Source organism: Pipra filicauda, unplaced genomic scaffold, assembly GCF_003945595.2.
Source record: "Pipra filicauda isolate LSUMZ 115617 unplaced genomic scaffold, ASM394559v2 scaffold84_size4826128_pilon, whole genome shotgun sequence".
Taxonomy (NCBI): Eukaryota; Metazoa; Chordata; class Aves; order Passeriformes; family Pipridae; genus Pipra; species Pipra filicauda.
Genome location: NW_024105031.1, coordinates 1,377,046 through 1,521,224, shown reverse-complemented (window position 1 = coordinate 1,521,224; position 144,179 = coordinate 1,377,046). Strand labels below are relative to the sequence as shown.

At 38.4% G+C, this 144,179-nt stretch overlaps 5 protein-coding genes and 3 long non-coding RNA genes across 10 annotated transcripts; 3 read left to right on the top strand and 5 right to left on the bottom strand.

The window, feature by feature from the left end:
* Positions 1–11,992: 11,992 nt before the first annotated feature.
* Positions 11,993–26,461, bottom strand: EFHB (EF-hand domain family member B). 2 transcript variants are annotated; one of them, XM_027717435.2, is made up of 13 exons: positions 26,374–26,461; positions 26,082–26,144; positions 25,057–25,200; positions 23,567–23,747; positions 22,856–22,966; positions 20,938–21,064; positions 20,487–20,570; positions 18,877–18,944; positions 17,340–17,494; positions 16,319–16,526; positions 15,733–15,939; positions 15,037–15,218; positions 11,993–12,242 (listed from the first exon to the last, which is right to left on the bottom strand). In XM_027717435.2, exons 1-13 carry the CDS (start codon positions 26,452–26,454, stop codon positions 12,096–12,098), a joined length of 1,758 nt encoding a protein of 585 aa, XP_027573236.2. In that variant the 5' UTR covers positions 26,455–26,461; the 3' UTR covers positions 11,993–12,095. The 2 variants fall into 2 exon arrangements, with proteins under 2 accessions (XP_027573236.2, XP_039246580.1); XM_039390646.1 differs by lacking the exon at positions 16,319–16,526 and having other exon boundaries at positions 17,447–17,494.
* Positions 26,462–26,514: 53 nt separating this feature from the next.
* Positions 26,515–28,517, top strand: LOC113986065. Its single transcript, XR_003540047.2, has 4 exons — positions 26,515–26,935; positions 27,029–27,102; positions 27,196–27,230; positions 28,315–28,517. It is a non-coding gene; the product is annotated as an uncharacterized LOC113986065 (long non-coding RNA).
* Positions 28,518–33,405: 4,888 nt separating this feature from the next.
* Positions 33,406–50,135, top strand: RAB5A (RAB5A, member RAS oncogene family). Its single transcript, XM_027717427.2, has 6 exons — positions 33,406–33,597; positions 39,398–39,650; positions 42,985–43,136; positions 44,113–44,235; positions 46,110–46,203; positions 48,652–50,135. Exons 2-6 carry the CDS (start codon positions 39,488–39,490, stop codon positions 48,765–48,767), a joined length of 648 nt encoding a protein of 215 aa, XP_027573228.1. The 5' UTR covers positions 33,406–33,597; positions 39,398–39,487; the 3' UTR covers positions 48,768–50,135.
* On the bottom strand, positions 34,634–37,207 carry LOC120325142. The gene is made up of 2 exons (XR_005567012.1): positions 36,943–37,207; positions 34,634–34,819 (listed from the first exon to the last, which is right to left on the bottom strand). It is a non-coding gene; the product is annotated as an uncharacterized LOC120325142 (long non-coding RNA).
* Positions 50,136–50,298: 163 nt separating the features above from the next.
* Positions 50,299–56,437, bottom strand: PP2D1 (protein phosphatase 2C like domain containing 1). The gene is given in 13 exon segments (XM_039390632.1): positions 50,299–50,514; positions 50,516–50,596; positions 50,598–50,651; positions 50,767–50,815; positions 51,157–51,471; positions 51,474–51,617; positions 51,620–51,682; positions 53,223–53,266; positions 55,018–55,081; positions 55,084–55,366; positions 55,369–55,559; positions 55,562–55,628; positions 56,399–56,437. Coding segments are annotated over 13 exon segments (1,530 nt in total). The 3' UTR covers positions 50,299–50,378.
* A 7,520-nt stretch (positions 56,438–63,957) lies between these two features.
* LOC120325143 lies at positions 63,958–65,224 on the bottom strand. Of its 2 annotated transcripts, XR_005567021.1 has the most exons (3): positions 65,155–65,224; positions 64,862–65,013; positions 63,958–64,244 (listed from the first exon to the last, which is right to left on the bottom strand). It is a non-coding gene; the product is annotated as an uncharacterized LOC120325143 (long non-coding RNA). The 2 variants fall into 2 exon arrangements; XR_005567020.1 differs by having other exon boundaries at positions 64,862–65,221.
* Positions 65,225–65,394: 170 nt separating this feature from the next.
* On the top strand, positions 65,395–105,424 carry KAT2B (lysine acetyltransferase 2B). Its single transcript, XM_027717303.2, has 18 exons — positions 65,395–65,777; positions 74,240–74,366; positions 79,164–79,309; positions 79,808–79,897; positions 81,658–81,839; positions 84,108–84,299; positions 86,617–86,723; positions 87,406–87,531; positions 88,907–89,043; positions 90,447–90,655; positions 92,939–93,065; positions 95,414–95,524; positions 97,145–97,288; positions 99,320–99,434; positions 100,186–100,222; positions 100,567–100,630; positions 100,728–100,812; positions 103,868–105,424. The coding sequence occupies exons 1-18, from the start codon at positions 65,562–65,564 to the stop codon at positions 104,059–104,061; spliced, it is 2,409 nt and encodes an 802-aa protein (XP_027573104.1). The 5' UTR covers positions 65,395–65,561; the 3' UTR covers positions 104,062–105,424.
* A 2,040-nt stretch (positions 105,425–107,464) lies between these two features.
* Positions 107,465–112,734, bottom strand: SGO1 (shugoshin 1). The gene is made up of 9 exons (XM_027717425.2): positions 112,520–112,734; positions 112,037–112,179; positions 111,757–111,953; positions 111,267–111,371; positions 110,733–110,800; positions 110,432–110,571; positions 108,963–109,853; positions 108,288–108,459; positions 107,465–108,031 (listed from the first exon to the last, which is right to left on the bottom strand). Exons 2-9 carry the CDS (start codon positions 112,170–112,172, stop codon positions 107,953–107,955), a joined length of 1,788 nt encoding a protein of 595 aa, XP_027573226.1. The 5' UTR covers positions 112,173–112,179; positions 112,520–112,734; the 3' UTR covers positions 107,465–107,952.
* Between the last annotated feature and the right edge of the window lie 31,445 nt (positions 112,735–144,179).

Sequence of the window (144,179 nt, the reverse complement as noted above, 5' to 3'; positions counted from 1 at the left end):
TCAACAGCCCAAATTAGTGAAAAGCATCATTTTGCTAGTTCCAAGAAAATAATTTCCACTTTACCTAATCAGTTATACTTAGGAAAACATCTGAAATAATTTTCAACAACCCTAAGAAAAGAGTGGGTGGATAAATAGCCCCTAACTAAACAACTTCACTTCCACATACAAGCCCGCACATTGAACAAAGGACAAAACACGGCTCAGGTGACTTGCACAATGGTCTGACCATGAACCATTTGTTCACAGACTAATAGGCAGTGTCAGCCTGTCAGCAACTTCTGTGTCACTATCATCACTTTCTGCAGCACTGCCAGTGGCAAGAGCTCCTGCTAACATGGACACTTCTTTGCAAGGGCTGCAATGTTTTGCTATTGGATGGCACTGGAGAGGATATGCTTTTGCAAGCAAACCATGATTCTTATTCGACCCTAAGGGTAGATTCAAACTGAGTCAAAACGCTCTTACAGTTGTATTTGCTCTTTCAGCTGAAATTTTAGAATTTTTACCAACCTTTAAAAAAATGTTAAGAAAATTAAAATATCAGGCAACCTGACATCAGGACTAGGACTTGATTTTCCCCTATATTAATCAGAAAAAATAACATGCAAGTGGAGAATTGAGATGCTGACTCAATTTCTCTGTTATTAGACAAAAGTGTCATAACCAATTCACTTCCTTAAAAGCAGAAGTTAAATTCAGGATCCCTGTAACAAAGTTAGAGTATGAATCACTGGAAGGCTATGGATAAAGTAATATAAAGACATACTGCTTACTTATAATGTGTCCTGCCTGTGAGTGGCCATATTTCCAGTTACTCTGTGAGGAACTTTAATGGTCTTTACTTTTTGAAAATGCTGATAGCCTATCCTTTGAAATACCAGACCACTTACAAGTAATTCAAGTGGTCCTGGAAAACAAAGAATTGAAAGCAGGTTAAATCTCCAGTACTTAAAAATAATTCTTTTTAAAGTCCTGTTAAACTCAAGTTGTTTTCCTCCCCCCATCTCTATGACCTTAAAGAAAGATGTCTTTTGTTTTAGAGTCTTGGTCTTTATTTGAAAAAGAAGTGTGTGAAATGAGGATTTAAGAGAAAAAAAATTGTATACTCTCAGGTGTTTCTTAATAGAGGGACAATTTCATTGATTTTTGGCTCAATTTTTTTTGGTTTCATTTTGCTTTCCTCGGAGAAAGACTGATAGGTTTTAATATAGTTCAATCTCAAAAGCTGGAAATGTGACATTCCTCAGCTCTGTTCTCCTGCTCTGCAACAGTTCCTGGGGTCAGGTATTTAGAGTGAATCTATTACTGGGTGAATTGGAGTATATTTTAAAATGAAGTAAGTTTAACATTGAGAGGATATGAGAATTAAGTAGAAAACACATTGCCAATATTTGAGCAACAGAGTGAATAATTCACTACAGAAAACACCATACTTAAGCATTACACAGCCAAATGCTTAATTCGAAACATGTTTGCTAGCAGTGACATTAGTAATAAAATATGAATAGCTATTTAAAACTTTTTAAAGTAATTTTTCCGTCCTTTTAGAGCAAAAGTATTTTACATTATCATTGTTTAACAAATAAGAACAACAACAAAAGGAAAAAAAAACCCACAATTTTTTTATCTTTTGTTTAATCAAAACCTGTATATTAACACTGAAGACAAAAATATTTCTCTAATGCATGCACTCACTGAAGAATTTTTTTGCATACTTATTAGGTTATTGTTAATTGTTATTGCAATACTACCATAAAATATGCAGTGGCTTTTGGGGAATATTGTTAGGATTTAAAATTTTCCAATTTTAATTATTATTCACTATGGTTTCTACATATGTCAAATCAAAACCTTACAATTAAAGGGATAATAACTCTTTATATAACATATATTTTATAGATATTAAAGTATATATCTAATATATTTTATATAAGTTACATTGTTGTTTGCATCAATGATAAAATGTGATGTTTCTTGAAGATCTTTGAGCTATGAAAATGTCTGCTGTAGACAGCAGCTATGCTAACCCTAACAGACAAAAATATTCTGAGCATTTGTGTTGGTTTAATACTTATTGAACTTGACTGAAAATCTTCTACCTGCTTAAATCTGCATGTTGAAATGCAGTCATACAAATATTACAAAAAACATGATTAATGACACACCTGTATAGCAGGGGAGAAAGTATGATAAGGTATTTATTTACACATCACAATAGCCCAGGATGATTGAATTATATTTCTCTCGGAGAAGGTTAGATGGACCAGAGTGAACACGCAATATTAGACATCCCCAAATTAATGTCCCCCGCCTGAGAAAGAGGCATCGACAGAAGTGGAAACCATCAGCTGACGTTTTGGCTTTGGAAAACACAGCGTTAAGCAATCCCATCCCTCGGATAGCAGGTACTGCTCCCTGCAGGAGCGGCGCCCCTCGGCCGCGGCTCTGGAAATCCTAGAGCGGCCCCTGCCGTCGGCTTCTTGTCGCCCGCGCTGCCAGTGTACAATTGAATCTAAACTTCTAAATGTTATCTCACTGACAAGGGTTTCTTCTCTGTCTTTTGACTGCCACCTAGTAAATAAATAAATAGCTTTGAATCTCATGAGTCATTAAGAGCAAATGTTGAGCCAAAACCGTGGTAAAAAAGAAGGTCTTTGGTTTAAAAAAAAAAAAATGTAGTAAATCAAACTCACAAATACATTAATTTTAAGCAAAAGTACTCTCTTCCACATGGTAATATAATGTACATAGACGTGAAAGGTGCAAATGAAGCCTAGGGACTGAGAAAGGTAAATGAAGTGCTGAGTCTGGAAACATCATAGAAATATGGAATGGTTTGGGTTGGAAGGGATCTTGAAGATCATCTAGTTCCAACCCACCTGCAATGAGCATGGATATGGTCATGAACACCCTCCACTAGACCAGGTTGCTCAAAACCCCATCCAGTCTGGCCTTGAACACTTCTGGGGATGGGGCATCCACCCCTTCTCTGGGTAACCTCTCCCAGTGCCTCACCACTCTCATAGTAAAGAATTTCTTTGTAATATCTAATCTAAACCTGCTCTCTTTCAGTTTAAAGCTATTACCCTTTGTCCTTTGATTCCATGCACTTGTAAAAAGTCCCTCTCCAGCTCTCTTGTAGGACCCCTTTAGGTACTGGAAGGCTGCTCTGAGGTGTCCCTGGAGCCTTCTCTTCTCCAGGCTGAACAGACTCAAAAATTCACCTCGTGCCTAACTTAAAGACGTTCTAAATCTTTCCTTAATCTTTGAATAGTGAGAAAAATATTTGAGAAACTAAACTGCCACATAAGTGTACATCTTTCCTTCTGTTTAAGGTGAAGAAACTTAAGGAAAACTGGTGTTTCGATAAGTTAAGTAGAAAGACTTTTGTGCTTAGTAACACCAACAATCCTATTTCAGAAATATATATCTCAATCATCATATTTATATTTAAAATGAAACATATTCTTAAATGCCAGATAAAACCATTTTACATGACAAAACCATTTTGCATGGTTTTATCATGACTCACAATTCCAGACTATCATTACTAACTTGGAATCCTGGAATTAAGGTTGTGAATGACATCTAGAAGTTCAAACAAATGGGTTGCTTGTCAGAAATGCAAAGCGGATTGCAGCTTTCAATTCTGACAGGAAAATGGATTTGAAGCAATACAAAACATCCTCCCACTTGCATGAAATACTAAAAAATATTTAGACAAGCATATTTTCTACATCACCCTACCAACAGTCATTCAATAAAGTGTTAATTATTGATATTTCTACAGTTTCCAAGGAAATTAAAGAGAATAATAAAATAGTGTATTTCTATTACATGATTAACAACTTAGGGAAGAACAGTGATTTATTATTATATTTCTGTAGTCATCCAAAATAAAGAATCAGCAGTATGAATTGTTTTAGATTAGAGTGAGTGATATATATTATATTGTGAGTCCTGTCAGAGTTTCTTCAACATAACAAGAAAAAGAGTAATGATGGAATAAGGAGAAAGTCATCACTTTATTGTTTTTACTTGCTTTTTTTTTAACTAATTAGGAAACTAACAGAAAGAATCTCCCTCTATGGAAAATTCTTATGTGGTTTAATAAGGGGGGTAAAGAAAAACACATTCTGAAGGAATTTCTTTGCCTCTACTCATTTTGCTCCTTCACTCATTTCCTTCATCTTTCTCTATAAAATAATAATTTACTCAACAGGGAATGTTTCCTCCCACGCTTCTTGGGATAATAAAACACTGTCTGAATGTCTCCTGTACCTTCTGTGTTAGAAATGAACACTTTCTATTTAAAAAAGACTATGTAGAAATTCTGGACTTTTTCAGTTTAAGAGATGCTGAGTAGCTAAAGTTACCAGTTAAACTTATTTCACTGTTATACATGCAATAACCCATCCATAGCCTCTAGACACTTCTAAACTCTGCTGTTTCACTGCAGGAAGTTATAATTGAACTTACAGTCCTAAGAAGGTTAGTTAAATATGAAACAATTATGATATATGGAATAATCACCCTGTATAAGAGTCTTTCCATAAAAGGTGCTGCATATTTCACAGTCTGGGGATCCAGGGACACACTGTACTGGCACACTGCTGTCGTACAATCAAATACACAACTTTCCTCTCAATGTTTCAAAACATCTTTTAATAGTGCAGAATAACTTCTGCTCTAAAGACAAGTACAATACATTTTTCTCACAAACACTTTGCTATATATGAAGAAAGGGTCAATGCCCTCTTAGTCATTTCTCTTTAGGGAATCCCAGCTTTCTTTCAGGTAGCCTCTTTGTCAGAAATGGATGGAGTTGACTGAAAAGTCTCTTTGGACTTTTATCCTTCTTATCAAAGAAAAACAAAGTCCTTTTGATGCAAGTTTTTCTTCTCTTCAAAAAGAAAAATTGTGTCTTTTCCTATATTACTCACTTCTAACTTCCCCACTTTCTCCTATTTTTCTTCTTATTGTGTTTGTTCTACTTTCTTCAGTAGAATAAAGAAAAAACAAGCCACTGTTTCCCTAGTTCCTTTTTTTTTTTGTTTGTTTTGGTTTTGCACTTAAAAAGGAAATAAGCCACAGAAACTGTGTAACAGCATACAAAACATTAGTTTCTTTTTCTTTTATTCCAAAAAGAGTCCTTTTCCCCACCAACTCTGTTACTTGTTAACCAGAGGGAGAATTTGACATGACATTTGACATCTTTCAAGCCCCAGTATCAAAAGATCTTCAATTCATGCAAAGCTCTTTCCAGGATAGCACTCTGTTTCCCTAATTCTTCAGTGAAGATGCACTGGAAAGGGAAACAATCATCACTCATCTGAACCATGGCTACTTTTATGAACAAATGTTTGTTATGCAGAATTTTGTTCAATAGTCTCTCAGTTCTTTTTGTTCTCAAATAGTAAGACAAATAATCATGACACTGGAACATTGTTAGCACATCTCTGACCACCTGCAAACACTATTAGGCTGTGTGTTCCTACTAAGCCAATCTTACTGGCCCTAAGTAAATTATCTGAACAGAAAAGCTGACAAACACAATAAATGGTGGGAAATGATGCAAAAAATGAGTCAGTAACAAAGTACTAGCATTTTCTGTGACAGGTTACTGCTCAGGCTACCGCTATTGTTTCCAGCAATAAAAAATAGCAAAACAACAACAACAAAACCAACCCAACCAAACAATTTTTAAGAAACGACAGCAATTATTCAAGTGATAAATACTTGTCAGGATATCTAAGCTTTTGGTCTAAATCTTATCCCTCTGGTACTACATTAGGTTTCATGTCAAAGCAACGTGAGAGGTGAACTGTGTACTCTCTTAAGCAAGGATGTATTAAATATTGATGATGATTTAATAAGGGTTTACTGGTGGTTTAACAAGGGTTACCTGGCTTACGTAACCACCCGTGTGATCAGATTAGAAGAGAAAACCAGGTCCAAGACAGACAATTATGTGCCTGCATGTACACAGAGAGCAATTGCCTACTGTTTTCAGTAGACGGCTGCACAGCTACAAATGCATTTAACACTTGTCCAAAATAAAATGGTAATATGAGTCTTTGTTTCCCTGTCTGTAGAATAAGGACAAAAGCGGACTTGGAAGAAAAAAAAAAAAGAAAACCAAAACCAGCTCTACAACCCCATGCATCATGTTACTATTTTAACTGTAATTTAACCCAGTTCAAATGAGGTAATTGATCACTAGCTTGGTTTATTTTCGACAGATTTTTTGGTACTGCTTTCCATTGTAAAGATGGTACAAATAAGGATTTAAATAGATTCTTATTGAGAGATCAGAAGTCTGGAATCCACTGACATCTGGCTTTCAGCAGGACTATACTTTGAGAGAATCATTGTACGAGAGATGTTTTGTTACCTACATAAATCCACTAAAATAAGAAGACCAATAAATACAGAGGTAGCATTAATCTACATTCCCGCTGTGACCAAACAACAGAAACAACACTGGCAGATAGCATTAGTTTTGGCCCTAGGTCAAGTGATGTGGCATTTAAGAAAGCTAACAGACTGAATCTGATCTTTATTTTCACAGGGTTAGCACGAGCTTGTGCAATAATCTTGGCCTATTATAGATGTAAGGGGTAGCTAGAGCCCTTTACTGAATTTATGCAAAGAAAGGATTACATGTCAGTATAATAAATATCTCTCACTATCACCTTAACAATTTACCTTGCTACATCTACCATGGTGGCATCAAAACAGAGTGTTTATTAAAGCAAAACCAGTTCAATCTTAGGCTTCATCATCCATCCAACACCTCCAAAGCATTTTATGAAAGAAAATATGTAGACTGTCCAGTTGTATAAACTGAACCAAACAACAAAATTCTGTTCTCACAGGAACATGCAAACTGGAATCAAATCCACTTGACTCAGTGTATTTATAAAAGCAAAGCAGGTCATGGGGGACTAGGTTTGCATTAAGCATAGAACTATGTATTCCATGGTTGCTGCACTCAGCAGTGCCTTTCTGACTCCGTATAATATAATTGTATAGCTTTGAACACTTTTGAAACTACCCCGACTCTACATTTGAAATACAGCAGTCCTTTCTAATAATTTTCCTATTGAGGGAAATAAACTGATAGTGCAGAGAAAGCTCCTGTCTGCCACTTTTAAATCCATGTTCACTGTATCTCAGTCCTTCCTTCTTTTCAACCACTTGAAGTTCAAGTGGTTGAAACACTGGAAGATTGCCCAGAAGAAACATCAAAACTTTTGCCCTGATAGGGTACTTCTCCATAAACATGTTTTTGACCACTGTCAGATGGCACACTGGACTAGATAGAACCTTTGGGCTGCCCTGTAGAGATACTCTTTACATTCTTATGTTATATTCATTGCTCACAAGAAAAAGCTCTACATTTTTTTATGCATTCAGCCTTGTCACTTCCTTGGGGAACACACTTTTAGTAAAGCAGTCATAGAGGATCTTGTATTCTGTCTTTATAATCTGTTGAAAACTACTGGGGGAAAAAAAATCACCCCATGATTAACTGGTACCATTTGAAAACGCTTCTGCTTTTATTTCAGGCCTTTGTTCCACCCCAGATTCAAATAAATACTTGACAGTTTCTAGAATCTGCAAAAAATTTCAAGGTTTACAGAAAAGCTATTTCTAGAAGCATGTGTTCTTAAGATACTCTGTCTGCTTTTGAGCTGATTGTGAGGTAGAACCTTATCTAGTGAATATACACCACACACAGGATTATTATTTTTTTTAAGATGCAGACCATATGATCCCTATTACTAGAGGAAGAGAGACTTCACAAAAGCCACATGAATAAAACCTCTCTGCAGTACTTTAGCCCTCTTTTTTTTTCAGATTAGGTCTTGATTTTGCCATTTTCATTTACATGTAGGCACTGGAATGAGTGAGCTTTGAAACACACAGAATACATCAAATATTTACTCCTTGGGTATTATAGAATTTAACACGTCATCTCTAGGGTATAACCTCAGAACACAGCTGCACATACCTGTGTCCCCAGAAATATAAATTTCCACACTTGGAAGAAGGAACATGGACCCAGGATACACACGTTCTCTACCTACTCCAGGCCTCAGAGAGGCTGCACACACCTGGCAGAAATCAACAAGCGCCTGTCTTGGCAAATCAGAGCAGAGTGACAACTGTTTTAACTACCTTTCTCCTTGCAGATTAATCCTGGTCAAAGATGTCAAAATCTTTCCTACAGGTTTGCATCAGCTTTGTTTCCTACAGGTTTGTCATCTTCAAAATTAATATAGTATTAAAGAGTAGTAAAGAAATATAGATCCAATTGGAACACTTAACCATTCAGCACTTAAGTGTTTCTCTGGCATGCCTAAACCTGTACCCATCTGCTAGAGAAGCACTCTGGACACAGAGTGAAGGCACAGAGGCTGAAGCCGTGCAGGCGGATGGTGCCCCGTGATAGACCGTCAAATGTAAATAACCAATGTCCAATCAAATACATCCTAATGGCAAACATCAACTACTTAGGCTGTATAAGTCATTCCAAAACCAGCATACCAGCTCATACCTGTTGGCAAAACAAAGACTTAGGTCATCTTCCTGGAAACTTTTTCCACAGTACCTCCTTTTTTGCTTAAACATCTATTTGACATACTCTTCTCAGCATAAAAGGTTATTAGCATTCTATTTAGCATCCAAATGATTATATACAGTTTAAAAACTAAACCAAGCAACCAAGCAAAACTGGCCATTCACTTCTAGGAATGAGTTCCAGGAACAGGAAATTTACTTGATAAGGTAGATCACTGAAAACCAGTAATTCTTGATATTCAGGAGAAAAAAAAAAAGGCTGAATCTTTTTAAGACAAATATATTAAAGTAATCTAGCAATAATATCAAGGCAATGGAAGACAGTAGGCTGAATCTTCCAGCATCTCGAACACAAATCATTGCACAGATGAATTTTTCCATCAGACAATAGTAATAATAACAGAATAATTGAGACCAACATCAGCTTTACTTAGCCCAAGTTACTGACAAATAAGTCATATTAGCTGTAGGCTCATATTCACATTCTAATATATGACAATATGTGCTAATATTCAAATTCTAAAGATTAAGAGCCAGAAATACAGAATGAATAAAAGGTAATTTTGCACATTCAAATCCTCAACCTTATCTTTTACAGCTGTTTTCAGGTATTGAAAGTCAGTTTCCTCACCATGACTTTTGGGGAGGCGCAAACACTGGCCTCTACCTCTGGAGATAGGAAGATCTCCCTGCTCTGTCCCTGGAAACCAATATCTCTGCTCTAAAATGAACTTTGTTCATTTGATAGAACCAAATAAAAATGCATCATTATTAAATACATTATTCTTTGGAGTAATCATTGCAGTGAAACAGAGATTAGGGAGAAATAGTGCACAAGTATCTGAATGTGCTGTGTCTTTTATCCAGTGTCTATTTTTATAAAAATTCCATAAAGAAAATTTGACCCAAAATGTCTAGAACTCACTGATTTTTAACATTTACCTTTGTTATAATTTGCTGTGTACTAGTTTTGTCCACAATGTCTCAGTCAACACATTTACAATCACTGTGATTTTTTAATATAACCATTAACAGAAAAAATTCTCTCAAGCACTAAATGTGTACATTTGCTCTTAGAACACATGGCTTTTGAGTCATAGTGAAGGTTGTTTTCCCAGTTCTTCCTGGAAAACTTTGCCTTGGATACAGCCCACAGGTTAATGCAAGGTAGTGTGCTGTTCTGTCATAATCAACTCCATACCTAGAATCACGCTGCAATATAGAAGAAAGCAAACCTTTTATTTTCTGTCAATTGAAATATCTTGAAGGAACCATAAAAATCAGAGGACACAAGCTGAAGCTCTAAATCCTATAAACATGTCATTGAATTCACATGTTGGGATGTCAAACATAAATGGAATACAAAAGTCTGCACGAAGGCTCTGTGTACACAAAGTATTTAACTAAAGAAAACAAAAGGATTGGGAAACTCCAGAGAAGTAACTGTCTCTGTCACAGTGATTAAGTCTTTCAGGGGCCTCCTATGAATATTGTGATGAAAAAAAAGCGCCTAACAAGCAGAATTTATGGCTCTGCTCTGTAATTAGTCCTTTAAAGCTTCAGAGAGGTAATGACTGAAAGTTAGTTAATTTCAAACCTCAACTTGAAAGGAAATCTTTAGTCTGTGGTTAGAAATACACTGGCAAAAAACTGAACCTTGATTTATCAGTCTTCTTTATTTACTTATTATTTAGAAGACTGCCCAAGAACAATGTTAATAGCATTTAATTGACACAGGAAAAGATTCCACTGAAAGTAGAGGAATGCAAGTGGGTATCTACACTAGATTCAAAAGACAGGTTACACAGAATTTCAAGCTGCTGAACAAACACAACAAGTCTCATATATATACATATATGTACATACACACAAACACGCACGAATCTGGTAATTTTTTTTTTAATTTATTTTTTCCCTGGAGTGAGCTTAATTCTTTCATATAAAATTTTCTATTGAAGGAGAAAAATACATATGTTTTTTTAAAAGTAATTCTGTCTAATGCTTTTGGAAGTCTGCTGCAACAAAGGCAAAGAATTCTTCCCTCCCATATTATATGAGCAGAAGAGAAGTTTTAAAGAATTTCACTGGAGGTAGTAAAATCCTGACATAATAAATTCAATTGAAATTAGCCATACATTTATCTTTCTGTCATTTGTCCACTTGGGATAGTTACAGTCTGCTTCCTGCATGCTTCCAACTGCACGCAGAGAGTTCCAGAAGGATGAGAAGGCAAAACTACAGCAGCACAGAAAAACATTCACAGAAGGAAAGAGACTGTCTTCATCAAGCAACATTTCCACCACCTGCTCCCTGGTGATACCAGAAAGCAAATTCTATCTATTTGATGTAAGACAGCTACTATTAATGCCACAATAATAAAGTAGAAAAGGGTCTAGCTTGCAGATTGGAGATTTCATGTAACAAGCTAGTAAATGACAAGCTCCTAGAACATGGTCAAAAAAAGAAGCTTAACAATCATGTGAGGAAAAGGTCACAATGAAATTTTAAGTACACTGGCAGTACATGTGCATTTCTAGTATTTAAGGTATCAGAACCTTTACTTTCATTGTAGAACTCAGTAACTTGGCTGGCAATGTTCTCCAAATCTTACTAAGGTATTTAAAGCACCAATAGGTGACAAAGTTATATCCTTCCTGAAATCCTATGTGATAAGATTACACTGGGCAAGGATCTTTCCTTTATATTACTTTGAAAGTCTAGAAATAACATTTCTCTGTTAATAATGAACAATTTCCATTTGTTTTATACCAAGTTCAGTACTGTAGGTGAAGAGTGAACATTCCAATTCACAGTTGCAGATTTTAGCACAAACACCTCTAAATATTCATTCTTTTTTTTTTGTTTGTGAAAGTCGATTACTACTAATAGCCATAAGCTTGCATAGAGGATATGAGCCCTCTGCCACACAACTGAGCATTTATTTTTGCACTTCTTAACCCATTGGGTTTTATGGAGTCTCTTTGATGACAACACTTTAGATCCTGCACCGTGGCTATGTATTTTCCTCACTATTTTACTGTAAAGCACTTTCTCACATGAATTTTTAAACATGTCAAATATTATGCCACAACCAGATCACTGTTGACAATAATTATGGAATATTAGAAGTAAGGCAAAATGTCATTCTATTACAGTAATCTTTAAGAGGTCTTGAATATCTGAAATATTTATCTTTAGTACTTTCAAAACTGTCTTCTTCATAAGAGAAAAAATAAATTAAAAAATGCAAGTTGGAATATAACGTAAATATTCAATTTACAAACATGCTGTATCCTCTTTTATTACTATGTATATCAGTTCCTATGAACATGATGCTCCATATATACGTAATGAACCCACTATTCAGAAAGACAATACACAGAGAATTCCAGTCCAATAAACATACATTATTGAAAATATTTATTGTATTCAGCATCAGAATTATGTCAATTTAAATAAATGCAATGCCCAGAGACTGGAATTAGCAATGGGTTTTTGCATGTGATTCATGTTATTATGTGCAGTATATTCCACATACTTTCTTCACAATCACAAAGTTCTCTTATCTCATGCTTTGTACACACTTGCTTCCATATTTCTTCTAACCTTTCTCCTGAAACGTCCATGCCAATGTTGTGGACAATTTGTGCAATCTACAAAAATAATACAAAATACACAATTAACGTGATTCCGGTCAGCATTTTGTTAAACTATATTGAGTCTGGCTTTTACATATATTAGTAATCCCTATTTGCCAAAGAATATTTTCCCACTCTTAAATAAAAACTACAGATCACACTCTGCATCCTTAACCAAAGAAGTTCCTATTTAAGTAAATCCAAATCTTATTGTGATGAAAACTACACAAAATTGTCTGTAATTAATCAAATAATGTTGGTACACTATTTCAACATTGGAAAAAATCAAACACAGAAGACTCGGGTAAAAATAAATGTTTTTTAAAAGCCCTAAGTCAAGTTCTGTTTATCCACTGTTTTTGCTGTTTGCAGTTATCAACACAGATGAGATTATATATCATCTGCATTTCACAGCAAGAATACTATACACAAGATCATCAGCTGGAATAGATAAGCAGGTGAAGTGATTAAAATAAAATGGTTCACATCAACTTTGGGCCTTGCTATAATTTTACACCAAAGTGTAAATTCATCAAAACAGGAGGTTTTCTATATTTTCTCACTTGAATGCTTCCTGCTACATGCCTAATTACACTGACCTGTTGACTCATTAAAGGAAGGTTACTTTAGAAGAATATTGATATGACTTGTGTTTCTGTTAGTATTAGCAAACGTTTGGCTTCAACTGTATCATAAATGTGTGTATGCATGTGTTATTTTTATGGATGCTTTGATGAAGTTGATCATCTTTCTCTAAAACTGTCTTTTGTATAAATACAGGCCTGATCCCCAGTACAGCAAATCTTCAGCTTCATCTTAGCCAGTAAATCTATGAGTTTATGCCAGCTGAAATTGCAGGAGGAAAACAGGGACTGAATTTTGTTTCTTTAAGCAGAGGTGCCGTTTCAGTTAAATCAATAATACTACCCATGAGTAAAACAAATCAGATTTGATCGAATGTCTTCAATGAGTTAGCGACATTAGAAGTTAAACTAAAAGCAATATTCCATCACAGGAACATTGCAACGACAATAAAGGACTACATGCTCCCATAATTTGGCTTCACCATATTAACAAACAGCTCTGTCCTGACTCACCAACTGCCATAAAATCATCACTGACCAAACCATGGACTGTCATGTGTGCAGAGAGGGTTAAACTGACCCTCACCTATTGTCAACATGATCATGCTGAATATAAATTACACACTATTACTCAATTACATAACTTCTATTGTCTTCAACAGACTGGATTCCAGTGAAAAAACCAGCAAGCCCAAGAAGTATTTTGTTCTTTTGTAACATGATGAGTCACCTCAGGAAACTGTTTTATAGTCAGAATTCACATTCATTTCTACAGGTCTATACAAAAACTGGTAGTATTACATTACTCTGGGCTTTCATCTAATAATAATATCATATGTTCATAAAATAACTACATTAACTATGATATTTTGAAAACGTTAATTAAAAAATAGTAATGATAAAATGCCGAAACAGTCCATTTCATGAACATAGGGTGATTTAACAGACTCAGAGGTGGTTCTGCACTGAATTCTGTATAGTCAGTATAGTCTACAATGGAGTATGATATCTCAGGATGTGTTATAGCTTCCAAGAAGAGCTCTATCTAGTCCTTGAAAGATGTAGTTGGCTTCTCAATCAAGCATGAATTCTATTTACTATTAGCTGTATGCTGCATGCATGCATTTCCTCTCACAGAGTTAGACTATAAAATGGTTCATGTACAAGATTCTGACAAGGTATTTTATGGATATGTATAGAATGTGATATCACACCTTTCACATCCAGCCAGTAACTAGCAACATTCTGTTCTGTAAAATATATATTCAAATCCCAGATCCGCTTTCAAGCGTGACTGAATATTTAATATAATGAGTAGTAGAGAGGGTCAGGTTGCCAAGGCTTCTTTTCTCATTTAGATTGGAATTTCACATTTCATTGCAATTGTCTCATAAATTGTACTTCAGCTAATGAAGTTCTCTCTTTATATTTTTTCACTATAAATTGCATACAAATGTAAAAGCAAAAGAGTAAACAATATTGTAGAAGAAGAAGCAAATTTGTTTCAGTATTTATGTGAGAGAAATTCTGGTCTGAGAAAAACAGAGATGTAGCAGCCTGCAGAGATATTAGAAAGAAAATTCCCTACAGTCTCATGTCCTATCTTCCTCTTCAGAAATATGAGACAGCACAGCATTGCTGCATGACTCCCAGTATCTTCTATCACTGTACAAGTCCTTTGCAGAACTGAGCCTCTGAATGTGACTCAGCAGAGCACCTAAAAGATATATACAAGTAGTTTCCCAAATTTGCCATTAGCAAAACCTGCCAAGTTTGTTCGAGGGGAGGCACTTTGGGTAAAATTTTACACTGAACACCTCTCTGTGATAGAAATTAGTTTTATGCACCTGTAAAAATTTTCTTCTGGGACTTTTAAGACATCTCATGGAATATAGATTAACTTTGGTTGGAAGAGATCTCTGGAGACCATCCATCCAACAACATAATTAAAGCAGGGCAAACTTTGCCATTAAACCAGGTTGCTTGAGACCTTGCTCAGAAATTGAATATTTTGGATCTCAATAAAATTAATATCTACCATCTTTATGAATAATTTATAATGTGAAGAGTACATATATTTCAGATCGTTAAATGGATGTAAAGAAAGATGGTAATCTCGCAACAATGAATTTTACAACCTGTGTATTTGATAACATGACTTTCCACTCCCACATGGCTAGAGGAACAACTATCTTGGAAGAATATGCTGAAAAAATGCACTATACCTCTGCCTTTGGTCTCTTTTTTAAAAGTTCTCTTTCATGCACTCCATTTTGACCGAAGACAGAAGGGAACAATAATGCAAAACTAGTGCCCTGGTCACCATAATTAGTTGTGTCACTGAGGCGACGAATTCGAGGAGCAGGAATATCTGAACGAATAGTTGGAATACCACACATTGGATAACCTGTGGAAATCAAACAACAGGCATCATGGAAAAGCCTGTATGTAAAGGTAGTGCCAAGGAGGATAAAACATTTTGCGTGAAATAAGAAGAAATGTGATGCTTCATCTCACACAGGTTCAATAACAAGTCATGTAATTTTCTTCCTTATATCTTTTTTTGCATTTTTAGAAATCTTGGCTTCAGCTACATCATGGAGCATGAAAACAGGGAATCTTGAAGTAATATTCTGTTACTTATCCAGTATTTCCTGCTGAAAAGTATTTGAGGTGTTTCCAAGAAGATATGGTTCTCCTAGAATTACTAGCATAATTTCTCAAAGACATCTAGATTAACTTTCATGTTTTGAATGGAATAACCATTCCAACTTCCAAGTCACAACCTTAAACAAACTTAGTTTAGATAAATTAATTCACTATTGTACTTTAGTAGAACCTATAGCAACACTTTTAAACTTTGCTCCTGATTTTGTCTTAAGGAATGCCCAGAAGTGAGCAGCACAGCCCAGTGTACTTACAGGACAGTGGGAGACCACCTACTACAGCATTATACTGAGAAGACGTTGTTTGATAACTTGCAAATACACGGTCTGTTGGGTTTGTAGGTGTTTTTGGTGTCTTTTCTGAGCTTTCTGGTTCTTTTAACATGAGAGCTTCCTGCTTTGGCTGTGGCTCATCTTTTCTCTGTGTGTCTTCAGGAACAAGACAGGCACCTAATTTTTTCCCTATAAACAGAAGTTATGGTACGGCCAGGATATACTATCAACACATTGTAGACTAAGAGGTAAAAAACATTGCTTGAAGAACTATAAAGTAGGTAACATAATTCATCTGCATTTCTGCTAATGATTCAAAGAGATGTTTTACTTTCTCCTAATCTATAGTATTAAGGAAGCTTCCCAGTGACAATCTCAACATGCAACAAAGAACTTCAGGGTTCTGAAATGCATCTGTACCTGAGGCTCTGCTGATAGTGAGCAAGGTAAATGCACTCTCTAAATCCTACCCTTATAAAGGAGCACTTAGCTTACAACACAATGTCCCCTCAACAGCTGTTCCAAGAACAAGATCATCCCCACAAGTTCCAAGTATTAAGGCATCTACCTTTAGCAATTATTTTTTCTTCAAACTCTTTAATAGCTGTTTTGTCTTTCCAGTTCAAAAAGTTTGCAAACTCCAGATAATTAACCAGACCATCTTTATCCAAATCACAGCAGTCAAATAAGGAATCCAGGAGCTCATCATCTAGATTCAGATTAAGCTGAAAACAGGACTTTCTTAGGTTGTCCTTGTCTATCATTCCATCACCATTCTATTATAAATAAAATAAAACAGTTGTTAAATTCTATGATTCTATAACTGCCATTATAAAATGACTCTGCCAAAAGAAACACATACATGTGTTCACAGAGATATCTACACACAAATAGCACCAGACACACCATTTGAAGAACAGTAACGTTGATGAGTAGAGAAATAAACCCTTAGTAATTTAGAAATTAGAAATCTGAATATAAAAGTGTCAAAAAGTAATTTTCAACTTAAATAATATAGTGATTTGAGAGTAAAAGTGTGACAGGGTATTGTGACAAGGTAACAATCTAATCATAAATGTTGGGGAAAAGCCAAGACGCCTTTGAAAGTAAGACATCAATCATTCCAATCACTTTGTATACATTACAATTAATGTTACATACGAAATGTCAATCATATTTTTTTTCTAGAGAGAAAAAAAAAAGATCTGAAATTCTGATGCCTGGCAACTCAGTCAAAAAGTACAGTTTGGAAGAAAATATGAACATAATCCCTTCAAACTCCTTTCCCTTCAAGGAGAAATGCCAAATTTTGATGTGCAAAAATTGCTAAGATTACTCCTGCTCACACGTTCCTTGCTCGCTCTAACGTGGATTTTTCAAGTGCTATTGTGAAATGCTCCAAATACTATTGTGTTTAATTCAACAGCATATCACAGTAGATTAAACACACAATAACTATGAAGTTACCTTGTCTTTATATTCTTCACCTATATTTACCTTGCTATGCTTATGCTTCTTCATGGCTCTATCTCCATAGCACAGGAGCACTAATGTCACACATTACATTTATACTTTTTCAGAGCACTAACCTTATCATAATGTCTGAATGCTTTTAGCAACACATCAAAATTCTCATAGTTAGCTTTCTTCAAACTTTGCCGAACTGCAATCAAGATAGCTTTTTCTCTGTTCTTACCACGGAGGAACTCACATGGGACACGGTCATGAAGAAGATCATAAAGTCCTATAAAAATGAACAGTTCCTCAATTAGTTGTGCATATACAGAAAACAGACATAAAAAAGAAAAAAAAGCTTGCATTTTTAAGGAAAAGGAGAATTTAAGTTTCAAGAGGCTGATTTTCAGCACTGCTGAACATGTGATACAGCCATTTCATTACAAGATCAATGGTCCGTGTAATGATTTCTCTACTCACATAGTTAATATCAAAAATTTTGAAACATCATAATGTAGCTTCATGAATCTGTCCACTGCTTCCAAAAGCTTCTGACAGCAGTAGGAGTTACTCAATGTCCAGATAATTGAGAAATAAAAGAACATATATTATTAATCTACCACTTCCAGTCTGTCATGTTCCAGATACTTATGAGACCCAATGTAAGAGTTCAGATAATTATATATCACTGGTTTCTAGAAAGAAAATGTACTATTTTTATGTTACTTTTCCCATTTTCTACATATCCTAACTTTATTAATATTTTTAAACACTTTGGCACACTGAGCTACAATCTTAACCCAAATCTCCAAGACACCGAAGTCACTCTCTAGAATGCAAGAAGTTCATTCAGAGTCCAGTAACAAACATGAGTAGCTCATATAATCCTATTCTAACAGTAATGTATGTACATCATTTTCCACTTGTTAATAGTAAATTCTTTTGTTCAGTTCCTTCTGCTCTTATAGGACAATTATACCTACACATTTAAAATATTTAACTTTATTACACTACATAATAATAAATGTATAAAAGCTTATGCACTCTTTGAACAAGCTTTCTCTGGTCATGACTAATTTAATAACTTTGAGCCACTTACATTTTTTGCTTCCTAATTATTGACTGTATTCCCTAGTTATTAAACACAATGTTAAAACAACATCAATCCCAACACTGACTATTGGAGTTGACAAGCTTTCAAAATTTTGTCATAATGAAAATTCATAGTTTTTTATTTTTACTCTGCTTTCCATCTCCCTGCAACCTTCAAAAACTTATTATTATTTATTGCTTGTTATTTTTACTCTTTTTCAAGAAGTGCTGAAAAAATCACTGAGAAGAAAGATGCATCATTGATTTAAGTAGTCATCTTAATTTGTCACAGTTTTCTGCAGTTTCCCATTTTGTTACCTTCAGATACAAAGGCTTTAAAAGAGTAAAAAAAACCCTCAACACGATAATTCAAAAACTAAAGTTTCTTTATTTGTGACATTTATTTTTTCCCCACTAGCAGCTTCAATTCTCAAATTTTCCATCCAAAGATTTACTATCCATAAATTTTTGTACCTTGCCTCTAAGATAGATAGGAAAACTATATACTACACAACCAACAGCACTTACTTCAGCATATCTCATCAGCAAGATAAGATTTTATTCTGCCTTTAAACTTACCATATTCATCTGGAGGGACTACCAATCCAAATGTATGACCTGGGGGAACATTCATAGTTTCTGCCATGCTGTCAGTAAAGACATTTCTTTGTTAATTGTCACACAGTTAATAGCCAAAATAAAACCTCTGCTACTATTAAAAAAGTTATAATATGTTATATAATTAAGGATAACCCACAAAGATACATGTGATACATCTGAAATTTTTTATCAGTACTTTGTTTCGAAGTTACCATTCCAGAAAAGCATCCCTTTATAAAGCTAATTAGAACATTTGCTGTTTGTAATATAACACAGCCAAGTGTAAACATCAACCTTTTGGACATTTATGTTCATTAAAGGGAAAAATATTCTATGCTATTTTTTTTTCCTAAGACACTGATAGAAACGTGCAAGAAAAGTCCTTATAACATAGACAAATAATAGGAATGTTTAGGATAAGATCGCAAACTGAAATGTCTCTGAATAAACTACTTTTGGCTAAAGTGGAAAAACTGAATCACATCTCTGCTTTTCCACATGCAATTTTATGTCTACCAAAACCAGCAACCAACTCAATATACACCTGGAAAACTTGGTCCACTATTATTTACCAGAAATTGAAGATGTTGTTGGTGACATTAAAGAACTGTTTGTTTATTTTTTAATTTGAAAAAGATGCAATGTTAATTTTATGTTTAATAATTAAATAATAAAAACTGATACATTAATCAAAAATCTCCATCAAAATTGAAATGATAATCAGTGCACTGTTCTAAAGCACAAAACAAACAAACAAAAACCCCACACAGAGATGGAAGCACTGTAATCTAAAAACTATTATGTGTATTTTTCTTTTATCATTTTCATACCACACATAGGATGCGGGTGGTGTAAAGTGCACTAAATAAGATTAGGTTAGCTTGTATCTGTCTTGTAATACTAGTGCTGGGTTTGAGCTTGCACTGCAACCCATCCCTGACTGATCATACTGCCTCATGTTGCTCAAGCTTCAGGTCTGTCTCACAGTACGCTGGGACACAGTGAAGGGGAGACGAGAAACTGACTCATATTTGTGTTCATTCCTTACACGTACTTAGGAGCACAGCTCTCCAGACTAACTTAAGCCTGGGATCTTGAGTTTAAAATTCAAATTTGCTACCGAAGTCAACAATTGTGTTCAGACACAATTTCGTAGAAATCTAGAGCATACAGACTTTGTATACACTCAGGAGCCCTAGGTTTGTAGCATGCCTGCATCCTGACCACACTGTGCCTTAGGACTTCTATGGCACTCCATAAACATTCCCCTGTAAAATTACAAAGCTGTTCCAGATCGCCTGTGGTTTATGAAGCATTCTAATGATTCAACTGAGATTGATATGCGCTGCCGAATAATAACAAAATTTAGTTCCACGTCCTTTTCCAAGGCAGTAATAAAGTGAGATTATAGGTGATGTATCAAAGATTACCAGAAATAGTGTCAGAGTAAGCAAAATGGTCAAATCCCAGATATTTCAGTTCTTTCAGACCTTTCTAACTGCAAAAGATGGGACAGAGGGGAATGTCTTACAGTGCTTGTAATTTGTTTAGTATAAATTTGTTCTTGGAAGGTATCTTTGCTTACTTACGGATCAAGGGCTTTTCCAAGCTGAGGCTGAAATTTTTCCTTGAAATCATCACTTCGTTTCAATACAAGGTTAGCTGCTCTCTTCCTACAAATTATGAAAATAACTCCTACACATATTTGTTTAAAAATATTCAAGAATTTTTCAATAATATTTTAAAATGTTATTATATGTTTAAAGGGAACAGCAACTCCTCTGTAAGACAAACACAAACTCAGTAATTGAAAAATTTTCCTATTTAAAATCAAAGGACTTCACATAATGCTTGAGACATGCCAAGTGGTGTTATACTATGGTAGAAGTGATTTGGGTCAACAGTTCTGAAATCACACCTTGCACTTTCTGTAGAGTTCAATACAGCTAAGTATGGGATTGTGAGATGTACAATTTCTTCAAAAATGAAGACTTGCTCTTCTGAAAAATTCACACTAGTAGTTAACTCATTGCAACTTACGATTCCAGATCAAAGGCCCACTTTAAGGTCTTGGCTGTATTTCGCCCGTCTTCAAAGCGAGGGGTTTCCATTCCATATACAAAAGACTTGTTGAAGTGTGAGTTATACTTCCTATTGACTGCTTCCCCTGCAGAAGTAGTAAGCATATCAACCTATATAAAACACCTCAGGAAGAAAAATACACCAAGTACCTTCACTCTTCAGACAAAACAATGAAGAAACAAAATCAAATAAATAACAAACATGTTCAATTAAAGATAATTTATGTTTATTGTGTAGTTAGGAATAATCTCATTGTCAAAAGTGAAGATAAAAGGCAAAATAAAAAGCAGAAACTACTTCAGTGGTAGAATAGTTGGATATTCTTTTATGTCTGACTAAAGACAACCCCAACAGAATAAATGAAACCAGGTAGCCTAAGTGGGGAAGGTCATGCAAACAAATCACTTTATAATGTCTGTACCTAAGCAGAGATGTGTTCTATTTGATTTACTGTTTGTTTTTTTAAAAATGAGAAAGGCAAAAAGTGTTTTTGAGGTGCTGCACTTTCAGATATACTCTTGCTACATCTTTTTGTCACAGAAAAAACTATCATTCTGTTTCTTCAAGGTCTTTTCAATCACTTTTTGAAAAGAATGATGGTTAGAACTTTCAAAAATATAATTCACTGAATGCTTTCTAATAAGGGCTTAATCTGGCTGTATGGTAGCATAGAATTTTTATGTTATTGCTGGGGCACATAGTTGACTTTTTTTTCTGTCTTTCTGTTTCTGTCTTGGTCTCTCCATGCTCTTGTGGATGGAAGTTACAAAGGAGACAGAGACAGGTAATGAATAATTCAACCAAAACACCTGAGAAAGGCAGGGGAGAAGGGAAATAAAATTACAAGTTTGGCCAATTTATATCAATACTACTTGTAGTAGAATTTCTCAGTAAGACAACGGTACTATAATTTCACCTCTACATAACTGTCTCCACATAAAATTTACATTATTACAATTGAAAGATCTGTATTGCAGTTTCTTACATGTTTGGCCTGCACCTACAAAACTCTGGCTACTAGCAGAAGCAGCAACTTTATTATAATAGTAATCTTACAGACCAGCAATTTAAGTCTTTTGGCCTAAGTGGAAATGATGGAACTGGGAAAAATAGAAGTGGCTGCAAAAGTAATACATGTGCTGTGTTTTAGAGTCCTGTCTGTCTCTCTCTTCCTGTGCAGACCTGTGAAATAAAGGGTAACCGCCCCTGAACAGATCACATCACACAAGTACAGCCCCCAGAGGCTGAAGCAGTGGAGCCACAGCCCACTGGAAGGGCAGAGACAGAGGCTGTGAGATGGACTCACAGGCAGGATCCTGCAGGCTGCATTCCAGAGAGCCACCCAGCAGCCTGAAATTTTTGGAATTAGCTTGATGGTGAGCTCCTCATTAGAAAGTCTGGCTGCTCTGAAATTCTATTTGGATCCTGACAAAAGAGACCAACTAAAGCTGAAAGTACTGGAATGTGTTGGGCTCACAGTCTGTGGCTTTACGGACAAGACTGCCTTCAGTGGCATAGACAGTGTCAAACTCAGTAGGCAACCAGGCCATCTATGAGTTTCTAGTTAATTGGAAATATTCTTCTTTTCAAAGAGCACCCAAAAGAAATCAGGCTTCCAAATCCTTCATTAAGCTCTTACACCCTTTAAAACGCCCACCATGAAGTGAAACACTGTTCTAGAAACAGATCATGCTCTCTTGGATGCATATTTTTTCACATAATTACTTTTAAAAACAACTTATATTGTATTAATACAATATAAGTATTGTATTAATAGTTTAATTAATAGTTTACATCTCAAAAAATAGCATACAGTATGTGTTGAACACATGTAGAGGAATTTTTTATGGGGTTTCTTATTAGCCTCTGAACTTACCCACGTCATAAGCCTCATGTGACACAACATACAAATCATGTCCTTCTCTGGCTTCTTTATCCACTTCCTCAAAGGTTTTTGGTGGATTTACAAGCAGTCCAGCTGGTATATCTGGAAATGAATGTATGGTTGGGGGAGATAAGGGGGTGGGTGTTTTGTTTGGTTGGTTCCCAATTTTAAACAGTATCTTGTTAAAGAAATTGCTAATACCGTGGAAGAATGATAGTTCTTACCACATTTCTAGGCAATCTATAGTCAGTCTATAGTTAATCTAACATGACATGGGACTAGGGAAAAAAAAAAAATCACAGAAATCAAAATGAACCTTTTCAAGAGAGCTTCATGGGCAACACATATGCGATTTCCTCCAGTCTATGGAGGAAAGATGGACAGGTCAAGGAAGTTTCTTTCATTAGACTATTAAAATTGTTGGGAAAAGGAAAGTAAGTTGACAGCTACCTAAATAGTTCTCCAGGGAAATCTATACACACGAATCAGGAACACAGCTAAAGGCCCCACCAGTTACCATATGTTCTTGGGTGCTTGTTTCTTCACTATAACTGAAAAATACAGTTTTAGGCCTCTCAGTAACTGTTATAACAATTTTTCTGTTAAAATGGAATTGTTGGAAGCATAGAGCATGTGCTAGATACTAAACTGCAGATTATCTTGTATTTACAAGAAATATATTTTAATGGTAAATTTTCCCACCTTTGATGGTTTTTTTTCCAAATGTAGTATTAATTATATCCAAGCCCTCAGGTAACATAGAAGATTGATCATGTGTTCTACCCAAACGTTCTTCACGACTACTATAGTAGATTGTTTCTTTCATGTCTTGTACCTTTTCTTGAAAAACAGTTTTAGGAATTGGACTTATCAACGAAGCTACCTAAAGACATCACAAACAACACAAGAGGCAGGAAAACCAGCAAAATAACATCATTCACACATCAGTATGACTACCTACACACATATACAAGAACAAAAGCTTGCTCAGAAGTGTTTTAATGAGATCTTATATGGTTACACTGATATGATTTTAACCACCAAGTTGCAAACCGAAACTGTAGCTTGAGAGAAGGCCACTAATAACCAGTGCTACGCTAAACCTCCAGCTAAATAAAATACTTATTATGACACAGAACTTTTTTTTTTAATGCTAGTTTTCCACTTGTTAATTTATACATTTTCTGACTGCAACCTTTCTTTTCTTAGCACATATTAGGAACTAGAGTCAAATTACAGTATGACCAAAACTTAAGTGATTTGCTTTTTCAGGCTGCCCATCAAAGAAACGAGGACTCTAGAGAAGGTTTACGATTAGACTCTCATTGAATGTTACATAAAGAAATACTGAAAAAAGTAGTAGCAAATACAATTGATCCAAACCCACGCTTCACAAACTCATTAGGGTTACAACTCTTCCTCCAGTTAATATTTGATTAATAATGCGAAGTCTTCAAAGACAGTACAGGCTAAACAAATCAATCCATTCATCATAAAACTTGTGGGGAGGGACAGCAAAACCTGGTTGTCTTTCATTTTGGATATGTCTAATAAATGTCCTACTCAACATCCTCTAATGTCAGGCCCTACTTCCTTCATAAAAGTGCATTTTTACTAACACAACTGTTATTTTTAGACATGTGATAAAATCACTAAGATCTCTTCAGTTGTTTGATTGCAGATTACAAAAATAATTTCTGAAGAATACACACAGAATAGTCTGACATGCCCAAACCACCACTTTTTAGCTAACAAAATCAGCTTCAACCCAAAGGTAAGAAAAAATACATAATAATTACACCAAACCATAAGCATGTTCTCAGCAGTTTTCCTGATAAGAACTCAACTGCTTTTATCTCTGTAATCCATAAGAAGAAAGCAGCAAAATTTGTGGATAGAAGACTGTTCATTAACTTAAATCTTAAAATGAAATTAATAATTCAGTAGTCACTACAAAAATTAAGTCACTGATAAAAGTCACTGAACTTCAAGTGTTTTCCAATTTCAATCATGCTAAATAAATCCTGATTTGACCTCAGAATTCAGGTAATTCACAACAGCTGTGACATACTGCACTATAAATCACTCAGCTATGTACCTTTATCCCTGACTATGAAGAAATAAGCTGCTGTTATTAAGAACACTCTTAAGGGGTTCATTCTTAAACAAAAGTAAAAGAGTCACATTCTTACACTGAATGAGGAACGTGACTTTATGCCATGTGTCAAGTGAGTTGCAATGTCGGGATCATCTGCTGTGCCGTAGAATATTACTTTAGCACCAGGAGCTGGATCTGTTGTATTTCGAAACTTTCGCACAGTAGTTGGAGTAACGGGCTATATATAAGGCAAAGCAAAAACAATTTTACACCAGGTATTCACAAAACATTAATGAAAAGAAAATTTTCATTAAATATTTCAGTCTGATTTCACAGAGGTAAGAACAAAATACGAGGATGCTTTAGGGCCATAACACATGCATATGCTCCTGCAGATGCTGATATTGTGAGTCTAAGGTCAACATAACCCAGCTTAAATTTTATCAAACCAGCATTGCTAAGTTTCAACTCTTCTCATCTTTGATTTGGGTAACTGCTACTTCACATGTTCTTTATGAAAAATGGATGTTACACTCATCAATTTCAGAAACCTTGAACCAAATTCACAACTCCACCATGAATGAAACAATTTTGAAAATCATTTAAACCAGAGTCCGGTTTTTTTAAAATTATCATTTAAAGGGAGAACTGTATTTATGGGATCCGTTTGTGTCTCAGTACCCTCTGACTCTTCAGGGGCATGGGGAAGGGCCAGTAGGAATCACAATTCTGAGGGGCATCCTTGTCAAGAAGAAGGACCTCCATCAGAAGACATATTAATTCCAATAATAATTACTACAATTGTGTTACCATAGGAAAAAACTGTCTAAATAATTCTATTCAGTCCTAACTAAGCATACATGGTGACTTTTATAAAACAGGTGAAGTGAAAAAGATCTGCCAGAAGCGTTTTGAATCCTGTCAGCTACTCTTTATGATCCCACGTGACAAAAACTAACACTGAAAACAAAAAATAGTACTTTCTAAAGAGAAGAGATGTAGAAAAAAATCAACAAAGCTTCACTGATTTTTTTTTTTCCAGGGCTTGTCTCAAAGCACATTCGCTAACGGGAAATCATTACAAAAGTTTCACAAGGAGCGTCTGCAAAACCAACTCACCCTGGGTAACACCTCGGTGAGGCAGCTCGCAACCGTGCCATAAGCAGGACGCAACTTCCCAGCCTAAACAATGCAATCAAAAAAAAAAAAAAAGGCATAACCAAGCTCACTGTAATAATGCACACAACTAGTGTGGGCTGCGCGCACTTTTGGGGGGAGAGAGAGAGCTCGCACGGAGATGCGCCTGCCAGTTTCACACGCTGCCCCTCTTCCAGCCCCTTCTGGGCGAGACCCGGCAGAGGGGCGGGCGGCTCCGCGGCAGCAGTGGGACCCCTTCGGCGAAGGCACTCACGTCCGGCTGCTCGGGAGTCCCGTCGGGGTCCGTCCCCTCGGGCTCCGTCCCCGCGGGGCAGGGCGGCGGCTGCCCCTCCATGGCGGCCGCTCCCCCCGCCCGCTCGGCAACGGCGACGGCGGCGGCAGCGACGGGAGCGCTCGTGCGAGGCGGGCGGCGCGGCCGCCCCTCACAGCGCCCCGCCATCGCCCTCGCACCCAGCGCCCACCGTCCTTCCCCTCGCAGCGCCCCGCCATCGCCCTCGCACCCAGCGCCCACCGTCCTTCCCCTCACAGCGCCCCGCCATCGCCCTCGCACCCAGCGCCCACCGTCCTTCCCCTCACAGCGCCCCGCCATCGCCCTCGCACCCAGCGCCCACCGTCCGCCTCCCTCACAGCGCTCCGCCATTGCCCTCAGAACCCACACCATCCCCCCGCATCTGCCACTCCTGGGAGAAAGTCAGGAAATCAATTGCATTCGGGCTATCTTGTAACTGTCATGAAGAAAAAAAAAAATAAGGCGTAACCACAGAGGTAGCACATTTCTTAGACCAGTCCTTGAAAATCTACCGGGTTTCAGACAGGTACGTTGAGTCTTCTTAGGGTTGAAATGAGGTCTTACGTGGTCAAAAGTCTGATCAAACTTTAAATCTTTATTACTGTAATAAAAACTACAGCCCCTTTCACAAATGTTGTATGCTGAGACTGTTCCTCTAGAGGAAACTGCAACTCCCATCCACACAGCACAGAGGTGGGTGACAACATTACCCCTATGAGTGCTCTTAATGTTTGTCTTAAATGAGTTAACACCCCGTATATCTAAACCACTGTATTTGCCTTTCAGAAGCAGATGCCGGTTATTTCAGAAAAGCAGCATGGGTAAGACTGAACAAGTCTCACTGCTGTTTAACAGACCTTCAGCTCTCACAAAGACTTTTATTCTCAGATGACATTCAGCAAACTCTCCGCTTCCTCCCAGCAAAACATAAAAATTTAATCACATCCTGCTGCATTCTCTATAGTCCTACGATGACAAAACCAATTTTAGATAAACATACAGACCACAATCGTAATTAATCAACAAACATTACCAGCTGTTACCATTTTAGTCTCTGCTCTAACATTTGTTTGATAAGGATTTTAAATGAAGGTCGCTAAATTAAAACTGAATTCTCAGGACCCTTACCTATAAATGGAAGATGAGAGACTCAGGAAGCAATTGCTCCCTGATGACCGGCTCCCCAGGCACTAGGGGTGCCTGACAACCTGCTCCGGCTGTCGAAGTCATTGACAGTACACATCAGTGCTATGATCAGCTAAATTCCAGCACGTGTGAACCTAGCTTAGTCTTCTCCGGCAAGAAGCATCATGTTAGCATCAGCTGTGATCTAGCTGTGGCCATGTTAGTGCCCTTTTTCAAAAGCAGATGTGTTTTTCTGCTGTAGATATGGCTGTACCACGCTCCTAATACAGAACATCTGTGACCACTTGGGAACTAAAGAAGCTCTTTTAAATTCTTAATGTGTTCAGTTCATTTCCTATTGCAATCACATTTGTTGTTACTTAAAGTTTAGAGTGCTCCTGCAAAATAGTTGTTAGTTTAATAAATAAAATGATTGGTTATGCCTTGCCTTGTGATCTGTAAGGTGCAATTTTTTATCTAGTAAAGGCTAAATAGTGATTTGAACAAAACTGGATGTATTAGAAATCTGGGAGGAATTTGATCTTATTGAGAGAAGTACCTGGGTAAGGATAAAGCTGTCAGAAGAAGAGGGAATATTTATACAGAGGAAGAGCAAAATACAGGAATGCACTAAGTAGACAGTAATAATAGGGCACTTCAATTTTTATCCTTGTGTTTGTTGTATTTCTAGATGGCTCTCTATCTGTGCTCAAAGTATTACCATTTTTTGTACATTCTGTACCTTGCTGATTTATTTTTACATTGTTTTTTCCCCGATAGGTGGCCACACTTGCTAATTGAAAGAGTCCACTCAGACCTGATGGAGCAGGCTGTGTCAAAGGAAGAAAAATAGGACCTGGCCATGTAAAAAGAATGCCTCTTGCCAAAACAAGTAGAGCAGAAGTCCTCATCCTTCTCTTTTTGCCTCTCTGTGGTTGTTTTCTCTTCAGCAGAAATAAAGATCCCTTTAAATCAATTTGAAACCTACTAACAACATACATTCTTTCCTATAATTCTTCTCATTTTAGGAATCAATGTCATATTCATTCCTTCTTATACTGAAAGTTATTTCATCCACAGGAAGAATATGCATAGTGTGGAAAGGATCTGTAAATTTTAAAGATAAGCTCATGAATTAACAAAAACCAGTTGAACTCAATTTTAGGAAAAAAAAAAAGATCAAAACTCTTTTTAATTCAGCATGAATTTGTCATCTCCTATGTTAAAAAAGTAGGATCTCTAGAGAAATCTGTTTGGAAAAAGTTGAATAAAATTTTCCATTCTACAGGAGCATTTTTTTCCTCAACAGTACTTGACATATCATTATTTGCTGACATCCAATTCCCACAGTCTAGCACCTTCTTCTGTCTTGTTTAGGCTAAAACTGAGGAATGGAAACGGCCTAAAACCCTGCATTTTGCTTTCTTTATGAAGCACAAACACTCCATGTTCTGCAACACAGTTCTCACTCTGACTATGGTGCTGGCACAGATGGCAGTCAAAGCACTAACTTTGTAAATTCCTTAAGGTCTCTGAAGGTCAGGGAAGTCCATGTAAAACAGTGCAAATTTTGTGAAACACCTAAAGGACATCAGATATGCCGATGCATTTTGCTGTTGTTATTGCCTGGTTACTTTCATGGTTTTTATTGAACTCATTTACAGATAGTAAACTACTCCTTTCTATGTGCTGCACACATTTCATAAGCTATGATATGATGAAACCAATGTAGGTACAGAAAAAACGTACACAAGCAGAGATAGAAGACAAAAAAAGATATTATAGCAGATGGACACATGAAAAAAATTAGGAAGTTCAAACAGACTAAAGAGATTCTGCACATCATCTCTAAAGTCAACTTCCATTATAATTACACATCTAGCACTGGATTGAAACACAAAAAGGCTGAGCAAAGAACTCTGCAGAGTAATGCTAAAATGGGTGGAAATCCATCTGGTGAAATCATGACCCACTTACACAAATGTGTTAATATCATTGAGCACAGTTTCACTTTTGGTATTTGCCATATGACCCACGATGAAATAAAATATGAACACATGATCACTGGTAGGGCTATCTGTGTGATTTCAGCATTTTCCTTAAACATCTGGTTTTCCAGGCTACTGCAGAAGGTCATCTTCACCACTAGCATTCACAGAGACCTGTCAAGCCCAAAATACACTAGTGGGAACTCGGTCATTTGATTACTGCCACACGTTCTCTTGCCTCTATTTCACACATTCACAATGCATCTTTGCTGTTTGCTGACCCTCTCTGTCAGCGTCAACCAGCTGTGAACAATTTGGGAGCTTCACAAAGCAAGAGAGACACACTGTGTCATGACTGTTGTGGTCAGGGAGTTAGTCAGCCAGTAGGAACCTCCTGCAGGTAACACAGGCTTCCTAACAGCACACCAGTATTGTAGCTCTGCTGTTGTGTGATCCCAGTTTCAGAGTGCATCCATCCCACAATCCAAAACACGGACTTCCTACGTAGTTAACAGACAAAAAGCATATGAGATTTCCATTCATGCTAGCAGTTTCAGCAAAATGGCCTACTGCAGCACTTCTGAAGTCTGCTCAAAGCATTTTGAAAAATTCTCTAATCTCTCCTGCAAAAGTAATATGTTACCCCTTTTGCTGCCTTTTTGTTAGTGCAATTATATTACATGAACAGAATTCCTGCATCAAAAATTTGAGTCAGCTTTGAACTTCAGGTACATCTGACAATCTGAAAGATTATTCCAATTCTAGAAAGCATTTATCTATTTATATTAGAAGCATAGAATATGATCCCTATATATGGCATATTTTGGTTCTTGTTTCCTGAACATTATGGGCATTATGTTCTGTATTTTCTCTCATTCTTGTTGTGTAAACTGAATGTGTGGTTTCATGTTGCACCTAACTAAGGCTTACTGCCAAACAGGAGGGTCTTGGCCCATTGTCTTCTCTGAACTCGTGCTCCTTTACTCTCACGTGCACCAGATCTAGAGAGCCTGCAGCCACAGCAGAGATAGTTCAATCTGCTGTGTTCAGACTACAAAGTTATGTCCTTTGGTGAATAATTTTTGCATAACATCATTGGTTGATCCAACTCACTCTGCAGCTATACAATATCACAACTTACTCTAGAGGTTTAAGTTTGCAGCTGGAAACAGAAATGGACTTGGATCATACCTTCCATCAGCAGTTCTTCATTTGAGAAGATTACGTGAAACATTAGATGTCATGTATGACATAAGCATTTAATCTCTGAATTGAATTTAGTTCAAGTTATTCTATTAATGACTTGATATTTTCATTTTTGATATTTTAATTTTTTTCATCTGAAACTGTTCATGTATGTACTGTGTCTGGCTGGGATGGAGTTAATTTTCTTCACAGCAGCCTGAATGGTGCTTTGCATTTGTGACTAAACTCGTGTGGATAGCACAGCAATACTTCAGCTACTGCTGAGCAGTGCTTGCACAGCGTCAGGACTTTCTCTTTTTCCCCCAGAAGGTATGCTGGAGAGGGGCAAGAAACTTGGGAGTGGAATACAGCCAGGACAGCCGAACCAAATTAATGAAAGGGATATTCCATATCACACAGGATCATGCTCAGCAATAGAAATTAGAGGTAGAAGAAGATGTCTTCCAAGTTGGAAGCTGCTGCTTCGAGACAGGTTGGACCTTGGTCTGTTTATGGGAGGTAGTCAGTGATTTCCTTTGAATTGCCTTTTCCCTCCCTCTTTCCTTCATCTATTAAACTATCATTATCTTGACTCACAAGTTGTCTTGCTTTTGTTCCTCCTCTTCTGTCCTCTGTCCTACTGCAGGGAAGTGAGTGAGTGAGCAAGCAGCTGCCAGGTTGGCTGGATGCTGGCTGGTGCCTGAATGTATGCTCCTAATGTATACAGTAAAAAACATCTGTTTATCAGGATCCTGATGTTTTGCTCACCAAATTCTGCAGTCCAGTTGAACAGAACGAACCCAGTCAGAGGGTTATGACAAGTAGGCAGTACATCAGGGCAGGATTACCTGATTTAATGGACAGCTCTTACATTCAGCAAACTCACAGCTCAGAAGACTTGCACTTTCAAACATGTTTCTGTGGAAGTAGGCTGGCATTCTACATCACTGGTGAACACAAGGACACTTTTACTTTTTTGAAGTCACATATTTGCTTTACAAAAACATTTATGTAACTGATGAACTTCAACTAAGTAAAGCAAAATGGAGAAATTATTGATCTGAGACCAAACTGGTACCGAGGGAAAAGTATATGGAAAAGAAGAACTGTTGAAGATGAAAAGAAAAAATCTGTTGTTACTCCAGTAAAACCTACTTCAGTATGTTAAAGTATCGATATGTCCATATTAGGGAAGATTAAAAAAAACACAAAAAAATGGAAAACACAAAAGCAGACAGATATGAGATTTGTTGTTTTCTCTCTCATTCTAAAAGGCCATTTGCTATAATATTTTACAAGCAGAAAAATATTTCTAAAGCAGCACTAAAGAATGGGGATTATTAAAAAAAAAAAAAGCTGTTATATGTTTGATTTAACCTTTCTCCTCTGTAATCAGCATATTTCTAAAGTACCAACAACAATAGGAGGAGATAAAGCTGCATTGGCAAGAGAACTGACTGGACAACTAACAATAAAGTCATATTTTATGAATGAACAGCATTATGGAGCCTCACTTCTAGCACAACACTGACCACAGGCCTTCCATAACATAATTTTTGTTTCATTTAAACACATGTGGTTGAGCCAAAACTTATTTTGAGAATACAGCAATATCAAATCTCGATTCAGTATCTCCTGTGATGGAGTATCTAAACAAACTTCATTAAATTGTACCAGTTACTAAATAACATTATTGATAAGCTTATTAAACATCTTAGCAGGTATTTTTTTTTTATTTCCTTCAAACTATTAGACCTTGTAAAATCTGCTATACTGCGGAAACACTTTGTCTTGACTGTTCTGTTTCCTATACAATCCACTCATAGTTTGTGACCAGCTGATCCTTCTCTCTCACAAGGTCATTCTTCACACTATGAAGCAATCAAGACATTATTTATATCCATCTATGAAGCAAGACTCTTCTGTGTTAGCAACTTGTCCTCTCAAGTTTTTAGCACTCTGTCAAAAATGAGTCAGCTTCTAAGGCTTTATCAGTGGCTGTTCAAAGTCAGGTAAATTCCTGACTGCAATTCAGATTTGCCTGTGTAGTTCCTCATTTGAACTGATTTGGAATAGTTTTGGAAATAATAGCTTTGGAAAATGGTTCTTTTAGAGAATTAAACCAGGACTTTTCTGTCTTGTCATACCCAGCGCCCATCCCTGGAAGTTCAGCAGCACTGCCCCCGCAGTCTCTATAGGATTGGCATGGAATCATAGAATGGCCTGGGTTGGAAGGGACCTTGAAGATCATCCTGTTCCAATCCCCCTGCCATGGACAGGGACACTTTCCACTAAACCAGGTTGCTCAGAGCCCCATCCAACCTGGCCTTGAACAGTTCCAGGGATGGGGGTATCCACTTCTCTGGGCAACCTGTTCCAGTGCCTCACCACCCTCACAGGAAATGGAAGACGATGGGAAGATGCTCGGGTCGCTCGCAGAGACTCTTCCTCTGGGTGCGGGGGTAAGTAGGAGACACGGTACACCCTGACAAGGAGCGTAAGCTCCGATGCCTTGGGCGCGGCCGGGCAGGGGCGGTGCGGGAAAGGCGGGGGATCGGGAACAAAAGGAGGCGGGGAAAGGTGGGGAAGAAAGAGGAGCCACGTGACGGCGCGGGCGGACCGGAAGGGCAGGGCGCCTGCGGGCCGTGACGTGGCGGCGGCGGCGGAAGTGCGTGTGCGCGGGTGCGAGCGTGTTTGGGTCGGGGCGGCGGCGGCGGAAGTGGCGGCGGGGCCGGGACAGCTCGGCTGGGACAGCTCGGCCGCGCCCCCGCCCCTCGCCCCCAGACGGGAGCCGCCTCCCCTCTCCCCCTCCTTCGCACACCCTGCCCGCAGCGCCCGCCAGCCCCCACGGACATCGCTGCGCCGCCGCCCCGGCCCTCGCCCCGACCAGGTGAGGAGGCGGCGGCGCGGGGGGGCCCCGGCGGCGGGAGAGGGGCGGGGGGCGCCTGTTGTGCGGGACTCCTCCCTGGTCCCTGCGGGGACGCCGTGCCGCGGTGCGGGCGGCCGAGGGGGCGGCCCGGCGTGCGGGGAGGAGAGGCGGGTCGCTCCCTTCCCGGCTCAAAATGGCGCCCCTGGTTTTCCCACTTCCCCTTATTCCTGTGCCTGGAAGGCAGCCGCGGGGGAGGGGAGGTGGCGGCGGGGGCTATAGAGGCTGGGCCCGCGGGAGCGGGTATCCTGCCTGGCCTGCGAGCGCTCCTGCGGGGAGGTATCGCTGTCCGGGGCTGGCGGTGAGGGTTGTTGCCCTCGAGTTGCTTGTGAGATACGAAAGGGGAGGTTGGGTGATATGCCCCGCGCTTTCCCTTTCGCTTGCGGCTGGAGGAGGGACGGTGAATTAGGTGGGAAGTAGAAATACTCCCGACAACGCATCGGTATCGGGGGAATCACGACAGGCCTGGTATACTAGTATGTTCTACAGCACGCTCAATTGGAACTAGATGTAAAGCCAGAGTATGGTGGAGAAACAAACCCATGCCTTTTTATCTTTTAGAGGAGAGCTAAATGGCTTAAGAGCTATCAAAATGTTCCAAACAACAGGGCCATAAAAGGCTGTTCTCTCAGCATTTTTGGTGACTTGTTTTTTCTACCTTACGCCTCTTTCAGAGCTTGGGGGTGAAAAAGAGAGGCTGAACAGCTAATTAAGCAGCTGAAATTAATCAGCTTCTTCCATGTAATGTTCAGGCCAAGTAAAAAGCATGGCATTTACGTCTTCTTTTCTGGTTTCATAGTGACTTGTCAGAGTTACAGTCAGGCTAGATTGCATGTATGTATTGTTCTTCCATAAGAAATATCAGGAAAAGGTAGATGTTGGCTGGAATGAGGTGGCTAGAGACAATGGTATTGTAGTCATCATTGTTACTTACATTTCCTGTATGATAAACCAGTTTACCTGAAAGCAGGTGGTACCATTCATCATTCAGATGAGCTTATGAGCTTCCTGTTACCTTTAATGGGAAGGCTATGACTTTTTGCAGCGATTGTGTTGATTCACTCGTTTAACTTACTGTCTCATTATGTTTCAGTATAAACTGGCTTGTGTGTGACACTTGTTTTGCTAGTTGTCCATATTACTGTCTTGAACCCTGTAGTAAGGTACCACCCTAGTTCTGCTGGACCTGGAAAGGAAAAACAGCAGACTTGGTTAGTAGGAGTGACTAATAATCAGGCTTTTTAGTTACTGCTTTTTAAAAATATTCAAGGTAGTCTAGTATAAAGAAATAAAAGTAGACAGATAATGGTTGCAACCTCAGCATTGTATGATCTCTGTTAAAGAAGTGTGAAAAAGTTTATTAGAAATTGATACAACAGCGTGTTCATGGTAAGAAACACTGTTGTTTGCTATGAAATATAAATGTGGTGAAATGTTTCAGTTTTAAATTTAACGTGAATTTTTCTGTTGTGGCCTTTGTATTTGATAATGCAATTAATCATATTAGTTGTAGGAACAGTGCTTGGTCTCTTAATCTCTTCAGTAGACTGGGTTTTGCCAGCAGTGTCACTTTGATACTTTTGTGCTAGTTGTGTTGTAGTTGAAAATAGGCACTGATCTGAAAGCTTATGTGACTGAATTATGCCATCAAATTGTGAATTTGTAGGTATTGGCTAGGGCTGTTGGTATTTTGCACACAGATTCAAATATAATAAGATTTGTATGTGATCTTTGTTTGTAGGACTCTTCTCTTTCACAAATAAAACTCAGACTCTCTTGCAGCATACAAATTTCTCTTCTAGAGCGATGAGAATACCCAACATCTGGTAAATTAGTTGGTAGGATTAGCAGGAGTACTTTGCTAATAATATCGTCCAAGCTTTGTGTTCTGGCATTTCAGCATGGAGCTGCTCTGTCTTGGGGATATTCGGGAGGAGTGAAAGTTCCTATTTGCCAGAGGGACCATGTATTTGTAGTGCCCAAGACTGCAAAATGAGCCTTTTAATATATGATGGAGTTCTTATGTTAAACGCTGTAAAAGTAAGAAAATCTCCCTCATTTCTATTCATGTGAAGCCATCCATCTCAGAAATTTTTATAGTATTTTCTTCAGCAGATTTTGATAATTGTTGTTGCATAACTCCCATATATATTAGTTTTGGTTCCAGTCAAACAGTTATGAACTTCCTTTTGTGTAGGTAAATGAAAATCTCTTACCAAGGTTTTCTTTCATCACCTTTCAAATGTATTGATTACAAAGTGTGCGTAACGTGCAAAATTTTGGGCAGGCAGGGACGGAAGGCATGATAGTGGGTCTTTGCCAGGAAGTTTTCATCAGAATTAAGGGTAAAAAATAGGTATGGCAGACAAGCCCTTGAGTAAGTGTTTAGAATTGTCTTGAAAGTGATCTGTCAAAAAATACTTGAATTTTCAATGTATCTGTAGGGTACTGACTGTAGTATTCACCTCTGGTTCTCAAGCCTTGTATTTTACTGATAAATTAAGGAACAGGAGAATGAATATGACTTGAGGCTTGGAGTTTGCATGGGGTTGGTAGCATTGAAATCTACTTCTAAATCCTTGTGAGGCACTATGCTGAGCTCACAGATGTGAAAAGAACAGGCAAAAAACATTCTATGATGGCAGTGTCAAACTATAGTACTGCTTCCCTTCAGAATAAGGAAATACTTCCCTTGCTTTTTGTGTATATATGCTGCCATGTTGTGATCTCTAAGTAAAGAGTTTCAACATCACCTGAAACTTCAAAAGATGATGGTTTCAATATACACTTACAGAAGGTATTTGTGACTTTTTTAATATATCAAAATCATCTGGATGTGCTCCATCAGGTTTTCAGTCTGGCGTTTATTTTATCCTTAGCTGTTAAAAAGCGGGTGGCACGACTGTAGTAGGTTTTGTTATTAATTTATTATAAATATTGATGTGACTATCAAAGGAATGAAGTTTGCAGTGTGTTTCTTAGATTTTGCTACCAGACTTGCAGCTGGTTATTTTTGTACATGGTATCTGAATGTCTAGAATGATTTTGGGGGGAGGGATGCTGTAAGGGCGTAAACTTTGAAGTTCTCTGGTAGCTGTAGCTTCTGTAGCTTAGGCATCTATAAAAATTGAAGTAGATATTTGTCTTGACAACTTGTTTCAGCTTTGTGTTCTGAAGGAGTTTTGCAAGGGGTAGTAACTACTGTTTCGTAAGTGATATAAATATGAACAACTAGAAGCTCTAAATGGCCAGTTGAAACAGGTAAATATTATGTGAGTTAAATCAGTCTTGCCCGTTCTTCTGTTGTACCTCGTTTTGCTCTCAGTGTGGGGAACAACAAGCAAAAAAGCGGTCACAGCAAGTAACCAGTGTGGTGGGTTGATTTCTTCACTGTGTGTCATCCAGAAGTCACTTGCTCCCAAGAGTACTAAGTTGCACAGTACTTGGATGCCATCCTTATGTCTTTATGAATGCTGTGGAGTCTAGAAAAACATGGGATGTATTAAAATTAAAGAGTTTTAAATTATTTCATAGTTGTCCAAACACACTGGAATGCTACAGCAAACAGATTTTTTTTTTTCATTTTAAACCAGAAATAACTTGTCTTCATTCATTTTCCAAAGGAAAAGATAAACAAATGGCTAACAGTATTCTGAACTATCTATATTGTGGCTATGCCTTACTTTCTCTAATGTAGTATAATTAGAGAGAGATTATCTGTTGTCACTGATCAATTATTTTATCCAAATTACTCCACAACTTCTAATCCATATTTAAGCAATATGGAGGTGGCAGAGTTTTGCTGGAGAACCAACACACCAGCAGTGCATGAATTGTTGTTTTATGGTGTAAGGATGAAAGGCCTGGTATTTTTAAAATAATTGGATCCATTCCTGTATTCTGAAATATTTCACCAAAATTAATTTAATGAGTAAGAATCTGAGTATGGAATTAATACTGTACTTAATGGTGGTGAGATATGCAAAGGCTTTTTTGCTTCATAGAAACATTCTTTTGCTATGGTACACTTTCACATGTTTGTAAGAACATCTAAAATATGATACTTACTAGACTATGTTGTACAACTAAAATTTAAAAAATATGTATCTTTTGATTTAAGGATGATGTAATAGTCAAATAGGACACAAACTCAGGACAGAATACAGAACTGTAATATCCTACCTGGAACAAGCTAAATTATTTTGAGAGATATGGGAAAAGAAGCAACATCATCAAATAGGAGTGTCTTTAGGATGTTGAAAATGGTTTTTTAATACCTGTGTTCAAGTTGTGTTTACACTGAGAAATAGAATACCTGTTTTTCAACTGGAATGTAATTCAGTAAGTAATGCTTAGATTTCTGTTTTGATTTATTCCATGAAAATTAGTTTTGTGAGGAAGTATCTTAGTGGAGGATGGAGTTCTGCTAGAGTGCTGAAGCACTTTACAGGAAATAAGGTTCTTCAGCACTCAGGTTGAGTTTACAGAAGGAGAGGGAGTTAGGAAGGAGAACGCAGGCTTAGTGTCTGAGCTCAGCGTATGGTAAACTAGAATGCTCAAGTGCCTGATCTGTGTGCTAAGGGGTTTGAAATAGGAAGATAGCTAAAGACTACTGCTTGGTTTAAAATGTAGTTGCTTTACCACTAGGAATAAAGAATAAGAAGTCATTTGAAAGTGTTATGTTTGCTTACCTTTTTCAACTAAGTATTGAAGCCATTTCCTGCATTAGGAGAATGCACTCAAACTTGCTTGCATCCTGGATACTAGAGAAGCTGTATCCCCACAAAGTGTGCACAATTCAAGTAAATAATCAACTGGAGTAGGATGAAGTTATAGGCTAGTTTTGGCGTGGCTTTTGTTTCGTGTCTGCTGTTAAGTGTGTAAAAGCATAAATATTAGGCATAGAAGTGATACCAGCAGAGTCTAAAGGCTTCTTTGTCCTTATGAATAAATACTGGGGGTGAGGTCCTTTTAAGGAGTTGAAAAGGAGACAGAGTAAGGAATACACTGTTTATAGTTGTTCTTAACAAAGATCTTTGTTGTGAATATTGATCTATTAGGACGCGTTAGTACTGGAAATAGAAATCTAACATCATAATTCTCTGGGGGCTTGTACAAAGTGATCTGGAATTCTTACTGGTCAAGAAAAATCTGGTTTTCTTCATAGGGAAGGCTTTACTGTTGCTTCTCAGTACAGTTGTTAATTAGAGTATGTATCAGTGTGAAGATCTTCTGTGCTTTTATTTAAGGAAATTGCATTTGATAAAAGTGAGTCGAAGACTCACACTTGGAAAGAACTTACTGTGTTGTTCTAGTTTTCCCAATTTGCTCAGTTTTTTAGCATCGTTTATTGGTGCCGGCTTTGAAATATTGGTTAGCAATGGCATAATTATGGAAAAATTGTTACTTCTTGCCATTTGATATTTTACCGATAATTTGAAAGTCTGAATATGTTGTATTATACTTCAGTCTTGATATCTTAAGAAATAAGAGACCGAAATCTTGCAAGAAGAAGCATAATTGAATTTCAATGTCCTAATTTAAAGTTTTAATGGGAAGACTAGGTATTGAAGAAGATAACTGGTTCATTTGTCATAAATTCTGGCTATAGTTGATAACTTAGCAGCAATGGTAGCTATACTCTGGACTTTTCACTTTGGTAAATATTAGATCAAGTTATATGTAGTACATGTTTCATTAGTGAATGAGATCTTTCTTACTTGGTTTGTAAATCTAATACCACCCACTGTCTTTTCACAAATAGGTTATTACTGGCAGAAGAACCACTGAGGTCTGAATCCTGGAACTTACTTTCAAAAGCTGTTGAAATAAAGGACTTCTTTCTAATTTGGACATGGCTAATCGAGGAGCAACAAGACCCAATGGGCCAAATGCTGGAAATAAAATTTGCCAGTTCAAACTAGTACTTTTAGGAGAGTCTGCAGTTGGCAAATCAAGTTTGGTGCTTCGATTTGTAAAAGGACAGTTTCATGAGTTTCAAGAAAGTACAATTGGAGGTGAGAAAATTATCCTGTTGATTTGTTTTGAACTGAGCTTGTGTACTGTCCTTGCCCTTGTCAACCTTTAATGTAATGGCACTTCTACATTGGGTAGTTGACAGCAAGGATTATATCTGAGCCCTGTCTCTGTAATTGAGAATTATAACTTTCTAAGCTAAACATAGTTGGCACTAGGGTGTAGCAAATGTGCATGTCAAGTGGAGGAAGTAAATGTGTTCTTGAACTGTGTAGTTTTGAAACCCGGGCTCCATGTTACATTTTGGTTGTGAGTGGATACGTAGCTGTTTTAACTGTGGTGTATGCTTAATGCATGAAATGACTGCTTAAGAGTTAAGAACTTAGTTCCTATGAAAAAAAAAAAGTGCTGCAAACACAAGCTTGTGTTTTGTCATTTGTGCATCCTGGCTTTGCATTTGATTTGGGTGAACTTGCTACATTTCTGGATATACCTTTCTTTGTTAGTAATCGCAGAATTTCATGTGCTGTTTTTACATTTTGTGACTTCAAACAAAACAGGTGCTGGTTACTAGAATTAAAGAAATCTGTTAAACTGAACAGATTTTTTGCCACTCTTCCCCTTGACAGATTTCTTATGTTATATTGTATTTTGAAGTTGTTTGTGCTTTGAGCTGTATTCCTCCTTGGATAAATTTAAACTTATCCTAAAACTACCAAACGGCATACAGACTTAAAAAAATTTGGATTTTATGGGTTTATAAATATTCTCCAGTAGTTGCTGCTTGCATGAGTCAGTCTGTTACATTGTAAGATTTGTGTGAAGCCCTTCCAGTGGTCTGTATGTGTCTTCACACACCAACAGTTGTTGAAAAGTAAAAAGCTTACAAAGCTTACAAAAATAAATACGAGCTGAGTTTCATTGCATTCTTCTTTTGCCCTATTTCTAGCTGTTACATGTATTTATTTTTTGTATCTGTCAGCATACATGGAGAACCACATATTTTCTCCTTTAGCAATCTTACTAATGCACACTTGGCTTTGCGCATTTTATCATGGCTTTAGAGTAGGTGTTAGTGTGAAAGGTTTCTGTATTCTCTCATACAACTGTGCAGTAACATGGAGAGCATTCTCAAAGATCTATAGTGAATTAACTTTCCAATATCAATGAGATTTTTTGTTTTTAAAAAAACAGTTAAATTTTAGTGAAATTCATTGTTCCATTTCAGTGATCTCCAATTCATTTAACCTCCTTTTAGTTTTTTTCTTGTTTTAGTGTTTGTGTTTGGGATAACCCGAAATGTGTTACACTGTTTAAAATCTATACAGAAGTTAAACAAGACCCTAAGTTCAAGTTCAGATATGTCGTGTTTAGTATGATCTGTATTAACTTGGGCTTCTTCTGTATAAAATAGAAAAAAACAAAATACCATATAATACAGCTGAGAGATATTAAATGCAGCAATGTTGGGATTTAGAAAAAGTTTTCTACAGAGAAAGCTGTCTAACTGTGTAGCTTGTAGTTGCCTAAGGCATAATTTTCTTTGTACACAGAAGGGCCTTTTAACAAAGAGAGGCTTATGTGCATTGTGAATCTGAATAAAAACATCTGAAAGGGAGTGAAGTTAAAGACAGACATGTTGGATGGTGGTGGTGTGTTTTTACCACTTCAGACTAGTGTAGCAATGCCTGTTAGTTGCTTAAGACAAAAGTATGGCTGTTAAGGATGATAGGCTTTCAGATAATTAACACAGTTGATTAACTGTCAGTTTACTATGGCCTTGCAAGATAGAAGAAAGATACCTATTTTGCAAAAATTAGCAGGTGTTTTAAGGAGGTTAAAGTGTTTCTTTTGACAAAAATGAGAATATCATAGAATAAACACCTTGTTTTAATTCTCTTCCCAAGTAAATACCTTTATTTATGGAGTTTAAGTATGTTTTTCTGTTAAGAGAATAATGTCCATAAGAACTTCAAAATCACTTGCTTGACATCTTGTCTCTGCCTTGGACAGATATATTGAGCTACTTCTGAGGAGTAAGCACTTAGTTTAGTGCAGGATATATGGAGGTTTTTTCACTCTGTTTTGGTTCTGGGCTGCTTAAGGAGATGCCAAGTGGAGCCTGTTTTACTGATGCTTGGATATTTAACATTTAGAGAGTTTTATGAGGATTTAACATTGGAACATCAAAGCCTTTACCTTCTCCAGCCTGCCTGCTCATTTGTGATGGATGCTAATACCCTTGAAGCAGGAGCACCTGACCACTTAAGGAGTCAGATTCTTGTCATGGTTTAACCCCAGCCAGCAACTAATTTGCAGCTGCTCGCTCACAGCTGAAATAGGGACACTTCTGGTATGCTAGTTACAATGTCCTTTACGAAGCAAGATTGGCTTGCTTTTGGTTTCTGTAATAAGTTGAAGGTTGCAGCAGTTTTGGAATGATTCATCGGCTATGATGCCTTGGAGTATGTAGGACAGGATAACATCCCAGGTATGTAGGCAGGTCAGTGTCTCTTCAGACCTTTGATTTAGTTTGGCCACAATCTGTCAGTATGCCCAGTGATGAGAGTCCCCACTTCAGCCAAGTAGTGGGCTTTCCTTAGTTTTGTAATACTAGTTTCTATATTGTGTAGGTACTTGGCCTCTGTAATTTTAATATGTACCTTAATCTTCATGGAAAAACTTTGCTAGGAGTAACTGTCTGAAGACTTAGAATAAGTTACTTACTATTTTCTGTAACCGAAAGAACATTATTTATGGTAATGCATTTGGCTGTAGTGGCAATGGATGCAAGCTGCCCTGAAACTGCAGGCTGAAATTATGCTGAAATTAACTCATGAGATCACTTGCAAAGTCATGCTGCTTTAAGAACAAGAACTTTTGAGAAGTGCTTCTTCTTTTTTCCATGCCCATTAGCTAAGGTGAAGTTGTCAGGAGCTGAAAATCAAAGCTTTAAGATACTATTCAAGTGATGTAAATGTGTAGAACTGAAAATATCTGAACTGTGGGATTATAGCATGATGGGATACTGTTACTGCTACTCTGTCATACAGTGTGTTGAAGCAGGATGAAATGTATCTAGAAGGTTTAAAAGAAAGCTTGTGGTTACTCAGATTCACTATTGCAAAAAAAGGAATCCTTTCCAATTCTTCCTTTCTTGTGTCTTTAATTTGAGGAAAGTCTGGTTATTTAAATGACTGCTCTGTGTTGATCAGTTATGGTCCGTCAGCTAATGCTTGCATTAAACCTGCTATATTACAATAGTAGGCTGGAATCGTTTAAGGAAATCATATTTGCATCTCTGTGAGCATAATTTTGTGTGAATATAGAGATATAAACAGACTTCTGGTTTCAGCACCTCTGTCTTTTTTGTAGCTGCTTTTCTAACCCAGACTGTATGTCTGGATGATACAACGGTAAAATTTGAAATTTGGGATACAGCTGGGCAAGAGCGGTACCACAGTTTAGCACCCATGTACTACAGAGGAGCACAAGCAGCTATAGTGGTGTACGACATTACAAATGAGGTAAGTACCATACTAGGGAGGCACAAGGGGCATTTGGAAGTTAGTCTTATATTGACCGTTCCGTAGTTTTTCTCGCTGACTTGTGTGAATCAATTCATGATTTCATAGAATCGAATGGTTTGAGTTGAAAGGAACTTTTAAAGGTCATCTAGTCCAACATCCCTGCCATGTGCAGGGACATATTCTGCTAGAGCAGGTTGCTCATTTCATACTGGACTATGTAATGTTAATTTGTGTCTGTAAACTTTTCTTGTCAAAAGACCATTTATAGGGGGTTTTCTTCTTTTGTGTAAAAAAAGAGAAAGAAAGTAAATTCTACTGTAAAAATGTTTCAAACCCACCTTTAAATCAGTTTACCAAGTGTGAGCTGTTACTCTCACCACATTGCTGGTGGCAGTTTTATTTCTGATAGTGAAAGACATTTTAATATTGTATTATTGCAGATTGCAAGTAAGGATTGGAAAGGTGGCACAAGCCATTAAGACCAAAACCTAAGGTTATTTGATTTCTTTTTATTTGAATTTAGATAAGCTTCACTTGTTTTTAATAAAATGAGACTTAAAACCCAAAACTCTCAAAAACCCCAGAAATCGTGTACCATAATGAATAGTGCTCACTAATTAGTAAGTAATTTTGAGACCCTTTCAATATAGCTGTTCGTACACTTGATTATTCTAGAGAAATTGGAATTCCCATTTTTATCTTCTAACTACTTCTTTCCTTACTCTATCTACATAAAGATCTTCCTATCTTTACTTGCTTTTTCAGCATTATCTCAACTAAGCACAGTTGAGAACTAAGGTAGGGACGTTTTGTTTTAAAAGCTCAGTTGGCGAGTTGGAGTGTGCCTTTGGACTAAGGTAGCGGCCTTGCATTTGGCCTTTTGTGCTTGAAGTGTAGATAACAGAGATGGGGATAATAGGTGAGTACAAAAGGATGATAAAACTCAGTTGCATCATTTTGCAATCATTAACAGGAGTCCTTTGCCAGAGCGAAAAATTGGGTCAAAGAACTTCAGCGACAAGCAAGTCCTAACATTGTAATAGCTTTAGCAGGAAACAAAGCTGATCTAGCTAACAAAAGAGCTGTGGATTTCCAGGTATGTACATAACTTCTTTTCATAGAAATATCATTTTATTTGAATAGATAGTAAATAAATCTAGGAGGAGCTTACATGCGTAGCCTAGCTAGTTGTTGTGGAGGTCATGCTGTTAAATATAAACATCAGCTGAGACTAATTAAATTATCCATGCTACTGTAAAACCTATTTCTGTACAAGTGATATGTAGCAATAGACTTTTTTGAATAATTAAGTTTGACTTGGACGAATAACTAATTTATTTGAGTATCTTTAAGGCTAATTAATTATCTGTTCTTTCATGTGACCTCTGTCTTCTACTGGAAGTTATCAGTAACTAGAGTTTCAATGGATGAGATAGCAGTAACTCAGTGCAAACTGTTCTGTCTGACTTGTCAGCCAGAGAATTTTGATTATCATGTGATGCAAAGCTGATTGATTTGCCCAGCTTCCTTAGGCTGTACTGTTGAAGCAGTATTCAAATTTTAATTGTGCTTTTCATGGTATTCTTTTCAGTTTAGTGATAATATTGATGTTCTCACTGCTGTATTCTATCTTCTAGAAAGTTTAGCCAGGTCATCAGAAAATAGCTTCCAAAATGAAGAAAAAATTTACTGCTGGTAGCTCTGGTCCATTCGTGATTGACTGAATTTGAATTAAGATAGTATTTATTAGTTGTTACTTCCGTTATGGTTTTTAATCTGTATTTGATGTTAGTGTGTGAGATATTGCTGTGTATAGTAGTGAATCCTTTTGCAACTATAGAGTCAAATTATGAAGGTTAGCAGTGGTTCAGGTGTTTTTTTACCAGAATTCAACAACTCGGTGTTCTAGTTTTATACTTCCATGTCAGTTGTAACATAAAGCTATGTGACAGAAGTTCTTTGTGCTTTGTGAAAAGTTGTGGTATTTAACAAAAGCATCATAGATCATGAAGTATGAGGTCTTGCAGTCAAACATGTAATCAAATTTAACTACCAAAGTAGACCTACCTTTACGTTTTTTGAACAATTAGAATCTTAATATTTTTCGAATGTTAAGGTTTTTGCTAATGTGGATTTTTGGGCTCCTTGCAGGCTTGACAGTCCTTTCTCATTGCAAATCACATATTAGATTTCTAAGTATTTGTTAATGTGTTATTTCAGGTATAGTTACATCTTAGCAGATGTCACTTAATTACAGAATGCTGTAGGTTATTCTTTCCATCATAGGTCTCTTGTAGTTTGGCTTCTTTGTAGATTTCTTATTGAATGCAAAGGCAGTTACATAATCATAAGAAGACAGGGATTCTCAGCTGAATTGAGTAGTAGGAAGTGGCAAAAATAGTAAAGTTCTTATGAGCAGTGTATCAGATGAAAATTCATACTGAAAGGGGAGATAACATGGCAAAATACTTTATACTGCTTATTTGTTATAATTGTGAATTTCTATCAGGATAATGAAATTGTTCTGATCCATCTGCTCCAGTGCTTAAAAGATTCGAGAGAGTTGCAAACTGCCTTCTTTCCAGGGTAATAACAGACTTGCTGACATTTGATGGCACTTTTTGGAGCTCATTTGTTCTTGCTGTTATGGCTAGTGTTTTGGATTGGGGTTGTCCCTTTCATAAATATTTTCATATATTATTTAGTTTTGCCTGATATGTTTCTATATGGATATTTTTAGGATTAGTAAGAATTTTTAAGATTGCATTTCTAATTGTTTAGCTGCTTGATGGAATTAGAACTTCTCCGTAGCTAATGAATAACATTGTCACATGAGTGTTTCAACAAACTGTCTTTCTTTCAAAATGGTATAGAAATTGTTCCTTAGTAGCAATAAAAGTACAATGTATAGTAATTATGTGATTTTTAATTTTTTTTAATGAAGTAATGTTTTTTTATTTTAACTTGCAGGAAGCACAGGCTTATGCAGATGACAACAGCTTATTGTTCATGGAGACGTCTGCCAAAACATCTATGAACGTAAATGAAATATTCATGGCAATTGGTGAGTTTATGAACAAACTAAGAACTTAAAAAGAATTTTTTTCATGAGATGCAGACCATTGCAATCTTCCTAACCCAAGGTCTTCGTTTTTAACCTGAATTATTTCTGGCACTGAAGTTTCTTTAGGACCTTTTATTTGTTTAATTTTGTTTAGGTAGCTGTCTGAAATCCAAAAGTTGTGCCAAAGATGGCGATGCGTGCTTAAATTCACTGTCCAAGTAATATGTAAAGGATGCTGCATATGAAAAGTAAATTTACTAATAATTTTTAGACCTCATATAATCTTAAGGATTTCTGTAAAGTTGCCGATGTGTAATAGTAAGTATAAATTATTAAGAAATTTTGTGTATTCCATTGATATAACCAAAATTGTATTTAATTGTTGATGAACTTTTGAAAGGGGAGGAAAAAGAATACATTTTAGGCCAGTCACTAACCTGTTAAATAATAACCTTAATCACAGTAGGAGCTCTGCCGCTCAGTAATAGTAATTTATAGCATCAAATAATCTCATTAAACTGTTTTGTATGTTGCACCATGGTGACCTCTCCAACCTGCTTTTTGTGGAAAAAAGTCATTGCTGTTAAAATGAAATGTTTCTAAAGAGCTCTTACCCTCTGCTTTTCAAGTCAGGAAAGCAGAAGATAATTTGTGATGTACTTCAAACTTCCAGTAGATGCGAATTAAATTATCACTATAGCAACACTTTATAACAAGTACGTCCTTCATATTAACTATAAATACTTGGGGAGGGGGGACGGACACAAACACATAACTGTATGAGAGGAAAGTATATTCTTCTCATAATTGTTCAAGGTAGGCCTGCATTTAATGATACAGAAATGTTCAATTGCACCATTCTGGTGAAATTTCAGAATTAACGTGTTTAATGATGCAGTTTGCATCCTGTTTAAAAAAAAAACAAACTGAATCACCAAATATGTTTGGGTTGTTTTTTTTTTAATTTGGTATATCAACAATAATTCTTACCTCTCCATATTGTAATGAAGTATACAAAGTGACTTTGAGGAAAACAATGGCTAACTAATAACTGGGTATTTTGTCTGCAATGTTGTTTGGCCATGTGAGTATTCTTTTGCATCAGTGGGGTGAAATTCAGCTTTGTCAGTGCATCAGAACAAGATCTATGCAACAGTGGACTCTGGAAGGAAATCTTGGAGGCTATGAGTATTGCATGGAATTTGGAATAGCCTGCACAACATGGTGCAGTTCTCAGGACCATGTGTAAATACAATCTTCAAAACTGGGAGAAAATGGAGAAATGAGAACGCTGACAGAACTGTGGGATGCAAGTTACAGCTGCTTGTAAATTGATTGCTTTAGAGTTTGTTCAAAACTTTCAGTTAAAAAAAATGTTAACTGAGTTCTAGATACAGTTAGAGAATTCAAAATGATAGTGCTCTGAAGGCATTTTTCTACTGGTGCTTTGTCCTTCTGTGCTGTCTCAGCAGCTTAGTACCATGTGAATTCTTGGGTTTTATCACAGAATTGTAGAACAGCCCAAGTTGGAAGGGACCTCAGAAGATGCCTCTAGTCCACCCTTTTGTGGGAAAGGGAGTCTAGATTACTTAGCACCCTGAGATTATCTAGCACCACAGCACATTGTTGATGTTTGCTCTGCTGTTTTTTTCTGGCTGCATTTTGTTCCTTTCAGAAAAAGCTGTTCTTTAAAAGGCTGACCAAACTAATTACTTTGGAGTGAAAGCACATGCAACCAAACTGTAGAACAGGAGTGGTTGCTGGGTCCCAGTTCATTTGCAAGACAGGCCCATGGAAATCCTTTTATGGACTTTTATAGTTAAAATAAGCAGTTTTCTGATGGAAGAAATCTAGGAGAAGCTACTGCTCAGAAAGGTAACAGTTGTCACCCTTATTTTTCATGTCAGGACTGAGAGGGTACCTTGGAGCTACAAAGGCAACAAAGAAATTATCAGTCAATTGATTCATAGGAGCTGGAGAGAAGAGACAGCTTGAAAAAAATAAGAGAGGCTTGATCTGGTGCTGGCGCCACTTATATGTTGTATGCAAATCCTTACTCTGGCTAGATATCTGGGAACTAGTTTGACCCATTTCTGTCTGTGTTTGGTGCCTTTTCAGTGTTTCTGTATCTTTTCTCACTAACATCCTGTTCCATGTGGGTGGATTCCCACAAGAGCTGTCATTTGCTGGCATAGCACACCTGTGCAGATATATTTTACTGCTCAAGTTACTAATGCTTTTGATGCTTGGAAATCATAGATAAGGGAGTTAATCATTGAGAAGTTAAGTGTCTTAACTTCTTTCATTACCAATGCAGTGAATCAAATCCAATTATATGGTGAGTATACTGATATGCTTATAGAGTAATAATGTGTTGACTTTGTGTACTCAGGTGATTTAATCTTAGTAAAATCTCAGTTTAACTCTTATATCCTGTTCATCTTACAGCAAAAAAATTGCCCAAGAATGAACCACAGAACGCAGGAGCCAGCTCTGCCAGAGGAAGAGGAGTAGACCTTACTGAACCCACACAACCACCCAAGAGTCAATGTTGTAGTAACTAAAAGATCAATTGCTTTAAACTGTTCTGAATATTCTTCTGCTTCCTAACTGTTAATAACCATGGAATTGGAGTGCTTAACCTGGTCCAGTACAGCTTCCCAACAGCGAAGAGACTTATGATAATAGTCAAATTCATGATACAGAGTTTTCTTTTGATGTAAAATTTTAACATGCATGTATCCACCACTGGCTATAATGTTTCAGCAGTAGAGGAGAGACGAAGGGACATAAACTTCCTTCAGTTGAAAGGTTTTAAAAATCAGTTGTTATTAGGAGTGTAGAAGAACTGCTCTCTGTGGACTTAATTGGCCAGTTCCTGTAGCCTCAATACTGATCACTGTTATAATAAATAGAATTGGGTCTTTTCATAATTCTCAATTGTGCTTTAAAACCCTTTTAGAAACAGGGTCTAAAAATTACTTAAAACTTCTCTGAAGTATTGATGCAACCAGTTGTTTCTGCAGGTATCCACTATTTAGTTATACATTCCATAGTTTAATAATTTAATTACAAATAATACTTGCATTAACAATTTTAAGAATCCTTTGCTTGCCAGACAGTGGAGTTTTAGTTGGTACACTGTATGTAAATTATATCAACCCAGTTAGTTATCTTAATGAATTAGTGATGAATCAAGTTTAACTTAATTTCTAATGTTTTCAGAGGGTACAGACCAGTAAATTCAATTCTATGACTTAGGATATGTTTGGTTTTTTTTCCTCTACAAACTGTAAGAGCTCTTCAAGTAAAACCACAACAAACTCGGTGTCTGTGACTTTTCTTGTTTCTGATCATTGCTGGCCATTACAGTTTGTTTTTCCCCTAAGGAAAAAAATAGTGCACTAACGATTATGTACATCCAACTTGATTTTAAATTTGGATATTAATGTACTGTAAATAGGTACTCTGCATTGTAGTCTACATTTGTTTAATACTTTCTGTAATATTTAAGAGTTGCTTAAAGGTATACAGAATGTACAGTTACTTAAAGCTAACTTTTTTCCTCTCTAATCAAAGGGGGTTCTGAGTTCTTCCTTTATGGCTAGAACAGTAATAAATGATGCTCCTGTATCTGTAACATAAGTACTGCTGTCTGTCAGTAATGAACTTTGCAACTTTGTTTTCCAAAGTACATTTTATTTTGATCAGTCCAGTATATTGCACTAATTCTTTTAGTTATTTTCATTATATGAAATCTACAAAGTGTGTCAGAAGAGATGAATTAGTCTATTTAAATGTTGAACTGATAGAAACTTACTTGTGCAGATTTAAAATTTGCAGTAATCTGGGTTTAGCAAGGAAAATGACAGTTCACCAGTGTTTAGTTTTATATTGAGGTGCTCAGGTTTGAATAAAGTGGTTTAAAAAAATTTCGATTACTGTTTCTTATTGAGAGTTTCAGATGGTTTTATTGCATTTGTACAGTTCAATGCGCTTGCAACAAACATGGGTAGCGCCCTTCCCAAATCTTAGTTTGCAAAGCCCAGCCATGACAGTTCCAGACAAGATGTCTGATTTACTGAATGGGTCAGCATTTAAGATGATTACAAGTAAATTCATGACACAGCTAAATATAAGCCTGTCTTATATATACTCTGGCACTTCAGCTATTTTTAAATGTTGAGGTAATTGGGTATCTTATCACATCCATATAGAAATACAATCAAAACAGTAATATTATCTCTTGAACCTGAAGCTAATGCAGTTTTTGCCAGTTTTTCCCTAACGTAGCTTATTGCATTGTTGTAGTGTCTCAGAGCTGTCTATGCCTCTTCCTGCAGCTGATGATTTGCAATTGGATGGGTGCATTTTTGTATCTTTTTCAAACTGGTGTTGGTTTAGAACCCACTGGTTATACAGACTTCAGCAGGTCTTGACCAGCATCACTTGCGGTTTGTCACAAAATACATCAAAGTCCATTTTTTCTGCCAGCTGTGGGCTTGAGTCACAATTAGCTGGCACGTTTTTCTATCTTTTGAGGTCTGTTTCATGACTTTAGACCCTCTTGCCACTGCATTCTCTGGCAGATGTTTATGGCTGCGAGTTGGACCTGTTGCACAGAAGGCAACAGTTTCTTCTTGCTCTGAAGTCTGTCACTGTGGATGAAAACTCATACATGAAATTTTCTGTCCTCAAACTGAGTTCTTCAGAACTACCTTGTATGCTAGAATTGGAGTGGTTTCTCTCTGTTCTTTGAATTTATTTAATTGCTGCTGAAAAGAGACAGCTCTAAATTAGCTTGTGTTTTGTGTTTTTTGGTTGGTTGGTTTTTGTGGGGTTTTTTGGGTTTTTTGTTTGGTTTTTTGGGGTTTTTCTTTTTGCTTTTTTGGGTTTTTTTTGTTGGTTGGTTTGGTTTGGGGTTTTTTTTTTGTTGTCAGTTTCCTTAGGAACTCCATCTTTGTGTGTAGTTCCTCCTAGAACATTTTCATTTATTTTGTTTCAGATTGCCTTTTGAGTTACTGTGGAAAATATCTTTATTGGAATACAATATCTGTATTCCATCTTGCAGATTATTAATAGCATTTGAGTCATTTAGGTTGTCTTCAGTGAGGGACATTGAATACTGACACACGGAGAAGTCCTGTTTCATCGAACACCATTCATGCGTTCTCAAATAAGGAGTGGATGTTGTTAGAGGTGGTGCCAGTACTTCATTGTAATACAAAACCTCCCAAAACCCTTTAGAAGCCAAAATAAGAAACTGCTAGGTACAGATATAATATGAGTTACAGGTATAACAGATGTTCTTTTTGTTGCATCTCTGTGATGTCCAGGAACCCTTGTAGTTCTCAGGTATCCCTCTACTAATCCATCTGGTGTATTAGTGCTGGTGTTTCCACCGTTCTGAAGTGTTTTCTCTCATGAGTGCTGTGCTCTTTTGAGAGGCAGTGACTCCTTCCATTTTTGGATTGGACTCCTTCCATAAGATTCCATATACATCATCTAAAACTGAAATACTTTTAATATAGCATACTGTTGGGTTTTATTAAGATACTGCTATTACAGAGTAACAGTCTTTTGTTAAGGACCAGGGAAAAAAACTGAGATCATAGTTGAGTAATCTACTGCCACAGGCAATAATATGTCCATCAGTGAATCTGGTTCTGTTTTACAGCAAAGTTTTCTGTGATTTTTTTATATTCCATTATTAGAAGACTGTTTCAGAATCTTATTCTCCTGACTGCAGATAAACTCTTATGAGGAGTCTTAAGTGATGTTTTATTCAGCTTAAAGTGCAGTCTGATAGAAAAGTTGCACCTTGATTGGTTTTTGAGCAAGAGTGCGTATTTTTTTCAAATATTTTCACTCCTATGAGAGTGTGTGCTTTCAAAATATTATGGCTGAATGAACTCATCAGGAAGCTCCAGGTTCAGACTGTTTCTAGCAGCATATAATTTTTAGTACTGAAAAATAATTTGGATATGGTGTAGGATTTAGTTTACTAACATGATGCCTTACATCTCTTCCTTGGTTAAAATACCCAAGGGAGCAAGAGTTCTAGCAGTCATCATAGGAAGTTGAGGTTCTTTCCTTTAGCAGGCATAGGTATTTTAACTTTCCCTCAACACTCCTGAAATCTGAGAATTTAAAAGTGTTAGAAATTCCAACACTGCAGGGGGCAGGTCTTGTCAGACTTGAATGAAGAGCATGAAGGAAAGAGCTCCAACCCAAAGTGCTGTATTATTTGAGATCCTCTATGGCTGCCCTGGGAGACCATTTTTTATGTCAGAGGAGGTTATTGGTCTGCTCTCATGTGTTGGCTTAAGGGCAAAAGTGATGTCTTACAGAAAGAGCTTGAGTGAGATAAGTGGTACCTTTCTAGACATGAAGCTGGCTGCAGTGTGTTCATTTATGTTGTACTTTTAATATCTACCTAGACTAGGGGCACAGACCTCTGAAAAGTGTGTATAAGTAGGCATTGCTTATACAATAGTAGTGTTCCTTGAGCAGTATTGGCAGTCTAGTGTAGGAGACAGCTAAGTGTAGTCTGTGTGAAGGCAGATTTCTCTTGAAAGTGATTCAGAATATCAAACTGAAGGACACACCTTTGATTAATTATACAATGTAGATACCTTAAGTTGTGCTCCATGAATGTTTCCTTGTGCTTGCTCCCCTCTCCTTCCTCTGATTTCTGTGGAGAGCTAGAAAAATGTGTAAAATATCCTTTGAACCCTTGGAATAAGACCACCAGCTGTAAGCCTAACAAGGAGCCTAATATAACCTATGTGGAACAATTTGACTGCAAAGAGTAAAATCTAGTTGCTTTTGGATGCAAGTCTTGTCAGCAAACCAGAGACACCAAAAGAATCAACAAAACCTAACTGGCCTATCAGTGTGGGACTAAATGAAGACAGAGCTGGCCAATGTCACCCTCTCCCGCTCTGTGTGTCTGACCATCCTCTTCAGTTGCTTACCTGGAGCTGAAGGAACATGTCTCTACTTATGTAAGAACACACTCTTGGGGTCGATGTTGTGCAAATCTTTTTCTGTGGTATGATACCTTTGGTGGAAAATTAAGTTTATTAAATTAATGTGGTTCAAAAATGTGGGTTTTAATCATAAAAGGTTTAAAGTATCTCTGATCAACTTCAAACCTTAATTCATTATCAGATCTTGAGTTTATAGTATCTGTAATTGCAGCCAGCAATTAAATTTTTAGGTAGGGATGGATGGAAGCAGGTAGCAAAACCAAGAAGAAATTTGGTAGAGAATTCACCCAACCCAAGTTATCTTCATCAGTCTCTTTGGAATATAAAGTGGTTTTCTTTCACAACAAGGTGGAAACAAATGCATCTGAAAACAACCTTGCAATCTTAATGTGAGTTAATTCTGTATTCTGCTACAGGGCTGTGACTGCATCTCCTGAAAGTAATAGAGCTAGGGCTAAACTACCAGTTTTGATACCTGTAACAGTGAAGTTCATATAGTTGCAAAAAGCTTGTTGGAAGTACAGTGCGGCTATAGTAACAAGCATTGGGAGAATAGTGGGAGGGGGGATATACCACATACAACACACTAGTTGCATGTTCAAGGAGCAACAGTGTTTCTCAGACTGCCAGAGGAATGCAATTACTGTTAAGCAGAAGTATTTTTTTTATATATGGAATTAGTTTTTCCAGATGTGGAATATGATAATTTTTTTTTGCCTCCTAAAAACAGTGAAGCCTCTCAAATGGTTCTCCCTTTTCTTATTGATCTTTGACCTTCTTGATAAATTTCAGTCAACTTTCATATGCAGAAACAGATGCAGTATCTGCTCACTCCTTACTAATGCCAGGCAGAGTGATAGAAAAGTAGTATAGAGCTGGGCAAGTGCTTCAAGCAGAGACTGGAAGACACTACAGAATGTAACTGTAGACACAAATCCATTTGAAACTATTCACCCACCTGCTTTTTTACATAATTCTGTGTTTGCACTCCTTTGTGGGAAAGCAAGCATCTTGCCTGTAATCTTACAGCTGTCTTATGACCACAACAGGATATAATTGGTAATAAAAATCACCAGGTGGGAAAGATACAGTAACCAGAGTTGCTAGTCTGCAAGAGCTCTGTCTAGTGTTGGCTGCAGCAGGGGTGCGTGGAGAAGCATTAAGGATGTATCAGTGTTTCTGACTGTAATTAATAAATGATTTCCTATACTAAAGAAAGGCAAAGCAATGTCCTCCTTTATAAGAAAACATGTCTGAATAGATCTTCCACAACAACAGTAAAAGCCAACCAATGCCTATTTCAGAAACTAGTAATTCAGATGATTCCCTCAAAATATGTTTTCAGTTTGCTTGTAGCAAAATGTGGTGGCACTTAGTCCAATGAAACAAATTAATAAAAATAATATCTTAAGCGTGTTTCATTGATATTAGGAATTTATCAGATCTAAAATCAGAAGATTTGTGATTGACTGCCATAAAGCGATGACAACCTAAACCCCTTGATATAAAAGAAACCACTCTGTATTTTCTTACAGAAGTCACTTGTGTATTGTGGAATGCTTCCTAACTTTTACATTAGTAAATTGATTTTGCTGCCTTAATTCAAATATCATGCTTAGGCAACTTATCTAATAAGCTGAATACTATTGTCTGATAGCAGTATCAGTTGCAAGGGAGTTTATCACATCTGCTTTACATTGTCAAGCTAAAGGAATTGCTGCTTTTTATCTCCAGACACTGACTGCCAACAAACATCTAGGTTAGCTAATACTTTCTTTTGTTGCATGAAGGGAAAAAAAATTCTGGTGTGTTATGTACATACCTATAAATAGCAAAGTACAGTGGTCCAGCAACACCTTTGGCCCTTCTGCCTAATGGACTGTGTTATTTTCACAATGTTTTCTTTCTTCTACCTCAGTGCCATCTGTCTCTTTGCTGGGAATGCTTTCCACCAAACAGGTAACCACTGAACAGCCACTCCAGTGAGCTTTGGAAACCTGATTTCTTCCCAGTTGTAAAAGTCTCTGCATTCTCCTAAAGGGCTTGGCATACACTTTGTGAATCCATTTGTAAGGACTGGTCATCATCTTGGTCTCCTCATTGCCTGGCTTGTCAGAGAATATCTTCTCTTTTTCCTTGTAATCTGCCTTAATTACTGTGGAAAAAAAACCCCTACAATTTGCACTTTGTCCTTCTTATTTTTGTAGGAGGAACCTATTTGAGAAAGCTGATCAAGAAATAAAAGTGGAAGCTCTGCTGCAACTGTTTCTGCAGCTGTCACACTGTGACAGCCATCAAGAATTTCCAGAAAACATGTATCTGACCTATTTCCATAGTTGTCTGGTGCAATAAACCTATCTTTGTGTCTCCTTGCCATGTGGGATTTTTATCTTTGCAAATTGGTAAAGCTTTTATTAAAGAATTATTTACTTTCTTAAAAGGACCAGGATTGTTGATATTAGCAAGATCACAATATTAAGTGGGAGTGGAATTCAAATGAATAATCTTCTGCTTATCTGTGTCAGAAAATTTAGGAATCTAGAATTTAGGTACTGCAAGGACTTCATAGGGTCTAATCAGCACAAGCCTGTCTGCCCATTCTCCAGCCGAAGCTCGTACATTCTTCCTATCCCTATGCACCTCTGTTTTTTAAATTTAAGGTCCTTGCTCCAATCTCCCTCATCAGCTCAGTCTCCTTCACCTCACTCTACATCTTTGATGCTGTCTCACTATTCCTAGGTCTGGCTGCTGCAACCCCAGGAGTCAGAGCTATAAGAGTAACTCCTAGTGAGGTGCTTCCTGATAGAGGCCAACTGGTGCAGAGGGGACTGCCCAAATTCAGCACCTGCACACTGGCATGTCTCTACTTGGCATGGGCAAACTGATGCTACTTTTTAAATATTTTAACTTGTTCTGATTTGGGTAAATTGATAAGAGTGACAAAAGATGCACTGCTGATGCCATTTCAGCCAGATTGCCAATCTGTAGTTTAAAACCTGATGATCTTGGACATTCTCTAGAAAATAATCAAGATTTTGGTTTAATACACGCAGAACAACGTATTTTCCAAATCATATTCTCAGAAACAGCTGAACCATATTATCTAGGATTTTTTCAAATTTTTCTGCTTCAGGCTTGGAAAATTCTAATATGAGCTGCTTCTTGCATTATATGCTCTCACTCTAAATCAGCATGTGACATACGTGTACAGACACCATAACAACACAGAGTCCTGACACCATGTGAGCAGCTCAGCTTGCCAGCCTATATATCATCTATCTACTAAGTATGAAAACATAGTGTTTACATTCAAGTTGATTAAGTTTATTTTTTAGGATTAAGTATTTATGTGTGTATATATGAGAAATATCAGACAAAAATCCATAGGTTTCTCTCATCTGAGATTTTTGTTTCAGTTAATCTTTGTTAACTGCTGTTAATCCATTGCCAGGGTAAATAACAGTAGTTTAGCAGCAGAAATTTGTCACAGCCACGTTACAAGAGCAGCCTTTAGTAATTTCATCCTACTTTAACCTCATCCATTTACCAGGGTTCTCTCTTTGCACTTGATACAGCCACACCTGAATAACCTGAATTTTGCAGCTGTTGTCTCTTCCAGGATTTCAGCTAGGAAGTACATTTTCCTCTGTCTCACTAATTCTGTTCAGTGCCTGGGTATTGTAAGCATTTCTGCAGTTTGTGTTTCAACATGTGCACTCTTTCCTGTGATGACATTTGTTTGATAAAATTTCATGGTAGTCAAAGCCCCAACCTCCTCCAACACCTCCTCCAACATCTTAAAGAATCAAGTGCCTCTGATCAGTGGAGGTAGATCAATTATAACATTTTAAAAGGAAAATCTCTTTTGTAGAGGGTGAACAGTATTAGCAGAGCCACTTAAAAGCCCCTCATGACTGCAGTATACTTTATCCTTGCAGAGGTGGCTTGCTGGTGGCTATGGCTCTCAGTCTGCTGTAGGACAACTTTATGGGAAAGTCCATCTCTCAACAAGAGGTAAGCATCAGCCTCCTTTAAAAGTGCTGCACCATTTCAGCAGGACAAGATAAGGAGGGACATGGTTAAAAAAGCAGCAGAAGATAGGCTTGTGTAGAACTCTTTTTTTTTTTTTTTATTCTGCATAGTTTGAATTTGAGACTGGGAGGCAGCAAAAGCCTTTTCACTGCTGTCATTATGATGATCCATTCAGGCCTGAGAAAAATTAGGACAAATATATAGAGAAAGTCTGGTAAGCTGTTTTTTTGTCTTTTAAATGTGATTCCATTTTACATTTAGTGTATATAAAACCCCCTTGGATTAGAGAGAGCAAAATGATAGTTTGACCTTAGTAAACTTAATTCTTAACACTCCCACACATTTTATAGATGTTTGTATCTCCATAAATGGTGTAAGTGCTAGCAAATCACAAATTTCAAAGCCTCAAAACAGTCTCAGTTAATTACAATGTGTAAATAACCAGGATAATATACATAATAATTCATGTAACAAGATATGCTACAAGTCTTCAGTTGTAATAAATCTGCTTATAATTATTAAAAGGGCAACCCCGATACTTTTTTATACTATGCATAAATTGCTTATGTTAATAGCTGAAAACCTTGTAAAAATAGAATAAAAAATGAAACATTTCCTTTGTTGATCTCTTATGAAGTAAAAAGATTAGTCTGTGTTTCCTTCTCTCCTTGCATTTCCCTCATTAGGAACAGATACAGACTCAGAGGATTTTGCTGTCAGGTTAAAGGATAACAGTGAGTTATTGAAAGCACAATACACAAAGCTAAAGCGTTCTAGCCTCAGAGAGTGAAAGATAAAATTCAGCTTTCTAGCTCACTGCAGTTTCCCTGTGCCTATTTAGGGAGCCAAAATCCAACACAGTTTAATGTTCTGAGGTGAAAATAGAAGCAGATAAAAAGAAATTAGATGTAGAAGAATGGGGAGCAAACCGCAGTTTGAGACTGTACATATTTTCAAGGGCAAAAAATTGCATTTACTCTTTGTGTTGTAACAAAGAGCCTCTTGGTCAGTGCTTAATCCTGCTACTCAGAAAGGAAGGCTGCTCCACCTCTGTCATACGTTGGCCTGTCTATAACAGGGGCAGAATGGAAGCAGAGCACGAGGCTTACATGGCAGAGGATACCGTTGTCCCAGTAAATCTCATATTTCTGGAAAACCTTTCTAACTACGACACTTGGAGCTGCTTGCTGTTAATATGGTAAGGCAAGATTATTTTCTGCTTCTGCAGTTTGGCACTACAATCTCATTTTTTAATTAGTGAAGATGGAATATGTCCCTGAGCTTTGAGGATCCAGGATCTGATTTGTATCCAAACAGAAGAGTCCCATATGCAGTTATCTCTCTCTAACACATCATTCCTATCTCCACCCACAGAGTGCTTCTTCCTCACTTACCTTTGGCACTATCAGAACTTAACTTGCCCAATCTCTAGTTGTGAACTTCTTCCTCTGTGAGTTTTGTGGGTTTTATTATTTGCTACATATTTGTGGTCTTAGAAAATGGTGCCTGTTACTGATGCTGAAACCAGCACTGGAAAGATGCCTGCCTGCCAGCCTTCCTGTGGGTGACAGGAAGAGGCAGAGAAGGGCTGTGTGATATAAATGAAGGTCACAGTCTCCCGAGTATCTAATCACACTATTATCAACTAGTACGTATAAACAGGCCTCGCTGCTGCAAATCCCTGCTGAATGAGCATCAGCTTCTTTGCCTGTCTTTTCCTTCTTCCCTGCTTTACTTCTTGCTCATGCCTCAGCCAGCGCTTCCTTTTCAGTCCTGTTTTCCCCATGTGCCTGTGATGCCAGGATATGGGTTCGTTGCCTCCAGGTGTTCAGCCCAATTCCTCTCCTCTTACTGACCTCCCTTCCCTCTGCCCTGTCACACAATTTGGCAGTGGCACCTCCCCGGAAAACTGCTTGCAAAAGCATCACACCCACTTACAGAAACCACGATGGGGACTCCTAGCGTTGCCAGGACTGTCTGTCCCTGAGCTGCAGCACGCCTGACACCATCAGCACCTGCCAAGGAGTCACCGTGTAAGGCGGCAGCATTTGCCTGGTGCAGCTCGGCTGTGCTGTGCAGTGCGTGCCCAGTGGCACAGTCAGAGCCAGCCTCTGTTTTGCAGGTGCTGCCTTAGCAGGTCCCAGCTTTATGTGGATACTTTTGGCCGAAGCAGCAAAGAGCAAATATGTTATGTGAAAACCCTTATGTAGCCTTTCTTAAACTCATATAAGACCTCTGAGAAACTCTTCACCTGAAAAGATGAACTCACTTGCTAACTCAGTAGCTATGCCCTATACCTTTCACTACTTTTAGAAGACCTGGCCCTCTTGTTCTCTAAAACCATCTGCAGAGGGAATGGTGCAGAAGGAACAAGACATCTTCTCCCAAGTGAGTCAACTTAGATATGCATAGTATAGCCTACTTACTGCATCCCCAGAAGCAACAATGCAGTTTCAAGAAAATCTAGTTATGAAAGGTGTGGGAAGAGATAAAGACTAACCTGGTGAGTCATGGGAGCATGCCACAGGCAGAGCCTGCATTCAGGACTTGGGAACAGTCCTGCCTCTAGACCTGATGATAGGCAAGAAAGAAGGAAGTGATTAATAATTAAAATAATTATGGAATAAATTAAGATAATTAGTCTCCTTATTTATCTTCCTAAGTGTTGTCCAAAACTATAATCTTGGGATTCCAGGCCCACTGGTTTTGTGTCATCCTATAAAATAAGAGTCGCCATCATTAGGTCTTCTTGGACAAGAGTTATAATTTGTGACGCTGTCCGCTTGGGCAGAGATGCAGCTGCTCAGCTGGGAGGAAGCATCAGACTGGGAAATGGGAGTAGCAAAACAATTGCAAACCTAGTTCTGTTTACACTCCAGATATTTAGCAGCTCTTCCTTGTAGATGGGTGAGTCTTGGTGGGGCAAAGGTAATAGTTTGCAGCCCACCAAGTGCCTGTGTTAGGCAGAGAGGCAGTGAAGCATTGAGTGGGGATGACAAGCCTGCTGGCCTTGCCATGGGAGGGGAGGTACATGAGGTTTTGGAGATACTCAAAGAGAAAGCTGTGGCAGAAAGTGGAACATGGGTGAAGACAATGTAACTGTGCCTTTTGCATTCCCAGTGACATCCTGTCTCCCTCACCTCACAAACCCACATCTGGGGTTGCTGCCGTATTCCTGGGATTCCTCTATTTTTTTCAGCTGTACACAGCACTATTACAGTTGATCTAAATGGAGATTTTTTAACCTGTTTAATTTCTTCTGCTTGGCCAAGCTGTGGAGCTTGAGGTTGTGTTCCCAGTTCCTAGGGTTTCCAGTGCCCTTGCACACTGATATGGGGAAGGCCCATGACTGGGTTTGCACAGTTAGATGTTCTTAGGCCACTGTAACTTCATCTTATAGAAATAATAGGAATTTTCTATGCAGAGTTTTGTTATCTAAATTGGTATCATATTAAGGGTGCTGGCTGGCAGCTACTCAGGTGCAGGTAGCAAAAAGGAGGTCCCTTCCCTCTCACCTCTGCCAGCAGAGCCTGTGCCAGTCTCCTGGTGGTCTGTCAGGCTTCCAGCAGCAAATGACCTGCCCTACATAGGAATGGGGTGGTTTGCAAAACTGTCAGAGCACAGGCAGTCAAAGTATGCCAAGTGGGGGCCCAGAGAATTGTGGAGATCTCTACCACAAATAAAGAAGAAGGAAGAACAGAAAAATATGTTAGAGAAAGGAATCAACAAAAGAATTGTGGGGAGTCAGAGGAAAGAGAAGGTAAGGAAAAAACAGATAGTATATCCCATGTTTGTATAAAGCAATCCAGAGCTCTCAGTACCATGAAATAACAGTGTCAGCCTATGTAGTAACTGCTGATAGCTAAATAACTTTAACAAACAGCTTCTGAACTTGACACGCACAATTCACATTGAGCAAAGGCACAAGTGACTGTCCTGTGTTGCATGATTCAGTTTTCTCACCTGGTTTGTGCTAAACCAAAACTCTGACTGCAGTCAAGAAGAGCATCTTCTGTGTAAGAAGCATATAAAAACTGCTAAATGCTCCATTACTAACAAGAAGTTTGTGTGACTGAAACAGCCCTGAGTGTTGCAATGACATTTTTTCCATTTATTTTCCCTCTTTTTTTCCTTTAAAAACTGGGTAATTGGGGTGTGGGGTTTCCTATGACAGACAAAAGCCTAATGGGAAGGTCTGCCATCTGCATTATTAAAGTCACATGTTAGCGCCATGGGAAGCAGATGAGGTGCTAGAGACAGCATAATGAACAAAACCTTTGCACTGTTAATACTACCAGTGATTCATAAGATACTGATAGTAGTCCTGAACGCGTGGTGGCCAAGAGGGAGGTCACTTCACCCATTAGGAATGCGCTAATGAAAGGACACAATAGGATTTTATTCTCATAGAAATTCCCTGGAGGAGAAAGAGATGCACTTTGCATTGAATGGCAAGAGTAAAAGCAGGTAGGAGCACTGGAAGAGAGACCCATCTTGAATAAAAAGGGAGACAAGGCTGGGTTGGGCACACTGGATCTGACCAGGCTGAGAGGCAGGGATGAGGGGTAGAGGTGGGCTCCCAGAGCTCGGCTGCAGGCTGGGTGGTCCCTGTCAGAGAGGTAGCATTCAGCATTAGGCTGCTATTAGTTGAGTAATTTTTTTTATTTATATGAGCAAGATAGGCCCCAAAAGCCCTAAATGACAACCAGGTAATAACCAGGAGTCTGGTACACCCTAAACAGCATTTTAATTTCTCTTTTGTGACTCAAGAATGCAACCTTTGATGGAATAATAATAACAACACATACTCTTGCATTTAAGCCTGTCAGGTGTTCACAGGGAATTTGTGCGGGAGCAACAAACATGAGATTCGCCTGTGATCTGCTGGGAGCAAGGGCTCTGAGCAGGCACCTCCTCGGGGCTATAAGTAACCTGAGAGAGACCTGAAACCCACAAGAGCTGGGACTTGTGTCTCACCCAGCTCCTGGTTTACTTAATTTGATGTGGATGAGTTGTCTTCCTGATGTCACCTGGCTACTCACCTGAGTTTGCCGGCTGAGCAACACAGGCAGGCCAAAGGCAGCCAGGATCACCCGCTCCCACCAGGACTTCCTAATGTGGGTTTCAGAGTCAGCTCAACTTGTGCAAACCCACTGATATGCCCCAAAGGACAAAAACTGAAAAAGATGGCAAGGGCTTTTCAGACAATGCTTTGAGTTTTAATCTAATTTAATATCTTCATAGTGCATGTTAAATGATAAAAAGCAAGCAACAAAGGAATTGTGTGGTGCTCAGATTTATGCACGTATTATAATTAGAAAACTAGTATGTGCTCTGCTTGTGAATTCAGCCAACAGAAAAAGCCAGCTTGGATATGCAATCAACAATGACATGTGTCCACTCATATGTCAAAGCATAGGCTTGTTTGTTTGTTTGTTTGTTGTTTTGTTTTTTTCCTACTGTAATGCAACCTGTTGTGACCTAATTGCATTCACTGGAGCCACCACAAGTCAACATAACCCAAGTTATAGTCCCACATTTCCAGACAGCAAATGGTCTTTTCACTCCTTATTCTTGCCAAAATTGTGAACGCAACATTTTACCTTTCACTGGAGCAGTTTAAGACAAAGTCAAGCTTTTTTTCTTTTTGGTTTTAAAAATAAATTTGCACAAAGTTAGAATGTGAGCAATGATTTAAATTAAATTTAAAGTTAAAAAAAAAAGAAAAATATTTACCTATATGCAGCTAAAGAGTGATTTCTTTCTAAGCTGCTCCTAGCAGGCAGCAGTTCTGCATGTGTAGTGACATTAGTGTTTATAAATGTTACTATAGTAACTGTATGTGTAGTCACAGACTGGTAGACTTACTGCTCTGGTTATCTGGTGAGCAACAAGGTATAATGGAAAAAAAAGAGACACAGCCATGCTCTGGAGGATTCAAGAAGGAACTGCAGAAAAAGTATTTTTTTGCCTTTATACCAACCAGTGCCTTACTGTGTGCATTACGGCAGTGTTTTTCCCATTAGAGCCTCATAAACACACCATAAAATGTAAAGAAACATTCAGGCATTTAAACCAAAGTCAGTATCTGCTTCCTAACAACTTTCATATTTAATTCTACTTTAATGGAAGCAATAAGTTTTCAGGCTTTTAAGGACCCTGAAGAATGAATGAGGTGAAAGAATAAGGTTATTCACCTGTGTAGCTTCAGACATAAATGCCTGCAAGTTGCCTTAATGAACATCAGTGGAGTTACTCACCTGTGGGAAAACAGTAAAGGTATTTTCAGCATCAAAATTTATAATTTATTATATGCAAGTGTGCAAACAACGCTGGGTTAAATATCATTAATTAACTGGTTAAAGGAGAAGCTGATAATTTGGGGGGGGGAAACAAACAAACAAACAAAAAACGTCAGAGGAGATTTAAAGGCTACAGCAACTCCCAGAAAAAACAGGAGCGTATGTTCAGGCGTGGGTATTAAGTGGTCCATTGGAGCCAGAGTATTGTTACAGATGCGCTCTTTGCTCATAACATTTGCTGCCGAGGAGGAGTCGTGGGAAAGCTGAAAGTGAAACTAAGCAGAACAGTTTCATTTTCAACTCCGAAAGTAGAAACCTGAACGGCATAAAAAAATGCAAAGAACTTCTTAGGTAGCTGCTACCATACAGCGGCTATTTGTTCTTTTAAAACATGATTCGGACACTTAAAAAAATTACAAGGATAATTCTTAAATTTCAGAGAAACTGGATTTTTTTTATTACGTTTGATTTGCTGTCAAGCTTGGGGCAGTAACCGCCAAGGGCAGCGGCTCCTCCACCTTAAACAGTCCGTCTTAAAGCAGCGGGGATGGCAGCAGCCATCTTACGGGTCGCTGTCACAGCTGCTGGGAAGCCCGAAGCCAGTCTCGACCTCTGCCGAGGGCTCCCCGGGGTACCCCGGCTCCAAGGAGCCCGTAGTGGAGGCCGGCGAGCAGGTCCCGACTCCCACCCGCATCAACACTGTTGATTTTAGGACCTCAGCAAAATAAAAATATTAAATAAGTAAATAAAGGAAAACAACAGAACTCCACCCCCACCCCCACCCCATTTCATGAAATATTGTAGCACTTCACTCCATTTTTTCCTATCGTTTAATGAAAGTGCAAACTCGCCGTATAAACGTATCTCCAGAAGCTGAGAAGAGGAAGGAAGAAGGAGACGTCAGGGAAAGGGTTTTGTCACAACCCCGCACCCCCTCCACCTTTAAATGCTACAACTAACTTCGCTCAAGTCTGGAGTCATCTTTGCTTGCCCCATGCAAGGTGGCAAGGCCCTGTGCCTGCGAGAGGTCTCTACGCTGAGATTCCCTTCCAAACTCATGCTACTTCTTTAGGTTTACGCATCAAAGAGCCGTAGGTCCCACGCAAGCGCCCAGCCTCAATCCCAACCTTTTAAACCGCGGTGCTGTTCTACAGAATTGCCATTTGTGGTTTCTCACGGCTCAACCACGTTTTTACATACGTGCAACGGGGGAGAACCGCCTTAAACTGAATGCACTTGGCTCTTGTATATGGAGTACAGTCTCTATGGCAGGATCATTTGCGTAACTTTACCTTTCAATTAAAAGGCAATCACTTGAAGACATAAACTGACCTGCTGTCAACACTTGTTTCCGGATACAAAGAAAAAAAAATAATAAAAAAAAATCAAGCCCCAGAACCATGACACGAGGAGCTGAGCAGAGAGTTTTTGAATTATCCGGTATTTCAAACTGACCCATGTTTATCTATTGAATTAGAAATTATCTGGGGAGGGAAAAAAAAAAGAAAAGGACCCTTTAAAGGCGGCCTCAAAGTGCACAATGTGGAAACGCAATGGTTAAGCAAAACAAAGTAGCGGCACTTCGAGGGGCCACAGAGGCTGCGGCGGCTGCACCACGGGCTCACCGGGGCTCGGGACCGCTCGACACCGCCAGCGATGCCGCCTCTTTCTGGGGCAACTTTGCGCGCAGCCTCCCGGAGGGCCAGGATGGCTCCGTAGCGGCTCCCGCACCCAGCGGGTACCGCCGCCGCCGCCGCCGCCCTTCCCGCGGGGGCGCCGCCCGCCCCGCGCAGCCCCCGCGCAGGGAGGCGGGCGCGCCCTTGCGGTGCGCAGCGGCGGGAGGCGAGCGCCGGCCCCCCCGCCACCGCCGCCGGCGGGGCAGGAGCCGCCCGCGGAGCGGCGGGTCCCTCCTCCTGCCCCCCCCCCCCGGGGAGCAGCCGGCGGCGGCGGAGCGGCGAAGGGGAGGGTCTAAGGCCGGTCACCCCGCACCGCGCCGGCTGGCCGGACGGGCGGCTGCCGCCGCGCCGCGGGCATGGCGGAGCCTGGCGGCGCCGGGGCCGGGGCGGCGGGCGGGCCGCAGCAGGGCTCCCCGGCCGCCGCGGCGGTGACCGCCGGGGGGCCGGTCCGCGGCGCCGCCGAGAGCCCCGGGGGGCCCGGCTCGGCGCGCACCGCGGGGAAGAAGGCGCAGCTGCGCGCCGCGCCGCGGGCCAAAAAGCTGGAGAAGCTGGGCGTCTACTCCGCCTGCAAGGTACCCGGCCGGGCGGCCACGGGCGCCCACCCGCCCACGGAGGGTGGGGATTGACGGGAGAGGAAGGAGGGAGGTGGCGGGGAAGGGCCGTGCCCCGCCGCGCCGGGCGCGGGAGGCGGCCCCGCTGCCGCCCGGCGCTGCCCGCGGAAGTGGCGGCTCTGGCGGTGCCGGCGGATCCTTCTCCCCCTGGAGCTTTCCGGCTGGCGGTCGCAAAAACAAAACGCACGCGCACCCGACGCGGGTAGTGCCAACTCCCTGCTGCCCGTCTGTCTGCCTGTCCCTCCCTCCGTCCGTCCGTCCTTCCGAGGGAGGCGGTGGCGGGCGGGGCAGCTCCCGGGCCGGCGGTAAGCGCGGGGTTAATTAACAGGGCTGCCGCAGCAACCCCCGTAAACACCTCGGCGGGGAGCGGGGACATACCCGGGGGGGACGGCCCCGGGCGAGGGCTGCTGCGGCCCCGCACCGCAGAGCTGTTGACCCCGCAGGAGCCGCTGCCCCGATCCGAGAATGGCACCGTCGCCACCGCTCTGGAAGAGGAGCCAAGGGGCGCGGCCTCCGCGCTTGGGAAAGTTGTGTCCCTGGCGGTCACGTAGCGCCGGGCCGGTGCCCGGTGTGTGGTGAGCGGGTGGACAGCGAGCTCCCCCGGCCGCCCTCACCCTGCCCTAGTGGGGGTCTCTTCGCCGTTGTCTGCCCGGCACTCGGATTCAGGAGAGCTGCCCTGGGTTTCCCTTCACAAGCACTTTATGTCCACCTGCGATTTTCCTCTTAGTGAGAGAAACAGGACTCGCCTGTTTATTGTAGAGCGCGGTGAGAGCTGTCGCTCCCGCCTCCGGAGCTCAGTGACCGCGGGCATTGTCGCCTGTGCGCACGTGCGGGGTGTAGGAGAGGACCAGGGAGCTCAAGACACGGACTGCACTGCTGCTGTCAGGGCAATTCCTGGATGCACAGGAGTGCTGACATGTTGAGATTGGCGGTGCTGATGTCAAATCCTCTTGTAATGCTTTCAGAGTTGAAGAATAGCTGTGAGAAATGTGCGTCTTATTTTCTCTGTTCTCTTCCGCATGCAGATGTTAAGTGAAAGGCCAAACTAAATGCTCACATACAAGAGGAAACATCACTGTATGGCTCTGTAGTTCTGTGGTGGTGTGAGGAGCTTTAACTGTATGCCGAAGGCACGCCACAATGCTGTCCTAGGAGGGCAAATTACACATATTGCAATTTCTTAGCTGTTTCCAAATGTGCAGCCACCTACGCTTCAGCTTTGGCACATAGCTGGGACACTGCAAGATTACACCGGTGTCAGCAGTTTGTGTACTTGAACCTTGTGGCCCTCATTGCAGACTGGGTGCCATGAATTGAAGCTTTCCCGGTGTTGAGTCTCCTTTGCACCCCTATATTTTAATGTTACTAAGACTTGCTGTTAAACGTAGCTGGTTGTGGAGTGGGTAAATTTTTCATGGGCTGCTAGAGAAATGAGTGTGTGCTTGAATTGCTTTTTTCTTCCTTGATTGGTGCCTTTTTTCTTCCTCTGATGTGTCTCCAGATGATGTTTTTGAGGATAAAAGCTTTCTCCTGTAGTGCTTTGCCCCACAGAGGTGGCTGTGCTATAAAGAAGTGCAGGCAGCCTTGTCTCTTCCCAAACCCTTTGCTTTTTTGGGGACTCACTGGCCTCACATATGTGCTGTCACAGTGCCTTGTTTTCAGGGAGACATACCATTTCAGATGGGAGGAGGGCACGCTGTGGCCTGCTGTCAGCCCCTCTTTTCCTCTCACAGGACTCTGGTGCTGGAGTGCGGATTGGGGACCACTCGTACTGTCAGTCTTCTGCTGGGGTGTCCTTGCTGGCCCTCATCCACGACAAGTCCTGGATGCATGTCCCATTGGCATTCCAGTGATGAATGGAACAGGACCCATGTCTGGGAGCGCACCAGGGCCTCTTCCTCTTGCTAGGATGTAGGCACAGCGCCAGCACTAAACACTGTTTTGTATTAAGGTTAAGAATGCAAACTCTACCTTTGGTATTTGACTTCTCTGCAGTAATTCAGTGGCAGGCACCTTGCTTTCAGGTCTCATAACAGAAACAAGTGGGCAGACGGGAAGCTCCTTGTAAACTAACCACACAGTTTCTCCTATGGGATAAAGGGGGAAGGATGGAGCAGGATGGAAGAATGTTTTATTTTCCTTCTGGAAGACCTGGCAGGTGCTCCAGAATGACATTTATTGGCTTGTAACATTAGTGGTTTGCCAGAAACTGTAGCAGTGCAGAGTGTAACTTTGAACTTTTTCTTACTTTGAGTTGTAACTTCTCTTCCATTTGTTTTGTGTTTCTGTGTGTGAATGCAGGCCAGTAAGAGAAGGCAAAGACTTATGCCATCTCCACTGGGGATGCCTGTGTTCATTCAAGTAGTGACCATACGTGGATCTTGTACAAGTTGGAGTGCTAAAATATGTAATGGCGTCCTTAGTGTCAGTCACCTTCTCCCACATAAATTTCATTGCAAGATTCAGCATGCAGAATTTATTAGGAACCTAATCTCAGAAATGTTGAGAGTAACAGAGGCAGGGAGCATCTGTTCACTAGGGATGAAGGTGGAGAGGTCAGTGACCATGCAGAGGGTGAGTCTCACTGGTGATAGCAGAAAGATCGAGCAGAAGAGAGTGAAAGGCACTTCTCTGGAGTAGGGTGCTTGGTCCCCAAGTGAGGGACCTCCTTCTTCAAGAGGGGTCCTTTTACAAGCTACTCCTTTTCTTCATAGGAAACATGGACAAAGCCTGCTGGGAAAGACATGTTCAGCATGCATGTGTCCTGAGCAGAATGAGACTGAAGTTTAGGCAGCTGTTACCAAGGCTAGACAAATGTGGGGTTTGCTTCTTTTTCTTGATAAAAGAACTGCAGAAGAGAGTTGTAGGTGTTGGGCTGCTCCACTTGACTTGTTCCCCGTGACAGAAAGTCTGGATGGAAGTGAAATGACAGGTTCTTTTGAGTAGAAAAAAACCTTAAAAGGCCCAGGTTTCAAGGAGGAGGGTGGCATTCTAAACAAGATATTAGAAGTTGGCACAGTTTTCTTGACTTTTGGGGGTGCACAGTAGCGCTGTGTGCTGTGAGGGATTTCGTATTTGGCACTTGCAATGTCTGTGCACATATGAATGGCTGCATACATCATTTTGTTTTTGTTCAGTGTGAAATTGAGCATTAGGCATGCAAACTTGCAGCACTTTATATAAAAGCAGCACTGTGTGACTTACACACATACATATATTTAATGAAGATGTCGAAAGTAAACTCCTCTGCAGTTTTTTTCCCTATTGCTTTACAGTATGTGAAAATACAACTCTCTCTCCAGTCTCCCTGGGAGTTTTTTTTTTACAAACAAGGTGAAATATGTACTATTTTAGTACACTAAGTTTTCTGTAAAGTTGTTTATTTCTCATTTCATGTATCTTACGGTAATGCCTGGGTGTTTATAAATATAATTATAACCCAGTAGCCTGAGGCATTTGCACAAGTAACAGGTAATAATACCTCCTTGAAGAAAGACTTTGTGCTTTAGATAAGCAAAGTAGACAGAGAAGGGTTGTGATGAGATGACATGGCCAAAGACCTGCAGCAGGTGAGCCACAGATCTGAGTAAACTCTGGGTCCCAGGCTCCAGACCATCTGCTGACCCTTGCTAGAAGCACTTCTCCCCACTTATCATCCTTGAGTGACCTCTATGGAATTTTCCCACACATGAGTTCATAAGGTAAACTTGTACCACCTTTTCATAAGGAAAGTTTTTTTTCCTGATTTTTACAAGGCAGATTAAGATGAGGAGGACTTGACCATGTTACTACTGGGCTCTGTATAGAGCTCCTTGAAGCTCAGCTTGAAATGTGTATTTAGGTTATTTTCTGCAGAAGTGTATAGGAGACATATGAGACATCTAAAACTTTCTTGTAATCATTTTTGTACCGGGGCAAATCTGTTTTACAGTGTCTTACAGGCCCAATTAAAGCATCTTCCATTAAATTAAATAGGAATTTTACCATTAACTTTACAAGGTAGAAACAGGGTGCCTATTATTAATAAAAGCTTTATATGGTAGCCTAATTTTCTTCTCTAAGTAAAACTGGAAAATACATGGAATGAAATAATTGGATTGATCAGTAAATGAAGAGCATGTCCTTAGAGCTGCACATTGAACTGATTATTTTGTATTTTTAAAGATAAATGGGTCAGCTAATTTCCTGATATGTATGAGTGGCTCTCCAAGCAGTGTCTAGCTGTCTGGTTGCTGAGTACTGGACATATGAGTGGGAAAAAAATGTATTTTAAATTCATCAATGTATTTGTTATCATTTGTGTGGAGTTCTTTGAAATCATCCCTTTGAGCTTGTTGCTTGCAGGAAAAAGCTTATAGGGTGTTTTACATGGCTTTTGTGTTGGGAGGATGAGTATTTTTTTCTAGAGTAATTATACTTGCTGGAAATAAAAAAGATCTGTAATATTGTGTGTGTTTAATGTGTTGAGTCTGCTTTGCATCTCAGTTACCAAGCAGGGCAACCTGTATGATTTTGAGTTGGAAAGAAAAGTCCAATACAACAGCTATTTGAAACTCGGTCTTGAAACTGTTGGGTATTTTACTTTATAATTAAGTTAGCTTGAAGTTTCCATGTTCTTAGGCTCATTTCACTGTCTGAAAAGGGGAGGAATGTTTAAATCCATAAGTTACTGTAACATTCTTCATTTATTCTTTATTATTTGGACACCTGGAATCCACTTAAAAGGAGCTAAGATGTACAATGTTGTAACATTCATGTGTTTCCTTTCTAAATGAAAATACTAGCAAGGTGTGTAAAATGTGCTGTATTTTTTCACTGTCCATTTATATTCAGTATATATCAATATATTCAGTATTCTAAAGGAAATGGTAACTTTAGTTTAACCAGTCCTGTAGATTTCCCTGCCTAGGGCTACTGGACAGTTTGATTTCCCACCTTGTAACACTCAACTGAACATGGAAGGATTAAAAAAAAAAAAAAACAAACAAAAAACCCCACCCAAACCAGACTGAAATTATAATTCACTTATATTTCAATGATATTACATTTGCAGCGCAAAATGTACATAATTTTTGCCCGTTTGTTTGTTTTTGTGGTTGGGGTTTTTTTTGGAGGGAGAGTACAGGCAACAGTTGTGTAGTTGTTGTGTTTTATTATATTGCACTCACCCAATTTTATTAAAAACCACCAGTGAGGGTGCAGTGGTCATGATCCCTGGGCCTATAAAGATGACAGTCATTATGCTGAAGGCCTTGGTAAGGCAGAAGTCATCCCTAGCTTTCTCCAGTGGATTTATTAAAGCTCTGCAAATGTCCCAGAAAAAAGGCTTTAAGGACTAGATATGCTAGTTCAAATGCTTTTTTCCTTCCTCTCCTCAAAACTGTTTTGATCTGAAATTGAGTTTTTGAGGAGGTGAAGTCATACTCTATTTTCTAATGAAAAGCAGATGAGTGACATTAAAAAAAAAGCAATAAAGGAAAAAGCTGAAGATAGTCAAAGAAAGGTCTGAATGAACAAAATGCTGTGGAGGATTTAAAACAACTCAGCAGTTTAAGCCATTGAGGAATGCACATTGCATATTCACTGCAAAATACTTGCACTGTCAACAGCTACAGTGAAAGCTAAGTTTTAAAGAGGACCTTTTTGGGTTCTGTTTCCCCTTGGTTAACAGAACATTTCTGTTCTGATTCTGGTGTTTTGTAGAGAGATTAAAAAAAACCAAACACCCTGGTGGTTGTTTGAGAAAGGTCTCTTGAAATAATTTGAACAATACAAATTAACAGCTGCTGCAAAAAGATCTGGCGAGGAAATACCAACGAGGGCAGAAAAATTTGCCGTTGAACACGCTGTTTTTATTCTTCTGTGGGTGGGTTGGTATTTATTTTTGGCAGTTTAACTAAGCTGTTATCACTATTCGTGTATCTGTTTGCAGCTTTGCTGCTAATTATTGCGTGACACTAAAGTTTGTGTAGTTACTCGCTGTTTATAGTTTTTTGCCTTGATAGTAAACATTGTTTGGTGAGTTTCTGTGAAATACTGCCTCCACTCAAAGAAAAAATTCTTAAAAAGCTTGTGCCTTGTTTGAGGATGCATTTCGTTGTGGCATGATTTAAGACAATTAATAATAAGCATTATATTATGTCACTAATTTAGAGTGTTAAACATTTGTCTGGACAGCTGCATGGGAAGGATCAAATCTTACTTCCCTAGAATAATATTCAATCATTTTTTGTTTGACAGCTCCTTCACAATTGTATCTTTTATTTTCTTTGGCAATAATCTCACTTTCAGACTTTTTTTTCTAGCAGTTTCTCTATCATCGTTTTCAATGCAAAAACTTTCATGGCAACGTTGCCTTTCCCACAAAACAAACGTGTAAAGTTTATTTGGCCTCAGTTTTGTCTAGCTTGAGGTGCTAATTGAAAATGGTGTTTCAAGTCATCTTGCAGATGTCCAAAGTTCTTGCACTAGGGCAATCTGTGGTACACAGGTATCACTCAATCACTGATCTCTCTAGTAATTAAATTTTAAGAGGTGCTGTAGGGCTGGATGACAAACAAAAGTAAAACTGGCTCAATGCCTGTGAAACTGTAAGAGATAAATAGCTAAATAAAATAGATAAATGCTAAAATAGCATTGGATTGCCTTCAGTTCTCTGCTAATCATATTAGTCATAGAAAACATGATGGGTGAAGTTTATGTTCTTTTTCTAAGTCTTTTCAGATTGCATTTTATGAGACTTAAAAAAAAAAATGTTCTAATCTTCCCCTCATTTCATTCTGAAACCTCCCTGAATACATGGGATGGCAGGTGGTCTGCACCCATACAGTGAGTTTGGAGAGCCAGGAGGTTCAAGCATTGCAGATTGTTCTTTTTTCAAGGGAAATATGTGGATGTGGTTTTGCTGGGCACCTGAGTCATCTGAGTCATCTGAGTCATCCTGGTGGCTCTGGCTGTTGAAAATGCCACTCATGGCCCTTGGTACCTGCCAGACTGCCCTGGGTGCAGGCAGAAGCCATGGCACTCAGGGCCAAGAGCCCAGCTGGATAAATGCTTAAGTGCTAGAGATGGTAAAAATATCATGTGGTGCTCAGCAAACTGCAGGCAGCAGTTTTCTTGGTGCTCAGGTTGCTGAGTATTAAAATTAGTTTAGAAGAACAATTTACCAGCCATCTACAAAGCTGTCAGTGTTGGGAGCTGTCAAGCTGTGATCCCTTCTGCTTCTCCCAGGTGCTTCTTCCTTAGGTAGGGTGGGATTTGGAAACTTAATAGGAAAATGAAATAGATTCCTGAAATAGGTTGCATTAAATGTATGCAGAATCGCTTTTGAAAAATGACATGGGTGCTGGATATATTAACATCACAATTTTTCCTACTAAGGTTGTTTCAGCCATAAATATTATGCAGCACTTGGCATACTTTCCTCACTGAGGTCTTGGCAGTGCAATTTCCTGAGTATCTTTTTACAACCCAGTGCACAGATATCTCTGAACAGTAGAAAAGCAACTTTCCTTCCAATTAGATCTTCAAATAGGAGCGTGAATGATTTTAGAAGTACTTTGCCATCAAAATAAATAAGATCTTTTGGATATGTAGAAGGAAATTCCCTCTTCTAAAGCTGTTCTTTGGATAACTGGAATCCCAGCTTTGAACTTCTGAGTGATTTGAGATATGATTACCAAAGTCACAACCTCTCCCTTCATGATCTTCCCTTTTAGCTGCAGTCTATTGCTGATGTTTCACACTCAGTGAGTGTAAACAAACTTTCCAGGGAAAGGAGCAGGTTACAGTGGAAGTGTCTTTGACATATTTTGCCTTTGTGGCCAAGCCTTACCTTGAACAGCATTCTCCAGTAGTGCAGTTATTGTTTTGTTATTTCAGCATTGGTTAACCCTTGCTTAGGTTGTCATGGGCTTGGTTTCAGTTGCATGATTCCTTGTTGCCGGTGTAGCTGATGAGGCAGTGATTAATGTGTTTCCTGCTAGGTAACCTGTTTGTGTTTAAATCATTAAAACTGTCTCAGTGGCAGGATCTGTACCTGTTGATGTACCAGTCAATGTTTGAAAACTTCTTTCACTTGAGTGAGGGCTCTCTGTAAAGGAATTAGTTAGGGTTTGTGTGTGTATTCTGTTTACCATAACTGTGTTAATATCTCTGTTTAGGGTACTATTCTGTTTCTGACTATTTCAAGGGTCAGTAATGTGGTCGATAAAAATGCAAACCCAGGCAAAACAACAGCAAAACACCCCAAGTCCCCCTCCCCTCAACATCAATCCCCTTCCCCCCCAAAAAAGCGTCTTGTAATTAAAAAAAACCCAACAAACAACAACTTGTATTTCTTTTTATGGCTTTTGAAATAACACGCTATCATCAAGTTCCTGTGTTTTACAGTGTTGATCGATATCCCTTTGGTTTGATTTCAGGCTGAGGAATCCTGTAAATGCAATGGCTGGAAGAACCCCAACCCGCCTCCCACGCCGCCCCGGGCCGAGCTGCAGCAGGCGGCTGTCAGCCTGGCTGAGCCCTGCCGCAGCTGTAGCCACACTCTGGGTAAGTGTCTCCCTTTCTCCTGCAGTCCGTGCACCCATGCCCCGAAATCTCTACTTTGGCGAGGTGAAAGTCAAGATGCCACACCAAGACCTAGAAGTGGAGATTACGGTTAGATGTAAATGTCAATAACTTAGGTTAAATATGTCTAATATTTAAGAAGCATGTTTAACATAGAAATATCCTAAAATTAGTTTTGAATAAATTCAGCTATGGTAAAACTTCTAACAACACAGACATTCAAAGCTGTTAAAATGCAAAAGCACTGTTAAGCTACCCATTGCAGTTTTAATACTTTGTGTTACATATGCGTTAACCTCACATAGATTTATGTCAGCTGCCTTAGATACCACATGAATGACTCTTTGGTAAGCTGTATTAGGTTTCCTTATTTTAGAATTAAGTATAAAATATTCTCTAAAGCAGGTACTCCTACCTACCAAAAGAACTGTGCCTTTTCTGTGTCGCACAAAATAATACCTAGGTTGTACATCTTAGCATTTTCTAAGTTATGTGCAGACAGCTTGCATATCTTGGAAGCAGCTGCTCAAAATCCACTGTTAAATGCTGTTGAGGTTTTGGGGATTTTGTTTTTCAGACTTAGAATAAATAACAATTTGTTACCCACATAGCCTGAAAAATAGTGGTGAATCACTGTAGTATTATTTTAAGAATTTATACTTATCCAAAATAAAAGCTGATGACTTTTTTTGTATTTATTGCAATCATGGGATAGTTCGAGTTTGAAGGGATGTTTTAAAGGTCCAGCCCTCCTGCACTAAGCAGGTACACCTACTAAAGCAGATACACCTTCTACTAGATCAGGTTGCTCAGAGCCCTGTCTGACCTGAACTTGAATGTTTCCAGGGAAGGGGCATCCACTACCTCTTTGGGCAACCTGTTCCAATTTTCTACCACACTCATTGTAAAAAACCTTCTTTCTTATATCTAATCTAAACCTAGTCTCTTTCAGTTTAAAGCCATCACCCGTTGTCCTGCATGTCCTTATAAAAAGTCCCTGTCTCTCTTGTAGGCCCCTATAGGTACTAGAAGGCTGCTCAGAGGTGTCTCTGGAACCTTCTCTTCTCCATACTCCCAGCTCATAAGAGAGGTGCTCCACCCCTCTGATCACCTTTGTCACCCTCCTCTAGACTTGTTCCAACTGATACATGTCCTTTTTAGCAAATATCAAATAAAAATTGAGCTAAAATAAAATTCAGAACTAATTGAAAAGGAGCAGTTGCTATTTAGTTTTTGTTGCTGTCCAAAACTTAGGACAGTGAAATAAAAAAAAGGAAATTTAAAACCTTCACAATAGATCATTTATTTTTTTAGTTTTGAAAAATAATCTTGTAGTTTGTATGGAATACTTTTTTTTTTAGTTGGAATTTGTTTCCATTTCTTCTCTATTCTTTTTATGCTCTCATTACATGCAGTTTATTTCTAGGCTTTTCAGCAGTTCTTTCCTTTCCTGATACTCCCAATCTCTGGGTTTGCTTGCAGGAGATTAAGAAATGCATGGCATCCCAGTCATTTAGTCACTTTAACCAAGTTAGTTCCAACTTTTCATCACATAGCTTCTCCATGCGGCTTCTGTTTATGTGGTTGAGGTGGCTTGTGTTACCCATCCCTTTAATTCCTGGCCTTTGAAGAAAGAGCTTATTCTTCTATTTATTTTTTTTTATTTTCTTTTAAAGTAGCAAGATGTGCCTGTCAGTTCTCTGTTCTTCAGCAGAATTTGTGGATGTTATGTATTTGTGTAGAAAACTTCACTTTTCTAAAGGCTGAGGCCGGTTTTGGTCTTCACTCGTTACCTAGGGAACGAGGGAAAACTAGTAGTGTAAAACCAGTAAAAGTACTCTATGGAAGAAACTGTATTTTTATTTACTGCTCTTTTTAGGAAAGTTAAAGTTTCTTATTCTTCTGACCGCAGCTAATGAGGAAGATGTTTCATTTGAAGTAACTGAAATGAGTTGCTGTGTGCTTCCTCATACTACTGGCAAAAACATGTCTTTCAGTGGTGTTTTCCAAGATAATTTTCCTATTCATCTCCTCTAAATGAGTGTGTTCCTGCTGAACACCTTTGAAACCAAATTTATGACAAGGTGTGTAGGCTTCAGATTATCTGTGCTGAATTTTCTCCTCCTAGGGAAGCCTTTGACATAGCGATGTAGAAATTCTTGTACTGGTTAAAGTTGTACCTGATGTAAAATGTAGGATGTTCTTTTTTTTTTTTTCCTTTTTAAGATTTATTATTTTCTTTCAAAGGTAAGGTAATCCTAGATACTTGTCTTGCTTGAGATGTCTCTTTTTGGGAGTGTGGTTTGATCTTCAAGCCAGTGCAGGTTTCGGTGCATAAATCTATTTAATGGTGTGTATTAATTTATAGTCAACTTACCTACAACTTGTATTCATCTCTTTGGTGCTCAGCCCCACAACTTGGCTCAATATGGTTGTTTTAATGAATATTTCTTTTATCTGGGTGATATGTTGCTGTGAAGTGGTGACTGAATTGGGTGCTGGGAGAATTCACTTCCTGCCAGCCTCAAGACCAGGTGTTGTGTAGTTAGAGACTCTTTTTTTATATTTGATTGGTTTTTCCTGTGTTACAGGGTTTATTTTTCTGTTGGTAAATGTTTTCAGTCTTGAATCACTTTAAAAACTAGTTAATTAATATGCTAATACTTTGTATACACATTCAGCCCCTTTTTTTCCCCTAGCACTGCCTTCAGTTCCTGCTATGCACCTTCACGAGCATATTTGGGTATTTCTTGGTTTGTCTGTCCAATATACATTGCTAGTGTTTTTATGTACACACTGATTTTGAGATAGACTTTGGACACATTCCTCTTTTTTCACTGTTCCTGATTGCAGTACTTGCTTATTGAATTTGCAGGTCTTCATATCAGTGCAGACCTTTGCTATTTCTACTTGTTTCCTCTGCATGCTGTAGCAATCTATACATGTGATATTTGAATTTTTTTTTCAGGCATGACAGCAGCTGAGGCAGGGTGTACCAGCTGGGCAGTGCATGTGACTGGGACTGTGTAACTCTAGTCAAGAGTAATGCAGTATTTGATATCAGTGTTCTAAAACTTTGATTTTAACAGAAGGTTTACTAATGGCCACAGAATTCGGGAATGGGCTGTGAACATCTGAAAAAACAATAGTTTGTTGAGATGATGTACAAACACTGGTGTCTTTATGGGAAATGGTAACAGGTACTAAATACATGCTGTTAATACACTTATTGTACTTTTAAATTCACAGTAGGGGTAATAATTGTCTAGTTTAATAAAATGTTTAAACATGGCCACTAAGTACTCAAGGTTCAGTATTGTTATGGATACTGCATAGAAATGGCTTCCTGTGGTGATATTTTATTCATTTGTTAGTTGATGCAAAGTTTCCTTAGAATGTTATCAGTTTCTAATGCAAAGCTCATCTAGGAGGCTAGTCATTACTTTTAAAACATCAGGACAGACAGCTTGGAATATTAACCCTTCATGCCTGTCTCAAGGACAGAAATTAAATCATTTTATTCTGCCTAGAATGCTGAATATTTGTCCTTAAAGGAGGCTCATGATAGCCAACCCCCTAAGATACCTCCTAAGAAACAATTGCTGGTATCTTTTTCATGTTCTGAGCTATGGTGTGCTTTTTACTTGAAGCTGAACAAATTTTTTGAATTTAAATGTTTTGATGTCATACTAAACTTCTCAAAACAAACCATCTTTTTTGGGTGGCCAATAAATATGATCATTTTCAAATCAGGTGTTATTTTTCCTCACTACCTCCCCAACTGAGGACTCAGATTTCTGATGAAAAGATACGATGTTAATCTTAAAAAGTAAATATTGATAAAATTCATTAAAATTCATTAAAATATAGAAATGCTAATGCCCAAAAAGAAATGCCCAAACTTTAAAGTTATTTTCCCTTTCTTTGTAACATATTTTGTTGTTCTTTCAGAGGAAAGGATATGCATACCATGTACATTGGCCAAGAGTCACCTAAGATCTTGTTGCTTTTTGTAATGCAAATATCTTCTTTCTGGGAATTGACCTCTTGTTTTACATTGCCTTCTCTCTTCCTGGGGCCAGTTGTTGAAACCAGCTTGAACTGAATGCCCTGTTTTACATGTAGAAACCTCAAGCTTTTGACAATTACAGATGAGGAGCTGTATTTACCTTTGGAGATGATAAAAGGGAGTTTGTCACTTGGAAATTACAATAAATGTAAAGATACTCTTTTGTAAACTTCCAAACAAACGAGCATGTACAGTCTGCAAAATCTCTGTTAATGTATTGTGCACAAAGCATAGTTTGATCTTACATCATATGAAAGTAAGAGACTTAGCCAATAATTTTGTTTTCCAGGCCGATTTTCGGCACTAATTTTTTTTTTTACTCTTCACAGAGTGTCGTGCTACTTGCACCTGGATTGCCTAATTTATGGGAATTATGGATTTATTTTCTTTAGTCAAGTAACCTTGTCTCAAAGGGACAAAAATGTATGTAGTTATATAGTGCAACATATTAATACAAACAGGACTTGTGTGGTCAGCTTTATGTGTTAACAGATGATATCATTCATATTTACCACCACTGGACAGCCTTTACAAATTGCTTCGATGTGACACGTGTTTCAGTTACCTCTGATAAGATGTTCTGTTTAAATAGGTTATTTCAGGATCAGTGCCTTTATGGTTATGGCTTTGTTTGAGATCTCCTGGAGAATCCTTGTGTTATTGGTTCTCTCAGTAGGCTCTTAACAAGTTTGAGTTTTTATTTTGTTTAGCTGCTCATGTTTCTCACCTGGAGAATGTGTCTGAAGAAGAAATGAATAGGCTTCTGGGCATTGTATTGGATGTGGAGTATCTGTTCACCTGTGTCCACAAAGAAGAAGATGCAGACACCAAGCAAGTTTATTTCTACCTGTTCAAAGTAAGCTGAACTTGTGAAGTGTCTTCTTGGATTTTTCATTCTCTCACACATAAGCCAATTTCACTCATGCATGGATTGACTTTGGTGGTACATTTTTTCACTAGGGTGAGGCTCTACTGAGTAGAGCAGTGTGGGCTGGACATTCTGGTACTTGAAGTGTATTGATTCTTATTCCAAAAGTCATCCAGATGATAGAGGAACTGACCCTGAGTCCCATCTATAAACTGCACAACTTTCTTTACTTACATAAAATAAAGTCTGTTAATATCAAAGCTAACTTAGCTGCCTACATTTCCTCAGAGAAGCCTCTTGTATGCATTTCAAAGAAGGTGAATTAACAATGAAGTTTAGTAATTATAAATTCAGATGACTAAACAAGCAGATATATAGCCAAGAGATTTACAACACTGCTTGTGGTGTGTTATGCACTTGTGACTTCCATTGACTCTGTGTATGCAAATATACTAATTTTTAAAAAAATCTCTATGTTTTAAACAGCTTTTGAGGAAGTGCATTTTACAAATGGGAAAACCTGTAGTAGAAGGATCTTTGGAAAGTCCTCCATTTGAGAAACCTAGCATTGAACAGGTAAAGAGTCAAGATGTGGGTTTTGTTTGTGTGGTGGTCTTTTTGTATGTTTTTTTGGGTTGTTCTGTTTTTATTTGTTTGGTTTTTTTTAATTTTTTATTTACTTTTTATTATTTGGTGAGGGGTTGGGAGTTTGGGGATTTTTTTGTTGGATTTTTCTTTTTTTTTTTTGTAAATGTATGCACTGGTTTTGAAAACAGGGCATTTTAGGCACTTTGCAGAAGTTTCTGTGTATTGCTTAGGACAAATGAGGGACTATAGGAGACTTCTGCTGATTCTCCTTCAGTATTGGCACAATAGTTACATTATTTGACTTCTCTCATCATTCATCTTATGCTTTAATGAAACTGACTTTTTTGTGAGTTCAGAAAATTAACTTGAAATGCTACTTTTATGTGGGCACTTCTAATCTTTCTTTGTTTCAAGTGATGAAAAATGCTGTTGAAGTTTTGAAATCCAATATTAAAATGACACTTGCCTTCTGTAAATCAAGGAAAATGTTGCAATCCAATTCAGTGAGATCATAGCCTTCTCTTTCAAAGGGTACACAACAAATAAGCAAAGCCAAAACCAAAGAACTGAGGCTTTTGTAACTCACAATGGATAAAGAACATATGACAAATTCAGTTTTTCATGAAGTGAGCTCCCAAGAATGCACTTTTGGCAGACAAGTGGACCCATTAGCTCCAGTGAGACTCCAGTGGCTCACATACCTTGCTGAAACGGGAGCTCAATGTTTTCCCATCAGTGAATGAATGAATGCTCTATTCTTAAACAGGGTATTTTAAATGTGAGGACTGTTACGTGTAGTAATTATTTCTTGCAGCTGTCACTTCTTATAATTTAGAAAATCAAACCACTTTATTCCTGAATTTCTGAGAAGTCTTCACCTGAAGTTCTCCTTTAATTTGAATATAAACAAAAAATGAGGGTATGTAATCTCCATATACTCTTAGTCCTTAAAATACACTATTAAAAAGGTGTATATAATAAAAATTATGCAATATAATTTTTTGTCACCTTCTTTTTACTGTTTGCTCAATTTGCCTAAGAAAATAAAGCATAGAGATAAAAGAGTAATTCTTCTTACAGTTTATTTGAAATAATTTTTGCTTTAAAATAGACCAATATTTTTGATTCTGTTTTTAGCAGCTCAGCAACTCAATCAAACAAAATTATTTGCTAAACACAGATGTTATAATTGATTTATAATAAATATATATTGCAGCACTTTTAGTCACATATTTTAACTATATTCAGTAGATTTTTCTTTAAAGTGGACAGTATCCAAAGTGCAATGAGGAGATATGCTTCTGAAGTAGTGTCACTTCTTGAAGAAGTAATATGGTGTGTAGAGACAAATTTAAGTAGAAGTCCACAAGCCCTACTCTATTGAAAAGTAGGTAGAGTTTCGTAGGTGATACTTGATTTACAGAGCATATAGAAGAAAGCCTACCAGAACTTTCTCTGTTCCCTGACTTTGAGAAGCAAGGAAAAATAAAGAATTTTCTTTTCTACCTTTACATCAGCTGCTGGAGATGGATTACATAAAAATATCTGTATGTACCTGCTGCTGTGTACACAGGAACCAGCCTGTGGCAGCTACATAAGTAGCTGAGCAAGGAGTTCATGGTCTCTAATATTTTTCTTTCCCATGTAATGCAAGTTCAGGGTTAATAAACATAAAGTGAGGAATATTTGAGGATTCTCCTACAAAAATTATGGCTAAATACTTAAACAGGATTTTCTTCCTTCTTAAGGGTGTGAATAATTTTGTGCAGTACAAATTTAGCCACTTACCGTCGAAGGAAAGACAAACAATAGTGGAACTGGCTAAAATGTTTCTGAACCGCATTAACTACTGGCACCTGGAGACACCTTCTCAGCGAAGACTACGATCACCCAATGACGATATTGCGGGCTATAAAGTGAATTATACCAGGTAACACTGCTTTTGCTTGTTACAAGTCTTCCTCACAACATGTACAACTTTCAGGAATATACCAGTTGTTTTGTGCCATGGGTGTACCTTGTGAATATTTTGCAGTCGTGGAGTTTACATGAAAACCTGAGGATTTTAATGAGAGTACATCCGTTTCACATGCAACCTTGCGTTTTGAGAGGTGTGCTTTATCAGCCAGCAACAGGGAGCAGAGGCTGTGAACGTCTGTATCTAACAATGGTTTTGCATGTTCTGTGTTTGCAAAGTGCTCTTGGTCTTCATAAGATTTGAGCTGTATCTAAGATCCCTATTTGTTATTCAGCTTAAAAAAGAAAAAGAAGATAACATTAAGCATTGTAAAGCATCACTGTTTGAAACCAAATCACAGAGGAGTTGAAAAATCAAAATAATTTTGCAAGTGCTTGAATGCTGACTGGGGAGTAGATATTATTCAGTTCCTTAAAATGGTAGTTCTTGTTATGACCTTTTAATACATTGTTAGAATTCAAAGGAATAACTTAGTCACTGGGGGAAGAAGAGCTAGAATAAAAAGCCGTGTCTCTTTTAATTTTCTTTTTCTCACAATGGTAGTGCAGTGCCTTTTTCAGTTAGCATAGTCACAGCAGCTAAGTGCAGGCAGCAGTTAGCTAACCTCTGTCAGCATCCTGGTTACCAGAAACTGCTGGGGACTCTTTTTGTGGCTGAGGATGAGCACCACCTTCTGACTGCTTTCCTGATGGCCTTTCCTCTGACACAGGTCAGCTCCATGAAGGTGAACAGCAAACCCTGGTGTGAGTTGAGGCTGTGGCTAGTGATACAGCAGACTGTGCTGTGTCTGTGCCTGACTGGGATGCTCTCATGACTTGTCACCTTAAATAACTGCCTGGCATAAAGGACAGTTATAATCCATGAGGCTCCTAAGACCATGTTTGGTGGGTGTTTGATCTCTATTTGTTTGTGATAACAGATATCAGCCAGAGTTGGTGGGAGCTAACTTTTATTGGGAATCAATAGCTAATTGGCTCTGGTCTGTGGCTTTTGTTGTTAATAATTTTGTCACTTGTCATTTCTCAAACCCACCTGCCCACAGTCCCTAAGGTTCCCTCTGACCCAAAGTGCCGTCTCTTCCCATCGGATCTAACCTGTCATTGTAAACTTCTTTCCTCTGTGCTGCTTGAAGCATTGCTCAGGGTGCTGCTGTGCACCATGGGCATACCTCCTGAATTTTTGCAGTCACCGACTTCACTGGAAAACCTGAGGATCTGAATGAAACCGTATCAGAATTTCACATGCATCCTTGTGTTTTGAGAGATGTTCTTTATCAACCAAGAACAGGGAGTAGAGGTCTGTTAACAACTCTATCTCACAACTCTTTTGCAACTTATGTTTGCAAAGATTAAGGAACAAGAGTTTGGGAGACCATTTTGAGACAGGCTGTACTTTGGGTCTGGATGAGGATCCATGTAGGATCCAACACAGTCTGTTTGCATCCAGTTCTTAACATTTTCTTGTCATTGCTGGAGCTTTCATCATGGTTGTGATCTGAGTCTGCTACAGCACCAGATACCACTTATACACAGATACTGAAGACTCATTTGTAAGATTAACAGATTTTGTGACCTACATAGGCAGTGTACTCCTGAATTATCTCTTCAGTACCATGGTCCCTTTTCCAAGAAGAGAAACATGACATGCTATAATTTTCGTATATACTTCTTAATGCAAAACTCATTATGGAGGGAGATACTGGTAATGAAAGAGTAACAAGTCAGGGTGTGATGGGAAGAAGAAAACTGATGGGAAACCCGGACAGAAGTCCAGTCAGTTTAACATGGAGCTAGTTAAAAGTGTCACCCCTTTTGCCTCTGTGTGGAGAAACATAGAAGTTTTAAGAGGGGAAAACAGACTGTACTAAGGGTCTTTGGAATCAGAGGCAGGGGATGTGGGAGGCTGAATGAATAAGCTGTGGAGAGAATCCCTGACATCAACATGAATTTTCTGTAATCTATGATTATTTTCTGGAACAAGAACACTTTGTAGAAACTAGACTCCAGAGAAAAAGAATATATGGAGACTTAAAACTACTTGTCTGTCATTTCTTTAAAATACTGGGCAATATACATACTGCTTAATTCTGTCCAGCCATGTTGTAGAACTGATTTATACAGTCATATAGCTCTCAGCTGAGTTATAAATGATGTAGATAGTGGTTTTATTGCACTAAGTCTTATATTAGATGGTGATAATTATCTTTTTTACTTTTTACAGGTGGCTTTGTTATTGCAACGTCCCTCAGTTCTGTGACAGCCTACCTAGGTATGAAACCACCCAGGTTTTTGGTAGGACCTTGCTTCGCTCTGTTTTCACCGTAATGAGGCGGCAACTGCTGGAGCAGGCCAGGCAAGAGAAAGACAAGCTTCCTCAAGAAAAACGAACACTAATCCTCACTCATTTTCCAAAGTAAGGGGTCACAGTGTGCCTGCATTCAAAGTTAACCATAACTTTGTTGTGGAAAGCAGAAAATTACCTGCGGTTTAAAATAATTTCTCTTTTTGTTCAGTTACAAGTAGATACTGCAGCTTTATTTACTGCCATAGCTTGAACTAGTGTATTTTATGTACAGAAACCTCTTGCTTTGCTGTGGGTGATGGAGCAGTAAAAAAGAGAGTGTTGTACAGGAGTTTATAAACACCTAAGAATTTCAGTTTAGTTCAACATTGTAATAGGGAACAAAGTAGTCACCCCATGCCCAGAAGAGATGGGTTTATTTGACAAAGAAGAGAGGAGTCAGTGCAAAACTGCACCAGTGAATCCTAAACTCATAAATTTTGTATTGACTACCTGTTCTACTACTGGAATGTTGACAACTCTCTGTCACAATTAAGCAACAATAATTACACATTGGGGAATGTGGGAGAATGACTTACCTCAAAACATGCTCAACATTGACAGTCCTTAATTTCAAATGTTTTACTGGTGATAAAGAGGGGAGGTAGGGGTGACGGGATCATTCATTGTAATCTTCCAGTTAAAATACTGAATCCTTATATCCTTATTTTGTGAGGGTGGCTTGGCTCTCTAGGTCATCCTTGAAAAACCTGTCCCTCCTAAGAACAAATAAACTGAACCTCGGGAGACCTGGTGGCACTGATGCTATGCAAGCTACTGTGTTGGACTGCAAGTTGGCTTAGTGCTCAACATGAGCTTTCCAAAGCTGAGTAGAGCCAGGATTTGTTGCTTCTACTGTTATTAATAGCATATTTTACCTCTTTGAAAGACGTACACGGTCTCTGGGGTAGACTGTTATGGATACAGGAATGTTTGTATGTATCTTGGAAAAGGATCTTGACCTGGTCCTGAAATAGGTATAAAGAAGGATTTAACATGACACTGATGCAAGGAGCAGATTTGTGGAGGATGTAGGTGTGCATATGCCCCTGTTTTCAGTGCCTTTTACACCCTTTTACAGCAATTCAAAAAGCATTATTATTCACTGCAGTTCCTTTTGATATTCTACTGGGGAAAAAAAGAAAGACAAGCACTATTTGCAGATGATCTGTGAGATATATGAATAACATTTTAAATCTTTTATGGGCTGTACTTGTGTGAAGCATTTTTCTCTCTGCTGGCATTATGCTGAGTGAACCCTACAGAGATGCTGATTCTCAGAGCATGGAGCCTGGCATTGGCGCAGGCTCCCATCTGCCCCAGACTCTCCTTTCTGGCCAAAGAAAGCACCCACTAGTTAGGCCTGTGTACCTAGGAGTTAGTCACTAACGGGGCTGAAGGCAGAGCCTCTGTACTGCCTATAAATGTAGCTTTGGCTAAAGTTTAATTTGTCCTTCTGCTCTGTCACAGATGGTCGGTCAGGTTACTGTTGCAAACCGTTCTAGCCATTATCAGCTGTATAATCAGCAGCAAACACAGCTCATTGCCTAGGTATAGCTGTTCTATATATACAATACAAAAGCCCGACTTGATCCTGAAAGTCCTTATCCTGTTCAAGAAAGTCTTACTCAACAGTCCTTTTAGTTTCAGCTAATTTCTATACATGTAGATGACTCTAGGGAGTAAAAATGTGCCATGTCAACTTCTGCTCTGAAAACTCCTTTTGTGGAACATAGAATAAGCAACTGTCTTGCTTCTGAGTGGGAATTGATGTATCCCGAGAAGGCGAGTGTGCTGGATTATCTGAACTGTGGAATTTCTCCCATATAGTAATGCCAAGAGACGTTTAAAATCGTGCAGTTTCTGTAACCGTACCAAAGTAAGGTTAAAAATACTGTTATGCAAGCACAAACATGCAATTGAATGTTACAATAGGACACTTAAAGGATTGAAAATATCTTCCTAAGAGCATTGTTTATAACTAACACTGGGATTTTATAAATCTGTAAGAGGCAGAAAGCAAGTACATCTGGAAAACACTGGTTTATCCAAACATATTTTTTCATCATTGTATAACATTAGTCAGCTTATAGCTTTCTTAGTGCAGTTTTGTTCTTTAAAAGTAGTTTGTAACTGTTTCTTTCTGCATTTGCAAATTAGATAAATATTACTTATAATCAAAGATAAATTCTTGTAAGTGAAAGTACTCTACCGAATTAAGATACTTAATGTCTACTCTGGCTTGTGATTTTGTGTGTGTTCTTTTTTTTGAAAGAATTGACCATTTACTGACTCAGTAAATATTTTTAATTTAAAAGTGTTGCAAGTTCTTTTTTTGAAAAAGAACCTGTTTTGATTGATCCTATATTTCACCTGGTTTTGTGCCTAGGTTTCTGTCTATGCTGGAAGAAGAAGTGTACAGCCAGAATTCTCCCATTTGGGATCAGGATTTCATGGTGTCTAGTTCCCGAACTGGCCAGCTAGGAATCCAGACAGGTAATTTGCATTTAGTGGTGAGTAACGCAAATGAAACTTGGATAATTTCAGATTGGTAGGGTTTCTTTCTTTTTTTTTTTCCTGGGTGGGGGTGGGTGGGTGTTTTGGTTTTTTTTGTTTGTCTGTTTCTTTTGTTTTGTGGGGTTTTTTTATTTTCTAATATTAGAGAGAGATATGTTAGTCAGTGGCCTTTTAAAATAATAGTTTCATCCTCTTAACTGGTGAAACAAGTCCTTTTATTGAGTGCGATTTATCCAGCCAGTCTTTGAATGCTGTTAAAGCGGACAGCTGAAGCTGAATGATGAGATTTTGCTTTTCAATAAACCCCTACAAAAAGCCCTTTCATGAAGTTAAATGCCAGCAGGCTTGGCAGGTATGTGAAGGAAGTTTGTTTTCTTAGCTTCTGCTCAGCACTGCAAAATAATAAAGCCTGATGTTTGCAATCTCTGTTATCCAGCAGTCCCTCATTAGATAGAAGTTAGGTTAGAAAAACACATTGAGGTAAAGCTTTAATGTCTCTGCTTGCGAACTGGTGGCATTGTTCTGTTGCACAATGCTAATTGTTACTTTTCAAGTGAAGGTAGGTGTGAAGGTTGATCCAACTTTGTGATAGTCCTTCAGTCAACACCATAATGGGTTCCATGTCCTGAATTTTTTGTGTTTATCTTTTATGTCATTGCAGTTATCAGTCCACCTCCTGTTGCAAGATCTGTTGCATACAGTACAAGTCCTTCATCACTGGAGCAACCCAACAGTGGGAATATGAGTCCAGCTTGCAAAGTTTCTTCTGCCCTTGACCCAAACTTAGGTAATGGGCACAGAGACTTGCTTTTTTTTTGGCTTCTGTTGATATTACTGGTAGTTGCAGTGTATGGTAACCTTTGCCTTCACTCTGCAATAGCAAACCTGAGATGTTTTTGATGAAAGATGTGCACACATACTTTTTCTCCAGTGTGGTTAATGTTCAACTAGCAGAAGAGACAACTGTATTTGGAAAAAGAAATTTGTTTAAATTAAATTAAAATGGGGAAAGGTCTGCTAGTGTCAGAGGTTTTTGAAAAAGACTTTACTTGGAATACATCTATTATACTGAAAAAAGGTTTCATTTAAATAATGACACAGTAGAAGGGACCATCACATTTGTTTTTTATTCTTTCAAGGTACTGGAAGTGCCTACATTTGAGCAGTAAAGAAAAGCATAAACACATCAACAGGGTTAAATTTAAAACCTGAATGAGGTCAGGTAATAAAAAAAAAAGGCTTGGAAGGAAAAAAGTTAGTGAATGCATAAATTCTCCTAATAAATCCTTTTTCAAACACCTCAGAATTAATGAGCCTGTCAAGAGAGTTTGTAGGTCAGAGAGATGATCCTAAGCTTATATAAAATGAGTCCTCAAAGAAGTGGCCTAAATTAATTCTTAGCCTGCATTCACTCCAGAGGAACTTAAGGCAGCTCCTATCTGCAGCTTTCTTTAAGGCCATTTCTCAACTTGTCCCTCAGAAGTGGGAATGAGTAGCATAATGAGTGGGGTAATCCTGAGGTAGCAGCTGGCTCTATCTGCTACTGTACCTCTGTTAGTCCTTGGTGAACTTTTCTTTCATGAATTTTAACTAGTTGCTTTTACTATAGTACATATTTCTCTGCAGTTAGTAGGGTGGTTAATAATTAACATGACATATTTTGATTTGGAAACTTTATATGGAATTTTTTTAGTCAAATTTGTATGATGCATCAGAGGGTACATGCTGCTTGGTTTACAAAATGGGTGAAAGAAATATATAACGGATACTTAGTTCCCTTGAATCCTAAAATGGGGATTTCATGTTATGTGGAAATATGCATTACAATTTGTATATTGAGCACTGGCCTTCCAAGACAGCGGCACAGAGGTTCCATGAAGAGGATTTTGAATCAAGTAGTTTCATGGAGGTATAGGAAAAGGAGAGGTACATTCATCCTGCTTCATGCTAATATTCCAGTGCAAAGCCAAAATCAAGCAGTGATAAGTATTGTTCAGATTTCATTTATTTCTCTATCTCCCTTCCTATGGGGATTAAAGAAAAAAAAACCCAACCCCAAAACTTGCATACAAACTAAAAAAATATAACAGAAGTGCTAGACTTCATAGTGCTAGTCTGTGACAGTTTGGTGGTTTCTAATTTGTCCTAGTTTTGTTTTATAGGGGAAAAGAGAAAAAATAATGAACCCTATTCTATGGAGGATTCCAAAAGACCAAGGGTTGTAGGAGATATTCCTATTGAGTTAATCAACGAAGTAATGTCAACAATTACAGATCCTGCAGCAATGCTTGGACCAGAGGTGAGAAATATATATACTTGGTGTTGAAAATGGTCTGTTTGTAAACAGTTTGTTTTTAGTAAATATTCCACGTGGATAGAGGATGATAAGCTGCAAGTCCTGTCAAGAAAAATAGACTTTGAAAGAGTGTGATTAGGTGAAAAAAAATATTTGTGTGAAATACATCATTAACATGAAGAATAGTTCTACAATTTTTTAATGCAGTGTGTATGGCTAGCAAAGAGACTTGGAAACTAGTGATAGTAAAAAAGTAGACCCCGGGTTAAAATACCTTGCATTTTTATTACAGAATGGGTCCAGAGTATGCTTTTAATTGTTAATATAATAGATATAGCTCATAAGACAAGGTTAAATGGGGTTCAAATATTGCAGCAGAATGAAAGATCCAAAGTAAAACCTCTGGTTAAAACCACTAGTTAACTAGTGCAGAAACTGATCTAAACAGTTATTTGCTCTGTCTTCCCCAGTTGCTCTTTTCTCTGCTGAAACAGAAAAACAAACAGAATTGCGGAATTGTGCCATGGTACAGAATTGCAAACTTCTTTTTTTTTTTTCTTGGCTGGCTTTTCCTCCTTCTGTTCCCTCTGCCAGGCTATGTTTTGCCAGCAGCTCATTTGCCAAGGTTTAGCTAGAAACTGCTGAAGATTTGGAACCACCTACATTTCTTATTCAGACTGTGCACTGTGACTGATGGCTCTGCATACTGTAAATGCAGTGCCAGCCTGGTTGTTGAGGCTGGCAGTGACTAGAAACCCAGCAGCCAAACTTTTCTCTAAAAAGTAAACAGTATGTGCATGCAGAGATGTTTTGGCATTGTAAAATGATCTTGAAAAAATAAGTTAAATAAATGTTCTGTATTAATTTAATCTGTATTCAAGTATATGGATGCAATTGCTAGATGTAACAACAAATTCTGTAGGAATTAAAATGTTCTTGTTAGGCTCTTACAATAGTGGTAGAGATAGTGGAAAGCACCACTAAATGAAAATAACATGACTTTTCCTACACCAACATTAAAATGTGTGATTTCCAGTATGCATAGGCAGATGCACTAGTCTTGCCCAAGCTGGCTAAGGCTAAAGAAAATATGACTTAGTGGCATAGGCTTTAACTGGATGAGTGCTGTCCCTCGAGAGCTTTGGAACTTGTTGAGTCCTAACCATTGCAGGTGTTACCTAGCCTTTACCAATATAAGTTCAAATAGGCCTTTATGCACTGTAATGTAGACTTATATCTGGCTTAATTTGATGGTGACACTTATGCAAAGGTGCATTCCAAAGGTAATCGTTGGTAGCTCCGTTGGAAAAAAAGAGTGGGTTTTATTTGTTTGTTCATTAAAGCTGTTCTGTCAGAGGATGTGAAATCTCAAAAATTTAATTTTGTTCCTCTTTGGTGTGGTACAGACCAACTTCCTCTCAGCACACTCGGCCCGGGATGAGGCAGCAAGGCTGGAGGAGCGCAGGGGGGTGATTGAATTCCATGTGGTTGGCAATTCCCTGAACCAGAAGCCCAACAAGAAGATCATGATGTGGCTGGTTGGTTTGCAGAATGTGTTTTCCCATCAGCTGCCTCGAATGCCGAAGGAATACATCACACGCTTGGTCTTTGATCCGTGAGTATCCTTGGAGAGGCGTTTGGTGGGTGAGGCAGAGAGAGCCTGGTGCTCTTTGCAGGCAGTGGTGTAGGAAGGGGCCAGCAGAGGTGGCATGGAGGCAGCTCTGCTGGTGCTACACTTTTCTGTCTTTTCAAGACCTCATAGCTTCTGGTCAGCCTAGTTGGATTGCACCCAAATACTATCTTGATGGCTATATTAATGGCAATCGGTTTCTTTTTCATAAAATTGTGGTGGGTTGACCCTGGCTGGATGCCAGATGCCCACCAAACCAGCTCTGTCACTCCCCTCCTTAGCAGGACGGGGCAGGGAAAATACAACGAAAGGTTCTTGAGTAGAGATAAGGACAGGGAGAGATTACTTACTCGCTGATTACTGTCACAGGCAAAACAGACTCAGCTTGGGGAAATTAGTTAGTTTAATTTTTTACAAATCAGATCAGAGTAGGATAATGAGAAAATAATACCTAAATCTTAAAATACCTTCCCCCCAACCCTTCCTTCTTCCCAGACTTAGTTTCATTCATGATTTTCTCTACCTCCGCCCCCAGGAAGCGCAGGGGGATAGGGAATGGGGGCTGTGGTCACTTCATCACACATTGTCTCTGCTGCTCCTTCTTCCACAGGCAGGACTCCTCACACACTCTCCCTGCTCCAGCATGGGCTCCTTCCCATGACAGACAGTCCTCCATGAACTTCTTGAACATGGGTCCTTCCCAGAGGCTGCAGTTCTTCATGAACTGCTGTAGCAGTTTCTCCTTCCATGGTGAAAACCATGGTGAGGCAGGCTGGCCCCCTGCAGCCCATGGAGGAGCCGCATACTGGAGCATGTGGATGCCCAAAAGAAGGCTATGACCCTGTGGGAAGCCCACACTGGAGCAGGCTCCAGGCAGGTCCTGTAGCCCTGTGGAGAGAGGTGCCCACACTAGAGCAGGTTTGATAACGGGACTTGTGACCCCATGGAAAGGGGATGCTAGGACGGTTTGTGAAGAACTGTAGCCTGGAGGAGGAAGCCCACACTGGAGCAGGGGAAGAACTCCTCTCCCTGAAGAGAAAGCAGCAACATAGACAACACATGATGAACTGACTGTAACCCCCATTCCCCGTGCCCCTGTGCCACTGGGGGGACGGAGTTGGAGGATCGGGAAAGAGGAGGGGTGGGGGGAAGACATTTTTAGAATTTGCTTTACTTCTCATTATCCTGCTCTGATTTTAATTGGTAATAAATTCAACTTATTCCCTGAAGTTGAGTCTGTTTGGCCTGTCATAGTAATTGGTGAGTGATCTCTCCCTGCCCTTATCTCAACTCATGAGCCTTTCATTATATTTTCTCTCCTCTGTGCAGTTTAGGGGAGTGATAGAGAGGCTTTGGTGGTCACCTGTCATCCAGCCAGGGTCAAACCACAACAGAAGCTCTAGCTACTACGTTGCTGCTGTCATTCCACAACTAAAAAGCACTAAAATAAGTATAGGAAGAAGAATAATATATAAAATATATGTATAAACCTCCTTCATGCATTCTTCAAACTAACTTCTTTGACAGAGGCTTGCTGTTGGCACTAGCTTTCCTCCCAAAAATATCTTCTGTAAATTTACTGTATTGTTTATACAATTTATATGATACTATGTCTTGAATAATCTAAAGAAAGATGCTGTGTAAATCTTTTCACACCTTGAAGATTACACTAGAATTCTTTATCCTTGACACAAGAGTTCAGACTGCACCTCATTACAACTTCCCTGGCAGCGCAACAGAAAAGGATATTTTTTCTGGTCTTGATTCTGCTGGGAGTGGGTGATTCGAAATAAGAAATGTCATCTCTTGCTTCATCAGCTGCATTTGAAACTGATAGCTTAGGTAAACAGAATGCGTGCAAGGAAACAGGAATCCCTTAGAAAGGACTTGCTGTGCTGTAACTCCATTAATTTCTAATTTACTCAGGGTAAAATCATCCTGAGCGCTGCACAGTGGCATAACTGTCATCAATGGATTCAATAAAAGCAGCACAACTTTTATTTATTGGATATTACCCTAGTATATCAGAGTACTTGGCAAGGCCAGGACTTTGCTTCATGGCGATGATCTTTATAGTAAATTCAAATCATGATGTTAAAATAACAACTCTTCTGTAGATACAAGCGGCTAACTTGAGGCATATACAATTGCATTAGCACTGTGAAAAGAAGTGAATCAAGAGATTCAAGAATTCTGAGAAAAGGTAGGTAATGGCACTTTATGTACTATGTACATGGTTTAAAGCGATTGTTATTTTTGTCTACTCAGGAAACACAAAACTCTTGCATTAATAAAAGATGGTCGTGTTATCGGTGGTATCTGCTTCCGGATGTTCCCTTCCCAAGGATTTACGGAGATTGTCTTCTGTGCTGTGACTTCCAATGAGCAAGTCAAGGTAAAAATAATTCCCTATTTGAGTTTATTAAATGCATTCCCTACTGCGTGTGTTCCTAATTTGTTAGTCACATTGAATATTCTGTTGAGTTCCCAGAGAGAAAGAGTTTGAAAGGTAAAGTGATTCTGAATATAACACACAAAAACTAAACAAATATGCAGATTTAGAATCATCATCATAATAATAGGAGCAGCTGTAATTAATTAATTAAATAAAATCTTTCTCTACACAGCAATAGTTGGTCAGTCGTCTCCCATTCTTGGACTGTTCACTCCTGTGTCTCCAGTAGTTGTGTCTCTGTGCAGTGTAACACCTCATGGTTTACTGAAATAGGTGTTGCTTGTATGCGACATTATCATGTTAAATCACTTTGTGATATTAAATGACTTCAATCAAAATGAGATATTTTAAAAAAAAGGTAGAATTTTGCATCTCAAAATAAGCACAGGGTCCCTTCTATGCGCGCTTTTTTGAGTTAATTTTACAGAATGTTCTCAGAATGTTGAGAATTAGTATCTGTGTTGGAAAAATACAGAGCACTATGAATACATATTCCTATGGAGATTCCTCCAGCTTCTTCGGTGACTGCAGGTAGATCAATCAACTATGGCCATTTGGTTCAGTATTTTGCCTTTAGATGGTGCTGTAGCTTCATGATTTTCAGTAGAAGCAGTGAAAGCTGAGATGTGAGTTAATTCAGAGTTTGTAACAGCTAACATGCAGAAATTGTACACCCTGGTGTGAAAGGGTAACACAGTGGGATTGAAAGCCTGTGACAACTGTTAGTACTCGGCTTATATTTAATTTTATTCAACTCTGATGTTAAAAAGGAACATTCCCCTACACTTAGCAGTGGCCTATCATAAAAGTATCCGAAGTGTTTTACCAAATGCAAACCCTAACAATATATGCTTAAATTATGCTTAACTGCACTGCACAGATGAGACTGCCAAAGATGTGTTGCGATTTTCTAGGAATAATGTTTCAAAATCAAAGAGCAGATAATTCTGACCCATCTGACTGCCCCCGAGGTTGCATAATGCACAATTTATTCTTTTACTCTCTGGGTGCCTCGCTGTATCAGTTGACTATTTCTGAAAATGTGCCTTCCCAACTTTCTATCTGAGTAAGGTGACCCCTGTCAGAAGGTAACTGAGAAAAAAATAAATGGTCACACATTCCCTCTGCCTAGTCTTGGGAAAATTAAATTCCTATTTTAATTCAGTTTGAGGCTGGCATAAGAAATATAGGAACTGTTTTCCCATATAAGTTCAATTGTTTTTGTGATCGTTTGATCCTATGTTGCAGAATTATTTTAAATTTTATTGTACATGGCTTAGTTTCCTTTTAGGATTGTTTTATGTGGCTATTACCATGTTTGGGGATACTAAATGGTAAATTAAATCAGAAGTTTGTATTTTCTAATTTATTTTTCTGGCTTATGTACATAAATAAAAATTTCCCCAGTTTTCAAGAACTGAGTACCCAAAACAAATCCATGTATATTTCTTTAAGCATCCATCAGCATACTTGATGATAAAATTGGAACATATTCAGGAACAAAACACTATTGTGGGCTTTCCTGTCTATTTTACATTTCTTCATTTCACAGCAGAAGGGGAAGGCTATAGCTTGCTTGGTAATGTGAATAAATGGAACCTTTTGTTTACTTTGGGGTTGAATGAAAATGGAAATCATGCTTGTGTGCAGTCAGAAGACATAGCTATTTATTTGATTGTGGACTCAATAATTTTCTGCTGCTTATTATGGTAATTCTTTCACTGTTCCCTTTTATGCCTTGTGATAAATTTAGATTATAAATCCTTTGAGGCAGAGGCTGTTTCTGCTGCAGGTGCACAGACTACTGGAATAATTTCAGTATTGCTGCTGCGTTGCAGTTTTGAAGTGATATGGGTAAGAAAGAATGCCCTATTGTTACAGTATATGTAGGTTTGTTATTGGTGAAATATGTGACTATTAATAGTTATTATTTAATTTAAAAGAGAAAAAAAAGGGCGGGCACCTTGAATTACAATTTCCAGGACAATGTACCTCTTTACCCCTCGAAAGAGTCCAGGTTTTGGTCTCCTTTAGATTAAAAGTGAATCAGACACCAGAAACTGGTATTTTGTGTTCCATGCTGGGTCACAAAGATACCCTTACAAGGCTGAAAAGAGTTTGCACTTGAGTATGCCTCACCAAGTTAGTTATGAAAAAATCGTTAAAATAGGATCTAGAGGAAAGACTGCATTTTACAAAACAGTCTGTTATAACCCTCAGTCCACAGTTTCTAATACGTGCAGTCCCCAAAGGCTCTGTCATGTTCTTTGCTCATACGTTTCACACAGGGTTATGGGACTCATCTAATGAACCACCTGAAGGAGTACCACATCAAACACAACATTCTCAATTTTCTCACGTATGCAGATGAATATGCTATTGGCTACTTCAAAAAACAAGTAAGTCAATGCAAGCAATTACTTGGTGCAAGAATTTTAATATCTGCCGGTGATGTGCTAAACAACTTGACATGACAAAGTAGTTGGATAAAATGCATAGTGCAATTTTAAGGTGGTTTTTTTTTTTTTAAATCTATAAAATGTGCTCTGTGTTCATCCTATGTAATGTTATTGGCTTCTAACACATTTTAGTTTGATAGAATTGTCTGAGTACAGGTATATGGTATAGCCTATAATTTCTCAAGTCTAAAAAATAGTCAAATATCGCTTGGCTGCTTCTTCATTCATTCAATTCCTTCACTGATTCTATAAGAAATATAAAGAAGGACTAGACATATCTGTGACAGAATAGACCTTTCCTGACCTACACTCACAGCTCCTCCTGATTTGAAGCATGAATTTCAGGTTCAGGAAAGATTCCAATGTCTAATCTGTCAAATAAATTTGATGAGCAAGTGTCAACTATCTGGTCAGATGATAGAGCAAAAATTGTGTCAGATTATTCTCAGAGGTGTACAGCATTAGGACTAAAGGCAACAGACATAAGTTGGATAGCAGGAAATTGCAACTAGATAGAAGGAAAATGTTTTGCTTGTGTTTTTTTCTTCCTTTTCTAAGGGTGGTGAAATACCAAAAAATGTTGCCCAGGGAGATGGTACAATCTCTGTCCTTTACAGTCTTAAACACTGGTTTGAGCAACTAGATGTGGTGAGACCTGCTCTGAGTGGGGATGAGGCTACATGACCTCCTTAAATTCCCTCTAACCTCAGCTGTTCCATGATTCTCTATATAAAACTGATCCAATTTACTCTTCACACATTCAAAATGAATAAAAGCTGGGCTTGTGATACACCTGTTGGATCTGTGCAGACAGACCCTTTTCATGTATGCAATATCCCTTCCCCAGTTTGGAAGTGCTCAGTCTCCATCTAAGTCTGAAGTCTTTGATGCTAAATTGTGAGGCAGAAGTCCTATTTGGGTTTCTGCTTATTACTGAGGTTTCATGGGTTTCATTTTTCACTGTAACAGAAAAATAAAATGTAGCCCAAATGAGAGTCCTACACTGCTTTTTATTCTCTTGGTCAATTCTTTTGTGGGTTTGTTTTTCAATTAACTTTTGATCTTTAACTTTTTTTTTCAATTAACTTTTTAAACTTTTTTTAACTTTGGAACTTTAAATAGGATTTGTTAACTTTTTTTTCGCTTGAAATACACAAGTAAAAAAAAATAAAATTTTCCAGCTGTAAGATTGCTATCATCTCATCAACTTCAACAGCAACTTCCCTTGACCTATGACTACAGGACTGCCATTCTTTAATATTAAATAGCAAATTTTTGGAAAAACCTAGGAAATTTGTCCACAGAAAAAATATTTTCTGTGATCTTTTTGTCTCTCCTATCTCCCTTCTTAGCAATTCTTGTATCTTGTATCTTAGCAATTCGTGTGCCTCCTGTAAGAAGGTGTTTGCAACACTGAACCATGCCCTGTAACTCACTCCACTGTATTGTTTGTATATGAACGTCGTGATGAATTTGTTTCTAAATCCTCATAGCATTTCAGTTAAAACAAATGTAAAAGGAAAAAGGCATTATGACAGTGTAAGTTTTTTTCTTTGTCAGGGTTTCTCCAAAGACATTAAAGTACCAAAAGCGAAATACGTTGGCTACATCAAGGATTATGAGGGTGCCACATTAATGGGATGTGAATTAAATCCGAGGATCCCCTACACAGAATTTTCTGTCATCATCAAAAAGCAAAAAGAGGTAAAGGCCGAAATGAAATGCTTAACATTATCATCTATTGAGTTGTTTAGAAACAATTCAGTCAGTGCCAGGTTAGCTCTTTTCTCTGCTTTGGCGCTTAAAACATTTGAATGTGTACTTTTATTAGTTAGAATAATCCTTTCATTCAAGTCCCAGTGTCATAATTTTGCAGTTGAAGCATTATATTGTACCTTACTGACTTAATGATAACAAAAGTGTTAAAGTACTGATATTTTGAGGAGTAATTCACAGCTAAATTTTGTCCTGGTTGATAACTAAGCAAAATCTTGTGAGACTGATTTATTTTATGGCTTTGTCAATTCTCCCCCTGCCCGTAACAGTAGAGTTCATTAGAGTGACATTTGAATGGAGTGTTTGTACTGCGTAGCCTCTATTTTACTTGAAAGAAAGATGATTATTTTTTCTGCTATTGTTTTAATATATAAATCAAGAGTGTACTGTCTTAATTTCCGGTCTATCCCTCTTTGCAGTTTCGGTGGGCTGTTCTTTATTTAGTTCATACTAGTATTCCATATAATAAGGCAGTTTATTAGCAAAATAATTAAGATGTTTCCAGTTGTGTTTAAATACCTTCCTGGGTTTTTAAAGAAATACAAATTATAAGGATAATTTGTTCTTTCAAGGTTATTAAAACCTGACATTTTATTTTGTTAAAAAGCTTCTTTATGAGACAATAATTTTTCTTCCAATAGAACTATTTGGTCCATGCTTGCAGAAAGAAAGACAGAATCTGATTGCTATACATTTAGTTTACAAGATTTCTTAATTTTACTCATTGGGAAAGTTTTTGTATGTCCATACAACATAGACCATAATTTTTTCCCTTTCATTTCTGCTTGGCTGGGTTACTCTTCAGATTCCAGTCTACTGCTGGACATGGTACCTTCCTCTCAGGGATGGGATGTTGTCAGTGTGTGTGTGAATAGTGGACACGTCCCCTGGAACCTGTTACATCTCAGGCATGCTTAACTTCAGTAGTACATTTCCGGGCCCAAACCATCAGCATAACATGTCACTTCCAAAAACTTGATAGTTTCTAAGATTTTGGCTCTGGGACTGCACTGTTAGCATTCTTCACTCTCTTATGTTGGGTTATGTCCATGTTATTCTAAAGAACTTAGAGACATTCCACTTGTAGATAAAGTGCTTGGTCCTCCAGATATCTCATGTTTAACATTATTAGAAAAAAAGCTGCTGTTATGCAGTGATCTATGCTGCTGATCTTCTCTGAGAATAATTATATACCCCTTAGAATTGCCTGTTTAACACTCAAAACACAGATCAGGCCTTTTATTCTCCCTGTTCCAAGGAAATCTAGAAAGAACCCTCACAACCTGCAGCTTTATGAAGAATATTTGCTCGTCTGCTCATATCAAAAGCAGTGAAGATGATACCTGGAAATAAGGAGAATTTTGAATGTTGACAGTTTGGATTATGTACTGATTTCCTTGGGTGCTTGTATTGGCCAGTACTGGACAAAATACTTTTCAAGACCTGTTCTTTTAGAAGTGAAGCTTTTCATGGGATCTAAATTTTTATTTAAAGAATTGGAGTATGTGTCTGTGGCTGCTGAGACCATGTCACCCGCCACTATTCACCTCTAGCTCATTTACAGTCATTCTGAAAAAACACGACCATTCCCTTTATGCAAAGCTTTGTGACCTACTGACTTGTGAGCAGTCAATGTTACTGATTGAACAGCTTGTTTTAATCAGGACGAGCTACTAGTTCCTAAGTTATAAGAAGGGTCTAAGTTGAATTTGACAATTAGTCAGAAAGTATTTTGATGTTATACTGGAATCTGGCCATGGTGCTGTTGTATATTCTCTTAACATTTCTAAGCTCTATTGAAGGTCTGGTTTTATCTTTTCCTCTTCTTTGAGAGTAAATACTACATGTGAGGCAGTGAAGGTCCTTAAAAACCAAAATTTGTTCATCTCTATTATTTCCAAAGAAAATAGTCTGTAAAACCATAGTGGTCTGAATGTTTTCTCTGCTGCTTTATTACAGATCATTAAAAAGCTTATTGAAAGGAAACAAGCTCAAATACGAAAAGTTTATCCTGGCCTTTCTTGCTTCAAAGATGGAGTACGGCAGATTCCTATAGAAAGCATTCCTGGAATTCGTATGTATCAACCTCTTTTAATGTAGAACAGAAGCAGAACAGCCAAAGAAAGATCTAAGACTAGAAATACTAATGTAGTCACATATTTCATTTTGATTAGAATGTAATTGTTTGGGTTTGCTGATTTGATTTCTGTGGAGATTGTTGTGTTTCCATTGCAATTGCTGTCTTTTAGATTTCCCCAAGGCATCCCAGGCTGATCCTCTTTCATGTACATGTGTGTAATTTTATTTACATGTGATCCCTCTTTGATTTGCATCAGTGTAGGCAGCAATTTCCCTTTGGCACCATTGTTAATGCACTGCACTTCTGAACAATGATGATTTTTGTGCTAGACATGAACTTAGAGGACAAAATAGAATTAAAAAATTTAAGTATTATCTTTTGAGAGATTTTTTTCAGCTGTGCTTTTCTTCAATTTATTCTCTGTCCCTAGGGAATCAAATTGAATAGCTTTGTCATTATTATTCTTTACAGGGGTTGTGATAAAATATGTATTGAATTATTGAAAAAAAATGTGTGTTTCATATAGAAATATTTTAGAGTCTTTTCAGCAGTCTGGAGGAAGAGCATGTAGGAAATTGAATGGGGCTGTAGGCTGTGTTATTTATTAGGAGTAGCTTTTATTAAAACAAACCCATTTTTACTGCAGCAGTGCTGAAATGGCTTTTCTTTTTAGAGTTGCAATAACTCAGTTAATATTGTGACCTACTATAGTTCCCATGTAATGTCTCATGTTGTTGGTGTACAGGAGAGACTGGCTGGAAACCAAGTGGAAAAGAAAGAGGGTAAGTGCTGCACAAAGTAAAATGATGAAGCAGTTGGGATATTCCTTTCAGAAAAGTCTATAAACAATGTAATTTGGCATTTCCTTCCATCCATTGGAAAACAGATAAATAATCTGCAAGGGAAGAGTTCTTAAGTAGTTTTGTTTGGGTTTTTTGTGGGCAGGTGCAGTTTGGGTGGTGGTGTTCTTTTTTGAGGGTTTGTGTTTGTTTCTTTGCTTGTTTTACATTTTATTTCTTCTGTAAAATGCTTGAAACTTCGGAGTTGCTTTTAGGTAAGATGCAAATCATAGGAATGAAGAAAAGGGATTCAAACTAATCTTTTTGTATTCATGTTTTCCTTCAAGTAAGGAGTCCAAGGATCCAGACCAACTTTACAGCACATTAAAAACCATCCTGCAGCAGGTGAAGGTGAGTGCTAGTTTTAATTTATCTTCTGTAAAGATTTTTAAATTATTTCCAATATAGAGTTTCCATATTAGATACCTTACTCTTTTCTTTACCAAAGAGCCATCAAAGCGCTTGGCCCTTCATGGAACCTGTGAAGAGAACAGAAGCTCCTGGATATTATGAAGTTATAAGGTTTCCCATGGGTAATGCCATTAACATTTTTTAAGTATAGAGTTTAAAAATCATTATAGCTGGAGACATAGCAGATAAATTTTAATCTGATTGTTTAATGGTAAAAGATATATGTTACTTGCAGCTGAATACCTTGCAGCTCTGAAGTACCAAGAGAATGATGCTGTAATTTGAATTGATGACTGTTCTGTGACCTCTGTGAAACATCTACAGTGTATACATCTGAAATCTTAGCATGCCCTAGAGAGCCCTAACAACCTCTTAAATGGTGCAGTCAGCTAGAAACTTTCAGGACTGAGCTGGTGTTGGGTGAGTTGTAGGAATATGTTCTTGTGTGTGGTAACTGGTCATTGCAGATCCTACTGGTGTGATAAACAATCTCTCAAGGCAAACTTTCAGGAACACCTGAGCATTTGTGTTGCTTTGAAATACAGACTTAAGCTTTGTAAATCACATGGAAAAAAAACCTTTCCAAAAGTATCAGGGTTTTCTAATTAGGTCTTAACAGTTTGCTCCAATTTAAGTTTAGGAAAATGCTTCATGTGAGCTGATTGTAAGCTAACTTTTATCTTTGTGTTTTAGATCTGCCACAGGTGTCTGAGGTGGTTTATTTATTTATTTATTTTTATGTATAAGTCATGCACCTGTTGTTTACGTAGGATTACTTGCAAAGGGAAGTACACAACTACTAATAATGTTTTTCTTTTGACTGCTTTTCTTATGACCCAGCTTTTTATTGCAGGTTTCAATGATAATTCAGTAATGCTCTAAACAGATGCTGTTTTGATTTGTACTGATGCAGTTTTAAAATTTATTCCTGCTAGTCCTTCCTTATTTATGCAATACTCGCCTCTATCTTTCTGATTACAGTTTCTGAACCTTTTAATATTGTTAGAGAATGAAATACAGGTTCATGGCAGGCTACTAGCAATGCATTTCTCAGAGAATGGAAGTATTTGTTTATATTGCTTTGCATAGGCTCCAAGCCCATGTATATCAGTTTAGTTTAGTGATTTTTTTTATGTTCAATTTATTATTTCCAAATAGCAGATGGACATATACTTTATAAACCAATAGCTGGCTTCCTGTGTCCCTGACACAAATGTATTTTATAGCAATGAATGTTGATGCCCTCCTGTGGCAGAGTGTTCTGCATCTGCTTTTCTGAGCAGAGGCTGGGGCCAGGTGGCTGTTTAATCTGAACAGTGGTTACAGCCAGCCTGAGCTAGCAAATCCAAAGTAGGAATGTTGTCTGTGCTTTCCTTGTTCAGATGCATTACACTGGGGGGTGGAAGCAGCTCTCCTTTGAGAGGACTAAGCTGAGGTCTTTGGTTTAGTTTTGCTTTGTTTTTTCAGCTGAGGAACCCAGTATGACTAAGCTGTCTTGATTCATGATCAACTTCAGATTTCTTTCTGCTCTCCCTGCCAGCGTGCTGACACTGTAAAAATTTGCTCAGACAAGATATAACAATTGCCTTTATGTTTGCGTACAGACTAAATTGTACAGTATTTGAGAGGTATGGCTGTAGAGTTTTTGGCTACCTCCTAAGGTCAGTTCTCACTTGTAAATGCTTTTTTACCTCAGTTTAAGTGCTCTTCAGGTGCCCTTTCAAGCAATACTTTGGGGTTTTCTTCCTTTTAATCTGCCATACAAAAGTTGTGTGGCTGAGTGACAGATGGAACCAAACTTCCACTGTAGTCAGAGGAGAACATCTTACTTAACTCACCAGCTAGGCAACATTTGCTTTAGGGTAAGCTGGACAGCCTTCTCAGCTGGGTACTATAACTAGACTATGGATATCCAGTTTAGATGTAGGCACCTGAATTTCAGACTTTATGAGAGCTGAATGAGCCTTTACTTTTACAAAATATTGTGCAAAACTATTGAATGGCAAGTTGTGTATCATTGGAAAAGGTATTTGAGAGCATCCGTCAAACTTTTCTTAAATAATCCCATCTTGTCAGTTTGATGGGTTTTCCTCTTTTTTAACAAATTCAAATCTCCCTTAAAACCAATCCAAAAACTACCAGCAAACCCACCAAAAGTATACCACCCCCCCCCCCATATTTTTAAATCTGATGTTAAAAAGTTTGATTACTTTGCATTGGAGGTCTTTGGTCTCTGCTGTCCTTGCAATACTCGTTGACCCATTTCAGCTGCTTCTGTTACAGTTTCAAAAAGGTGCTGCTGAAGCCTGGCTCAAGCATTGCTAAAAAAAATAGTTGTTAGAGCACCTGAGGTGAGAAAAGCCACGGCATCCAGCACACCTCCCACTACTTCTATTCCTGTACTCACTTCTAGAACACTTGTAATATAGACAAAATTTTTAAATGCCTGATGAGAATGACTGGTAAAGCAACTGTCTGGAGAACACTGAGATGATTTACTTATTTTATGGATGACTGATTTTCGTATAAAGGAGAACACTTAAAGAATGTTCTGTAAGTAAATGTTTTGCATGACGCTCTGAAAGCAGGAGAGATTTGTTCTCACATGACTCTTGAAAAGAAAACATAACTATAAACTCTTAAGGGGTAATAAAAATATATGTAGAGTGTAGAACAAATTTAATCTTTTTTTTCAAAGCTGCAAGTACTGCTTGTAGTATAGACCAATGTTTCTTCTCTGCTGTGTTCACACAGCAGTGAGGATTTTAGGTTAACATACGTGTTTTGTGATGTTTGAATTCTTTGCCTATACTCCTAAGGCCTCCTCCAGCAGAGCTGAGAACAGTTTGCCTCACAGAGCAGTTAGAAGAGCGTTAGGGACACCTAGTACCCATGGAAAACTCAGAGCTCTGAGAACAGAAAAGAAATTATGCTTTAATGTTTTAAAGAAATAAAAATAAACTCTACATAAATTCATCCTTACAGTGAAATATTGCTTAGTTCTAGCGGCTCAGCTGCTTTTGAAGCTAAAAAATGGACCATGCCTTAGATGAAGGCAATTTCCATTCCAAATCCTAGCTTTGCCAGTTCGTGTTAAATGGCAAATCAGTCTAAAGGGATATTGCATACAAAAACTATTTGAATCAAATGCTGTTAATCTGTTTTTCTTCTGTACAGATCTCAAAACAATGAGTGAGCGACTCAAGAACAGGTACTACGTGTCTAAGAAATTATTCATGGCAGACTTGCAGCGAGTCTTTACAAACTGCAGAGAGTACAACCCCCCCGAGAGTGAATACTACAAATGTGCCAATATACTGGAGAAATTCTTCTACACAAAAATTAAAGAAGCTGGATTAATTGACAAATGACCGTCTTTTTTACAACCAAATAGCGTGCCTACATTATGGGCAGGGGAAGCTGTTCTATATATGAGTTGTGGGACTTTCAAGAAACTTCTGTTTAATACTTAGCACTTTTAAAAACCCTTTTAGTTTTGAAAACATGTATTATACTGAAGTTACAGAAATTATTTTATTAAAATGCTTTATAATGTATTTAATTACGGAAAATTTCTTTTGTGTGCCGATTACCGTATGTTCCTAATACGTTTATCAGCTACAGCCTCAGAAACCCCACAAACATGGGGGAAGTTGCACATATTTGGGAAGATGAAGAAAATTCCCAGACAACAGATGTTATAGCTTACCTAATGCAGTACCTATTTGATATAGTTTTATTATTTTTTTCCAGTAAAAAAGAAAATTGTAAGGGAAAACAACAGTTGGGGGGGTTCTGAAACACTTGTTTCTTTGTAGAATCTTTTTATAAGATATTATTTTTTAAAAGAAACAGCTGGTTGAAAAGCTGTGAGAGAACAGTCAGTTCTGAGAAAGGACTGCCTGTAAACTTTGATAGATGCAAGTTTTTCTATTAGTTTTCAGTTTTGATAAATATTTTACCTGCAAATTGTAGTCTCATAACCACTCTTTTAAAAACAACCAAATCTGGCTAGGTGTTTAATGTCATAGTGACTTGGCTTATGCAGGACATAAGTACCCAAAATAACTTTAAAGACTACTTCTCATCTACTAGACAATTTCAGTTGGTTTAGTAGAGTTAAGGTTTTGATGCACTTCATGATCCACCCTACTTACTACTCTTCACTGTTAAATTCTTTAGATTATTCAGCAGAGATAAGACTATTGTACACAAAAGAAGTCAATATAGGACAGCTTTGAGCTTAGATACGTGGCTCCATGATAAACTGGATTTTCTACCAAGCTTTATTGTAAATGCTTATTAACCGTAATTATTTAGACCCAGGAACATATTAACATTTTACAACTCATGTTAGTATATCTTCAAGTAGAGCACATATATATATATATATTATATATGTGTATATATACATATTTTGCTGCTTACACTACATTTAAGGGGTACACCTAACTCCTTAATGGAAAATCAGTACAGGCCAAAAACCTGTCCCTTATGTTTTCTAATTGGAGTTTGTAACTGTAAATTATAATTGCTTTTGTGAAAAACAGATTTAACTTCCATTCTTGATGTTTTATATTTACAGATGTTACACTGGTAAAATTCAATAGCTATAAGACTGAAAAAAAACCAGTCCTGTACTGTGTCAAAGAGTCTATTCCTGCAAAATGCCTGTGCAGTGTTAGATCACAAGTCAATTCAGCAAGTAGTTGTCAGGAACTACCTGGTAGTAGCAAGGTATTCGAAATGTTAACTCTGGACTTGCCATCCTCTTTTGTATGAGATTAGTCTGACCTACATTGAGATCTATAACAAAGGTACAGCGAGTACTTTTTTTTAATAGCCAGAACAGGACGCTATAAACCTGTTTTGTAGATTGGGCCTACAGATGCACATGTTCAGCTTGGTATCCTGTGAATTTTTTTTATTTTCAGAGTAGATTTTCTTATTGTCTTTCAATCAGATTGTCTCTTCTATATTGAAACATGTGTTTTCTAATTTAAGAATTAATATTTTCTTAGATACTGTGCAATAAAGTTATGGTAGAATATGTGGTTTTGCAAATGCTTTAACAGCTGATGAACTTTACATTTGTCAAATTAATATATTGTACTGGTACAGAATAGTTTTAAATTATATATGTACAAAACCCTACTTATTTTGGTCTCTTTTTTTCATTAATGAGTACTTGTGGTACAAATGTACACAGTGAAGCAATCTCACAAGGGAGCACAATGGATCTACAAGAGTGCTGTCAGGATAAGCTGAGCTGTGACCAGTCCAAGTACCATTCCCAGCTCCACACTGAGATACAGCGCTGTTATTCCCATCTCCTCAACACTTCCAATACTTCCTTGATTTAGCTGTTCCCAAGTTTTGATTTTTTCACCTCTATGCATGCTTATACTATTTGCTTATATTTGCCTATGAGACCCCTTTACTCACAAGACACAATATATGTAGCAGTCCATGTTGAGCTTGTACTGTCACCATGATGTTACTGAGATGGTCACTTACTTTGCATGCCATAAATAAACCTTGCACCTGTCTGATACCTGACAGGTTATTAGAGAGTAGGAAGAGGTTTTTTGGTTTCCCATCAACTCAAATTTTGGTCCTGTGTCACATCATGTAAAAGTGCACTATTCAGAGGGTGGTCAAAAGAGACTCATTTGTTTTCCTGAACACTTCTAGAGATAGCAGTAGAGATTAGGTAATCTGGACTGATTCCTTCCCTACAGTTTCATCACTTCAATTCTTCAAATGCTTTCAATCCAATTAAAAAAAACAAACACAAAAAACCCAGACCCAGTACACCTGCCCTGGGCTGCTCTGCAATCATGCTGTTCTTTTACTGCCCCTGATAAACAGCTGTTACAGATTTGTTTGCTGAAAGAGCACCTGAAGTTCAATCACTCTACTGAAGTTTCTCTAGTACTAGAATTCCAGACTGAAGATGGTAACACTCAGGGCTAGAATTTTAGGATACAAAGGTAAACTTTCAGTATGAATATTCAAAGGCCGTGTTCTGAACAACTATGTTCAAACACTCAGTAGCTGCAGCTAGTATTACTACTGTTGAGAGAAACATGTAAAATAGTAATTAACACTATTCATTTTTATTACAGAAAGGGAGAGATCTTGCACCTGTTTAGGTGGGACAGGTGAGACAGACACTTGCAAAGCAAATGAAGAGCCTGTATTTTTGTACTTTCCCATTATTTATTTGGAATGTAGCTTTCATTGGGTTATTCATGTATCAGTTAATACTTAAGTGTTTCTCAAGCAAAGAAAAAGCAGTTTGTGTGCTGGACAGTTGATAACGGTGTTCTCACATGCAGCCTGTTGTGGCACCAAATAGCACCAGCTTGGATGGGGCAGCACTTCTTCTGCAAGAGGCACTTGGCAAAGCAGGGACAAAATTATTATAAATTAATAAATTATTATGATAGTCCCAGAACAGCTGAGACTAATAGTTTGCTTTACATTCCACCAAAGCAGAGCCCTCTTCACCAACCTTCACGGAGAAATTTGCTTTGTTTCTGTCTGGTTAAGTTGATTCTAGCTTGCACTCAGAGCAGGACCAACCAAGCCTAAGTTGCTGCTTTTGAAAGTTGCAGCTACAGAATCAAACTACAACTGACAATCATGCTTCTAAACAGTGCTTATGTCACCACGTGAGATGGGGAGAGTACATAAGCCTCTAACGCCCACTGCTGATGTTACTGCCCTTGGAGCACATAAGGAAACTGCAAAAAAACCACCAACCCGCTCTGAGCTGCTTCCAAACACTAAGACATTTATTATAAAGATTCAGTATGAAACTACAACCACTACATAAACAACATCTGTACAAAACCGGTTATTAAAAAGACTCCCTACACAAAACATCAAGTGCCTGAAGTTCAGCCTTACTGACTACAAGTCATAACATGACATTCAGCATCTTATCCATCAGATTTCTCATACACTCCCAGATCCAGTCAAAAAGAGCTTGAATGTAATAATTTCAGTTATAAAAGTAATTGATCTGTATCATTAAAAACAAGTCACTAGATTAAATTTATACCTCCTTAATCTGATACCCTTAATATTAGATACACAAATATTCACATACTTATATAAGGTATTGTGCAACAGCAATTTGGATGAAAGATTTCCTTTCCTCATGGCATGAGCATGGTTTTGCTGAAAATCTCAAATGACAGGTAACCAATTTCTCATTGTCTTTTTTCAGAGATTCATTCTTAGGAGAACATCATTTAGCATTTTTTCTTCGTCTTGAAAATTGGAGACGTCAGGAACTGTGTATCTGTAAATGGATCTCCTCTCCTGAGCTTCCTGCTTAGGAAAAAGAAAAAAAAAAAAAAGAAAAAAAGGCAAAAACTGAGTTCTGCTCCCTACATCACTTAAAACAACAACTTTTAGCTCGTAAGTTCCCTTTCACATAAACTAGGCTGTATGATTAACTCCAGATCTCTTTGAATAAGCTCTTTTGTTAAAGGACTTATTTTCAAGATTTAAATAAGCCTCTCAAATCCTCCAGTGGATGGACTATCATGAACTTAATTTTAAATTGGAAAGTAAAGATACCTACGCTGTAATACTTGGTTCTTTATAGTTCACGGTAACAGTACAGCTTCGCTTGCGTTTTGGAGACCGTGGTCCTTCTCCTTCTGGGACAGGTGCTGCATCCCCAGTGCTGGGGAGCAATGCAGTGGTATTGGTAACATCACAGAGATGTCCACGAGGTGGCTCAGAAGGCTGCCCTGTGAAGAAATTAGGCACGCTTCAGATCATTCACACAAGTCAGCTTAAAAGAAAATGTCAGTGAACGTACAAGATGTGAACTAAATCTCAGCTGTCACTATCATCTCCCTTTTTGCACTTTAAAATACCTAAGAGGAAAAACACAGATTCAGGATTTTAATTTGGAAAAATAAATAACACTGAGCAGGGCCAGGCAAAGTGTCATTTGTTATTCCACTTCTCTCTCAATTTATATCTTGCTCACTTTTTCCAGCTTTAATGTATCATTAACATAGGTATAGCAAAATATTAATTTGCTGGCCAATTTCTTAAAAACATATCTTTAATTCTAATATCTGCCAAGTGAAAATAAAAGGCAGACAGAACAAATCTAACCATTCTTATAACATTATTCTGTTTGTTGTTATTGAATAAAAACCCTAAAATATAAAAGCCTTAACCGCATAAACAATGTTATCTTCCAAGGAAACAAAGCCAATTCCAGAACACTTTCCGCACTTACTAATAGACTTATCACTTGATTTGTTGTTTTCAGTCTCTTCTTCATGACAGAATTTCTGCTCATGCTGTGCCAAACATCTTTTAGACCTTGGCCTTGGATGGATTGGTGATGTAGCATTATTGTCTGCTGAACTTCGCCTTTTCTTTGATTTACTCTTGTAAGGCTCATAGAGACTGTCGTCTGAATCATCTCCAGTATCGCTCGACTCGATGGAATCAGTTTTATCTGAGTCTTCTGTGTCATCCACAGCAGTATCTCTGTCATTCACCTTGTTTTGTCGAAAAGGTGTAACATGGACACTCTCTTCCAAATGAAAGTCATAAGCATCACTGATGCCACCCAAGAAATTCAGCTTTTTTTTGGAAGCCTCTTTATCCTGTTTTCCTGGTCCTTGTTGGGAAGTATTTTTAGGCTGTTTCAGTACTCTCTTCTGGTGCTTCTCTTTCCTTCCTTGAGAGTTTTCTCTGCTTTTACACTCAGGTTGTTTAAGATTAGAATTATGTTTTAAGTTGAACTGTGCAGTTCCAGAATTTCTCGGCTTCAACACCTGCTCTGAATCTACCTTGCTTTCATTCAAGTGAGAAATAGCTGCATTTACATTTTCTGTAGCACGCTCCTCTAGATGTTCAGCATTTACATTTTCTGTAGCACGCTCCTCTAGACTTTCCTCAAGCCTAATTTCTTTCTCTTCAGAAAGTTCTTCTATTGAATCAGGTGCTTCTGAGTGGTCCAAGACACCAGTGCAAATTCCATTGAGGTTTCTCATCTTTGAAAAGCAACGTCTGGTGGACACATTTTTTGGTAACACCCTACCAAATCCAGCCTTTCCATTTGAAGAAATGTTTTGCAGTTCTGATTCTATGTTGTCCAGATGAATATCAAAAGTCCATCCTTACAATCAAAGAGAAAATGTCATATTAAATTAACAGTAACACCATGTTAAGGTTTTGTGCAAGAAATTCCAAAACTGTCAAAAATTCAGACTAGTCTTTGGGTTTTCTCCACAGATTTGTATACACTAGGATTTGGAAATCGAGTTTAATACAGTTTCCATGCAGAAAGCAATTAGGCATGCGGCATTAGTATTTTCCTCTAAACTGTTCCTTTTGGAAAGGTTATCTACAGGTCAATTTTTCCCCTGAGTGGTTTGCTTTTTTAACAAATTTTTATTGCTTTCATAAATGCTAATGCATGTCTAACAGTGATTTTATTTGGTTGAACTGTTTGGTAGTTAATGAAACTGGATTGCAGGTATAGGGAAGAAAAAAGTTTCAAATTCCTCCTGATTTTGCTGGGCATCTTCATTCAAACATTTTACCAGTTGCCAGCATTAATATCTCCCCCTTATGACAGTAAGTAGAAAGTTACCTGTCAGTTCCTTCAAAAGCAGCAGTTACATTTTAAACTTGTACTCACACTTTTGTTCCTAATTCAGAACAGAGCAGTGTTTGATACTTTGATTAAGTTACCTTTTTTTGGAATTATTTTGGTTAAGGAAATGTCACTGTCAGATTCCACACAGGTCTTTGACCAAGAATTTCTATCACTACTATCTTCTGTCCTACTTGGAAGCACTGGATCATGTCCATAAGCACACTGCAGAGGCCTTCTAGAGAAAATACCAAACACAGTATTTACTGAACAGCAATATATTTTATGACAAGGAACAATTTAATTACAGTGGGTTTCTTCCCTTCTTCCAGTCAGAAAATTAAACTTACTGTAACAGAGTTTTCAAACATAAACGTAGCATTGATAAAATATACTTACGTTGAACCTATTGGTCCTGTGACACTGCAGCAACTGTTTTCAGGACCTGAAGAAAGCACTCTTTGATTCTGTCAACAAAATAAATCTTACCGTGACTAAATAACTAAAACAAGCTTGCACCATCTACAAATTTTAGACAACAGCCAAGTTACCCAGTGAAGGACCAAAGAGGCCCTTGGGCCTTTTTCTTTCTGGGTGGTTAACACCAAGTGCTGTGGGATGTCACGTACTGAGCTTCTGCACGTCAGCACACACATCACCAGCCCAATCCTATAAAGACCGGACAGGGAAAAGAACTGTGCACAAAACTCCAGAAAATCAGAGTGCCCCAACCACCTCCTATCAGAGCCTCAGTCCCACTCACAGCGTAATGACACCCCCCCAAAGTGTGCACCTTGTGGCATACTGGGAGCTGTAGGACTAGTCCATCCTCTAATCTAAGGCTTGAATCTCAAAACTATGTGCATCTATGGCGGAACAAGTGAGGGGAATAATTAACAGAAGTCCTGCTCCTCAAGAGGAAAAGGTACTTACCATGTCTATGGAACACAAATTCTTTGCTGGGCCAAGGAGATCAATTGAGTCCAGTAAATTCTGAGAGACTTTGGAAATTATCTCATTCAAGGCTGACAGTTGATTCTAATGGACAAAAGAAGGACAGTAAACTGTTACTGTCATACTCTAGTATCAACTACAAACTTCTTATTGGCATTACAAGATAACTAAAAGAAGAAACCTTTTGTCAGGTGCCTTCACATGTGATAAAAACCCCATAAATTTCACAGAAGATAGATTTTAAGTAAATAAGAAAGAGTAGCAACAACAGCAACAAAATAGTTAGTTACCAGGTGTCATGATGTCCAAACCAGCACACTAGGTTAGGTGAAAACACTAAAAAAACGTGGTGCATATACTGAGTTAATTTTTTATGAAACATTTAAGATTGTAAAGACATCTGTCAGTGGACTGGTTCAGATTCTGATACTTAGCTTCACCAACTCATTAAAGTTATTATTAAAAATACCTCCACAAGTCCTTTTTCTTGCTGGAACCTATGATTTCTTTGCAAGTCAAACATCTGAGCCTTCAAATTGTGATAATCTTTCCTTAACTGAAGAATGGTAGCTTCGGCTTCCCTCAGTTTGAGCTTTTCTTCTTGCAAAGACAGAGCTAGATCTCTGTTGTTTGCTTGAATGATCTTCATTTTGCAGGAGCTGTTGGCTGCAGCAGAATAGTGAGTGTTTTAACTGGCTTTTAAAAGAAAACAAATACATTACAAATATTAAGATATTTAAGCATCTTACTTGCTCTTTTGGCCTTTACGCTGGAGAACTGGATAGTTTTACCCAGCCTTGCCCATTTCTGATTTCTTTTCTCTCTCATACGCTGTTTTATGTCTCTCAGACTGTCCTTGAAGGACTTCCTCGAGTATTCTGTCATCTTCTACCTTTAGAAACAGAAAGGGTGAAGAACCCATGAAGAACCCAGCGCAAAAAAAGACGGAGACACACGAGTAAAGCTTGAGGCAGTTTTAAGCGGACGTACACACGCACAGAGCAGAGACACGCAAATACAGAAAGACGCGCAGCTGGGCCCATTTTCACCACCATTTCTGCAGCGCGGCCGCTGCATTGTCTGAACTGCAAAACACTGTGCCCGCGACCAGGGCCGCGCCGAGGGCTTTTAAACACCGGCATCGCGGGGCATCCCGGGCCATGGGGGTTTCTCCCAGCCCCCCGCTCCCCTTAACCCCGCAGACAGAGCGTCCCCACTACTCCGAGCCGTACCTGCTCGGGGAGGCGGGGGCGCCGCCGGGAACCGACTGCCGACTGGCCGCGGGCGCCCGAGCCCCCGGCGGAGGCGGCAAGGCCCGCAAAAGGACCGGCGGCTGTGCCCGGATCTCTGCGTCCCCGCGCTGCGACTCCGGGCCCGGCCCCGCAGGCGGGCGGCTCGGCCCGGGGGGCTCCGCAGCGGCACCTCCGGCCCCGCGCGCCCGGACACCCCCACGCGCCGTTCAAACCCCGCCGCCGCCGCCTCCCATTGGCGCGTCCCGAGCGCCGCGTCACAGCGCGCGCGCCGCGCGTACGCGGCCCCGCCCGTGCCCGGCGGAGCGTCGGGAAGCGCCGCGCTGCGGGAGGCACAGCACGGGGCGGCGACTGGGTACTGATAGCAAGACCGGGGGATAAAAATCGTTAGTCTTGGATATTTTATTTCTAGCAGTTGCTTGTTGTTGCAGCAGTAGCAGGATGAGCCTTTCTCGCTCTTCCCGTAGCGTGCTTCTTGTGAAGTGCTTCTGAATCCTGCTGTTGCAGGTTGAAATGGAAATACTGTAAAAGCCGCAGGGTTAAACATACTTTCGAGCACTTAGTGGGTGAAAAAAGCTGTTCCAAAATCCCATGGATGAGGGCAGCTGATGCTCTGTGAGGGTGCTGTCTGAGGCGGTGAAGCACAGGACCAGCGTGGCTGAACTCAGCCCGGCACTGAGGGAAGGTGGATCTTCCATGTCCGGGTGTCTCTCCACACTGAACATGGAGTGCTGAACCTTGTTTAAACACTGCTTTATGATGGGCGGAAGAAAAAAAATGAGCTACACGATACCTTGTTAACAATAAAATAAATCGTATTCTCAATCCTGATAAATCAGCATTTCATATCTGCTACTCTTTCTTACAGCGACTCCTGACTTCTTGATTTTATTTGTTACAGCTTGGATGTGGTGTAGCAAGCTGATTTCAAACTTGGGAAATTCTCATGGATTGTGACAGAAACTATAGTCCATGATGTAAATGGATATATCCTTTCCCACTCCTTGGAAGATTATGTAACTTGTTTCTCAGAATAGCTGGCCTTATCTGTGCAGTAGTGTAAATAAATATCATTGAACTTGCTCTCTTACTCCATCAATAGACATTGTTACAGTTGTGGTTTCGTTCCTGTCAGCAAATAAGTTGCCCTGCAAACACAGTTCTTGATGCAGTGTGACAATCCCCTTTTGAGACGCAAGATGATGTAAAAAAGGAAATTAGTATTTTCTTTAGGATTCAGCATGAAAAGATATAAGCAATTTAAACGCAATGGACCCTCTTATTTAGTAGTGTCACACAAAACCAGAGCAACACACAATTTCAGTTTCTCATTACATGTTTTTGCTTCTGTCTGTTTGCTTAGTCTTACAAACAATTACCAACCCCTCCTTCCAGCCCCCAAACAACTATCCCAAAACCAAAAAAAAAAAAAAAAGCCCACAGACCTGGGGAAAAAAAAAAAGAAAATAATAATAAAAAAAAAATTCACATACCGTCTCGAAATACTGTTTTAAAGGCACACTCCTCCACTCAGCAGCAGCTAACAGCATCACCTGGACCCTTGCAAACACCTCTTTCTAAATATTGTATGAAACAATCTTGTTGAACTCTTTGTTGAACTCCTTTTCTGAGGGCTTGTGGGGTTGTTTTTTCTCAGCCTTTTTTTCCTCAGGCCTAAACAATAAGATACTATCATAGTCAAAGCAACCTTCAAGCCTGGCACCTTGGAGAAGCTCCAAAGACAGTAGTGCTGTGAAGGAGGTGAAGATGAGGAAGAAAGGGGTCTTGAGATCTCTGACTCAATTCTGGGGAGGCGGTGAGAGGGGCAGATTTGGGGAGGATCTGGTGGGCAGATAGTTCTGGGATTGGGTGGTTAATACTATAAAAATTGTAGAATCACTGGACATAGTGCGTGCACCTTTTGTACTCCTTGTGCCAGAAGGCCTTCATTAAAGACCTGCTCTCTCTATCTTATCCATACTAAATTTGCCTGGAGTTTTTTTTCCCCAGATCTTTAGGCAACAAAATGAACCATATTTTGATTAAAAAAGTAATGCTTTCCTTATTGCTATCTAAGTACTACTCTTAATTACTTTTTTTGTTGTTATCCTGAGTATACCTGTATCAAGATAAGAAATCCTCTCTTCACCTTTTTTCTTTCTATTGCTTCCATCAATTTTGTTACACCTCTTTCAGAAACACTTTGGGATCTTTCTGCAGATTATTTTTGTGTTTTTAGTGTTGAATTTCTGTATCCACATTTTCACTGTTACCAAGGTGTGCTCATTTCTGCATTATTTTTATCTCAAGACAGTTGTGTTTCTATTAGATTATTTGTGGGTTACATCCTCCATATAATTTTATTTATTTATAGTGTAGGATTCCAAGTAGTGAATTTTTCTAGCTTGACTGACTCTTCGCTGTAAGCAATTTCACATTTTCCTCTATAAAAATTGATGCTGTCATTGATGCCAGAGTTGCTCTGGATTATTAGTTTATTTCTAGCGGCTGTACTCACATGGCAAAACAGCTGCTGCTGCGACTGGAGTTGGAGTATGAAAAGATTTCCTCTCATCTGAGATTTACTGACTTGCATTACAAGGGAAGAGTTTCTTCATATAATTACAGCAAATTACAGGAATCAGAGCTGTGATTCTGGGAGCATTCCAGATACTTCTCATCAGAGCTCACATCTGAGTGTGGTGTTACATGCTGATGTCCAACACATTCTTAGTTAATGGTCTATGTAAAGGACTCAAAGTTAGGAAGTTGTTGTTTTTCCTGACTAAACAAGCAATCACATATGAAATATCCTATGCAATATCTATGAGTTACTTGTATTGCTACCAACATAAAAGTCTTCAAATAAATCGAATTTATACTTTTTTAGTGGATGGTTGTGAGAGGTATTGATAATCCAGTCCTTGCTGAGTAATATTTTTAAAACTTCTACTGGCTTCAATAACAGGATAAACTGTATGGCTCTATAAGAACATATGTTTAGAGTTGCTCTATCTATTTTTCACTCATTTTTGGTAATCACCAGTAGGGGAGAGAAGAGCAGCCATGATATTGTGACAGATGATAGTATATATGACTCATATTTTACTACCTCTACCAAAAATCATGCAGAAGTGGAAACTACAATGTATGAAATGCAGTGCATACTGTGACGACAAACTAAAAAGTATATACAATATATTTTTTGTGTAATACCAAATTAATGAATACTGCAAAGTATTCTCTGTTAGAGGACATCCTTAGAAGTGGCTCTTAAACACTACCAGTATTTCCTTCCTTTAGCTAGAGAGAGAGAGACTGGTTAGTGACACACAGGACTGTTTTGCCTTCCATTACCTTTGGGGTTTGGAAAGATCATTTATGGCTTGCTGAGTCGGCTCTGTTTCTCATTTCTTGTGACTTGTACACTAATGCTGCCTTGCAGTGCTTTTCTCCTTGACCATCAGATGGCTTGTTTCTGAACTGCCCTCAAACTGTTCAGTTCTAATCAATTTTGAGTCGGATGTTTGTAGCTATCATCATCTTGGAAATGTCATGTCAGGAGTCTAAGGCTGTTTGATATGTGAGAGCTGTGGCGATTGCAAGATGCTGATGCACTCATTTCATCTCTAAAACCAGAAAAGCAGCAAACTTTTTTAATAAGCTTGCACAGATGTATCTGAGTGAAAAGATCTTGTACTAACTTGACCAAGTTTGGCGGAAAATCCTGTGGAAATAATGAGCTGAAAAGATTTTGACAACCAGAGAATTGATACATGTCCTTTATCAAGATTAAAAAGAAGCATGAGCGTTGCTTGGGTGTCATTATTTTTTATGTATATCCCTGTGTGCTATTTGTTTCACATTTCAAAAAGATTTATCAAATTAGAACCATAAGCTGCCAAAGTTCAGACCACTTTTTTTTTAATGTGTTATTAGTATTATATTCTCTATTCTGTTATCCATAACCACTTTCTAATTACAATTTCAATATTTTTCTTTCTCAAAAATAGTGTTATTCTGCTTACAATAAAACCACAGATGTAAGAGGAAAAGAAGCCTAAAGCATGAGACGTGTTTCATTAAGATAAAACTAATAAACTATAAATCATCATACCTACATTAGTGTCAGTGTCTTTTTGACGTACATATGTATGCTAAATAGTTCTAAATTTATGTATATACACAATTCTATATATTCTAAATAATTCTAAAATGTTTTCAATTATTAATCAGTTTAATGTAAGGAGGTGAAAGATTAATAAGTATCTTTATCTATTCATGAGGGAGACTCCAGAGACAAAAATATATGCAATGATTATTATATGGGTGAGATACAGCCATCTTTTCCACTATAGACACTGTGATAAACAGTCTGAGTTGCCACAAAATCTTTCCTTTCAGTGCCAGGGAAAATACAGAATCCCAGAAGAGTGTCTTAATCCATAGCACTATCACAACAATATAAGTACCAATCTGAGATCTTTAAATACATGGATCTAATCAACAAAGGAGGAATCACAAGTTAATAAAGTGTATATTAACATTTAACATTTTCTTAGTGTTTCCATTGAGTACCTATTTTAATTTCATTATACTATCTGTCAGTTGACTAGAACCCTGGCTTTCCCCAGTGTGCAGAAGTTATAGAGCATGAAGTCAGAAGCAACCTCCTCCCCCTCAAATTTTCTACCCCCAAATCTCATACCAACCTCTGTCTCACATTACTGAAGTGAGGCTTATTACTGGTTCTAGGTTTCCAGGTAATTTTAAGTAAGTAAACCTTTTTCTTTTTAAGTTTCAAAGTTTTTTTTTAACTATTGAATAGAATATTTACTGACAAAACGGGGGTTCTTTTCCATCTAGTGTTTGTATAAATATATGGCTTTCCGCTAATAATTACCATTTTTTCCTGATGAATAAATAGCTCAGTAGTAGAATATGCCACTAGTAGAATAGTGGCATAAAGAGACAAAGGCAAAAATTACCTTCATAGTGGATCTTGGATGATGATGATGATGATGATGATACTATCAGACATAATGGGATGAAACTCTTCATGGATACAAGAGCATATTTTCGTGTAGTTTTTTTTTGTAATGCTACATAATCTGAGTGGTGAATATTAAGCATATGATAATAAGTGCAGAAATCCTTTATCCTGATGGAACAGAGTACCACCATCTTCCCATTCTTATTTACCTTCTCTCTATATGTACTGTGATGCCAATGGAGAGAGTCTTGGTTTGTGTGGGTAAACCTGGAGTTAGAACTGATCTTTTTCCTTTTACCTTTCTCTTTAAACACAACTACTCTATATGTACACATTATGTACAAGTATTTATTTGAGGTCTTATAGCATTAGGTACTGTACAACCCTTACTGGCTCCTAAAGCCACTGGTAAAACGCATTGAAAGACAGAAGACTGAAGAAATTAATAGCAGCATTTGGCATGCACATTGACTAGAGCACACTGTCGCTGGGCAAGGAGGAAAATGTCTTGACAACCATCTCTGCCTCTAGATCAGAATATTCAGTTAAGGAGGATTTTTATGAAGTGTGGAAAAGCAATTTTCTTTCCTGCTGGGGTTGTATTGCTGCAGTCAGCTCTCAGAAGTTTGGGGCATGGGTGAATGACTTTCAAAGAACTAATCATCGTTCATAGGTGGAAGAGATAGTTATAGACTGACACTTTTTTTCTGTCACAAGAAGTCCTGCGCAAACACTCTTTAATGACTTCAGTCCACCACAGAGAGCAATGTGGGGAAGATAGGGCATAATTTATAACCAAGAATGTACAAAGAAGCAAACATCATTGCCCCATAGTGGTCCTCTTGATTCTGCTCTGGGTACATTGTCCATATTAAAATAAGCAGGATTATTTTATTACTTAAAGGCTTTGTAGGAAATCCTGTGGGTACTACCAGACAGAAGACAGAGGCAAAACCAGAACGATCAGTTCTATGATAAAGGATTACATTGCAATCATCATTTGGTGCTTCTGTTGATGATGTATGTACTCACACTAAGGCTGCTGTTTTTTAAGAAATGAGGGGCTTGAATGACTAGGATCAACAGAAATAATAACTATATGGCCAAAATCACGTTATAACATTTGAAGTTAAAATGGCTTATAAGGTTTTGTTTCTGTAGCTTGGCCTGCCACTAACATCTTGATGTTTATTTTAACAGTTGAAGCAAATATGTCACCCACAAAAGCTGTAAGTGGCATGACAGTGGTAAAGAGATGTGGAAAGACAACTGAACTGCAGCAGATGTGAACTTCAAACATGACAAGATTTTTGACTGACAAAAGCAGAACAGAGGCAGAATTCTCCAAGCTTTTTATCTTAGCACTTTTCTTAACTTGTGCTTCTCTGTGTCTTACTACCTTTTATCATTCTATTAATCCTACTTTGCAATTGTATTATAGTGTCCGGTGTTACAGCTTTTCATTCCCATGATTTCACCTGGTTTTCTGTCCTTTCAGAATATTTTCTCTCAGTTTTGTTGAAGAAATCATAATAAAAAGATACCAATATTGGTATTTTATATTCATATGCAGATACAATTGGTGTGGTAAGAACTAGAGATTGTATTAAGGAAGAGGAAGCACAAAAGCAGTATGCCGCAAAAGTCTGTGTTTTAATGGATGTTCCATGGCTCTTTTAGTTTATTTTGTGTGATTCAGCTATTTAAAAATTTAAGAGCATTTGAAAAATGAGATACTGTGACCAAATTTCCTTCAATCTCAGCTGTTGAAGTCAGTAGAAATAGATCATAGCATTTTTCATTATAAAATAATTGTAAAATGCTTGAATATTACTGTAAAAAAAGTAATTAAGCAATTATATAACAAATTTTGATGTAATCAATATGTTCCCAGAAATTTTTTTGCTGTAGTTAAGCCAACAATTTCTAAAATAAAAGGCTGGGAGGAGACCTGATAGAATCTGTGCATATGATGTGGAGAAAATGAAACTGCAGACACAGAGCCCACTCAACATGCAATTACCTTCCTACACATCTCCTGCCATTTTTGTGTTAGGAAGAGTAGCTGCATACTGCCACAGGAGAGTCTCTCTTAGTTCCTGTTTTGTACGTTTAGATAAAACTTATTTCTGCTTTTCCTAGTTTCATTCCTACAGATACTGTCACACCTCTATCAGGTGTGCTTGCTGCTGCCCCAGTCAGCCAAGGAAATAAAAAGACACACATACACGCACACTCTCTTGGATGACTTAGGCCAGCAAAGAAATTATAGTGAATCTGGGACTCTTTCTTTTCTTTTTGGAAAATTTGTCTAGAAACACAGATGTCCTAGAAATAGGATGAAGATACTGCTATGCATAAAGTAGAAGCTCAAAGTGCGCACTATATTTTATCTGATTGTCTGTAGGCTGAACAACCACATATTACCCAGTTGCCAACCCATTTTAATTCTGTTATTTTTATTTAATTTATCAGATTGTGCATTTGTTGATAGTAAAGAGGCTCAGTCTTAGCGTGTGGTCTTCTGTAGTCAGCTAGAAAGTATTTACTAGTGAGGAAGCAATGAGGAAGTCTGCATTTACCATAATCCTTTTGCTGAAGATGATGCTTTCATGTGTCTTCCTTAGTACTGGTTTATTATAGTGTATCTATTGCCTCATGAAAGCTCACTATGGCTTTTCTTTTTAATCCTGAAATCTTGCATCAAAGTACAGTTTAATGCAAAATTACCAGACATTTCAACAGAGTATTTCTTTCCTTCAGTTCAGCCTTCAGCGCAGACTTTCCCCGGATCTATACTTTCTTCTTTTAATTTGTGTTGTATTCTACTTACCTATTCCTCTCTGTTTCCTGATTAAGATGATATTTGCTGGATAGTCAGTTTGCAGTTTGGGATAAATATGATTTTAACCCTAGCGTGGATGTCTTCTTTTGGGAATTTGGTGTTGCTAGTCTTTGTTAGAGACAATAACATATTGTTCAGGATTCGTTTTTCCACTGATTGATACCTAAGTCCATAAGTCATACAAAGTCTATAACTCCAAAGGAATAAAGTTCCAGAATGCTAAGGACAGAATCCTGTTCAAAATCTAGAAAAAAAACCCCAAGATTTTTATTTTCCCCTGATCTTTAGCAAGGAGAGAGTCATTTCCCCCTCTCCCCCCCTTTATGTACAGTGTCAGATTAACAAAGAATCTAAGCAGAAATCTGACTTTAAAAAGCACCTCAATATGTTCTTCAAAAGGAATCAGTTTAGGTCCCAAGGTGATTTTCCTTGTTATTTTCTTCACAATCCCCTGCTCTTTCTCAGAATAACACCAGGATCTAGGACACTAGCAGCTTCCACTGGTCTGCAAAGTTGTCTGTTCCCTCCCGTGACAAGATGCAGAGTAGAGTACAGCTTTGATGTGGAAATGCCTTACATTTTCATCTTCTAATGAGCTCCTGCAAAAGATCCAAAAAATTCCAAACTAAAAAGTAGCTACACTTAATTTAAACAAGAGGTTACCTCTCTACTTTTTTATATAAATAAAACTTAAGGCAACTTGAGGCGATAGAACAGAAATAAAATTTATGCACTGTTGTCTTCTTGTCCACTATCACTTTGCATAAAGAATGGATTTCAGCTACTGAGTGCCCACAATTTCTGTGTAGTCCTATTTGGGAAGTTCTTTTCAGTCTTTCTGGAGCAGGCTGTTCTTTGCTGTGAATGTCCTGTCTACTCCTTCTTGTGGTCCACTTTGACTTTCCCTTAGGCATGCTGAGTTATCTCCCGTTATCTGGAGCGGGCTTCCTCCTCATCCAGTCTTTTCAAAGGAACAGAACATGTATCTGAGAACACACAAATAAAACAAATACTGTGTTACTGTATAGCTAGAGGCAATGACAGACAGAACTATAATGCCAAAAATATTAATTTCTATTAATCTATATGCCCTCTGTGTGTGTGTACATGCGTACCTGTGTGCATGGGCTTATGATCCTTTCCAATAGCAACTGACCTCTTTTATTGTTTTCTTTGCTAATAATTAATCAATCTGAGGTAATGAAAGACAGCTTGCTCAGCCTTTCCATAGTCTTCCTTACCAAAAGTAACAAAACTGCAAGTAAAAATGATGATAAAGGAGATCCTGTTGTTTATGGTACAATTTACAATTGACTAACAATGATATTTTAAACATAACAACTGCATCATGGTAGTTTCAAGTTTCAGCAGATCTACTTTTACATGCCTCTGTGAGCTTGCAAAAGCTAAGCCCAGGATCTTTGGGTGGGTTCACAGAGCCAATGCAGGCAGCATCTAATGCAACATCGGTCTCACTGTCTGGCTTTCCATGGTATCTCCCTGGCCTTCAGTCTCCTCAGTCTGGAGTGCTTTAAAAACATTTCCTTTCAGAATATGCTGTCATTCAAAAATAATATTGCAGAATACATTTTTTAATAACCTTCCTTACACTTCTGATTTTTATCCACTTTGTTTCGAACCTTCCAAAGCATGTTCTTTTAGACCTTACATGAAAGACAGCATAGCAAGCTCATTCATACACATTCCTCGTATGCCAGCAGACTTTCTCTAGTTATCTGCTTGTACAGCATCTGGAAGTTGTGGAAGGAATATGGAGAAAAGAATTTGCTCTCCTGCCTCTCTCCTACCTTACTACAATTATTTTCATGCTGTTATTGTTGGAGTTACTAGTAGTATGGGTACATCTGTAAGCAAAATTTCATCATCATCCAGTGGGGCAAATATGTTCCTTGCTACAATGCTTTCCAATGCCATCTACACTGCAAGGTAATCTATTTAAAATGTATGAATTACTGAAGTTCAAAGCTTTCCAACAGAATCCCAATGGTACCAAATTATTTTACTATTTAGTACCCATTTGTGTTATCTTTGGTTCAGGTGTAGATTAGTAATCTCAGCAATCGTCACTTGGTGGAGCCAGATCACTCTGCAAATGAATATGCTTTACAAATAGCTTGCAGAAAAGCTTTCGAAGGCAGGATTTATAAATAGTACTTTGGAGAAAGATAATGAAAGAAATTGTGGGATTTCAATAAACCCTTGGAGGAATTAGAAGTTTTATATCTTTGCTTTTAATTACTCTAGCACAGGAGAAGTAAAGGACTTGCTGGCCTAAGTAAAGGTTATCTCCTTTTGCCAGAATAAAATGGGAATAGTGTAGGTATATTTGGCAATGTACATGCAAACCTGTGAGTATGAATAGCTGTCAACCTTTGTACAATTTTTAGAAATTCAGGTTGCTACTGCTAAGGTTATTAGCAGTTTATACATTTTTTATTATTATTTTTCCTGCTAATATTTTAAATTTGTGCCATTCTTGTATCTATCTTTTAAATATTCTTCATGAAATCAAGAAGAGCGCCTAATGTATTTCTGTTGTAGAGGGAGAAGAGGAGAGGATACTAAACTGTAAACACCTTCTCTATACTCTGTGAAGTGTAGAGAACTCTCAGCAACTCTTCCTTACAATTTATTTCTTTTCTATCCATATGCATGAAACGCTATTTAAAGAAGTGTCAACAGTAGAAGTCACAACTTGTTCTTATTCTGCATTGTATGTACTGTGCACATGGTAACAAAGATCTTGGGGAATTTATAGCTCTTTCTGCCATTGTGATACTCAGTCATCAGAGGTTACTACTGGAAGTGTGTGCATATTCTGGCATTTTTGTGGTTTTCCTTTATTATTCTCACTTTTCAATGTTTGTGTGCGTTGAATTCCTCTGAGACAGATGGATAAGGATAGATACTTTTGAGGAGTTGTTCTGACTAGCATGTGAATAAAGTCTTAAACTTTCAATATATTCTTTAGACTTGTCAGATCTCATTTACTCTGTCATTTGAGCCCCAGCTTCATATTTTATCTCATAATATATTGAGAACATTGCTCTTTCCTGGTTTGTGACCCCACACGCCAAAAGAAGCTGGTTGTCCCAATCAGGCATCTGTTGACAGATATATCTGGCAACTGGGGGTATGGAATAGGAGAGAAGCCACAACACTGGGAGAGTGGAGCTTAAGATTAGCCAGGTAGAGGGATCTGTGCTTTGAAAACGAAGTTAAAAGACAAAATTCCCAGTGCCATAATGGCCTCACAGTCCCATACATTGTATATCTTCACTCAGCAGTTCTCTTGTGTGTATTTAGAAGTACATCTGCTTCTATGACCCACTGAGTCAGATGATGAGATTGTCAAGCCTTCAAGATACTGATAAACCTGGCGCAGAGTCTTCTTATAACTTTCCTATCCTAGTATGAAAAAGTGAGAAAGTATGTGAAAATTTGATGTTACAGCTTCCTGGACTTTACATACAAAATCATACTGGGGATGTTATTCAGAACTACTAAGATTTTCTAAGTAATTACATTTCCTCAATTATTTTCACATAGAACCTATTCTTTTCCAGTGAATGAAAACATTCATAATGAAAATAAACCATATTTCTGGAATATCTTAATTTATAACTGTGAGCATCAATAAGACATACCTTATGGAGAATTAAAAATTACCATATTTCTCCCCTACAAGAGAAAAAAAAAGAAAAGAAAAAGAAGAGTATATTAAATCTGCATGTAAAGAACAGATCATAGTTTATGGAAAGACAACAATGAAATTACTGATGAAAAAGAGCAAAGGTCAAACAGAAGAAAATACCTGAAATGCAGAAGTTGACCTTCCCACCTACGGAAAGGCAGAATGTGGTGTGATTATGCTGGACAGTGAAATAGGGGCTGGATGAATGTGGAGTGTTGGTTTTGCAAATCCAGAATAGTTGGGAAGAGTCCTCGAGGTGGCCTCTTTCTGGATGATCATCCAGAACTTCCATTCAGGCAAAATGATGACAAACATCAAGTTTTGCAGTGTTTTTCCATATAATGAAGGCTGTGGAGATATGGGAGATTTTGTTTGTTTGTTTTTGTTTTATTTCTAACTGGATAGCATTATTGCTTTTTTATACTTTTGATGGCACCCTGGCAATTTGCATTTGGTTTCACCCTTTTTCCTTAGGATAAGCAGTACTTATGTCAGGTCGCACAGGATGTTTGACTTGCTTGAACAGGGAAGACAATATTTTAGTTTCTTTCTTTTTCTGATTTTCTGCCTTTCCTCTGTGATATCATTTGAACAGCTGTATCTAACTCTGCCAACAAGGGAGAGAGGTTCTCAGCTGAAGAGTTTTAAAAGTTCATTAATTTAATTTATTCTGCCTCTCCAAAGGAGATTTGTATTGTCATTGGAATAGTAGCTCTTATTTGTTTGTTGGGTTTTTTTTCCCCCTCTTCCTCCCTCCTTGGTTGAATTGGAGATTTACAAAAAAATCCCTGATATAGTGTATTTTCTAACTGGTATGCCTGGTTTCATTCCTTTTATATAAGCTACTTGATTTTATGTACTCTTATTTTCATTCAGTTTAATGCTCTTCTCTTTTTTTACTATTTTCCCTGTGGTTTTGTATCATCAGGAAATTTCACTTCTTGCTGAATGCATCTTCATCCAGGTTAAAAGGGAGAGACAGTCAATCAGTCAGTAAATCCCTACTCTCTGAATACACAGTCAGCACCAGCTGTAGCTCAATTAAACTCAACACTTGAATAGTTCACAAGAGAACGCACACTTGTATACACACATTAATCAAATAAATCCATTTCAATCTGTAGTTGTATTCCAAATTTTCAGTTAATAACTTGGACAGTAAAGTGTGTGCTGGAGATATATGATGGAAGTAGCAGATAATTAAACCTTCTCAGCATAATGTTTAAATTTACAGTGTCCTGACATGCACACTAAAGAAGGTATGATGAAGGAACCTAAAATATGTGGGGTTTACATGCTTAAATGTTGATGAACACTTCTGCTGAGTAATACAAGCAACTCAGCTGTTCAGAACTGCTTGATATGTTTCTAGTTTGAAAACAGAGAAAAATATTTTAATTTTTTTTCTTAGGATAGTGAATGGAACAGTTTGTAGAAAGAAGGGAATTTCTGTACATATTCCTAAGTCAGCTTTAAAAACATTGTAAGTAAAGTTATATTTACACTATTGAGATTAAAGCCCCACAGAATATTTGCTTGTGTTTCTTAATTCTGCATATATTAAGAATAATTCTCAATGATCAATGATTTCATAATCCATATTTAGGACAACTTGTATATAACAATATGTGCTTAAGTCTCACTGACTTTATGTTAATGACACAATTAAGTGCTGCCCTGACCATGGGACTGTACTGTCTGGGCATCAGACCCCTACTAAAGAGAACTCTAGCTAAAACAAAACAGTCTGTGGAGAATACAGGCCATGTCAGACTCTATTCTAGCTTTCTAGTCATGTTAATTGAATCTGTTCTGAACAGATTTCAGACAAGGTCAGGCTGGCCATGCTGACTGCTGTTTAGAATGTGTTCCAAAAGGACCATTCCTGCCACTGGTTGGGAATATTTTACTGAAATTATTTTTGTCATAAAATGACTAGTTGTCAAACTGAACTATATTTAGCTTAGTTTAGGACAGCTACCTTGAGCCTGTGCTGGCTAAAGATAAAGATGGACAAGCAGATGTAGTCCCAAAACACAACAATCAAGTTCACAAACTCTACTGGGATCAAGTCCCGGCTGCAGTAAAATGGTTGAGTGTTTATAGATGGCATGTATATGCAACAGTTTGACTGGCAGGGAATAAAATCCACCCCAAGACAGCCTGGAGCTCATGATATGTTAGAAAAAGGCTTAAATTACATCCCTTGTTCAGACTAGGTTGTACAAAACGTTGAACTTGATCTGGGAGTGTCAGGGAAAGCATGCTTTCTCTTTGTGAAAACCTTTGAGAAGTTTTGGTTTCATACCAACATGGAGTGAAAAATGTTTGAAATGTGGAATTACATGAGAAAATACTTCTTTCACAGCTGCAGTTGAAATTCCTTTTTTCTTTGTAGTGATGGGGAACATTTTTTGGTGATAGGCTAGTAGACACTGCCATGACAATGTTTCACTTGTCACAGGCCATCAGCAATGATCCTCCCTCGGGCTGACAGCAATGATACACACAGATCACTTCCCACACCCTCTGCAGTAATTGAGTTGGATTGCTTGAAAATGAAATCATGTGCTCTTTGGCCAGCTGTTTCACCTTGCGCCCAAACATTCTCAGTTCCAAGTAGAAAAGGTCCTAACCTGGGAACCTGGGACGTTATTAGGGACACCCTTCCTTCTTTTGCCTTGTGACCTGAATGTACTGGCACTAAGAGATACACAGAAGTTTGCTCCAGGGCTACTTAAAACAGTGGGATCCTTTAGACTGGCTTTAATGTCTATGGATCAAGTCCTAGCAGAACCCTGAAAATAAAACTCCATCACTTTATGAAATATTATTAATTTAGTGATGAAAATATTTGCTAGATAATTGCCAAATCACAGGAAATTTTCCAACACTATTTTAAAATCTTTACCTCACTGAACTTTGCAGTGTGCTCTTTCTAGCTCCAAAATAGTTTTCATAGATCATTATAGTAGTGCTTTAGGTTCTGAAATCACAAGTGTATTCTTTCAGGCCCTCCTAGGTATCTACTTGCATTCAAAAGGCATAGATAATTCTGAACTCTGATTAAGGCATGAGTTATGATATGAAAGCTTGAACATTCTTTGGTATAAGGGAAAAACTTTATAAAATCTGGCTTCAAAAGCTGTAGCTCCAATTCTGAAACTTTAATAGATATATTACCCTTTTTTAATCTAAATTCTAAATAGAAGCACTGAAAACAGTGCCATAGGCTAAGGGTGGCACTGCTTTAAGGTGGCAAGTGAAATAACTTGTGGATATTTAGAAATGCTCAATAAAGCATAAATTACAACAAGGATCGGAAGACAGGAAAAACTCAGATGCCTACAAATAACTGAATGTTTCCCTAGGGCATAAACATTAATGACTTTAATTAGATTATAATTGCTCATGGAAGCATAGTCTTATACAAGATAAAAATACCTGACATTGCATTTGCAACCAGGCAACTGCATCAGAAGCACAAGGAGGTTTAATGTGAAACAGAAGTTATTTACTAAATGTGAGGTATCTGGATGCAGAGTATATGCTCTGTTCCCAGGACATACTCATATTCTTGTAAGATGGTAGCACTGCTTCATGTATTTGGCACTGAGTTGTAGTTGTTGGAGTTGAGGGTTGAATTAACCCAAGGATAACAGATGGCAATGGTGTATGTTTAACTGAGGGTCTTCAGGGCCCTATGTTTGTTTTTCATTTTCACTTGTACACTTGTGCAAAGACACCTCAGTGACAATGCTTAGAATACCCTATCCTTGAGTTGAGTCAAGATCTAGATGTTCACCCAATATTTATAGCTCCACATATTAAAGTCCTGGTTTCATGAATTGCAATTCAGCTAAAATTGTCCTGTCACATTCCAGGAGGTTTGATACACTAGGTTGTCAGGCATGCATGCTACATGGCCACATGATGAGTATGTCCTTTTGCCCATTCTGGAAGCTTGCTGGTTGTCAACTTGTAAAAGTCACAGTGGGGAAGTAAAGGTGATTAAAAAAAGGGGTCATTATTCTCAATATGGGAACTGAAAAGCTTTAACCCTCAGCAACAGTCTTGCTGAAACATTGCCTCCAATGGAATCTTTCTTCTCTTGGTTATGCAGTAGCACAACCACACCAAGAAAGTGCAGAGCATTTTCTGCCCCCATAACTTGTAGTCAAATGATTAAGTTCCTGGCAAAACAAATTTTAAAACTCTGAGGTAAAGGAAAAATGAGTTCTCCTCTCTTCCACGCTGTGTAAGCTTACTGGCCCCTAAGCAATTGCTGGGAGAAGAATAGGGCCATAACGAAAACTCTTAAACTGAAAAGACACAGCTGCTATGCATCGGTTCAAAATCCTGTGCAAATTGGAGAATCCCTGCTATCTTCCCATGGAGAAGATATATGTCAGGTTCTCATGTAGCAGATGGATCGTCTGTCCAATAACGTCTGCTCTGTTAGAGGTGGAAGGATCCACCATTACTGGCATCTATTCACACTATTAATGAGGCGAAAAATTTTTTTTGGTATTGATTTTCCCAGGAAGTAGTTACATAATGACTTCGTAATTATGAAAAATTTTGAAAGAAAGTGGTTAAAATATATAAATGGTTCTGTTATGTGTTTATATTGGTGTTAAAAACTTTCAGGAAAAGAGTGAAAATGTAACACAAATATATAATGCATAAAAACCTAGTACTGGGTCTGACTTAACTTTTCTGAAGCATAGCCTGAGGCAGGAGGCATTTTCTCGTAATGAATATTTCACGATTGACTCACATCAAGGTATTAGCTCTGCAGCATACAGACTCAATTCACAATTGAGATCAACTATTACATGGATTGTTTCAAAAGCATTTGGACACTGTTTGAGGGAGAGAGCCTATGCTGTGGTCAGATCCATCAGACCTGTAAACAGACCTGTAGGGACAGGTTCCTGAGTGTTGCCTGGAATATAAACATGAAGCAATGAACACTTGGATATTTAGCACAGTTGAACACACGCAACTCCTCTAAACAAAGGAAATTTAAAGGAATAAATGTAGGTGATAATGCAGCAGGGGAGATACTGATCCCGTGGTCCTGATTCTACAGTGACTTAAAAGTTATTTAAAAGTTATTACTTATGCTAGAATATTGTTGTAGGGTGATTGTTTTGTTTTGTGGGTTTTCTTTGGGGTTTGTGTTTGCTTTTGTTTTTGTTTTTTTTTTTTTAAGTTCTCATCTTTAAAAACAACAAGATTATTTCTCTGACAAGATCATTAGTTTCATATCATTGCTTCCCAGATTAGATTAGTGACGTTGACCATCAGGTCTCAGGAGTAGCCGCAGGTGTTTTCAACTAGGACAAACACTGCTACAATTAATTTACTTCTGCAAGACTTTGACCTTGTTCCTATAGCAAACAAAGTGTTTCAAACAATTTTAAGAACATTAGTGAGAACACTATTGACTGCGATTACACAGATGCTTTACCTTTCTAACATAAAGCTGTAGCTTCTAGTAATGATGTGAAAAATAGGTCAGGTGAAAATACTAGAGGCCAAATTCTAAGATCTGTCTTTCATTCTCATGCATTTTTTCTCCTTTTAATTCTAGATGGATAAAGCTTTCAGCAGAGAGATCAGTTAGGAAATTGGGAGAAAAAAATAGTCTTTAGCTCAATACTCTCCACTGATTTGCATTTTAGGTGGTGGTATTTCCTTAAAGGATTGTAGGTCTTTTAATCTTCTCATATGCTCTGCACCATAACTCTTTTCATTTGCTTCATCTTAATATTTCTACCCTGCTGTCTTTTTTTATACTTCAGCTCTTTTAACCCTATACCTGCCATAGTTCCTGATTTACCTCCCCAGCCATCAAATAAAATACATCCAAGAGGACAGGCACTGTCATACCTTTAATGATCCACTTACGTGATATCTCACTCTTCCTTGCACCCAATTAGCTTGAAAGCTGAAAGCTCTTAAAGCGGGATTTTTCTCATTCCATTTGATTCTATGCAGTACCAAGGAATTTTGTCTCCTGCATTATATGAGCAAATACCAGTTTACTGGGGAGGGGTCCAAAGGCTCAAGGCTTCCTTCCCTTTTCTCTGTAATCAGTAACTCACAAACTTGGTCTACCCTGACTTGTAGGTAATATGGTCCTGTTGACTGCACAGCCCTTCTTCCTCCCTCCCTGTTAAGACTGGAGCTATCCCTGATACATAATCAGTAACATAATTTTGTTTTCACTGTATTCTTTCTGTGTATTGTATGCAAGGTACAGAGTTTAAATAGCAGAAAAAAAAATAATACATCAAGATTCACACAAGTGCAGGACAGTCAGTGTAAATACTGAGTGTGTTGAATAAGGTTGAGTTGATACTGGAGGAAGAACATATTTCTGGGGATATCTTAGAATCATAGATCTCGATCCATTATTTTTGTGTCCATGCTATTTATTGTATCTGTTTTTAAGAAAAAGTACTTAAAAATATGATACAGCCACACTTTTATTGTATGCTAAAATAGACTTCGTCAAGGAGCATTACTGGTAATTGATTAGCTTTAAACTTGAGTAGCATTAACTCATCCCTTATTTCAGGGAAAATTTAAACAAATGTGTGACTTTAAGTGCACGTAAGTTTACAATTACTGAGCCATTTTTCATTAGCCATGAATAATTTTCCTTCCTCTGTGAGGATTTATAAAACAACCTGGAATGACGTGTGGAGAATTAGCCATTTTTAAGATTTCCATGCTTGAAAATTTCAATCAGGACATATGGCGAAAGTGCAGTTTATTTTTCATGCTGGCTTAACTCAAGTGACTGAATTGATTTTACTCATGCTTTCCAAAATAATTCATCACTGGACTGAGAACAGGCGCAGACACTTTTGGCTTGACAGAATTTGCATGAGAAAGTTAGGAGCCACTGATGAAGGGGAGGGCCAAGCAGTGGTTAAAATTCCTCTTTGATGGCAGTGGTCACTTACCAGCTGGATCCTGAAGAAGCTTAGGCTGCACAGTAAAGTGAGCAATATTGGAGGATTCCAGCGGAAACTTAATAGACTGATGAATACTTTTTGTGCTTGATGAACTGTAATTTCATAGGAAGGCCAAATGCTACTGGTCAAACACAGCCTAACAAAAAAAGATTTATGCCATTAAATCTTTTATGGGAATTGTTATTTGACTGTCTTCCCAAAGCGGCAGTCATAACTGGGGGAAAAAACCCTCCATCAATCCCTACCAAAAAAAAAAGTAACAAGAATGAAAAACTAACCACTATTCACGTTCCATTTACCTTTTGTCCCAAAGTGTAGTAAACTATGAACAGAAAATTACAATTAGCAAAAGTAAAGCAAGTAAAACATTGGGAATTTATTTTCGAACAGAATTCAGTCATGCAACTCTGCCTTGAAACAGTGCACAATCCAGTCCTCAGTACCTCAAAAGTATCTTGGCTTATCTGTGTTTAATATCTGCTCCCATTCTGTCCTTTACACAGTTTCACAGAGAACTGATGTTCTTCCTGATGGATCAGTTAGCCAAATTAGACTTTTGGCGGGCTCTGTGGAAATTACATCATACAAAAGGAAACTAGGGACATGTTGGCAGATCCCAGAAACAGCCAGAACAAAATGGCAGTGCACAGAGTCGTGATCCCAAAGGCAGTGTCAGTGGTAGCTCGAGGCTGCTCATTGTCATAGACTAAATTTATTTTGTCACTTGAAGGCTGAGCATAAGGCTAAGTTGCTTTTGCTACAGAAATGCCAGCTAGAAGAGGGAAAGGCAGAGGAACAGCTATGCTAATTTGACTTGCTGGCTAAACCAGCAGTCTACATATCCCTAACTTTCCCTCAGAAAAAGTAGTCAGCTTGGTGCTCCAGATGCCTGGCATAAACAAACTAGGTAGATGATCACGCCTGTGTTGCAGCTCTCAGTACCTGCCTTCTCTGCCAATGATCAGAGCCTGTCTCGGGCAGTACGGGTGTGTTAACTGAATCCCTGGGCTAATGAAAGGTGTTTCTCAGCAGGGCTAATTGCAGCAGTTGTAATATCACTACATTGTTTGTGGTCAGCTCTTGCCAAGGTAATGATTTCTGTATTTCAGAGAACCTGATGTTCTAATTTAGTAAAACAAACAACAGGTGTAGACAAAGCTTCTGAGTCCGGATACACCATAAAGAAGACAAAAAAAAAAAAAGGAAAAAGAATGGTAAGTGCTAACCTTGATATAAAGGGAAATAAGTAAAATCTGTCTACAAGAAAGAGTAGGCTTAGACTTTACAAAGGCTTCTAACTATTGTTGCATGCAGGTTTTAGGACAGAGTGTTTATGACAGTTGGGTAAACAAAACTGCAGATGCCCTGAAGTGGAGCTCCTTAAATCTAAAAGAAAATAGTTGTATGATGCTATCCATGAGTCTAAGCCTCTACACTTTGAGGATCTAGTCCAGAAAACCTCCCTAAATTTTTGTAATATTTCTCTAGGAGTAGGTAAGGTGATCAATTGTAATTCAGACAATTGTTGTTGCTTTCTATTCCCCACAGCTTTTCTCTAGCTGATAGATATTCAGAGCCTTGCTTAGTTATTTCCTTTCTTCTTGAAGAGCAGTTAATTTAGTTTCATACCTTCTGCTTGTTTGTGCAGGAAATAAAGCAAAAGTCTTGCTGGTTTGCACTGCAAAAAATCTCCCTGAATTTCAATTAATGAACAGGTTCATTGAAACTATTCACTCTCTAGTGAAATGTAATTATTCCTGGAAGAGTTAGGGCCAGTTCACCTCGCCCCTGAATGGAGTAGTGTCTCTCTGTTCCAAAGCCTTCTGGATTCAGTCCTTACCTATATTGTTATAGGACAGACAAATTAGAGGAGACTGAGAAATGAGTAGTATAGGTAAAGTATATTGTCATTTTTGTGTTATGGATTGTTCTTCTGTATCCTGTCTTTTTCCTTCCTAATCCACCCTAACTGTGCCAAAGTATATTAAATGGTGTGTTTTTTCCTTTTCTGAGAACCGTGAAGCCTGCTTGAATTAATAAGAGAATCAAAGGAAAATGAACTCTGAAAGTGAAAAATGAGAAAAATCTCTAGATAACAAACCTTTTTATATGCCCATCAAGAAGACCTGCAACTTTTAAATTAATTGCCTTTAGATGAATACAATGTATCAAAGAAATTTCAACACCTACTTTATGCCTTAAAACATTTTAGTGCCTCATTAATACACTTCAGATCGGCCAGGTTGTTAAGTGTCCATTGCCAAACAGTGATAGAGTGCAAGAAATAGGCATCTGTACCAGTAAAGTATCATCTGAATCCAGTTAGGAACTTGCGTGTTAAGGTTATATTAGCAAGACAGAAATTGCCAAAGAAATTGTACTTTTATTAAATTCTGTTAATTTATTCTTTCTGAGCTCTAGAGGTTTAATACGACTCAGATTACTTGTCCAAAACACTGTTTAAGTATTTCACTCTCTCTTCTGAAAGAAAACTTGGTATTTTTAGGAGCATTCTTAAAATTTAATTTGTTCCTATTTTCCATACAGATATAAAACATGCAAGTTCTAGTTGGTTTCCAAGCACCATGACAAGTGTTTTGATTTTGTCTGTGCAAACCGGACCGATAGAAGTTACACTGCCGTGTGGAAAGCCATGTCAACAAGAGTTTCTTCTGAGCTGATTAAATAGTTTGTTTGGTTAGGCTTGCAAACTTTGTCTGAACTATTCAACAAATAGTTTGTGCCAACTCAAAGAAAGAGTGCAATTGAATCAGTGAATAAGCATGTTTTATTCCCAGGGTTGCTGATCAAGAGTTTTTTGGCATCATGTTAGAAACTGGAGCTTAAATTTGAAATTCCAGCTGAATTCCGTACTCCAAGAAACAGTCAAACCTTAGTGTTGGTAGAATTCATCACCTTGTAGAAAGAATGTGTTTTATGATGACTCGTAACTTGAAATAATTTCTTTTCTATATAAATTGTGTTATAATCGTTGTGAAACAATGTATTTCATTATTACATTGAATGCTGATAATTTTGCTGTGGTTGAACTGTATTCTGGTGATTCTTACATATTGTTCTATTCTGGTGGTCACTTCTTTCCTAAGTCTGCTTTGTATTTATTCAGTATGGTATTAGGGCACTTCAATCAAGGAATGGCTGTTTCGGTTCCACTGCCAGCAACTTGGCAAATCAAAATCAACATGTAGTTTTCATCATGAGATTTGTTAATAATTCTTCACTTCTGTATGCCTCTACTTTACATAGCCCTTCAATTTCAAGCATCTTAACGTGTCAAAAGAACGCATGTTTCAGATGTTTGACAGCTGGGGAGTTTATTTTTTAATGTAAGCTTTCCTTTGATCAATTTTTACTCGTATTAGTAGTCCATTGCTACACAAAGTGATTCTGGGATCACTCTCTTCACTGCTGTTAAGAAACAGGACATGAATTAGAGGCATTGGGATGATGCACATGGTTGATGCTCGAGGGACTGTGGGCAGAGTGTAATCTGAAAGTGACAAATAGGTGATTTCATATTCATATAGATGGGTGATACCTGTCTTGCTATAAGGTTGAATATGAGTTGGAACATGTGTAAGGAGACTGGGAAAGAGGAAAGTCTTGGCTAGTCTGTCTTCTCTGGTGCTTGGCTACTCTGCTTACCGAATCAGATTCTGAAGACTATTTTACAAGTCTTTTCTGTTAAATTACTTTTACTCTTTTTTTCCTTGAAGACCTGCATTGCTATCCATTTTAATAGACTTGATCAAATATTTAATATTGATTGTATTGAAATGGGATGGTTATGATCTTTGTGCTGTGTTCCCATTCTGTTTACTGTTGACAGACTGTGACTCCACCCAGAAAAATACCCTACAGTAACGTTTGATAGTAACAGCCTTCAGACTCAGATCTTTGGCAAAGAGGACTAAAATATCTTTAATGTCTCCATTACGTTGTGTCTTCTGCTTCCCTGCCATAGCACAGAGAACAAAAGTGACTTTCAGAGAGATGACATGCTTCTCCTTAATACCTCCATGCTCTGCATAAAAACTATCTGACAGTCTGGCCTGATCTAAAGGTATTCTGTTGCATGGCAGAGGAAACTGTTGTTTGTTTGTTTGCTTGTTTTCCCTATTATTCCAGGACTATATTCATGTTTACAGATCGTTGCTACATCAATTCATGTAATACAAAAAAGAGCACAATAAAGCTGGAACAAAGGCAAGTAGATTAACCATACAGTGGCATTCTGGAGATTGCAGATTTACCAGGGGCAGTTTAATTCATCTAATTATGCTTTATGAAAAGCCTGCTGAAAGGGAACTTTTCTCCTCAGACAGACATTGTACAAGTATCAGCAGCGTAGTGGTTACTGATGGCCTTGCAGAAGGTAGGTATATAGTTATATTTTACTAATAGCAAAAAAAATCCATCTTTCTTGGATCTTCTCATTGTTTTCAAAATCCAGGATAGGGGCCTGGGGACTAATTGGCCTATTACACACAAGTCTCTTAGGAAGCTCTCTTGGCACTTGATGCACTCAGGACTTATATAATTATATATCTTAATTATAAAGTGGTGAACTTGCTCTCATAAAAAGAGAGCAGCTTCCATTTCTCAATGTTTACCTACTTTTAAAGCAAAGTTTGTACTTCTAGAGGATCTATGGAGGTTATGTTCCTAAGGACTAGATACTTTAGCAGAACAAGGTGCTGATCATTCATATGTCTAAATGTTGTCACAATTTGAGGACTAATTAAAGCTGCAGCCAGAGTGGGAGGTTAAATGGCACTTCTCCAGAGGTCCAGTCCAAGCAGGGAGAGTGCAATCCAGCAGTCAGTTTGGTAGCAATGTAAGCCCTCATTCTTCTGCTAACACCAGTGGTGAGCTTTCTCCCTATGTTGCCCTGATGGAATGTGAGCTCTTTCTGGCTAGATGCTATTTAGATGAATAAGGGTAGAAATATGCTGAGTCTGATAAACCCTTCTTCATTGCCTTCTTCCCCATTTGGACCTGTTGGTATACCTCACTGGGGTATCCACATGGCCTGCCATCTAACCAAGAGACTTTTGAAATAAATGGATGAGTCAACTTGAAAAGAAGTGTAAAAGAAGCATGTAAATTTGGTACAGGAAGGGAGGGGGAAGTGGAAAGAGAGAAGCAGTCAAAACCTATTTTGATACTTCCAAAAGTCACCCTCTGGCATGACAACTTCTGTCTAGACCTAACAGAGCATCCTCCACATTGAAGCAATCCAGTCACTGCACTGACAAGACAGGGAGCAAAAAGTAAGGACCTGTGTAAGTGAACTTGTGGTGTGCTTTCTCAGCCACATAGGGATTGTAGAGGGTAGCATCGATACAAACAAAGCAAAAGAACCCACATTTCCAGGAATATGGTGGTGTGAATAGGAGGAACTGCACTTCCAGAAGAGAGTGGTGAGGGCCCATTATCCTTGAGCCCTGTGAGAGTGGTGTGTGTGCATAACTATGAATGTGGGGGATGCTGTAACTCTTGGGATTAGTTACAGTGTGCTTAGAAATTTATAGGTATTTACTAACATTCCAGAAACTTCTAATATTGTGGTTTATGTGTTATATTCCTGATACTGATCCTGAATATGTAGCTTACCGATTGCCAGTTAATCACATTGTTATTAAATCATTGGTTTCTTTGTGGCTTGATTTAAACCATGTGAATTGAGCAGTTTTTCCTGGTAATGTACCCTGACAAGACATGCTTTGTGCAGCAGCAAGGTGATTGTTCCTCAGTCACTACCTTCAGCCAGCTGTCTCCAGCTTTGAGTAGGGAGTGAGCTGTCTTAAAATGTTCAGGTTCTGAGGAAAAAGACAAGCCCTCTTGCTGACTCCCTGTGGGACTTTTCTATTTATGTGTGCATCCTTAAGTGACTACAAGATAAGTTGTGCAAATAAGTTATTTGAGCCCTTTATGCAATCATCTGTTTTGGATTTTAGTCTTCCAGATTGTCACTTGAAAGTAACAATCTTAGTCAAGTACATTTAAAACCCCAAACCAGCCAAATAAAAAAGCCCCTCCCACACTTCCCTGCATAAAATGGTTTCACCTGAACTATGTGGACCAGAAAAGTCCAGTAAATGAATCTTCCATGATATGAAATATTATTTTATTTTGAACCTTGTTATTATTTTTAGACTTTTTTGAAGGTAATTGAAATTATGTGAGTTTTAATATTATTTTCTAACCTTTTACAAAATCCCTTTCTGCAATAAACAAGTGCAGGAAATTGGTATTGCAGGTGGAGTGTGCTACAGGTTTGAATACAGATGAAGAAAGCCCCTCTATAGGCACAAAATGGGATGCACAGAAGAATGTCAGTAATTGTCCTAGTTGGTTTTGTGGTTTTCCCCTTTGTCCGCTCTCCAGGCTGATGCCTGGGTTTTGGGATGGTCTGTGGCAAAGCAATCAAATTTGTGGCTCATAACTGTTGTAGCAGGTGGAGGACATCTAATTAAAATAATCCAGGCAGGCCACGTGATACTGTCTCTATTTTCAGGCCTAATGTTAGCATGAGATGAATCGTGTAATTACATACTCTCTAATGTTCTTCCAAAATAGTTTCATCCCACACAACAGTGTAGTTGCACATACCTCCTTTTTAAAACAGGTAAATGCAAATAATCTTTGTAAAAATGATATTCAGAGGAATTCCTTCTTTGCTATGACAGCTTGGTCGTCAGCTGCTGAATTTATCCAAATCCATGTGCCTAACATGAGTAAGAGGTCTCACAGATGGGGAGGAGGTGTTTAAATGAAACTGATTTCTAATGGCAGCAGTGCCACATGTGATGAAAAGGTAAAGCTTGAAAATATTTACAAGGGAAAACCTGCATTGTGGTGCATGTTTTTGTTCTTCTGAGTTTCAGCCAACCTACTGATTAATCAACACATACTTAATGTTTACACTCCATTAAGTGTAGCAGTAGTCAGTGCTTTTGTTTCGTGTAGACCCTGACATATCATTTGGTGGAAGTCTAATGTAACTCACTTCATGACTCTTTTCTTTTCCTTTTTAAATTTCCAATGGAATTTCTAGTGAATAAATTAGTAAATTTGTCATTTTCTCTATAATAGTGTCACATGGACAGTTTGATGAAATAGCTCATTACAGTCAATGAAGTGAAATATGAGTTCCATCAGCACATTTTCATCAAACGGAGTTACAGAAATTAGCTTGCTGTTATCAAGGACTGTGGAATACAAAAATAAAATTAGGCAAGCTATTAGAGGATAGATTTAGGGAGTGTCCCAATTGAGTTGGAACACAACTGCCACTGTGAAAAACAGAAGATTGCTGTACGCTTAAGTGAATTGTGAAGCATCAGTATTAATTGTTAATTATGTACTTTAGGGACAAAATTGAATTCAGAACCACCTGAGTGTACATGAATATCACACACTGCACAACCACTCAACCAGGAATGAATGAAAAGTGAGTGCTTGCTGTTCTGCAGTCACTATAAAAATTTGTAACTGCGCTAACCTGTCCTCAGCGTCCTTACTTCTATGACCCCATAACAGAGCCCAAATAGCTGGAAATTCTCAGTTGTTATTCTTTCCCCCAGTACTTTCCAAAGTTAGAACTGAGAAAGAATCTGACTCTCTTGTGCTTAACATGGGAGAATTACTGAAGTAATTCTCAGTACTGAAGTACTGAAGTATACCCTCACATCGTGGGGTGCAGCTCCCTTCTGGCAAACTGAGAAGCTACTGACAGACAACGAGTTGATTCTTTAAGTGCTATTTTTTATAGCAACAGTCAATAATCTGTGATCAAGAGTGATGTACTCAAGCCTTCTCATTCTTGAAATAGTATTCCCAATATTTAACTTTAGTCTTGGATCTTCAACTGACATTTAACATTTTGTTTTAATAAATTATTATTAGACTTTATTTGCTATGTGCAGAGGGAATTATGCCAGCTGTTTCCACTTATTCATGTTATTTTTGTATTTGGTCCCTTTCTAATTTTACTCCTTAACTAGACAGGGAATGAATTCTTAGTGTCTTGATAATGATGTTATACAGACTAAACACTCCAGGCAGCCAAATGCCAGTTTCATGTGACATTTTTTTGCAGGTGTCATATGTGGTAAAGTTCTTATGTATGAAAGCAGAGGAGGCCTAAATCCTGCTAGGCAGGAACTTGAAGGGATTACTGCAATTAAGAAAGCTTGGAGGCTGCCTGACTTCTTGTTGAAATGAGAACTGGCTCACTGTCATACTTATTTTCACTTGAAGGTTATTGTCCTAAGTAAATTCAGTTTCACAATTATGACTCAGTCTCTAATGAATTCTAATAGACTAAACTGCCCGCCCCATTTAGAAGCATGCATGTGTAACATTCTCTCCTCCACTGAGTCATAGGACTCGCCTAATTTTGGAGACTAAAATTAAGTTTAATTTTGGGATGGCATTTCCCGAAAGGGACATGAAGCTATAAATAATGGAAAGCCGTAACCAGTAAAAACTGTTTGCATTTTGATTGCTCTGTCGTTTCTATTATGTAATAGTTTCAAAGTGGAGAAACTCAGGCAGGGTTGTAGTTGGGGAATATTGCATGGTCTGCCAAATTTAGCAAAAGACCAAATGTACCTGCAAATACAGCATCACTTGCTTACAAATGTAGGATGTATTTTGTCATTTTCACATTTCTGCTTTAGCTATCCAAAGAAAGCACTGCCACAGCCAATTCTCAGATGTCTCTTTCTACCCTAATGATGGACTACAAAAGAGAGAGAGGATTTGGGAGATGTGATATCAGTTTTGCTCTTCCTGCGCCACCCTCCTACCACATCAAAGGAAATGTTACTATCCCTTTCAAAGAGATCTGATTTCATCCTGGAAGGCAAGTATGGAAGGAGTCAAGATAGAGCAGGACTAAGACATGCAGTCATTAGGCTAAGGTGTAGTACAGCAAGAGGTCCAAATACTTCTACGTAGAAACTTTTTTTTCCATCTGATTTTGTGCCAAACTTTTAGAATTAGCTAAAGTGAGAAATAGAAGTTGAGAACAAGATTTTAGCAGTCTGCTTGCAGGCATAAAGGCCTAGAAAACAGAGATTCCTGATAGGCTATAGGATTGGGCAAAAAATGAAGATAGGCTCAGGCAGAGGAGAAATTGGTAGCAAAGTGTGACCGATACTTGGTAGGTATAGATGGTTAACTGAGATGTTGTCACAGTCATTGCCTCTTGAGAACCCTGTAACAGGAGATGGCAGAGGAGCCTTACACCCCACTCATGTCTACAAAACGTGTCTGCAAAACCATTTATATATATTTATTTTTGTTACTTTCTCCCACTTACATGTAACATGAGATAAAGTTAATGACTTTGCGTGTAAAGAGATATAAAGAGTATATATACTTTTTACAAGTATAAAGAGATATACTTGTATGTAGGCAAAAAGGCAATTTAACATTGAAAGATTTTGAGAATATCTATCACTGTAGAATGATAGAGTGGTTTGAGTTTGAGGTATTTTTAAGATCATTTAGTTCCAAACCCTCCTGCCATGGTCAGGGATACCTTCCGCTAGATCAGGTTGCTCAAAGTCCCATCCAACATGACCTTAAGCACTTCCAGGCATGAGGCATCCACAGCTTCTCTGGCAACCTGTTCCAGTACCTCACGAGCCCCACAGTAAAGAATTTCTTCCTAATATCTAATCTAAACCTGCCCTCTTTCAGTCTGAAGCCATCACCCTGTCACTACAAGTCCTTGTAAAAAATCCCCCTCCATCTTTCTTGTAGGCTCCCTTTAGGCACTGGAAGGTGCTCTAAGGTGTCCCTGGAGCCTTCTCTTCTCCAGGCTGAACAACCCCAACTCTGTCAGCCTGTCTTCATAGGAGAGGTGCTCCATCCCTCTGATCAGCTTCATGGTGCTCTTCTGAACAAATTCATGGTTTTGTTCCTATTAAAGCTGCTGATGTCATGGATCTGCATTATAGTTCCCTGAAGGTTACTCTAATGAACAAATCTAGATTCAATTATTCAAAAGTGCTGGAATTCTGCCTGTAGAATTTTCATTTCACTAATGGGCTGGGCAGATTCTGATTTTTCTCAAACAGTTCACCAATGAAGCTTAACATCATGTTGTTAACTGCTTTTATTACATTTCCCATAACATGAAGCAAAACATAAATTTTAAGTGCATGAAAATGAGAAAATCAAATGAATGCAAGTCTGAGGTTTTGTTCAAAATATTCTGGTGTCATTATTGACTTTTTTTTTAATTTCAGTTCACGTCAGATTAACAGGCTTGTATTCTGTCTGTCTATATGACTGACAGGTTAGGAAAATGCAGGGTAGGAGTTAACTTGATTGACTTCCATTTACCTTCAGAGATAGCCAGGCTCTGGTGAGTCGTATGTGATCATGAACATATTCCAGTTCTCAACTAATTTATGTCTCATGTTGCTACCTCTATCAAACCACAGTATGCACAAAGACACAATATCATATCAGTTTTATTTTATACTTCCATTTCATGGGTATTAATATATTTACAGATAGTTGGGCCCAAGCAGTGTGTTCTGTGTGTTGCAGACTTCTATACTCTGCTCAAACACCCTTTTTTCCAGTTCAAATTCTCCACCAGATCAGGGGAACTTTAAAGAAGGATGCCTGGACTTACACATTTCTCTTCAGTTTGCACAGCCTCAATTTACAATTTTATTCTCACGTGCTTCAGACCAATTGTTCCTCTCTTGTCCCCTGTGACAGAGGATCTCTGACAACCTGTCAGGACACTGAATTTGTAGCAGATCTTCAGCCTTGAGCCTGCAACCACTGCAGCCTGAGATTTGAGTTCAGGAAGACCTTTTTTGGATAAATCCACTCGCCTGCTGCAGTAATGTTTCAGGACCTGAGGCAAGCTTTAGCAGCAAGCTGATCTATCAAGTGTGTAAGGCACTAGTAAAACTGAAAAGTAGCCTTTTAAAGACCATGGTAAATTATTTCAGTCTCACTGGCTTAATCCCTCAAGTACTAAGCAAACAGTTATGAATTGGGACTTGAGGAGGAATCTGAACAAGCTGAGGGTTAGGGTAAATGTTCATAAAATTACTGTGGTAAAATTAGAATAATAAAACAAATTCAAACTGTTATGTGGGCTGATTAAACAGTAAGAGCTCATTTTCCCCCTCTGCTATTCTAGTAATATTATGTTCATTTTAATGACATTCTTATATCTTTCAGGGCTGTAAAAAGTTCTGTGCATCTTCCTGACAGTGATAAGAATCTAATAGCATGCAGCAGAGTCCTAAATGACCCTATGATTAATTGAAGCAAGTCTGGATCAGCTAGGTTGGTAAGGCATGACTCTGGACTGGGATGGGAAGCCAGTGTCACTGCTGGAGAATGACAGCCCAAACAAGTACCTTACTGCTCTTCCTTTATGTTCTCTGCATCTGGATAAAAAGCGTGATCACAGGATTGTAGGAAAGGACAGTTCAAATTGTGAGTTCATTTTGGATATTGTGGATTTCTGTAGGAGTCAGTCTGTCCCCAATGGCTTGTAGAAAGCCTGTGATATCCATTGATTAAATGTGGTGCCTAGGACTCCAAGTGCTTTTATTGAGTGACATATGACCATAATTCCAAAGTAGGCTTTAAAGGTTTGGAGAACCTGGGCACTATTCTGGTTTAACTTCCTCTTAGGAAAATTTAAAGGTCATTACACTAACCAACCACATACGCTAATTTCTGTGGAAGGACCCATCATGTGTTTGTATTGTGCACGTTTAAAGCAATCCACGGTATTTGGTACTTTTGTGATGAGAAATTTGTGATACTGCCACAGGAGTCTGGTTTACAACTATCATGGATTTCTTGATCTATCATTTCAAGGTAATAATTTTGGAAATGTCTAAAAAGTATGACTAATGTCTGGAATGGATCTAATCCTGTACAGTTTGTGATCTGTCCCTATTATAATGGAAATTACAGACTTGTTGGCAGGCTCAGGACTATCTTTGGGTTTTCATGTCAGTGCAGCTGACCTCTGCACAGAAGAAAAGGCTAAGCTAACTTTGCTATCATTCTATGAAATCTCTACTTGGCCTTATTCTAATTCTCATGTCTAGCTTGATCTTGAGCCTTATTTCTCATCCTAAATTAATGTGTCTCAAATATACCTGTTTGCAGTTCTATCCATGTATCCTGAGTCAAAATCTATGATTCTATTGTAGAATCATAGAATGGCTTTGGTTGGAAGGGATCTTAAATATCATTGAGTTCCAAAACCCCTGCAGTGGAGAGGAACATTCCCCTTTGTCCTGTCACTACATGCTCTTGTAAAAAGTCCCTCTCCATCTTTCTTGTAGGCTCACTTCAGGTACTGGAAGGCCACATTAAGGTCATCCTGAAGTCTTCTCTTTTCCAGGCTGAACAATCCCAACTCTCTCAGCCTGTCTTTGTAGGAGAGGTGCTCCCTCCCTCTAATCAACTTGGTGTTCCTCCTCTGGACTAGCTCCAACAGATCAATGTCCTTCCTGTACTGGGGACCCCAGAGCTGGATGCAGTACTCCAGATGGGGTCTCACCAGAGCAGAGTAGAGGGGCAGAATTCTCTTTTGACCTCCTGTCCACTCTGCTTTGGATGCAGTCCAGGATAGGGTTGGTTTTCTGGGCTGCAAGCCCACATTGCCAGCTCATGTCCAACCCAGGTGCAGCACCTTGCACTTGGTCTTGTTAAACCGCATGAGATTCCCATGGGCTCATTTCTTGAGCTTGTCCAGGTCCCTCTGGATGGCAGTCCATCCTTCGGGTGTGTCAACTGCACCACTCAGCTTGGTGTTATCTGAAAACTTGCTGAGAGTACACTCAATCCCTTCATCTAATAAGATCTGTGCAGGACTATTTAAGATATTTGCTGTGCTGTCCTTAAATCTCAACTGTTCTTTAAATTATGAGCATTATGTGGCTATTCATCTTATAGTAAGGATAATGTGACCCTGACACTCAAATAGCTCAGTTTTTCCTCTGGTAGCTTCAGAAGCTAATTGCAATTTCCTTTCCTTTAAATCCTCCTTGAACACTTGAATTGTTCTA

What these genes read in the sequence shown, in the direction of transcription:
- EFHB (XM_027717435.2), bottom strand. Translation starts at nt 26,454, where the DNA reads ATGGAGGGGCAGCCGCCGCCCTGCCCCGCGGGGACGGAGCCCGAGGGG. An exon ending in AGAAAAAATAATTGCTAAAG is followed by an intron (nt 15,940 to 16,318) that starts GTAGATGCCTTA and finishes TTCTGTTTATAG; the next exon opens with GGAAAAAATTAGGTGCCTGT. An exon ending in AAAAGAGACCAAAGGCAGAG is followed by an intron (nt 12,243 to 15,036) that starts GTATAGTGCATT and finishes TTATTTTTGTAG; the next exon opens with ATTGCACAAATTGTCCACAA.
- RAB5A (XM_027717427.2), top strand. Translation starts at nt 39,488, where the DNA reads ATGGCTAATCGAGGAGCAACAAGACCCAATGGGCCAAATGCTGGAAAT. An exon ending in TCAAGAAAGTACAATTGGAG is followed by an intron (nt 39,651 to 42,984) that starts GTGAGAAAATTA and finishes TCTTTTTTGTAG; the next exon opens with CTGCTTTTCTAACCCAGACT. An exon ending in TGAAATATTCATGGCAATTG is followed by an intron (nt 46,204 to 48,651) that starts GTGAGTTTATGA and finishes TTCATCTTACAG; the next exon opens with CAAAAAAATTGCCCAAGAAT.
- SGO1 (XM_027717425.2), bottom strand. Translation starts at nt 112,172, where the DNA reads ATGACAGAATACTCGAGGAAGTCCTTCAAGGACAGTCTGAGAGACATA. An exon ending in ATTTGTGTTCCATAGACATG is followed by an intron (nt 110,801 to 111,266) that starts GTAAGTACCTTT and finishes TTTTGTTGACAG; the next exon opens with AATCAAAGAGTGCTTTCTTC. An exon ending in AAAGAACCAAGTATTACAGC is followed by an intron (nt 108,032 to 108,287) that starts GTAGGTATCTTT and finishes TTTCCTAAGCAG; the next exon opens with GAAGCTCAGGAGAGGAGATC.
- KAT2B (XM_027717303.2), top strand. Translation starts at nt 65,562, where the DNA reads ATGGCGGAGCCTGGCGGCGCCGGGGCCGGGGCGGCGGGCGGGCCGCAG. An exon ending in TTTATTTCTACCTGTTCAAA is followed by an intron (nt 79,310 to 79,807) that starts GTAAGCTGAACT and finishes TGTTTTAAACAG; the next exon opens with CTTTTGAGGAAGTGCATTTT. An exon ending in TTGGCTACTTCAAAAAACAA is followed by an intron (nt 95,525 to 97,144) that starts GTAAGTCAATGC and finishes TTTCTTTGTCAG; the next exon opens with GGTTTCTCCAAAGACATTAA.